This window comes from Falco peregrinus, chromosome 2 (assembly GCF_023634155.1).
Source record: "Falco peregrinus isolate bFalPer1 chromosome 2, bFalPer1.pri, whole genome shotgun sequence".
NCBI classification, from domain to species: Eukaryota; Metazoa; Chordata; class Aves; order Falconiformes; family Falconidae; genus Falco; species Falco peregrinus.
Window position 1 is genome coordinate 56,699,841 of NC_073722.1, and position 144,179 is coordinate 56,844,019.

Here is a 144,179-nt window from a genome sequence, read left to right on the forward strand (position 1 = left end):
ATTTGTTAAAGGAGCTGCATAACTATGGGGTGAGTAGGACAGTAATGGCATCTTCCAGAATCTGCTTGAGACTACTGTGTCAGAGTGGTTAACTTTCCATGTTAAAAAGGCAAATCGCGAGTTCTTATGCATCTGCTCTTGAGATGATTTTATTTAACTGATTCCTCACTGAAGTTATGGTTTAAAAGGTAGGAAGTAGAAAAGTTTACAGGTTAAAGTTTCAGTCTGGTTAAGTCTATAGAAAAAAACGTTGAGAATACTGATTAATTCATCAGAGTATAGAAAATTAATTATAAAGTGGGAAGTGATTGCATGTTGGCAAACAGAAAAAGAAAAATAATTCAAAGGTTCGATTTGTAAAAATTTTCAGTACATAAATGTAAAGTCACATCTCAGCTCTCAACTTTGCTGCTACCTAATACTGGAAGATCCAGAGAAAGCATCTGTATTTAACTGTGAAATTTCTCCAGGACCATAGAGGAGCAGCACCCGTACAAACACCTAGAAGAGCACTAGTTTGAGCAGCGCAGCACCTAAATTCTGCCCAAGTTCATCTGAAATCTTTCTCTATCCTCCAGGTTTGAGGGTTGCAAGATCACATCAAATGTAATATAAAAAACAGCCAGGATTGATCATCCTTTTCCTAACTTCTTAAAAGTGTAAGAATTTATTTGGATTCCTTAAAATACACCTAACCCTCAGGCACTGTAAAAGGAGCAAAGGCACTTACCACAAGCTTGTGTTTGCCAGTCTGGAAGCCACCTATTCAACTACAAGTAACCTACAACATGCAATGCATCTAAAATGACATGAGAAAGAATTTTCATGATTAAAGGTAAATTGCAATTAGAAGGAGGAGGGAAAAAAATAAAAAGTAAAAAAAAAAAGCCTAGCTAATATTTTTCACCTGGGAGCCTAGTATTGAAAAGCATTTTGATTCTTCAAAATTTAATTGTTCAAGAACACAGAGGAACCTAAAAACATAGTTAACACCACACATCTGCTGTATTTCTCTCAGACGTAACTACTTTCCTGACAGGAACATGTGAAACTTGATGGCAGGTTTGTGTGCCTGCATACCACTTTGAGGGCGTAAAGAGCTTTGAAAATCTAGCTCTAGTGGGTAGCCCATCTTCATTCACTGTGCTTGAGGGAAGCTGATGGTCTTCACTCACATAGTTCCGTAAAGAGCACTTAATGCTGCTGAGAGCAAAGCCATGCAGTGTGTGGAGGGGATGAGAAAAGCATTATGGTGTTCTGTGCTCCACCCAAAAAAACCATATACAATAACAAGAGCTCAAGGACCATTGCAGCCGTGTCTTCAAAAGGGTAGATTCAAATTTACATAAGACTTTTTTGGTGAAGTTACAAACATAGACCTTAATTGTGGATGCACAAAGCAATTTCCTGTGTGTACCTCACCCACTAGATTCATAGAGTCATACAGCAGTTTGGGTTGGAAGGCATCTTTAAAGGTCACCTCATCCAAACCCCCTGCAATGATCAGGGACATCTTCAAGAAGAATGCAAGTGTGACTTGCATGCTTGCATTTTATTTTAAACCTGCAGCCCAAATGAAAACAGTTCCAAACTTCTTAGGGCAATTCAGAGAAAGTGGTTTTACATACGCATAATCGTGCTTAATCCTACCCGAATGTTTACTCTTCAATAAAATTCAAGAAAGGTATCCTAAACAGCACAGTAGCCTACAGTTGCAATAGATGTAAATAATATCTCAAGAACAAAGAAAATTATTGAAAACATTTTAGCACTGGCCTTTTAAAATGGACCTTTAAATACAACAGTGATGGATTTCCATGGGAGGAGGACAGAAAGGTGCAGAAATGGAACTTCAGTGCAGCTTTCATATTGTGATTAAAACCACAAAATAATTGCTTTCAGTGAAACAGTCAACATCTTAATAGAAAATAAATTATAAAACTCTTACTTCCCATAGCTAAATACCATTTTAATTAAGATTTCATCTCCGATACATTGATTTAACTGCTCACTCACTTATGTTATTCATTAAAATGATTACTAACAGTACGACTTCGTCGGCACTTAAAAATTAAATGAGAGAAGTAATCTCAAGTAGAGAATGACGGATGTAGGAAAGGAGAAGACTGCACCCATCGTTGCATCCAAGGGAGAGGGGAACAGATGAGACTATAAGATGATAATTCTTTACATTTAGCATGTTACCCTTCTTCTCCATTTAAGCTATGATGAAATGAAAAAAAAAGTGTAGTCAGATCTATGGTAACTAGGCTGAAGCGCTTAGGTACAGACTTCAAGGCACAGGTATTCCCTGTTGCCTTTCACTAGACCTCCAAGTGTTTTCAACATCAGTCAGAAAACAGCAAATACATACATTTTGATCCTTTCTGTTTTACAGAGCACAAATCCACAGTCTGTCCCTCCTCTTCTCCCTAACAGCACAATTTTATCTTTGCCTCTTCCTCACCTTTCAGACAATTTCCCAGAGAATGGAGGCCATGATGCTGGCTTTCTCAGGAACCAAGACAGCCCATTTCCCATCTGTCAACAGACAACTTCGAAGGCAGCAGACTTTGCTAGGGAATATGGTGACTGACGAGAAGAGAGATACTTGCAAGTAGGAGGCACCTGTATGCTGCAGACAGGGGAAGGAGTCTTACAGGGGACTGGGGCACCAAGATTCACTCTAGTTCATTTAGGAAGTTAAAGTCCAGCTTGCATTGCCTCAGCGTCACGGGCAGGAGGTGAGCACTGATTCAAGCTCTTCTCCAGGCTATGCTTTACTTTCCCTGGCAAGGAAGCAACATAGTTCAACTCAGGGAACCACAGTGGTGCAAATGTATGGACACTACATTAGATATATATTGGCACTCGAGTTCAAATGAGGAGCGCGCTTTCAAAGTGAGCCTCTGTTGTGGTTTAACCCTGGCCGGCAACCAAGCAGCACACAGCCACGTGCTCACTCCCGAGGGGTGGGGAGGAGAATCGGAAAGGAATGTAAAACTTGAGGGTTGAGATAAGAACAATTTAATAATTTAAACAGAATAAAACGGTAAGAACAATAAAAATAACAACAGTTATAATGGAAAGGTGGGAAAAAGATAAAATCCAAAGGAGAAAGGAAACCAAGCGATGCACAGTACAGCTGCTCACCACCTGCTGACTGATGCCCAGCCAGTCCCCAAGCAACAATCCCCCCTGCCCCAGCTAACTCCCCAATTTTATATACCAAGCATGACATCCCATGGTATGGAATACCTCTTTGGTTGGTTCAAGTCACCTGTCCTGGCTGCGTCCCCTCCCAGTTTCTTGTGCCCCCCCAGCCCTCTCACTGACAGGGCCCAAGAAACTGAAAAGTCCTGGACTTAGTATAAACATCACCCAGCAACAACTAAAACGATCAGTGCATATACAACATTGTTCTCACATCAGAGCCAAAACGCAGCACTGTACTAACTACTAAGAAAGCTAACTCCATCCCAGCTGAAACCAGGACAGCCTTCTAATCATCTCCACCTACTGAGCTTTAGCTGGCATAACAGAGCAGCTCTGGAGCACATGAAGATGCTTGCAGCATCTTTTTGGAGGTGCTTTCCAGGAGTGCTGGAACCTACTGTGCTCCAGCACTAATGGGTCTTCAGTCTATGGGACTAGATTAGTGCTAATCTAAAGCAGACCCCCTCCCAAAGCCACACATACTGTGGGTGTTGGGTTCTCAGTGCCATCCGATTCCCTCTGAAGACCTGCTTCTATTTCACCTCAGTATTTGGCAATGTAGCCAGAGCCACTGTGAATTATTAGAGGACTAGGTCCCTGGCATGAATTGTGGCAAACCAGTTTACCAGTGTAGGTGCTCCCATACTCTGAAATCATATAGAAAGAACTCTTCTCTTTGCTGATTCCTTTTGTGTCCAGATAGGATGGAAGTTCCCTGCAAATGGTAAGGACAAGATTTTTTTCACAGTTTATAGGTTGCTCTCAGGAGACTAATATTTGATTATCTGTCTGGTCTTATTTTGTTAGAGGCTAACAGGACAGCTGTTCTACCCGGCTGCTGTGAGAACTTACTGTTCCAGCCAGATCAGGAGGGCAAAGACATGTGAAAATGAAAAATAATGGGGCAGGCAAAAGACTGTGGTCTGTACTTTTTCCAGTTGCAAAAAGATTCAGTTGATACTTGGCTCAGCCTTTGTTAAAAGTTGAAAGTGGCTTTTCAGTATACCCTATGCTGACCAATCCTCCTTAGAGTATAAGAAGTTTTTTAATCTGCAAAGCACAAGATATAAAAGGTCTCTTCATAAGACTGGTCTGTCTGATAATTGAAAAACATTCTCTCCAGAATGCCTATTTAAACTCCTGGTAACAGAATCCCATAGCAAATCTAAGTGAAGGGTGATACCACGCTGTCCAGAACATTAACACTCCCTCTACTCCCTCTGCAATATATTATGTCACTCGCTGAACTTCTATAATTGTTATTAATGAACTTCTAGACCTCTCAATTGTAACAAAAGCCTGACATATTTAGACATTCCTTTTTGGTGTATTTGATTGTATTTTTCTGCCTTTTACAGAGAGTATACGTTCTCTGAAATTGCACTAATTTTCTCCTTTTCTTTTGCATCTTTCTTCTTAAGGTTCTTTTTCCATCTTCCCATTATTGGTTACCATAGCTCACTTCAAAACAAATCTTTAACTCCCATTTTCAATACATCACAATCATTAGTATGTCCTGTGCTTACTAGGGAAACAAACAGAGATCTGACCAAGCTTCAGATTATTTTAATTGTTATTAAGTATTCACTATATAATCAGACAGAACTGTCCTACAATATAGTTTGGTACAAACTTAGCTGTCAGGTCAATAGATTTATTTGCAGTGACAGGAATAGGTCAAAATACATCATGTAAAACCACCATTGCTTCCAAGCTTCATTAATGAGAAAAAAAGAAAAGGAACCTCAGCCTTCCTAAGTAATGTGTCGTGACAGGTCCTCACTAGATTGTGCAAAGAAAGTGCTGTTAATTACCAGTAATCATTTGCTGCTGCTATCAAACACATCAACATTAAGCAGCACTGAGACAGTGTGGAGCTTATAGAATGAATGCATAGTCCACTGTGTCAAAATGCAGAAGTCTGCTAATCTTTTAAAGATGTAATTCATGATATGTTTTCAAAACTACTTCATTGCATCATCAATATAAAAGTGCTTTGATTATATTTTTTAATGTGTCCCAGAGAGGAGCATTTTTCTCTCTCAAACAGGACCAGAAAGTAGGACTAGAAGACCCTTGGTCTTAGGGCTTTTGCGCCTAGACAAACTTTTGCTTCTGCAGTTGTCTTCAATTACCGACTTGCATATTCTAGCATCTGCATATGATGAAAATTCATCATGCCAGCATGACAAAAAATGTTTCTGTGCAGAGACAATTCTAGTGAATTACATAGAAAACAACTATTTTTAAAAGTGGAGGAATTAACTTGTCGTTTATCGTATGCTCTCAGGAAGGTCATTATTGGTTATGTTTATCAATACCAATTCACCCTTTTTATTGGAGACTAATGGAACAGCTGCTTCAGTTTGTATCATTGATCACTATTATTCTTGAATATGATCCTTCCCTGGTGTAATTCAACCATCCTCTTGAAAGTATCTCCTAAAATAATTCCACTGCCCAGGCTGATGATACTCATATTATCTTTTGCTTCAGCTGTATTGCAAATGATACTCTGGATGCTAGCCTTTGATTTCCCTAATAGCAGTTAGAGCATTGCGTGTTTTTGCGAAGCTTTACCTCAGTTACTACTTTGTGTTAGCTATGTAAAACAGATTATTTTGTCTGAAAAATATCATTATAATTTAATCTGATACAATAAAATAAAATGTAATTTAAAATTAGTGTTCTAATTATTTTTTTTCCACAGTTCCTTTACTTTAAAATATTTCTTCTAAACTACTAATCCTTTTTTAGCAGTAAATACTCATTAGCTCCTGGCACAATGTTGTCCACCCAGATGCTAGCCTTCCTCTTTAGGAAGTAAGGCAAGGACTGCAGTAAGTTAATAGCCACGACTCTCAGTGTGTCACAGGCTTATGACAGGTGTTGAGTAGAGGCTACCGTTTGTGCAGAATTTGACAGTGTGTGCCATAGCTGAGGAATTTCCACCATCCATCTTCCACAGCTCTTTATCATAGTCTCCACTGCCTTCCAGATCAATACTACGCCCTGGATGTCTATTTACAAGAGATTGCAGCTCCTCCTGGATCACACTGTTTCTGCTAAGAAAAGATAATTTTAAGAGAACCGTGCCCTCACTTCCATTTTTCCAATCTATATTTTTCTTACCGCAGAATTTCTTCAAAGTATCTACTATAATATCGGTGACTTTGTATAATTTCTTAAATGACCTCATTAAATTTCAGTGGTGGCTGCACACACTCCACTTAGTAAAAGGGGTAGGGTTTTAGTGGAAAACCTTATAGAAAAACCAAAAAGAAGACAAAAATATAAAGGCCGTCAGTCTTTTCTATGCTGTCTTCCTGCAGAGCCTTGTGTCCATCTTGAAGGCAAGTTCCAGTCAAGGCAAGCCTTGAACCTTGCTTGCCTTTGCTTATTCTACAAATTTCTTCCAGTAAATTTTTATGTCATCTCCTGATAAAGTCCTGCCTCCAGGTTTTGACGTTTATAGCCTGGATTGTGGGTATTACCTGAAGTCCAGCCACACTCTCTAGGTGAATTATGGCAAGAATGACAGACTTTGCTTTTAGCTAGTCCCAGACTTTGTTGTAGCTCTGCAGACTGGGTCCATAACAGAATGAGATCTGCCCCTTGGAATAACTGTAGCACCAATGGATAAGACACATTCATGCTATCGCTTGTCCTTGAGTCACTGCCACGTTATGCCAAGCAGTAGTCCCTGTGTAAGCCCCAGATAAAGTGAGTCATAACTGCTCAAATACCAGGGATTGCCAGAGCCTACTGCAGTTGCAAAATACTTTTTAATAGCAGAGGTGTAGTTCCGTGCCAAATAGCTATCACAGAACATTTTTGTCATGGTGAGTCAACACTGAAAACTGTCCTTAAAAGCGAAGCCACTTGCCTTCTTGGGATGATGGAGATTCTTGCTAGCCCTAAGTGTTCTTGCTGGAGCCTTATGTGAATGTCCTAGCCAGAAGCACCTGTTTCTGGTTTGGACTGAGTAAGCTGCCTATTCACAAGCATGTCATCTTCAAGATTTGTGACAACCTGGTGACCCTACACACTGCATCTGTTGAGGGCAGATGAGTTCATTAATCCTATTCCAGCCCTTGATGATTAAGAATGTACTGAAAATAAATCTATAGATTAAATTGCAGGATAGAGTTTTGATAATATAAAGTGGTGGGGCATCTTACTGAATGTACCTAATGTAACCTTACCTAAAATATGTTTTTGTGATTGCCTTTTGTTCTTTTCAGAGGCATTTCAAGATAGCAGGATAAGCTTTTATCCTTTAAGAATGCTCCGTGAAATACTGTCAAATTTTCCTTGGAGAAGTAGTCTAGGTAAAAAAAAATATGTTATACTGAAACAATCTTACTTTTTTAATCTATCCATAGAAAAAAAATATAATTTTTTTAAAAGTCATCTGTATGGTTTACAGTATGTAGGTATGTTGGGAAAGCAAGGTGATTATGTCCAAGTTATAGCTTATCATCAGGAAGGCAAAACTTAACCTCATTAATATCAGTGTCTACAAATGGAATGAGGCTCCTGAGAATAGAAAAAACTATGTCAGTAGCCAAGTGCTAAGCTAAAACTAAACTGATTTATTAGCCTAAATTATTTAAGCTACCGTATTTCTTTATTAGCACATAAGCCTTAGGAGTGCTTACGTGGAGGACCATTTGCAGTGGTCCTGTCCTCTCAGCCATAGGTATGGCATTAAGACTGCGATGCTACAGTGCTTCTGGGATCAACAGGCCAGAAAAAGTAAAGTAACTATTATACACACAAGCACTACTCTCACATTGTAAATGGTGATGGTGTGTTTTAATAGTAATTTTCCTATCAGAGTAAGAGAAAATCATGCTGATGACCCTCCTGATATTTTATATCTTCTATTTTATACAGATTAACTAGTTAATCTAGTGGCTTTTTTGTTTACCTTTCTAGAGATTTTAAGAAATAAAGAAAAGGCAAGAAACAATGAGTATGCTGCTGTAGATATAGACCCAATATATTTAGGGTTTGTGCAGACAGCACCTGAACTGGCAGCCTTGTGAACATCTATTTACCTGCAAAATAGATACAGCACATGTAATCCTATTGCACAGTGTCTCCCTACCTATGAGATGTGAGAGAGTGAAAGCCCAACTCATTCTTTTGGTCTAGACATTTCTACTGCCTCTGAATCTGAAAAATACATCAACATTAAACCTAACAAAAGCAAATAACATTAAACCACAACACTATGAGAATTTTTCTTCATATTGAAGACACCAGCAGAAATGACTTCTTGTTACTCTTACTCTGCCAGTAACTAAGTAGGTGACTACTGTTAGAAAGCTCGGTGTTGTGTAACTACGTCAAGCTCTCTGATTTGCAATTCTGCATTGATCCACCCAATATAAAAGTATTTCAAAACTTTTTTTCTGTATTTGTCCCCATGAAAGCAGAGATATTTATAATGTTATCACTATTTTAACAGTTAAACACCTGGGAAGTAAAGAACTAAGATGCCAGTTTAGCAAGTGACTAGATAAATGCAACATAAAATTGATGTCGATGTGTTCTGAAGTGCTTAGGTTAAGAGATTTATTTCCCAGGATCTCTGTGTAGTCCATGGAAAGGGAGATTATTATCTTTTGGAGGATTCAGTTTCCCTTTCTCGGCTGCACAGAGAACAGTTTAGCTGTGTGACTAGTCCTTCCCTCCTACTCCTTCAGATGTTGTTCACTGTAGATGGCGATCTTGGTAATTACAGTTTCTGAAAAATTAGTAGAGTGCACTGATTTCCTGGAAGATCAGTACAAGCAGAGTTTCCCGTCTGCCTTATGCCCCACTGTAAAAGCTCTTGCACACTTCCCTCTGCAGTGCAGCTATTTGGTTGTGAGGTGGTAAAAGTCAAAAAACCCACCCCATTACTTATCAGGGTCATGCAGATCTTATGGTGCTAATGCTACCTATGGTAATCACTGAGAATTTTTCCAACTAGAGGTAACCAAAAGAGCCCCACACACACTTTTCTGATTTACTTCTCTGAAAAATCTTCTAGTCATAGATGAACGTGCCCAACGCTGCCTGTCACTTCTCTGAAGGTTTGTAAGCTTTCCCCACTTCCATCATACACATGCCTGTGGCAGCATTTCTTCTTCTTCAGAAGCAGCATATAAAATCACCCTGCTAGCTACAAGAATAACTATAGTAACAGACATCATGGTACCTCTCCATGTTTTTCATCATCTTAGACAGATAAACTAAACCCAAATACTAAACTAAGAAGCTTCTACGCTTTTGTGTTACATCCGTACATCTATGTGACAGAAGATGTTTCCAGGCTGGGTCTGCAGAAGGCTTTCTGTCCTCATCGTGAAGTGCCTGTCTGGTTCTTTGCTTTCACTGGACTGAATGTATCTTTACCTGTTGCAGGATGCCTTTCCTCTTTCTTGTCAGAAGCTGTCCATCTAGTCTCTCTAGATAGACAGTAAATCAGTCTGTTTTTTACAGCAGAGATAGGTATGTGCAAGCTACATAATCTACGTATATTTCCTTCTGCCATTTCCATTTTTAGCTCTTCATCCTTGGCTATAGAAACATTTATTGCCCTCATCCCTCTAAATAATAGTGACTTCCCAATACTTTCTAGTTTTGTTTTAAATTTCAGGTCTTATTCCTGCTTTTGTGTGGGAACCCAAAATATTGCTCAGGCTTGAAGGCCTGGATTATTATATTAGTGTTGTATATTATTATTACATTGCATGTAGATTGTCCATCCTTATCCCCATACAGCTCTTCCACCTCGGATACAGGAAACTGATGTGAAAATTTTTGTCTTTTCTGAGGGAAATAAATGTAAGATAGTGTATTCAAGCAGCTGAAACAGCTGGAGAAAGCTTGCAAGTACATGATATCTTCACCAAGTCTGAAAAAAATTGTGAAAAATTCCAAGCAAAACAGGTATTAAGTGCAGTTGCTTTGGATTTAAAATAGTTGTATTTGTCAAACAGACAAGTTGAAAGCAAAGAGCACTTAGCACCTGTTCAACAAAGAACTGCAGGAGGTAGGAGACAAGGCAGATTGGTTTAATGATCCATTTGCAATGTGGTTCTGAATCAGAATTTTAGGTTTAAGTAGCGCTCTGAATTTTTAGTTGCTGGACTAAAGGAATTGATATCTGGTGCCTGAAGGTCTGAAGAATGGCTTACTTTTTTGAGCAGAAATCTCAAGACACCAGGGTAATGTTCTGCCACCAGGTCTTCAGGCACTATTTTTCCATCAAATGCTGTAAGATTTAGTACCTTTCAATGCCTTTAAGTCTTTCACGAAATCTTCTTCTACTCCTTGCTGAACTTATTAAAATATTCCTTTCAAAAATCAGCTCATACCCTTGTCCCCTGAAGACTTTCCTCTAAAACAGCTCTTAGGAGTTTCCTTCCCTGTTCTCCTTTTTTCTCTGTGACAAGTTTTACTTCTTCCCAGATTTTTTTCCTGTAGCTGGGATGTTTTATTTTTATATGGCTTTTCCTCCCAATGGAACCAGTCCACAGTTTTCAGTACAGAATTCCAAATCACATTTGGAGTATGTAAATGTCAAAATATCTGGTCTTGGGTGGGAGAAGACTTGGTAATAGACATATCAGACCGCCCTTGTTCTGTGTTCTGCTTAAGGTCATGTCATTACCTGTGCAAAACGTAAACGGATTTCAAACAACTGTTAAGTTTGTGACCAGAATTAAATCATGTTTGTAATAACAATGGGACTGGAATCAATGAGTTAGGAAGCACATCCCAGTACCATAAATTTTGCATATACAGTGCACTCAAACAGAATTACTCCACCATTAATCCTACACAGCTTTTGACAACGTGCAAACTACACAAAGGGTTTGAGTTCAACTGTTCAAATCTTCTCTGAGCTTTAGAAGCCACCAACTTGCACTGACAAGTTATAAACATTCATTAGGACAGTCACCAAAAGTAACGCACTATAAACTTTTTTAAACAGCCACTCCAATAGTGACTGAAATCCCTCCTGTTGTAAAGCAATTTTTTTAACAGTGATACTGCCATAACTAATGGATATTAATAACAAGTAGTTACCAAAGCCTACCAAAGCAAAGGTATAGAACAGATGTGCACATGAAGCTTTCTTTTGGTGGAGTGAACTCTTGATTAAGCCTTGAATGAAGATGTATGCTTGACTAGGTTGTGCTAATATAATATTAATTACATTATTGGGAGAGAACAGCTCCAATGCTTTTGAAGAAAAACAGGGGGCTCCAAAAATTCAAGCACAAGATGACAGAATGGGCCTTGAAAGTGCAAGAGCGGAATGACACCAGAAGCCTTAGGGCTGCAGACCAGGGTAGTACTAAATTATAGGGATAACAAGGACAGAAAAAGACAAGTATTCAACACATGAAAAACAAACTATATATATTAAAACATAATGATAACATGGAATTTGCAGACCATTGAATAAAGAGAAAATAAATAAGTCAGCAAGCATACAAAAATAATCCCAAGTGACACCAGAAATGAGAAGGAAGAAGTCTATGTTCCTGCCAGTGAAGCACTTGAGATGCTGGATCCTCAGTGTAACTCAGCTCAACTATTATATTCTACTTAAGCAACAGTAACGCCATCAAGCTACTGACCCAGAATAAAAAAAAAAAAAAAAAAATGAGCATAAAAGACACAAGGGTAGATATTAGGAGGTCTGCATTCAACAATTGCATTAAAAATGAGAAATATCTGTAACTGGGTAATTTCAACTGTACCTGTTAGCATCATTGTAAATAGGTTAGTAATAACTCTTTGACTGGATTTCTAATACGCTAGTTGGACTAACAATAAACTCCTGACTTTGCACAAGGTATGTTTCTTTAGCCCACATACAGTGCACAGTGTTTGGTCTAGCACCGGACCCTTGAGGTGAGATTGTAAATTGGACATATTACTCTTTAAATGTATGCAGCATATCTCAAGTATCTTTTATTCTTTTGCTTCCTAACACATACTTCCAATGTAATCATAGACAGATTAATAAGAGAGCTTTCCTCTTAATTAAGGGCCATGCATATATGAGGGCCTAGTGAGTAGGTGTGTTTCATCACCTTTTATGTCACTACATCAAAATGAGTATAGTGGCAATTTGGTGAAAAGACTTTCATGGTTGCCCCCTAGCCCCTGTGCTCTGGAAACAAGTGGCAATAGCAAGAGCTAAAAGCACACGCCTTCGTAGCATTAGCTACCTGCAGTCACTGAGCGGTGCTTCTTGAATCATTCAAAAAGGAGCCCTGTGCCACACATGAATGAGTTTACTGTATCCTCAGTTCACGCATACAGACACCGTTTGACCCCCTGGCCACTTCTGAAATGCCTGCATGCTCTTGTTGCTGCAATTGCAGATGGCCAGGTAAACCCATGTAGACAGAGGCTGGTTGGAGGGTGTGTTTGTCTAAGTCTTGCCCAGACACAGTTCCTCTTTTGATGGTCCCATAGAGCACCTGAGGAGGTCAAACTCTTCCCTTTGCGCAGAAAACCCTACTTCCTACTGGCTGCAGGAGCCTTCTATCTAAAATTACAACATTTCTGAGACATGTGAGAAAAGCAGACAAAAAAGTTCCTTATATTTATTTGGGGATAATTATAGTTTTTCATTAGTAGAGGCAGTTTGGGGAAAAAAAATGGTTATAAAATAGTAGTAAATACGAAATGAGCTGCTGGAATCCTTGATAAAAACTACAGCCAGTCAGAGCAAGACACAACTACTGAAGAACAGCAAACCACCTTGTATACCACAGCATATTTTTTATAATGTATCTTTAAATATAGCAGTCCCCTAGGTACATACCACCACCACCACCCACAAAAAAAGTCCTTTCCAGGGAATCAGTGTCTTTTTACCTCCCTGATGTGTCTGATTTCTTCAGTTCACAAGAGTTCTTAACTAATCTGTCATCCTAATGTAAATCAATAATCTTTAGGGAGAATACCTTCACAAAATTTCCCTTTAAAGGAGTAATACCGTAGCTTGTGATTAAATACAGCAAATTATTAATGTGTTTGCTTGTTCCTTTCCCTATTGTGAATTGCCTAAGCATTTTTTTTTCTTTTTGCCCTTTATCTACTTTGTAGGCATCCTTTCCAGTCCAAAATAGCTGTCTTTTAATCATAAAGCATAAAAGACCTATAAAAGCTGACTTTAAGTGGTGTCCAAAAATTCCTTAGGGACCATCCAGCATTCAGCAGATTAAAGTAGTAGTTCTTCAAGAATGAAATGACATCCAAGTACAGAAACTCATTTTAGGAAAAGAAAACTAAACTGCTGGATACTGTAGTAGACCAAGTCTTTCATTAATATATGCCTCCAATCTTTTTTCATAAAGTCTAAATGGAAGTGGCTGGGATGAGAAAAATCTGCTTGTACTTGCTCATCATTTACACTATGCAACACTGAACTTGATTACTTCTTTAGTCATCTCCCAACTGTACCTGTTACTGTTCCCACTTAAAATTCATTGCAGTTTCCAGCAGAGCTTTAAACACAGCATCTTGAAGATGTGGTGACTGGGTATTGTGTAGCAGCTCTAATATCCTGACAAAACTCTGTTTACAGACAATGAGTTGTAAATGTTCTTTTGTCAGTAAACATAAAATGCTTGGGCCAATGAAAACACAATTAAAATGCAAGCAAGTTGTGTAGGTAAATTTACTAGTGATAGAAATTCATAGCAGAACTGAGGAATGGCATTTTGTGACACGTTACCCCAACAACTGCTTTTCTGGGGCCGAAGCACAAGCAGCGGGGCACTGCCTGTGGGCAGACCCCTAGGAGCTTTGTAGTGTTGAAGAGCCTCGTGTGTTAGCAAAAGCCTCATAAACCTCAGAAACAAACTTAAGAAGAGATACCTGAGTAAGATAGCAAGATTTTGAAGATAACCCGTCTTTGCTATTTTTTCTAGAGAATTCTAGAGAAGGAAATGATGGGACTGTTTGACTCTTCCTGCCCAGGTTGAAAAAAAAAAAAAAAAAAAAGTATAGATGGGTGCTTTGTGCATGCAAAGTAAATGAGAAGAATTCTTGTGAGGCAAGTTGAAGGACAAGCAAAATAAAATTCTTTTTCATGCAATTCAGACTAACTGAATTGGAAATGGAAATGCTGAAGGAAAGGAAATTGTAAAAGTCTGAGCAGTATTTTATCAAAAGCTACAATGTGATCTGCTTAAGAGAATTCCCTAGAGATCAGTCCAGGGTGTTCAAGTGCAAGAATTAATACACTTTCTCACTCTACATTTCAAACACCAGGTAAGTTGGAGGAGGTAGAAAATACTTATAATAAATTTAAGTTAAATACCACTTGTCAGCATATTGTGAGTTTTACGAGCCAAGAAGCTCCTCTAGGGCTATTTAATACTTGTTACAATTTGTAATTGTCTCCCATATTATTCCAATATTTAAACAATCCCAGTTGCTTCTAAATGGAAAAAATACAGCAAGCTACTTTGCCAAAGTACAGCAGATAAAGTGATTGCTAACACCTGATACACACAGAGGGAATTTTATTCTCAAAGGCACTTCTAATGCACCTACTGTCTTGCTATCAGAACAAATGTATTGGATCATTTTTATTATAGAGTACTAACATGGGATTTGCTGGGAATTAATAAAAATTTGAATCATCTGTAGGCCCTTTCTGGGAAATTCTGGTTTCTGCAGAAAAAAAAACTTCTAATGATATGCATCCTCCAACTGACTTAAATGCATGTTCTCTTTTATGTCTTGGTAAGTTCTCCCACTCTCTCCAGGAAACTCGCTGTGATTCTCCATGACAGACTTTTGGAGTAACTTTCATTACTGATGTTTCATCTTACTTCTCTTGTGCTGCAAAAGGGTGGAACATGCTAACCTGCATCCTATCCTGTGCAGTCTGAAGTCAGTTTGCAAAGGAGAAAGAGGGGACAGTGAAGAGCCTGGCTGCTCAGGCACAGCAGGAGCAGTGGTGGTCCCCCACCTGCCCTTGCTGCCCTGCAGGAGCTGGGGCTTGATGCACCTTTCGCACCCACCTGCAGCTCCAACAGCCCCTGCTTGATCCCCTCCCTGAACCAGTGCCTGAGCCAACTTAAGGGAACCAGGCAGGATTCCTCAAGTGATTCAGAAAAGCTAAGGAAAGGATTATGGCTTTACATACGTTATAAATGCTTATGCCTTCATACCTTCAAACTAACTGCAAAGGATATTATGTAGTTGATGTTTGCCTGTTACTGACTTCGCTCAGATGCATGCAGAAGTTTCTGAAAATAAAAGTATTTCTTCCTCAGAGTTCTGTGCCTCAGAGCGAAGAGGTGTGTTGAATCTAATCTTCCTTGGGTTTGGGGAGAGATAGAGGACTTGGAAATGCTCTCCTAAGCTCTCACACTTTTATAGAAAGAAATATGGTATTAAGTGTTGAAGCAAAGGAAAATTCATTTCACTATGATAAGAACGAATTCACTAGAATGAAACATGTTGGAAAACCAACCAACCCCCCCCCAAAAAAACCAAACCAAACCAAACCAAAACCCAAACCCCCAAACACATGGAACTTAAACAAATCCATTTTGTAAAAGCTTGAAGCTGTAAAAAATTGGAAAAGATGTGGAAAAGCCTGATGCTAAGGAAGAAAACTTTTCATGAATCTAAGGAAAAATTCACTAGGTTGAAATGAGCTAAGGAAAAACAAAATCAAATTCCTTAACCAAATGGAATTTAAACAAACTGATTTTGGAAAAAGCTATTCCCCCTCAATTTTTCTTTGAGAAAGTGCAAGTTCAATAGTTCTCTGTTCGTCTGAGTTTCTGCTAAAAAAAAAAAAGCACAAAACTGAAATATTTTTCTTTTGATAAAACCCTCCTTGCCTTCTACATGCATTACAAAGAGCTGAAACACAATAACAACTGCCTTTATCCTGCACAAGTCACCTTGAGAGGTACAATCTAACCCTGAATTTATTTATGGTGACTATCAAGTGTGAGTATGAAAGAGATATATAGTACTGAAGAATGAATATGAAATACATTTTAGTTGAAGCAGTACATTATTACATAACCTCCCCTTTGTTATATAGCCTCTTGTAACCTGATAGAAAGCTACAAGAACAAAAAGGGAGGCACTTAAAGTAGAGGAAGGTTTTCTAAAAGTCAACTGCAACAAGAGCTCCCTGTTAAGTATAAAGTCCAATGTAGCACAGCCTCCTCTTCCGAAATCTCAGTGACATGGCTTCTGAATAAGAAGCACATCTAAGTATTAATCTTTGGGGGAAGAAAAAGGTATAGAAGAAGAAAGAGCAATTCACCAAAGCAGAGAAATGTTTTTGCATGAATTTTAAAGAATCTGCATTTCTCTTTCTTCGTGCATGCCCATATTGGAGGGAAACGTGCCTGGGTGAGAGCTACACCTCTGCACCGCTGTCTGCCTGGGGGAAGAAATGAAATCAAGGGTCCATTTATTCAGAGATTTCAACAGGATGTGAGTTGCTAGAGAAGTCAGAAATAACCTTTTCCTAAAAAGTTAAATGCTTATTTTAAATTATTCAGAAATAATACAGGTACTGTTATTCGTATTCTGCTGCATTGTATGTGAGATAACTTTGAGTTACTCCCCAATTATCTCATTAATGACAATTCCCTAGACTTTCAGATTCACAATGAAGGAAATACACCATGAAATGAAAACACAGCTCTCATCCCACATTAAATTTAGTGAAATCCAGGTGCCTGTTAAATATTTTTATGCTTTAAAGAGTATTATACAGTTGCATGAGCAGGGAGGATGGAAAAGTTATCAAGTTTTTTTTTTAATTTTTTCTAAATATCAATAATGATTACTTTAAAAATGATTCTTAAAGCATCAGTAATGCCTCTCCTCAAAGACTTTTCTCTCTCTTAGATTATAGGTGCTTCCTATGAACAAAAAGCTTTGTTTTCATGTTTCTGTATACAATGTTGTTTGTGCAATCTCCATTTTTAACCTTAATTTAACACTTCACTGAAATGGCCAAATTTCTGGCTTGGCAAGAAAAATGTCTCTTGTGCTTTTTACTGAATTACTTTTTAAAACAAATGTATCAATAAATTATGTTCCTTTATGTAGTCAGATTTTCTGAAGTGCAAAAGAAAATGAAAACCATCAATTCCTTAAAGGTAGGGCAGGCTGGGAGGCAGTCTGGATTTGAAATAAGAACATTTTTAAAGATTTTATCTTTAAAACCCATTCAAAATATTTAAACATACAAATAACATATCAAATATATAAGCAATTTGTTTGTAACTTGCTATGAAAATAGTTTGAGTCAGGTTCTGAAGTATTCTTCCTGGATGATTTCCCCTCTTCCAATTATTTCCCAATTAAAGTAACTATTTTCTTAGCCCCTTTGTACATTTTCCTCTTCTTTGATTCCCTGTGGCACTGCACTACACAAGCGATGTGATTTCCATAGCTTTTTGCTCTTTCATTTAAACCATTTCTCTTTTTTCATTGCAGGGAATTCACTGAGATTGCATTTGAGCGGGACACTAAACAGACATCCAGGTTATTTTACAGCCTCAACACTGCAGTATATTTTAAATGCTTTTATGCAAAATGGCAAAATGCAAACAATAATGGTCCCTGAAGGCTAGATAATGCCTTCAGGCTTAACTGTTAGTGTTGTTCCTCAATTAGATAGATCGAAGACAATTCTTGGTACAATTCCTGTGAATAAAATCATTGTCTTTCCTGCAACATGACCACACTATGGACCACTGCAATGGGAGGACAGAGCAATGGCCTCACCCTCACTACATGCCGTCCTACTTCCCTATTAAGCAATTAAGCTTACGAATAGTTCAGTCAGAGAGCAGAGAGGCAACCACGAACCTTCCCTTCCTGCTGTACACCTGCACCATGAGATGGTGATGGGCAGGGCATTTAACTTCCTCAGCCAGTTTGCTCACTTACTATGGACCAAACCACATGAACCACCACAGTTCACCAGGGCCCCACAAGATAGAGGACAGAGAGCCATTAAGGTTTGCTCTCCTACAGTGGTCCTGTGAAGTGTCTGTTGGTGTTGAAGGGAACCAGAGAACCTGGAGGGGAAAACCAAAGTCATGTAGACCAGACCCACCCTCGTGGCCCACCTGGGCACAAAAGTGCTTTGTGAGGAGCTCCAGCAGTTTAAATGGGATTGCTCGAGGAAAGTAACCACCATAAGTGAGCAAATCAGACCTGAAATGAGTACCAAAGGGGTTTGCCTCAATAGAATCCTGCTCTGTGTTTGAGTAACTATGAGTTTACCTTAAATGTAGGCCTACCTCATGCCTTCCTCTGGAGAACATTCTGGTCACTGTTGTCCGAAGCTGAAATGACTCCATGACAGGAAGACTTTGGAGATCAGCAAGGGGAGAATGCAACCCACACCAGCCCTTTTCTACTGCCACCTGGGAGGGCGTGCTCTGCAATTCAAGCAGAAGTCTGAGCTAGTGAGGTGTAAGGTGAAGGAATGGTACTTGGTAATGTTTGATTTGAACTTTTCCTTAAATGAAATTTAACATGTAGACAATTACATGTGAGAACATCATATAGACTAGGGGGTCCTCAAAATACCGCCCGCGGGCAGGATACGCCCCCCCAGGGTCCTCAATCAGGCCCCCGGTATTTACAGACACACACACACACCCCCTGCCGGGGGTTGGGGGGGGAACCAAGCAGCCGCAGATGGCTGCCTGCCACTGCATCCACGCGCCGGCCCCCTGGTTAAAAAGTTTGAGGACCCCTGATATAGACCATAAAGTCAAGTGCTTACCCAGTCAAAAATGCCTGCTTGTCTGTGCAACTCCAGCCTCCTTGGCTGTTTGCAGTATGAATGGCAGTATTCACTCTGTGATTGCATCACACACCACAATGAAAAAAACATAAATTGTTACTGGAAAATGCAATTGGATGCAAGGATATAATAAGCAATTGGTGCTTGAGCAGGTGTAAGGGATTCAGGTATAATTAGTACCATGAGAAATCAAATGGCAGCATTCCAAAAAAAAAAAAAAACCAAAAAAACTCAGAAGTAATTCTGGTATGCAGAAAGGGAATAGTTTATCAACCTTTATGAAAAAAAAATCTAGTTAAAAAAAAACAAGTAGAAACTGAACAGAAAAGGTCAGGAGCTGTGTTGGGGAAGTAATAGCTGGGACATACTTCTTGTCATAACCTAAATACACTGCTAAATTTAAGAAAATATTGCTTCTAGAAAATTCTCATTTAATTTTGATTGTTCCTTTAGCATTGATGATCACCAATCCATCAACAGTGAAATAACTAAAACAGTATTGTTATGTGCATCACACTTACTGGCCTTAAAAGTTAACATGTTGCCCTTATTATTATCTGGAGACAGAGCAGCTACACTTCAAGCAGAAATACTTAGGCTTTAGCAGCAAGTGTAATGTGTGAGTAGTGAGAAAGGCAATGATTTCAAGTAGTCAGCTCTTTATGACAGTGTGATAAGCTCAGAATAAATGGAAATCACCTGATTATTGTTAATGCTCTACAAGAGTGAACAGACAATTTAGAAGTTTTCATTGTGGAAACAGAGAATGAACAACAGGCAAAACATTGATTTCGTTGTAGGATAATGTAAAAAGGATGATGAATTCATGCAACTTTAGACTAATAAATATGAGATATGAAAGTGTAGTAAGAGATTTAGTCAAGCAATAAAGAAGAAATGGCTGACATGAAACACGTGAAAATCCTTCTCACACACTGGCTTTTCTGTGACGGACAAAGGGATTCTCCCTACCACCATCGGAACGAGGTGTAGCTGCAGTTTTAGTCTGTGTCCCACCATGGCAAATGGTCTTTCTTTATTAGAGAGCAAGTGTTTGTATTGTTTGTAAGATCTATAGTTTTATAATTTTTGTAGGTACTTTTAAATAAGTTCTTCCTTGCCTTACAACTTGCAATACTTAGTTCTGGTTGCATAAAGCTGTTTGCTCTTCCTTTATGATTTCCTCTTTCCCATCTCCTAAATACTATAGACAGTTAAAAATATGCATTTGCAGCCTAGCAGAGGAAACAAACCCCTTCCTTGCTCAAATTACTTAAATTATCTTAATTGGAGTACCAATTAAATGATTAACTGATTAGTCCACAACACACTAAAATGACACTTCTCAGAAGTGATATGTTGAGTCAGGTTGTCTGCAGATTCAGGGAGTGCTGTAACTTTTGATGTTGAGCATATGACTTGGAGACTTTCTTTGCAACTGCAATGAGTAGAAGCTGTTGTTCTAAGGAAAAATGAGACATTAGCATACAAGGTAAGAAACAGGGCAATTGTGATGGGCTGCCTACTGTGTCAACTGTTGTGGGAATTCAAGACTTGTAGCTACTTTTTCCTAAATTCCCTTAATGCAGGAAAAAAATATCTGCAGAATTAGCAAAAATCCTAGCACCTGTAACAGTAATGCCTTATTACATGCAGCTAAGGCTGGAAAAGATGCAGTCTTCGATGCTACACTTTGATGTGTAATGTCACACACAAATTGTCCCTGGAATTCAATATATCTGCTAACATAAGTTATTCATCTCTCTAGCAGGAATTTAGACAGCCAGCTCTGCTTTTCTGGCTGGCTAACCAAGCAGACTGCAGGAGCATGCCACTGAATATAAAGAGAACTCTGTTGATAAAGAAGCTGGAAAGGTGCCTCTTATGAAAAATATCATACAAGTTTGACATTGACAAAAAGGCTAAATTACAAACAAAAGTATAGGCTAGTAACAAGGTGGAGGATAAACTCTGGAGCCAAAAGGAGCTTCACAACTTGCAGGAATCAGATCAGGATTTCACCCAAGGAATCAAACCACAACAGGCAAAGCTGAAAGATAGAAGTTCACAGCTATGCTAAACCCTTCCCTCACGTCTGGGGGATCATTCCCATTCCTTCCTTTGAATTAGAACTTGCTCTCCGTTTTAGCTCGACTGGTCAAATTAAGGAGCTAATCTGGCCAAAAATAAATAAATAAGATTGGCATTTAGCATTACTGTCAATAGTGGTATTTCAATATTTTGTACTATTATATCTATCCAGATTAAAACATTTCCTTACTGATGTAAAGGTTTGGTTCCAGAGACGTTAGTTGTTTTGCTCTAGGTGTTTTAAAATGTGATCCAAGCAACAGGTTTTAGTCATTCACAAATTATAACACAAATACATTTGCTGTAAAGCCATAGCTTAGGCCTATAGCTTATGCAGAACCCTTCTCTAATAATGCATGGTCCATTAATATCAGGTATAATTCATATCCCCTGTTCAGTGTGCATCAGGGGTTTTTTTGTTGGAATACATTTTGCCGTGATATTATACTCATGACTTGTATAAGTGCGTAAACTTGCACAACAAAATCCAGGCTGGATCATTTTGATAAACTATGACTCTTGCTTCTGGTGAAACGCACATGGATCTACATTGAACCACAGCTGTAGCAGAGTATATTAAGTTCTGTTTTCTGAACAACTTGACATTGCGTATGCTTTGTTTGCAGTGTGATGTGTGATCTGAAAGCAAGCACTAAAGGCTACAGAAGGCTAGCAGTTTGGTCAGGTTTGGGAAAGTAGCCAGGTGCATGTGTGAACTCAAGCTGTGCTGAATCCTTTGTCTTTGCTCATACTCAATGCTCCCCTTGTATCAGGCTTCTCATTTTCTAAAGGAGAAAGCAAATCACTGGCTGGTCTATAATAGTCTGTGTTTGTTTCCATACAGATATGGGCTATCTTCCCTCTGTTGTCCACAGCCATTTCTTTCAGTGTTTTAGAATTTGAAGATTGAAATACATGCATGCATACTTGCATTGATGTATACCCACATAAGCCTTCCTACATTTTTGGGTTTTTTGTTTGGGTTTGGTTGTGGTTTAGTTGTTGGGTTTTGGGTTTGTTTCTTAAATCAAGACTATTCTTAGCTTACCATGCAGTTTATCAAGAACCAAATTCTGCACTTTTCAGATTAGGTAGGTCACTTGGAGGGCAACAGAAAGCAAGATTAGTCATATACTGCCTCAGGCTCAATTGTAAGGCTAGGTATGTCTTTGGGAGTTTGATAAATTAAGTTCCAAATGTATCTATAGGCTCTTTTTTAAAAGGATAGGTATTCATTTCTTTTTGTGACAGATTTATATTCAAGTCAATCTATTTCTAGAGTTAAACGGCTGTCATTGTGACTTCTAACTTATTCGTACTTTCTTTGTAATAGCCTGTGTTGGTAGTAGGATCTGAAGAAAACCTGGCTGCTATTCTTACAGTTTTGGAGTTTGAAAGTGAGGCAGGGAAGAGCACATTAATTTGCAACCATATGTTACAGGGAATGCAGTTGTTGGTATCGGGTTGCCCCAGAGTCCACCCCAGCAAGGAGTCTTTGGTGGAGCTGCATAACCCAAGAGACCAAAATGATCTCCTTTGACCATAAGCGGGGATCTTCAGAGCTCAAAATGACCCATCTTAGGGATCTGTACAGTTCAGATCTAACACAGAATTTGGAGTTGATAAAACTCCAAGGCAGAAAGCCAGGAATATTTGCAGAAGAGGAAATAAGATTGAACCTAGAGCTTCTTTAATTTTGTGCCATGAAAGACAGTGATCTGCTTCGATCCTTAGACAGCAGTTTAATACTTGAAAGTTCATTCTTCCTTCCCACAGCAGCTTTGTCAGCTTTTGCACAACATCACAGCACTACTGAGGTTAGGAGGAAACTGGAGATCGTCTAGTCTAAACTCCCTATTCCTATCAGGTCACCTGCAGGTTGCTCAGGATCATGTCCAGATGGCTTTTGAATATCTCCAAGAATGGAGACACCACAACATCACTGGGCGACCTATCCAGTGCTCAGTCACCCTCACAGTAAGAAAGGGGGTTTGCGTGTTTAAATGGAATATACTGTACATCAATTTGTGCCCTTCGGCTCTTGTTCTTTCACTAGATATCACCGAAAAAAGGTTTGGCTTGGTCTTCTTCACTCCCTCAGATACTGATGCACATGGATAAGATGCCCCCTGACCTTTCTCTCTTCCAAGCTGAATGGTCCTAGCTGTCTCGGCCTTTTCCCATATTTCAAAATCTCCAGGCCCTTAGTCATCTTTGTGACACTTCACACGACTTGCTCCAGTATGTTCATGTATCTCGTACTATAGGGGACCCCAGAACTGAACACAGCACTCTAAATGTGGTCTCCTGAATGCTGTGTAGCAGCTCAACCTGCTGGCAATGCTTTTCCTGTTGCAACCCAGGAGGCTACTGGCCTCCTTTGCCACAACAGCACATTGCTGGCTCAGTTTCTTGTCTGCCAGGGCCCCAAGGTACTTCCCTGCAGAACTGCTTTCCAGCCCTTACTGGTGCATGGACTTACTCTTCTTCTGATGCAGGAGTTTGCATTTCCTATTGTGAACTCCATAAGGTTCCTTTCTAGCCATTTCTCCAATCTGTCAAGATTCTTTTGATACGCAGCACAACCCTGTGGTGTATCAGCCACTCCTCCCAGTTTTCTGTCTGTGAGCTTGCTGAGGGTGAACTCCATCACATCACCCAGGTCATTATTCAAGATCTCAAATAGTATTGGCCCCAATATCAGCCTCTGGGTAAATAACTAGTGACTGGCTCCCAAGTGAACTTTGAGCTACTGATCACAATCCTCTGAGCCTGGCAGTTCCGTCACTTTTCAGTCCCCTTCACCTTTACTTCATCAGTTTGTCTAATAGGATGTTATAGGAGATAGTATCAAAAGCCTTACCGAAGTCAGATAAACAATTTCCCTTGTCCATAAAGCTAGTCTTCTAATTGTAGAAGAATATTCAATTGGTCAAGCATGATTTCCTTCTAATAAATCAATGCTCACCATTCCCAATCACCATCTTGTCCTTACAATGTTTGAAAATGCTTTCCAAGATTATTTGCTCCATTGCCTTCCCAAGAATCAAGGTAAAGATGACTGACCTGTAGCTCACCAGGCCTTCCTTCTTGCCCTCTTTGAAGACAGGAGTAATATTTTCTTTCTTCCAGTCCTCAGGAACTACTTCAAATCACTGTGATTTTTTCCAAGGCAGTTGAGGGTGGCCTCACAGCAATATCAGGCAGCTCCCTCAGCACTTGTGGGTGCATCTCATCAGAACCCATGGACTTGTGTATGCTCTGTTTGTTTACATGTTTTCTGTCCTGATCTTCTTCCATCAAGGTTAAGTCTTCCTTGTTCGACTTTCGCACTGGACTCAGGGGCCTGGGACTCCTGAAGGTAGGGCTTACCAAAAACGACCAAGGCCAAAAAAGCACCAAGATCCTCAGCTTTCTCCACGTCCTGCATCGCACGGGTCTTTGCCCCATTCAGCACTGGGCGAATGCTTTCCCTAGTCTTCTCTTTACTGCTGAGTTAGCTATAGAAGTCCTTCATTTTGCCTTTAATGTGCATCATTAGATTTGACCTCAGGTGGACTTTTGTTTTCTCATGACTGTCTCTGCATACTCAGACAGTGTCTCTGTATTCCTTCCAGGTCACCTGCTTCCACCTCCTGTACGCTTCCTTTTTATAGTTGAGTTTAGACAGGACCAACTTGTTCATCCGTGCAGGCCTCCTGCTGCCTCGGCTTGACTTGTTGCATGCTGAGTTAGATTTTCTTGAGCTTCGAGAAAGAGATCCTTGAAAATAGATGCCCCGTACCTCTTTTCTCCCCAGGATCATCTACCAAGGGACCCTTTCAAGCATATCCCTCAGCAGCCTGGGGCTGGGTATGGAGTTAGCACTGTGCGGAGTTCAGAGTCAGGGCCAGCCTGCTCTCTTCAAGTCCAGGGCTCAAATCCTGCTTTTTGCCGTGTTCCCCCCTCTATGGATCCTGTACACCGCTATCTCATGGTCAGTGTACCCAAGGCTTGCATATCCCCAACAGTCCATCTTTGTTTGCTGTAGCTCATACTTACATTGTGTCTTCCTGCATTGGCTCTCCAACACCTGTGCCAGGAAGCTGTCATCAATGCACTTCAGAAGCCTCTTGTGTTGCTTTGGGGTTTTCCACTGAATTTTTGTTTTGGTTTTTTTGTTTGTTTAATTGGTTGGTTTTTAATGCTGTCTTTGTGTGGGGTATGAAGGGGCTCTTACCTTTGGTAAAGAACAGGATGACCAGATGCATCCAGTCTTTTATATTTCCAGTACCACCTGGTCACTGGCTCATTACTGGACGCTTGTTCTCCTGTATTAATGCTGTCAGATTTCTTAAAAATAGAAACATTGACCACCATACACAGCCGACAGAAAAAACGGTTGAATTCTACTATAACGCAGCATGAAGCATAGTTTGACTCTAAAATCCCATCACTGTCATTTCTGCAAACACTAACCTGTTTAGTGTCAGGTGGCTGTGATGGAAGGGAAGAGCAGAAAGGGATTTTGAAGGAAAATGTGTTCCATCAGGAAGGTTTAACAGCAATATGCCAAGCCACAACTTAAAGTAATTTTCATTGCCAGTTCTATCTCAAAATATTAACAATTGACTTGGGGCGAGGGAGAGCAGTGCAGCAGCTGAATAAGTAGCTCTGCACAAAACTGTAATCTTCACAAAATTCAGTCACGTTCTCTGCACTTGCCAGTCATGTCCAGTATTAGCAAAAAATGATGCTAGTCTTTGGAAAGTAGAAGAGACATCGAATTCCTTCCTTTTCAATAATTTATACCAGGGCCTCAAAAGATCTGCAAAGAAATTGAAATCAGAGTTGCTTTTCAATATTTAAAGTGTTATGAATATTCATCTTTCACTTTTACTGTGGCTCCTGTCCACCACAAATGCAAAGGACAACTGTTCAAGATGTTTTTCATGCTGGATCTAGTTAAATGCTTCTCTTCCACCATATGATTTGTCAACTCTGCAAATATTACTGAAGCCTCTTGTTTACTTTGTATCTGTACATAAAGCATACTGTTGAAAAGAAATCCTCTTTCATTACAATCTGATTTTTGGATTAAAAGTTTCGTGAAAAAATATACTCTATTATACACCATTTTCTACATTGCTATTAATCCCTCACATTCCATAAAAGCATAAAAATAATCTTTGATGCTGGTGATATATTCAGAAAAAAAGTGTTCTAACTAAAGTAAAACACTTCCCAATGGAACAATAGCTATCTTTGGACAATTGCTAATAAGAAAGCATTACAAGCATATTTTGCCCACCAAGCATATTTTGTCTGCATACATTTTTGCATTCATAAAGAAGGAAATGTATAAAGAGACAAGCAGAACAAACTGCTTCTTCACCAATAACTTCATCCTTATTTTTATGTTGTCATTAGGATGTTACCTTGCTTTATAATACAATATTCTCTCTGAAAGGGAAGAAATGAAAAGGAAGTCAAATTCATCAAGTGGCTCCAGGAAGTGTTATCTCCAGTGTCCTAATAAATCAGTAAATCTCTTAATAATCAAATGCCCTGAATAGATACATAAGAACTGTACTGGTCATACAACTGAGATTGGACCCTGTTGGTACACACTCAAAAGCTACTGATATACAGCTCTGGAGAAAAGCAGGGAGCAATGCCCAAATAACACATACTTATCAGTGTGTTTTGAACAACTGTCCAGCCGTCAGCATCCCAGTGTGAATCCCATGTCTCATGGGTTGCCCAAACTCTCAAACCACTTCAAAGAAGGGTGGTTTGTTTTGGAACAGTGGCAAAGAAATGGCAGGCTATGGAATGGCAGTAACAATCAGGCCCACACATTGCCCAATATATTGCTCAACGTGCACCGTGTGTGCTGTCCATAGGCTTTCCCCTGGGAATGGCTTTGGTGACAGTGTTGTAGTAGGACTGGAGTTCACTGAGGGTGTTGTACTTCACTGTCAGTCTCTAACACAGTAAAACAGGTTCTCTGGGACTTTGGGATCAACACTAGATTCACTGTGTAAGGTGTGCTACTGGGGAAAAAAAAGCAAACCAAAACCAAGCAAAAAAAGAAAGCCCACCAAACACTTTTGAGCTATTACAAAGCAATCCAGAAAAAAACATTAAAAGAAGGGCAATACCCTCACTCAGCCTGTGCTGCTCTGCAGATAAAGTGTACGCTCCAGTGCGGGATACAGGTAAAGACATGCTGTAAATAGAAATTTGACCTGAAGAACATAAGGGAAATTTCTTTAACATTTTTTCTACTCCTCACGTTTTAATTTTCCCTTCAAATCCAGGAGACTGTGACAACAGTTAGAAGGAGGATGTAGCCTCTGACAAATATTCCAACACCAAGGAATATATTTGTTGGTACCTTTAACACTCAGAGTCTAAAAGCCTGAAATCCAAGATGAACCATCTAACATAATCTGAACTATGAGCAACACAATATCTTGAACTGTGAGGTATTCCACAGAGCTCATAAAGCAGCCCCAGCCAAGGCCTACAAGGAGCAATAGATTCTACAGTTTGTTTTTGAACTGAAGGCTGTCACTGATGCACACACGAGGCACCTAACTGGCATAGCCTGTCCTGCCAGCAGCTGCCAGAAAAGCATAAGCAGGAGCTGTGATACGTCACCTTGGGGCCACAACTGCAATTACCCAGCCCTGCATTTACAGGTTCGTGACTTCCCGCAGGAAGGTGCTGGCACCGAAGCACAGGGCTTTCCAGACCAAAAGACTGCATAACCAACATAGAACCCTTTCCCCAAGGGAAAATCACACTGTCCGAGCACTGCCTGCCTGCAAATCTTCCATACATTTGCAGCACCTGTTAAAGGAGGAATCCTGCTCCTTCAGGGTTTCTCACGCAAGAGGTTCCAAGGCTGACAGGGTAGACGTTTGGCTACGAAGCATCACACATTCCAGCACAGAGGTATGCCACTGTTTCAGCTGAGGGTTGCAGCTACCTGACCTATAGCACTCTATAGTCAAGTACCTACATGCATTTGAAACTAAAAAATCAAGTCCAACAGCCACATTGTAACTATTACCGCATGACCAATGGTAGACAATGTATAAAAGGGAGGCTTTTCTTCACCTGGTATGGTATGTATTTTGTATCACCTCAGTACAAGCAAATTTATTAGGGAAAGCAAAATCACTCAGTTTGTGTGAGGATATGTGATAGCAAGGCTCTTTTGCTGCATCCTGTTAATTGACAGAAGTCATTGTACTCATGCAAAGGATATTGTCCCAATTCACAGACACAGGTAGAGTTTGTTATCCACCAGCCCAAATATCTCTTTCAGGGTACAAGCAAGTAGGATCTAAGCAGTGATCTTCCAAGGAAAACCCTGGGAAAGCCAGCCTTGTGGTGAAGCCTGGGCCCAAATGTTTGAGTTTTCAACCTAAATTACCAATAAAGCCAAACAAGACTATGTAGCTTGGACTATATACATAGGGACACTTGTCTCAGAAGTCCAAAGAGATAGAGCAGGTAGCAACAGGCACGATTTGCAACATGGGAAATTCCAATCAAATACAAAGGAATGTTTTTATGCCATGAAGGTAGTGACAGAGGAGCAGGGACCCAGGGAGGCTGTGCAGATCTCCATCCTTAGAGATGCCTGACACTGACTGGACAAGGCCTCACACCATTTAACGTGGCTGTGCTTTGAGCAGGGCATTTGACACCATGACCTCCATAGACCCTTTTCAATATAAATTATTGCAACTTTGCTATATTTACCTATTTACAACATAGATTGCTCCCACACTGTCCTGGCATTCCCAGGTATTCCAGGAGATAATTACATAGCCCCAGCTCAGATACAAGGATCCCCAAATCCCTTCCGATGAGCAAAACTACTTACATCTTCCATGAAGAACATTTATGTGTTTGTCATGAGAAGATGCAGCCATACAGGAAAAGAAAGGGCCACCCCTGAAGTATATATAGCCTTTCCACTGAAAGACCTGGAACTCAGAACACTCATTTTAAAACAAAGAAAAACAAAACAAAACAAAACAAACAAAACCAAAAAAAACCCACCAGCACACACAAATCCACACCCTACTAACAGTATATACATTTAGGGTTGTTTCCACGTAACTTTTGTTGCCCCGTCTACTCCCGTTGATGAACCAAGCTGTCTTGTAGCAGCTTTCTTATATTCCACCTGGTGATTAGTATATACCCTGCAGCAATATGTTTCATAATCTCCTGAAAACATGAAATATTGCTATGCATAATATGAATACATGGGGACATTCTCATTATATACATAAAAAAACCCTGTTAAACTCCCACCAAGCTAAGGAATATTTTTTTCCCAGTATATTGTTTGCTTCCTTTTGGAAATTCTATCTTTAATAAAAAAGCACCTTCACAGAGGATGTAATGGGTTGCTTAAGACAAGCAAACAAAATCAACCAAACAAAAACCCCACACACAAATCCTGAGAAAAAAAGCCATGAGGGGAATTAAACATTTGTGCTGTCAAACCATTAAAAACAAAAATACCAAATGTGCTATATTTAAATTAACTTTAATAAGAAGTACAAAAAGATAATGTTAAGCAATATTTTGCATGTGGTTAATAAATATTCTTCAACAGCAAGCAGTGACACATTCAAACATAAATTCAGTTATTTCTTTTACATTTTAGAAAAGTAACAACTTTTTCCAGTTAAAACAAGGTCACAAATTACAGAATATTATCATCCTCTTTAGTTATTTGTAACTATGAAACCTACTAAATAAGTGAACTGTCACCCAGATTTTATATGATGTTGATGTTCAAGGTTAAGTATACTTACATTTATCATGCAGTTTCTTACTGTGCATATTTGATTGGTGTTTAATTTTCTTTAAAATTATCGGTTCCATTGTTCCTCTTTCAATATTTCTTGTTGATACACTGAAAGCATCTATTTTCAAATTCCTTTACATTTTCATGCCTAAGTGACTCACTAAAGTAGATTTTTCATACAATGCATAAATGCTCTCTGACTCCAGCCCAGCTGAGAAATTGCAAACAATGTCTGAATAAGACTCCACGTTATTTTTACTATTTTCAAGTATAACAAGATTTAGTGTAATCACTTCCATTGAAATTAAAGTGCCTTCACATGTTTCTTAATAAAGTGACTAGAGGAGAGAGGGTGAAGGGGTGCTGTTTAGGAACTGATTTTTTAACAGTTTATAGATACGGTGCATATTGTACACATGTATTCTAATAGATGTAAAGTACTACATTGCATTCCATGCTAATGCTAAGCTACAGTAGCCTATAAACTGATAAATTCAGCCAAAATGAACATCTAATAAAGAATATCAAAAGCAGTTGATCAAAGCAATTTCTTGTTCCATTCTCTATCTCCATCCATCCTCAACAGTATAGGTAGATGGATGAAGTACTGGAAAACAAATACAACACTTTAACCTGTTGAAGCTCACCTCTTTGAGTATCAGATGAATGAAAGCACTCAGTGCAATCATTAAAAACCTTGAATGCATAAAGACATGCTCCAGGCCACCTGATCAAGTAAAGTATTCACAATATTATGTAAGGAATTAAAATCTGAGAGCAAAATATAACTTTTAAATCATCCATCGATAAAAATATATTCATATATATTTATGTAGACACCAACACTAGAGGAAGAGTATACATCATCTTGCATATTTTAAAACACCCTCCAACTTCCTTTTTGTGACTGTTATCATCTACTCCTAACTCATAGCACTTGCACAATATTCTTAAAAGGCATTAATATATAGCAGGAATGAAACAGACATCAAGTCCTGTATTTCAGTATGGTTGGCCCTTCTTTTAAGGGCTTATTTTCATGGGTTAAAGAACTAAGCACCTCTGTTCAAAGGAGAGCCCAGGTGTACTCTCATGTGTGCTCCCTCTCTGTAAATGATCCTTACTGACTTCAGTGACATAGATGAAGATCTGGAGGATGCTAACCAGCTTTATCTTAAATTCAGTGCAAATTTTGCCCTGCTCTCAGTCAGAGATGTCAAGCCCGCAGCATTTAGCCTTTCCCAGTAAGATGTAATCACAGACTCCAAAACACGAGTTCAAGGATTCACCTAGAGAGATCTGATTCTAGAAAATTAAATGGTTTAAAGTAGAGGAAGGCAATTTTTTTTTTGATTAACATCTGCCATTCATCGAAACCAACTTTGAGCCTTTAGCTTCTACTACTAAAGGTGTGATGACGTTCCTCACTGATTCTCAGATGGCTGGAATGAATAGTTGGGTTCAGAATAGAATTAAAAGTTCTGGTTGTTAGGGGCTTTGGGTTATCTACAGAAATGAGGTGCAGGAGGTCTCCTCGACTGAAAATAAGAGCAGGTAATTTTAAAGGGATACAACTTAAAGTTATATTGCAAAGTGACAGCATTTTAGCAGAAGTTACACCGTCACTGGGAAGAGGTGGAAGGAATCCTAAAATTGCTTTCTAAAGAACCACTCCCTTTACTGGAGGCTGAAGTGTGAGCTGACTCTCATATAAATTCACATAATTACTTTAAAACGTCAAAGTCTTTAAGACAAAAGCTTTATAAATGACATCAAATTATACCACATTTAGAGATTCTATTTAGATTTGTTTAGACATTTGTACATTTATCATGCTCTGTGTTTTTTAAATGAAGCAATTTAACTTTCTGGGCTCATTTTAAAATGTTTTCTTCCTCTACTTTAAAATCCATTGCATTGCTTTCTAAATTTTAGCATTGTGTGTCTACACATAATTGGGCATAGACTGATGGTGGTTTTATATCCATACTGAAATCATCTTTCATGCAAATTTTTTAGGAATGGAAACATTCAGGAACGGACTTCATCTATTTTGTGAAAGGCCAAGGTAAAAACCTGTGCACCACTAAGCTTTCAGAATAGGAATGAGAGGTTTGGAGGATGGATGCTGACTATCTGTGCTTAAGTGAAAGTCACACCTCTTAAGAAAACAAAACTACAGCTAATGAAGTTCCACTTAATTCCTGAAGCTTCTTTCCTCCCACCACCCTAGATGTCCCATATGGTGGGAAGCTCACAACATTGCATGGTTTTCACAGAGCAGGCAGCAGAAGCCTCTCAGTTTCAAAGGCACAACTCATGTCCCTCAAGTTAGCAGAATTATACGAGAAGTATTTAAATGTCATATGCTTTAAAAGGTACTTTCCCACAACTCAAGTATGAAGGCTCAGACCCGAAGCTGAAACAAAAATATACATTACCTCCCTCAATGGCTTCTTCCTCCATCATCTCCAAATCCACTGACACAGTAACAAGCCCATTTACTTCTCCTTCCCCTTTCCTCCCCTACACATGCCTATGTCCTCCCAGCTGCTTCTAGTTGCTTTCATGCAGACAGTTTATGGTCACCCCACTCCTGAAAAGTCTCACCACCCCGTATGTTATCTATAATCACTGGGAAGGGAAGGTGATTCAGCAAGGCTCCTGGGCTCCTGTTTGGTGTCTATTGAAGCTCTTTCATGCTCTCTTCTGTGACCATAAAGGCAAGCTCGCTCCTGAATTTACCATAATATTCAGTAGTATGAGTATTCTCCCAAGCAAAAGCTCGTATCTCACATCTACCATAATAATTTCTTTAAGGATGCTCAACAATGCAGCAGTTACAATTTGGATTAACCCAGATGTGGAAGCTGAAGGGAATTTCATTGGCTACAACATAATTGAGAAGTTTGGAAGCCACTCTTTTAAAACCAATCTGTTAAGAAGTCTCCAGCAGACAACCCTGGCTGATAAACCCTGCTGATCTCTATATTCTTCATGCTGATTTATAAATTACTGTTAAATTAACAACCACATGCATTCAGAAGTATGTGCCCCCATACTACCTTGGAAACCTATTTCATAAACCTCATTCAGAATTATGGTAATTCCAATCCAAGTTTACCACAGTGTTATATCATTGTATTTATTGTATTCTTTCTTAAGTCACATAACATATGACACCCTGACCCAAGAATAATAGGAAGAATAAATTAGATTAACATATCAACCAAAAATTTCATTCACAGACCCCATGTGCAAGTATGTGATAGTGAAGTGACTTGCGTTTGCTCACTCATGCCCTCTCTCACTGCTTGAAGTATTTAAGACCAGCAAGCTTTACTCAAATTAAATGAAAGTTTTAGGTATTTGACACATAAATCTGTGACACCAGATTTAAAATCCCAGACACAGATTCTATACTGCTAAGTGGAAAGAAGGTCTAACTCTTGTGTTCCAATATTCCTTGCATGATGCTTGCATTTACTTGAATCTTTACATTCAAATTCACTTATCCAGTTATTAGTCTTACAAATTTGCAACTTATGTGTGGTCAGTTTACTCGCTATAAATGTTTCGGTAGTGAAACAGTAAAGCAGACTCCTTCCTCCTACAGGAGGAGTTTGCCTTAACACAAACCAACTGAACTAAATGGAAAAGCAAAACTTTTCTGGAGTGTACGCACTCAAAAGCCTTGCTGATGCCCACAACAACTGCATGTAGATATTTAGAATATATTATTTTTCACTGAGTCATTTTATAGAGTATGCCTATTTTTCTATATCAGCATTCAAGAAATGTATCTTTAGCATGTGATAAACACCTTTTTTTTTTTTTTTTTCTGTCTGACTGACTCTAAGTATAAGAAAAGCATGGAGAAAATGGTCAGTGAATGAAAAAATAATTGTACCCAATACAAGCAGTAGCAGCAGAGTAGACTAACGTAAGACAGTAACAGGCTTCTTGTGCCAACTGAAGATATATATGCTTTTCGTGTGCAGCTCTGCATTACACAGATGTTATCTTCCAGAGAAGAAGACTTGTTGGAGAAGACTTTACTGTTAAAAACCTTTGAGGGGTCTCATTCTTGGATAAGGATGCAAAATCCTTCCTTATCAGTAATCCAGCATGCCTCTGAGCAAAATCATGTTTGCAGGGGGGAGCATTCTGACTATACAGTGTTGTGCATGGAGCAATACACAACATCCTTCAAACATTACGAAGGGTTTGGAGTACCTGGGATATGGCCAAGGGTGAAACACAAACCTGTTTCTCACACCCCAGTTCAGTGAGGTTCAGAGAGTCCCTAGATCTTGCTGATGTGAACAGAAGGTAAGAACTCCCACTAAGTCACAGGAAGGAGACCTCAGCTACAGAAAACATAATTGAGCTACTCAAGTTCAAGTGCAGTTTAGCATGGGCCTCCATTAAACTATACAGTCAGAGCCCTTTGCCAAAAACAGAGTTAAAAGTGAAGGGATTTTTTCTACATTTCTAATATTTACAATTATTTGTACATATGTACATATTTATATATTTATTCATACCTGGACAATGCGATGTTAAAGGGATAATCTATAATTTACAAATGAAACATTTTTAAAATGTATAATTATACCATGAAAAAAACCTTTTTTTTATTGCTTGCCTTCCAGCCTTATGCTCATAAACACACTATTGCACACATCTCCATGTTACATGGAAGATCTACATTTATATATAAATATATATGAAAATAAGGATAGTTTTATTTTAATATTCTGAGTAAAGTGCTCATTTTTTAACTACTGTTGATGAGAAAGGTTTAATCTGACGGTTTAGTTAGAGGGACTTCAAGGGATACACACCTTGTCCATGCTTCTCCCTTTCATTTATAACTTATGAAATGTCTTTATTTTTCTGATGTCAACTCTGTCTTAACTATTAATTCTATTCATAATATGCATTTGTGACCTTGGCATCTATACTGTCACACAAAGTACAAAACAGAACCACATTAAAAGCAAAGAAAAAGCAAGAAAATAAAAGAGCAAATGAAAGCAGTGTTTCTCATTGTTGTTTTAGCACATTTCCATGTCTTAAGATACTCTTTTATTTGATTTTAGAAATATTTGTACAACTTTGTTAAACTCTGAACATATCTATTTTATGCACTATACTCAAGTACTGTACAAAACTGCAATAAATGACACTATACGACTACATATGTCTCTACTAGAAGACATCATCATAAAGGTGTATCTTTTTTTAAAGGTCAACTAATAACTGCTAATGTATGTGTGAATCAAAACATTTTTGATTGGCCAAGTATACTAAAATCTAAATACAGTACACAATTATTACTTATGTCATGATTTACCAGGCCTTTAGGGGCATAAAGAATCTTTGCAAAGGCTCAGATGAGAAACAATTTTACTGATCAGTATTAAATGTTCATATAAAATTGCAAATGGCAGCTCCAATTTTGTTATATTTGTGTATAGGAAATACAGTTGATACCTACTGATGATGCATGACCTTTTATTAAAAAAATAACATTCAAATCTTAGCAAAACCATTTATAGTATACAAAGTTGTTGTAAAGTTATGTCAGCGAAATGTAAAGTTGCAATTTACAAAAGCAGCAGTAAATTTTATCATATGGACAATCTCCTGAACTTAAATCATGGTTCTTGTTTCCCTTGAAAACAATGCTTTCTGGGACAAATACAGGTAAGAATTTTAACCACAGGTTTTAGAATATCATTAAGCAAGGAAAAAGAGTGTATTATACTACTGATATACTTAACCCTGAAAAATTTCTGAATGTTTTTATGCATCTGACAATAATCCAATTAAGAAAAAAGGCAAAAAGCAAAAAAACCCAACTTTGCTGAACCAGACGACCTGGCTTAGCAACATCAGATAAACAAAATGGTGAAAAGAATGAGTTTCACTAGCAGAAGTCAGTTGATATTGGAAATTTGATTAACACTTGCTTTTCCCTGAAATCAATTAGAAGAGTTTATTAACAACTTCAAACAGGACAGAAGTAAGAAAGTTGTGGCTTTTGCCATATAGTGGTCTTTACTACTTCTTCAGACTACCTACTGTCCAGAACATTTGTGAACAGTAGAACTGTATGACCACCATACTCTGTTATGTACATGGGTACTGCTATTGTATGAAACAATTACACCTTTTTTAAAAAAATCACTTTTTTAAATGACAGTTTCTTTCATTAAAGTAGAATTAGTTACTTTATAGAAAAATATTTTAACTTTAAATTAAAAAAATACTGTTCCTAAATAATTATGTAGGATCATATCTTCATTTCATTGTACGGAGAGAATATAATTCTGTGTATTTGAATCCTGGTTTAACAGAACTCTCCTGGGTATCACTTTTAAAGAGCTGGCTATATTTGCCATGGGTGCTATCTGTTTACAGACCCATGAATTAACACTGTGTCCCTCCTTTGGAGATACACAGATAAGACATCTATATACACTCTGTACATAATGGTTCACAGATTAGCAGTTATTAGTCGGACTGTACATAGCGAACAACCTATCTGATTAGAATGATGTTTTAAGTCCTCAGTGCAATTCAGCTTTTAGGTTGATGGCGCAAAGCCAAGTAAGACAGGCTCCCTGTTTAAATATGTAGCCCAATACACTAAATTAAAAGTACCAAATAAGACTGGAAACACTATTCTAGACATTCTGTCAATTTTGCTAACACTGTTGAATGTCTTCTTTGCTTCCTGTGGCTTCGCTTCTGGTTTTGCCTTGTTGGGTTCTGCAGTTGTAGCACTCTTGGAGATGGTTGGTAGCACTGAGTCCTTGGTAATATTTGGAGCATAGTTGGCAACAGCCACTGCATAGGCATTGTTTTTCTTAATGACAGATGCTTTTTCTTTTTTCTATTGAAAGACAGCATGAAGTTAAATATTTAATGTGTATTTGCCAGAATAGACTTAATAAAACATCTTTTCAAATGTTAAACAAATGAGTATGTGTGAGTCTGTTAAAATAAATACCAGAAATACCATACCGATAAATTGAAATATAAAGAAAGACACTCCCCGTCTATCCAAAAAGATGGTACAGGTAACATAAGAATGGTCTAAAAACATGGACTCTTGCATCATCAAATGCCCTACCAAAGTTATATGAGGAAGGGTTTGTTACTGCAATTGTAAGGATAAATGGAGAGGAGCTGGTCTTTCTCTAGCTGCTTTGTATCTGGCTCCTTACAATAGAATTGCAAGATCTCTAAAATGTTCTCTGTTAAGAGAACTAGGAGGAGTGAATGGGTGGACTGGGAAAAAAAGATTACCTGGCATTGTAATAAAACGCAAATGAGGCCATCTTTCCCACATAAATCTAGCATCACTATTATTTGAACACCTCATAACATACCACCAATAAATACAAGGATTTCAATAATGGTCTAAGTTTTTAAGAGATTCCAAAGGTGTGTATTTACATGTACATATACATACACACACACAGAGGTCAGAAAGAGATTGTGATTAAGAACTATTCCAGCCTGGTAGTTGCAGAAGTGAGCTGCAAGAAGTAGCCCAAAAACTGTTTCTGTTTTTCAGAATTATTTTTTTTTAAATGCGTTACATTGATGAAATGGGGGTTAGAATCTAAAAAGTAACAGAAGGTAAGTGGAATAGAATGACAAGAATTTAATGAATTCAGCAAAGGGAAATTAAGGTCTTGCACCTGGAGAGGACCAACCCCATGCACCAGTACAGGTTGGGGCTAATGGGTTGGAAAGCAGCTTTGCAGAAAAAAGCCCAGAAGGTCCTGCTGGCCACCAAGCCAAGCCCAAGCCAGCAATGTGCCTTCAGAGCAATGAAGGCCAACAGCCTCCTGGGCTGCATTACAAAGAGCATTGCCAGCAGGCGGAGGGAGGTGATCGTTCCCTTTGACTCAGCCCTGATGAGATGTATCCGGGGTGCTGGATCCAGTTCTGGGTTCCCCAGTTCAAGAGGGATATGGAAATAATGAAGCAAATCCAGTGAAGAACAACAAAGATGATTTAATGCCTGAAGCACCTAAAATATGAAAGGCTGAGAGAGCTAGGACTGTTCAGCCTGAAGAAGAGAAGGCTCAGCGGAGAATCTTATCAATGTTTAAAAATACCTGGTGGGAGAGAGTAAAGAAGACCAGACCAGATTCTTCCCAGTGATATCCAGTGGAAGGACAGGAGGCAATGGGTACAAATTGAAATGCAGAATATTCCACTTAAAGAAACAAAAAAGCCTGCTTTACTGTGAGCATGACTGAGCACTGGAACAGGTTGCCCAGTGAGGCTGTGGAGTCTCCATCCTTGGAGATATTAAAAAACCATCTGGACATGACTCTGAGCGACTGTCCCTAGCTGACTCTGCTTGGAGTAGGGAAGTTAAATTCAACAGTCTCCACAGGTCCCTTCCAACCTCAGCAATTCTGTGTTTTTATGGGATTGTGTATGCTCTCAAATGGCTAAAGTTCAGCCAATGGCAGTCCAATGGAGAGGCTATGTCTATAGATATATACAGGAGTGTGTAGGTAATGAGGATAGGCTTGGGGTTTTAGACATACAGAGGTACACAGACCAGCTCTGCAGTAAAACTGTAATGCTATAAAATGATTGACTGTTTTGCAGTAAGCCCAAACTAAGGAACTTCTAATAACCTACAGGAGAGAATGGAAGGATTTCAGTTTCTCAGAAAGCATGGCTCTCCATTTGTAATTGAGAAGCAGGCAAATAAATATAGATTCAGTCCATCTCTTCCGCGAAATACAGAATTAAACAGATAAAGAAATAGTTAACTTTGACTCATATAAGAAATCATCAGCTGTTGTACTGGTTTGGTTTGATTTTTAATCTGATGGAAGTGGCACAAATGAGGGAAGACTTGTGATACTTCTCATACAAGTGCATTCCAATTTTTTACTTCCACTGGGAAGCATCTACCCAATTTCCAATTTTGATTTTAAATTAGCTCCAACTTGATATTTATTAAGGACATCTACAAATCTTGATCAGATCTTCATGGTTAGATGTAGTGCCCTAAATACCTTGTCTCAAGAGATGGTATCACATAAAAAGAAAATCTGGGATCAGGTGGGAATTCAGCATTGCTCCTTGTTGACTGGAGCGTGAAAAAGGGCTGATCAAATAGTAGCTTGTCCCTGCACCTGCTTTCCTGTGAGACAAATTCCATGTTGATAACATCCAGATGGGAATTTCCATATGACATGAACACAGATGACTGTCACTGAGGAAACATATTTCACTTTATTTGGTAAAGAGTAAATCTGGCTTTACGTGCACAGATGCATTCAACAAGAGTACGAGCAAATTACCAAATAAATTACTAAAGGAAAACTTTAATTATTCTATAATTCCTTCCTTTCAGGCATTCCTAGTGTGTTTTTAAAAGGTACCTGTAATACCATTAATGAGACCTGCATAATAAAGACAAACCATATTTTTGTATGAGAAACTATGAATATGTTAAAAGTTTAGCTTTTTGTTAAGCCAGTTTGAAAGAAATACAGAACTGGAAATGTGAATGATATATAAATCTTAAAATGGAATGGCTAATTTTGTCATTCCTATGGAAGGAATACTACCTAGCTGTTCAACAGCTGCCACTCCTAAGATCACAAGACAACACTGTTATATTCATTTAAAGGAACAGCCAAAGGATGATTGGAGAGTTTATTTAAGGGCTCCCTACATTGTTACAATGCTAGGGCAATGTGCCAGTCTGAAAAGCCTCACTCGTGACATGCTGACAAACTTGTAGTGATTCGATATCTACTTCTAGCATGAGGGAGCAGATCCTGAAGCTATGGATAGTTCATGCCCTTCCAGAAGCCACAGGGAATTATAAACAATGTACTCATTTCCTCTGATTGTCCTTTACCATTAACTGAACATTTTGCTGCTTTATGCATTCAAAGTGCTGAGAAACCATCAGTTAATTAAACTGTTTCACGTCTACTATTACCATCTAGAAAGCAAATAATATTCTATCCTATTTTAAGGAGAACCACAGAAACCAGAATATTCTTGTAAGAAGAAATCCTTTCCCATGGGTAGAATCAGGGACTCGGATAGGACAAAATTATATCGGATAGTAAGTCAGTCAAAACAACAAGTCAGCTTTAACATTTGTCCTGAGTTACTAAAATTATAAACTGTGAAGCTTGACACAAATTTAGGTGTATCACCAGTTCATTTTGTTCACAAAATAAGAAATTCCATCAGGTTAAAATTTCTTCATGATATCACACCTACACTACTATCAATACCAGAAAATTAAGGCATGACTGTGCTTCTGCACCCCCCAAGCATCAATACATCACAGGTGAAGAAGTACTCAGAATTTTGTACAACTGCTATGTAAATTAGTTTAAAAATGAATGTCTACATATCATTAGGGATAAGTTTCAGAATACTGAAAATGCTCAGAACTTCTAGATTTTGTTATTAATAGTTTTTACATATATGGGCATTCAGTTGTTTTTCTGTTCCTTAGTTACCAGGAAAATTATAATACATTATCTCTTTCTGTAATCTTTTGCTTATTTCCGACTCAATGGGATTAAATAAATAATAGAGTGATTGACCAATATAATCTGGATTAAATTTTCTGAATAAACAGATAAACAGATAAACAATTACATCTGGGGAGTCAAGAAACAAGTCAAGACAGTCCCCAACATAAAAAAGAGCAACATGCTTGATACCTAAATCTGGATTATTGAGACAAAATGAGATTAGCTACATCAGGGCAGATATATTTTTGTTCAGGACAGAAAATACATCTACATTCTTTTGATATAAATAATCTTTTTTTTTTTTTTAATATAGCCAATTTTGTCAAAACAATATATTACAGCTGGTTTAGTGCAATTGACTAGAAACAGGGCTATTTCCTTAGGACTTACCTTATCATTCACTACACTTTTTCCATCCCAGGCCCATCCTCGTTTTGTGAAATAATTTACTGTTGCAAATTCAATTAATGCAGAGAATACAAATGCATAACAAACAGCAATAAACCAATCCATAGCTGTTGCATATGCTACTTTGGGAAGCGAATTTCGAGCACTGATGCTCAGCGTTGTCATTGTCAGCACAGTTGTTACTCCTGCAAGGGGACAAAAAAACAGAACATCAACAATGTTACTTGGATTTTGAATGTCAACAAAAATACAAACCAAGAATATTCATGAAACACAATGGAAAATTTGCTTGTCTAAGTTGGTGAAAAAGTGCCAGAACCATGTTGAAGGCTCCATTGGGCGTTCCCTTTGCAGTGCTTTAGTTCAATTTTGTCATCTAAACTTCCCTTTTTTAGCCAGCTGAAGTTTTTACTTACAGGAGAGAGATAATTCCTTTTTTGTTTGTTTTTGGTTTTGGCTATCAGGACAGGTAAGGGATAAGATTAACAATTCCTTAATGGAATCATAATATCTTGCAGATTAGAGTAGTAATGAATACGTTAGCATTTGGTGGCTGTAGGTCTGGCACCCATCTTTACTGACCGGTCCACATACATTGACCGTACACATACATTATTAGAGATAATGTTGGGGGAGGCATTGCTAGTAGCTTTCTCACTAACCAACCAGCGACACAGATGAGGACATAAACAGGTTTCTGTTCAGGTAACATGGATTTTTTCTACAACAGCATATTGATTTGAAATATCAGATTATTATATCTGTGTATAATGTGTCAGCAAACAAGACCCAGGAAGATTGTTGTTCTTTCACTGTGGCAGTTATTAAAAGGCCTTTACAGTACTTTGCACATAATGAGGACCCATTAGGAAGCCAGGGATTATACTAAAACAAAACAAAACAAAACAAAAACAAACAAAACAGAAAAAAAGATACATGGGAGGACAGAGAACATCTTTCTGAATCTGTTTTAGCAAGTCAAAACCCACAGCCACAAATGCAGTCTCCATTCCTTAAGTAAATCAGTTCTCCCACCTCAGGCTGAATCACACTTAGACAAACTAAACTATTCCGTTTGTGGCACGCCATTAAATACATCTCCAGAATGAACAGCAACACAAAGTGATATACTTAGCACAGATCAGCAAACCTACACTCCATTATGACAGACAAAAGAGATACCATGGCTGAAATATTAGTAACAGCACATCACAGCTTCAACAACTACACACTCCTAAAACTGTTGTAAGAAGATTCCCAAGAGAAAGTAAAGTCACTCTCCCTAAACCAGATCCTCCACTGTCAGCAATCTGTCACGGGTTCTGCAGGATTGACCTAGCTCAAATTTTCCTTCTGCTACAAGAGAAGCATTTTTAACCACTGTGAGAGGGAAGAGAAGCAGCATTACACCAACTCAGACCTCTTCAGGCTTTTCAATCTCCACACACCACACCACACCCCCCCATAAAGAACCTCCACCTCTGAAGGTGCTACAAAGAATGACAACACAAAGCTGAGTGGACTCAGCCTCAGTGCTGCTCTATCTTGATGCACTCCTAAAGGTCTGGACAGCAAGGAAAATAAGGCACAGAAGCATCGTGCTGAGTCACACAGTATCCAGACACCTTAGCAAACATAATTCTCTAATTGCTCTTTTTCAGTCTCCATAAATTAAATAATTGGGTTTCATCTGGAATCAGCCATGACGCTGTTAGGATCTACCTGCCTATACAACAAAAAGAAAGCAGCTATCATACTATATTGTATGAAAATGCATAGACAATATATTTGGTAAAGAACTTGTTCTCTCCTAACACTTACACAACATATGGCTTAATTCTTTTCAGCACCTCAGGGAAAAGGCAGTCTGTCTTACATTTAAAATTATCACATGCAAATTTTAACACTGGTCCTGAGCTGCAGATAAATCATTTTAATTATACAGAAGTATCAGTAAAGTGATTATTTCTCAAAGATAAGGTGACCTCATCCACATGTAAATAAGCACAGTTGCTAAGGTACTGTTCTGTTAAAGTCCTACCTTTTAGAATAAACTAATATTCTGGAAGACCCATTGGCCTCTTCAGAAATCTAATTTAAGATTAACAGCTGAACTTTTCTAGTCTTAATTAAAACATCATGAATATACATCTTGTGCCTTGCCACCAGTCGACAATTCCTCTAAAAAGTTCAGCAAGCCACACCACTCTGTGACCCAAACGCTAACCAAACAGCACGTTGTCAGACAACTGCCAGTGCACTGTCATTTATTCCTTCGCTCTGTACATTCAGTGATGATCAAGCTACCAGAGTCATTTAACCTGTACTGAGTGGGAAAAAATTGGACAGGTTAATTTAATCTGTGATACCTGCCAGTTTTGGAATCTCTAGCATTTTTATACTTGATATTGTTCTTCAGTCAAAAGACAGATGATTTTGCACATTATAGTTAATTTGAAAAATCAGTATTATTAAGTCTTCTTTATGAGAAAGGACTGAATGGAAATAAGCCACCTCCTTGTCATGCTAAACCTGAGAGAACTGAAAAATTATTGATGTGGAAGAATATGGTCAACTTGTAAAACAAAACACATTTATTTCACATAGATAAAACCCCACAAAACCCATACACTGACCAGATCAGAAACATTCCTCACTGCATTACCAAATCCAGAACACTAGTGAGCTAAAATTGGTATAAAAAATGGTGAGTGGATTGTCCCCCTACAGCGAGATAGTAAAAAATATTAAAGGAAACCAATCTTCTCCTCTAAATCTTATACTATTCTGAACAGCCTAAATAATTTAATAGGCTGTGTAAAGACTGCACAATAACTCACTATGACATAGAAAGACCATAGTTTATACAGGTCAAGAACTATCTTCTATAGCCCAGCACCCAGCAGATGTGGCACTGAACGGGTGCCAGAAGGACATGGACAGGTATCATCTTGTAAGAGACCACAAGCAGTCACCAGTTTGTCTTTAAAAAGGATCCAAAAAATAAACCATTGATGTTTCCCTTCTCTGAAGAGGACCAAATATTTTACACTTGACAGCAAGTATACTCCAACATCTTTACACTTTCTGTTCTCAGCAGTGCATGTCTATAAAATCTAAAGTATCTTCTATCACTACAGGTTTATCCATTCAGGCCAAGACTGAAGCTACTTGATTGCCTAGGATATTATTTTTTTTTTCATGGTGCCACTTTTGCAGCAGCTCATTGGAGAGAGGATATCCATCTCCAGGCTGCAAATTCAATGCTTTTCACTAGCACTTCCACTGGCTGCGGAAAGTACCAGCTCTGTCATATATTGGATTCCAGGACAGATGGATACTGTTCAAAATGTGTTTAAAGTTAGCCAGCCACCTCTGGGCCAACAATTTCTGTCACTCAGTGGTATAGGGCACTGCCACGCAACAGTGGAAGAGGTAAACTGAAAAAATAGAAATGCCTAACTAAGAGCATACAGTGGAAATTGGAGGAGTTAGCAAATAAATATTAAAGTTCAAATCTATCAAGATGACAAGTTTATGCCCACATTTGTGTGCAAAAGTCAGGCTACTCCTTGACAGAAAGAAGTTCTTTTAGACCCTAGTTTCACCTTTTGTGTATCAACTGATTTTTCTAATTTGAACAGATTTTACACAACTAAATCATGTCCTAGCCTTCTCATGTTAGAATGTGGACATCTCCTTTGAGAACAAAAGTAAAAGGCCTAAATAAAGAGCTACCAAAGGACATTTCTGTAACAAAAGAGGTTCTTCAGCTTTGCCAATTATTTGTATAAAATGCTTAAGATGTGTTCCATTTCTTAAAATGTCATGCTACTACTGCAATTTTATTTTTTCATCACAACACTTTGCAAAGATACATACTGGTTGAAGAACACATCACAAAAGGACTGATAAATTACCTTATTTTATTTTATTAGGAAGCTAATTCCATTGCTCTATTATTTCACTCTTTCTTTTTCCTTAACAGTAATTGCAAATGTTAGGTAATTAGATCACTCAACCTGGTCCAAAACCTGAATAGATTTATAAATACAAATAACATAGCAGAAAGAAAAGACTTGTCCCTTTTACAGAGAGGCAGATTACTACTTCATTTTATCACTCCGAGAGTAAATAGTTGGAGGTATAAACAAAAGCTTTACAATTCTGGAAATAGTGTAATTTTAAAGTATTATACCATACCATCTGGCTACACACCAAACTGTTTCTTTTTTACTTACACAATGTATATGTATTACTTAAGAATACAGTACAACAGGAGGGTACATGGATTCTGCATAGACACCAGGAGGTGAGTCTGGACAACCATTGAGAGAAAGATTGTAGGAAACAGCTCAAGTGCTCTGCCTACCCTTTTTACTAAAAGAACAACAACATGAAAGGGCAGAAGTACTACCCTTTTTAAATAGCATGGGAAGCCTTTTTAAATAGCATGGGAAGCCTTTTTAAATAGCATGGGAAGCCAAGGACCGTACATAATCTATTTCCAGAAAAGCTGCATTCAGTCATTCAATTTACATATACATATTGTGAAGTTGGTGCTCATGTTGCTTCACTGTACTAAACATGAGCAGTGGAACAAAGTTCCCCATTGATCGACAGTCAAGATAATTCCCAAAGCTGAATGGCAAGTGCTATTTACATCAGCTCCCAGAAAAGTTGCATGTCATTATGCCACTATGGAACACCAGGAACACCAGCTAGTGTCTTGACACACCACTGAGCTAAGAAGACACTAATTTGTTTGCAGCGAGCTCAGTCTCTAACCAAGGGCTACAGTTCTCAGATATGCTTGCCCACTGCCTACCACTAGAGCATTATGGCTGCAGTTAGCAGAAATTCCCAATTAAGGAATTATAGACTGAAAGTTGTGAGTGGTGGGATATCTCTAAATGCATGAAAGACAATCTGCAGCATGTGAAAGGCAAAGTAAATAACATAAGTTGAGATTTTTTTCAACAAAATGGGAAAAGGTACTTTGTACATACAGAATTGTTCAAAAGGAAGGGTCTACATAATTCAATTCCCATGTAAAAATAACCAGAACAAATCTGCACTTTTCTTAGGCTTCCCTTTCTGTAGTTGCACGGTTTAAAAGTGTGTCTATTTCAGGTCTAAATGGCTTTTTGCTTCAAAATGTACATTAATTAATATAGGCTTAGAAAAGATGAACCAAGATAACTAAGAACAAGAAAAACACAGGGATAGGAATGCAGCATAAGAATAAAATGACCACAGAGAACAGAGTCCTGACCAAAGAGCACAGCTATGTGAATTTAAAATTCTGCATCTAGGACAATGTAATAATAAAAAAAAAAGACTACTAATTTTTCTTCTTGCCTGCTTTGGGTATCAAATAATATATATCTGACTACATTCATTTCAACATTCTCATTCCTACTCCATGTGAGTTAAACCACATAGAAAACTGTAGCACTGAGAAAACTAATTTCTGATTTTTCTGTCACCTGCATCTAATACTGCTATTCAAATATATGCAATGCTTCTAAATGTTATGACCCCTTAAAAATGACGTGAGAATTCAGTAAGATGCACAAGATTGGTTTTGCTAATATTGTTGACACTAAGTGCATAACAATAAACACATTACTAAATGAAACAGATTGTAATCTTGCACTAAATGAAGGCATTATGAACCAAGCTTATTCCCTTTCGTTAAAAATGCAATCAAATGCTTTTCAAATTTATCTGCTAGAGAAAACACATTCAAGACTTAATTAATGAAGATAAAAGTTTCTTCTTTCAATAATTTAAAGCAAAGTTAAAACAATATAACATTAGGCCATAATTTGTTTGAGATAGCTTAGGTCAACAATATTAAATAGGTGCCATAAAGGAAAGGGATTAAAGAGCTCAACTATAAAAGAAGCCTCATTATACCAAGCCCTTAATGTTAACCTGGAACTTGAAACTGTGTTGAGAGAGAACAGAAAGGGGAAAGAAAAGTAACTTCTTTCAAGCATGAAATAATAAATGCTAAGTGGTGCTTTGAATAACTGGGAGTTATGTTTCTTTGAAAGGAATCCTACTTCAGTGGTTAGTCCTTTCCAGGACTTGGTAGCTCTCAAGAAGATATTTGAAACAAATTTCTCATTGATTCTGAAAAACACTTTATCAAACCTAGTATTTTCTACTTAACCATACTTTAATTTTGATATATTTATTACACAATGAAAAGATGGCTATCCAGCAAGTGACTACTCCCTATAAAAACTAAAAGTTAAGTATGATCAATACAAATGTAAAGTGCTATCTCCTGCTATTTTTTATATTCCCTGCTGGAAGTAGCTTTTTTTTTTTTTGACTTAGCTGTCGTACAGGCTTCTTGTGTCACTGGGTGGAGTCTACCCAAAAGTACCACCCAAATGAGACCTTGAGGGCACCTGCCAAGCTCTGTCAAGATTAATTCAGTATGAGACAGAAAACAGTAAGAAGCAACAGACAAACTTTGTTATGAAACTGTGGCTAACTTCACAGTTTTGTAACACATTTAGGCAGGAGACCAGAGGGTATCAGAAATCCTACTGCTGTCAGTAGGTATGGAGAAAGACCAGGAGGTTCACCTGGGGCTACGCGATTAGAGCAGCCCTTGGCAGCTGATGCTGACAATCTCATCCACAGTGTAAAAGAATGTTAAGAAGTAGCTCCTCAGGGGACATCCAACCCGATGTAGAAGGCTAGGCCTGAGGTGCAAACACTGCTACAGAGGCCAGGCTGCTCCATCAGGCAGATCCTCAACACGTCTTGTGTCTTGTTCCTTCAGGGCGCCAGTCTACAGCTGGCCTGCAGGGGACGAGCCCTGGCGGGTGCGTGAGGAGCATGTCTGTGCGGCAGAAACAAAATACTAGTACAGAAATTGCTGTCTCCTCAGTATACCCACTGCGCTGAGCAAACAGATTTTAGATTTTATGTCACTGGGTGGGGTGGTTCTGTTCTTGTGGCTATCCGACCCTGCTCCCTTCAAGGCATCCTGAAACAGGACACTGTTCATTACCCATATTACGCTAAACCCCCAGGAGAGTAAAGCAGCAGGTTGCCGTGCCAATATTACTTATTTTAAAGAAGATGTGAGACTTTTCATGGACAAATCAGTTACACTGTCCTAAATGTATAGGAGAGAGTACAGAAAAGGGCAAAGTTAGAGTTATAGACAGATTTGACAGTGTACTTGCAAGGCTGGAAAAGAGGAATGTGCACTTGGATAAGCAGAAATGGACAAATTCACAGAAGATTCTGAAGGAAGAAAAAAAAATCTGCCTGATAACCAGTCCCACTAAAACCACTGGCCCATTTCATGAGACTTCAGTGCGGCTCATATTCAAACCTGCAATCTTAACAACACTTTGTGTGACATTTTCAATACCAGCAGAGACAGTAAGTGCTCTGTTGTGCATTATACTCAATATAAATTTGAGTTTGGCCTATTTTTTGAAAGACTGCATAGTGTTTACCGATGACTAATCATATGACTTTTTGCAGCTTTTATGATGGCTGATTCCACACAGACATCACTTTCCTTTTGTTGTGCTAGTCTCTTTTTCTTTAAAAGCAAACAAATTAAAAGAAGTTTAAGTTATGCAAAGAAGAAAGACATTTGTTACTCTGCTTTAATAAAGAGAGCAAAACCTTGTAAGAGAACCACCACTATTTTGTGCTGCTGCTGAAACTGTTCACTCCCTTACAGTACTCTCCAATTTGAATTAGTGTGCAAGTTTTTCCCAGCTGCCCAAAGTAGGGTTTCTTTTAAAGAACTGAAGCTTGCAACATTTAATGCATTCAAATAATCCAACAAATTCAAATTTAATTTGCTTAATTTACAAATATATTTAGAAATGGGCTTACCTACCAAGTACCAAAACATTTGGATAATATCAAGGTAAGGCATTTCAGAAAATAATCTAAATTTACTTGTTAAGTAGAAACATTATCATCTTTTTTCCATTCTGTGAAAACTTTTTCCTTTTAAGGCTCAAGGGTATGTGGACAGTTCTCTCGTACGTGCTAATTTCCAAAAACTGGGATTCTCAGAAGACCTGTAAGATAGCTGTATTTTGGACTAGAAATAGTATCACATTCTACAAACACACTAACTTGAATGAAAAAAGCCTTTACCAAGCATACTACAGAAATGCTTCCTAACAGTTTCAGCTCTTGCAAACAAAGCTAATGCTACTCAGTATACTCACCAAAAACTGTCCTGGCAGGTACAGATTCTCTGTTCAGCCAGAATGACACTTGAGAGAGAATGACAGTCATGATACAGGGAAGGTAAGTCTGAATGACAAAATAACCGATTTTTCTCTTCAAATGAAAATGAGCCGTCATCACTGTGTATTCACCTAGGTGCCACAAAAAACAGCATACAATGAAACCAAAGGTTATCTTTTTAAGGAAGTACATTTCTTTGGTAAAAGAATGGTATGTTCATATGAAACAAATGCACTAGGGTTAAATTGCACAGAATGTATTTTGCAGTAGAAAGCATCCTAAGGAATATAAAGAAGTTTTTGAGTGCAGCTACACCTTATTCCCACTGAGTTCGAGGAAAGATTAGTGTTCAAGAACTTATAGGAACTCTTGTGTGTCCTCACAAGAGCTTCAATCCTACAGGCTTCTGCACATAAGCAATTCTGTGTTCACACAAAAGCACCCTGAGAACTTAGTCTACAGTCAGAAGATAATCATGGGGTCCATCACAGCTTGGCACATACAGGAACACAGCCTAGAGTCTGGTAGAATAATCCAGTGTTTAACGCCAAAAACTTGATGGAAGGAAAAAGTGGTTGAAATCTTCATGCTTCACCATTTAGTAGACAAAAAGTGTCACTTACCATACGAAATTAAACAATTATCCCAGTCTTGGGTTACAAACATTAGGATTCAAGACTGAGCTCCAGATCGCATTAAAAGACAGTCATGGGGGACAAGTTCACCTCTGCTATCACCAGTTACTTATTAACTTGAAAGAATCAGTGAAGTGCTGCTATGTGTTACTTGTACCATACATTAATGGACTATACCCAATATCTTATATTTTGCAAGTTTTTTTCAGTAGCCTTCTAACACCACCAGCAATGCCTATGTTCTTCATAGCCAAGTGAGTGTCTTTTTCTTCAAAATATCTTTTACTAACCTGTACTTGATTTAACTGTCTCTTTTCCAATTGTTTGGCCTAAAAGATCATACTGATTCAATCTTGAGCCATCTGGTGCCACCTGCACTGAATCTGAAGCATTGTAAGTCCAAATGTATGTAACTTCTGAAGTTGTGTATGCATCTGTGGGAAATAAGATAAAAAAAGTTGTCAGCAATTTAAATTAATCAGCTTACATCAAAACTCATAGAATTAGAAGAGTTACTTAAAATGATATGGTAAAAAAATGTTTGGCCATTTAAAATAGCTTTACTGTAGGGTAAATACCTATTGCAGAATGGGAACAGGGCACTCATTTGTGATCTTATTAACCACACTTTATTGCCATTAAATTACAGACAACATCTCTTCTACACTATTAAAAAACTTGTCAGAGATTAGGTATTATAAATATCCTACAACTCACGGTAAACCAGATGAAAAGAACAACAATTCCCATTGTTTAGGGACACATGACATTTTTGAAAATTCATTCCTGTATTGTTCCCGTTTTCCATTGTCCCCACTCTCCACTGTGGGAATGTATGACAAGCATTTTATTATTAGATGAAATTCATACCTCAATATAGGAAGCCAGATCCAGTGACAATGCCCTTAACAAACTTGCAGTGGCTCAGGGCCTTGCCCTGCACACTCTCTGAAATTTCGTTCCTTGGCATCTTTTTGTGGGACACACTGACATCAAGCAGACTGCTCTGTCAGGGCAGTCATGATCACACATACATTTGGCCTAGAGTCTGTCAAGCTAAACTAGAATGAAAGCAAATCAACACTGTATTTTAAATAGCATTAATGCCTCTCCAGTAATTAAGGAAGAAAAAAAAATGTAGTATGTCCTGCAAGATTTTTCCAGTCTAACAAATGTAGTATGAAAGGAAAAGGGTACACCACTGATGGAAGAAAGTGTGTGCTCATTTTGGTTTACTGAGACAAGTACATTTTAAGTCTTATACCATAACTGTAGTGAAGTGAAAAAGAAAAGCAACATTTCTATTGAGCTGAAAACATTTTCACTTGAGAAATCTCTGGAGACCCAGAAAGAAGATTCTTCATGCAACTAACCGCAAAATGCATGACTAACAAAATATCACAGGTAGGTAACATCAAGATTTTTAACATTTCCCTTCTACCTTTCCAGCTTCCCACAAGACCTCTGCTTTAATGCAAACCAGCCGTATTGCCAACTGCTGATTTGTCCCCATCCACCCCACTGTTGGCCAGACTTTTTGATAAAGATGGGTAATCTATTAACCTACAGCTTCTCCAATACATTCAATTTGGATCTTTTCTTATGTGTAAAAAAGAAAAGGGAGACATTCACCCAGGCTGATGATCCTCCTAGCAATGTAAGATTAACAGCGTATGAAGAGCTGTGACAAATATATACCACTAGTAGACTTGTCCCAGCTAAACCAAAATCCTCAGGATTCCTGCTTGTTTTCACCACTATTCACCATTCAAAAAAAAAATTTCAAAAAGCTGAAAAATGCACAGTAGTCTAGAAAGGAGTGCTAGTTAAAGAAATAAAATGGACAGAAATAAGAGTGCCCTGGATGTGCCAATGGGCTGAAGCACACGTGACTATGGGGGAAATGAAAGACAGCTTTTCTAAAAACACATAGCTCACAGTTTGAATTCTCCTGTGTACTGGAAAACCAGAAACCATGGGCAGAGAACAAAGAATAAATTAGTAAGTAAAATAAACCAACCAACCAAACAAACAAAAAAAAAAAAAAAAAAGAAAGAAACTGTTTACAGAAAGTCTAACATACTGAGTGAGTCGGAAAGGTTTCCAACTTAGGAATGGAAATGCAGTCGTAGTATAAAGTAGTCTCTTGGTCTGAGTATCAGTTTCATTATTACAGGGTTTTTAAAGTTGTTTTGAGGTTACATATGAGTCTTTTTTTCCTCCCACACCTTATAAATCAAACATACCTTGCTGTGCATGTATATGTAAACATTATTAGCCAGTAGCCAATTTCAGCTAACATCTCTGGTGTTAGTTAAGCTGTATTATGTATTATAAATATAGTATTTAAAGGACAAAAAAGGCTCCATGATACAAATATTATTAACTCTAATGATCTTTTATCTCCATAGCTAAGATTTCCCTCTAGTGTGGAAACATCATCAGAAACGCAGGCTTGATTTAATTTGCTCCAAACTCCAAGGAAAAGGGATATGCCAGAATTTAAAGGTATTAATCAGTTTCTTCCAAAAAATATTCCCTTTCCTGGACCCAGCAGAGAACATAGGCTGCAGCCAAATTAAAAAAGAAAACCTTTTAGTGTACAAAATTAGTGATCCTAATCCATGAAGAAGGAGGAAGGCTGTAATATAAATGAAGTTATGCTGCTGTTAAAATAATAATAGTGAGATCAAGGTCCACCTGTCTGTAAGATGCAGACATACCCATGAGTGAAATTTTTTGTCACAAGAAGCCATTTGTTGTTGCTAAGAATGTAAAAACAAATATCATTAACAAGAAAAAGAAAATAAATGTTTCAATACATGAAAAAAAACATTCTTTGAAGTCTTTAATCAGCTCTTCATTAATACTAGACAGGCTATGTGCACCCAGGACTGCATTCCTCGGTATAGTTTGCACACTGGAATGAAAGTAGATTAGTGCACTGCTGAATTAGATGCATAGTGTTTATTGTTAACTGGAGTCAAGAAAGCTTTAAAATACATTAGAAGATACAACGCTGAGTAGAGAAAAGAGATTTTGATGTGTCAGGTTACTTTTTTTTTTTTTTCAATGTACCGTCCTGTGTTTAAACCTCTCATGTACCAACTTCTGAAATAAAGTGATGCTGAGCAATGTTAGATATGCGCTAACCAGAGTCTATAATTCTCATTATATACTCACAGCTGCCAAATTTCAGTGGGCATGAGTGAGCATCCATAGGGAAGTCTTCCAAGTGCATTGGACATTCAGCTTGGACTGTAAGCCTAAAAGGCAAAAGACCATTATGCATTTAAGTCAGTTAGCAGGACAAGAAAATCAATTCCACAGAAATGAACAGAGATCATGCTGATTTAGGAGATGAAATTAAAATGTTATATTAAACTAATTAAAATTTAAATCAGCTCTTGCTTCTTCCCTCTTATGTGTTCCTTTGGAAGGCATTGACTTATCACATCAAAAACCTGAAAAGGCTGACCTCAAAACCATAAGCAAGGGCCATTTAAATGAAAATATAAATTATGTAACTGCAGGTTGTTAAGAACAGTCATTTTCTTCTCATAATATTCTGAGGTACATATGTGATAATATGGCTCTCAAAGGCTCATTACAAAAACACATAAAATACAGTTAATTTGCCTAAGGACTGTGCTCCATAGTTTTCTGATTTATTTTTTTTTTACAGTTTGAATGGAAGATGTAGAAAAAACCCCATGCGTTCTTTCAAAAGATTGCTATTCTCCATGTTAATTGTGATTATTATTTTTATTTATGTACAAGCATGACAGTATGTTAACAATGCATTCACTTTTGCTCATTTTGTGAAAAAATCCCAGCAATGTTCCAGTATCAAATATGGGGATTAATATGACAAAAAATAATTTATAACAGTTTGAGGAAAGTTTTTGACAGAATTTTCTTTCCCTTTTTTTTTTTTAAAAAAAAAAAAAAAAGGCAGCTGTGTTTGTCCTTCTTATCCTGTAAGTCTCCTCTGGGTAGAGATTTACAAGTTCAAATATTGATTTGAGCCCAAGCAAAAATACTATAAATAGGGCTTTCAATTTATTTCCAGCAAACTTTTCTGAACTTCTCCAGCCACCACATCATTCAACATTATTAGCAGTCTACCCATCAACACTCAAAACTGTAAGAGTTTGGGTATTGTATACTAAATTTGCTGGTATGGTTGCATGGAAAAAAAATGCACAGCACGTATTTGCTTTACAGCTCATATTTTATATCTTACTCAGGCTGGGGATTTTAAATCTACATTGACAATGAATTTAATTTATTAAACATTCTTAAAGAAAAAGAAACTAAGTCAGAGGTTTCTGGAATTTTGGATTAAAAAAATCTCTAAAAGCTCATATAGGCAACATTTCTGCAAAAAGAGTAATCAAAGAAGAAATCACTCTTATAAAAATGCTCCTTATGCCTATGCATAGATGATATTTATAATTTTTCATAAAATATTTTCTAAGCAAACAATACATTTTACCAGCTAAATGTTTATCTTAGCTGCTAATCATGCACAGGATGCAAAAATTAAAACTGTAACTAAAATACTGTAATTAGGTGTAAAGAAACAATTATTACCAAGTATTTTTTGCTGGAAAAAATTGGAGGTCTTATTATCCCTTACCTCTTCCTCTTTATTTTTTGTTGCCACGGATCTTAACAATAAATTTATTTAAAGGTTCACATGGTTGGTACAATGGATGCAATAACAAGCAAAAGTCATACACTATTTTAATCATTCTAAGATTGAGTATTCTTAACAATTCTTACAGAGTGATTCCCATCTGAAGGTCAAAAAGCACTTTATGCAGGTGGTCAGTATCTTTTAATACATTATAGAGGTATGAAGGCTGATGAACATGTAGGAAGACTGATCTAGCTCATTATCAGCCAACAGACTCACAACAGAACTGGAAACAAGGTGTACATTTTCCTAGCTTTCTTTCTGCTGGGACAGAAATGAAACAAAGGAACGTTCTCCTGGAACCTTATTTAATTGTTACCTGGAAAAATCACAGGAGATATAGCTCAAGAAATAGCTTGAGTAAATGAAAAAGATGACAAGCCTTACCTCATGGTGTACAAGAGGGTCCCATCATCTTGGATTCGTAGAAGCTTGTTTGGCATCGTCATGTTATGAGCCACTGACTTCTTCCCATTGTGAAAAAATGTATCTGGGGTCCAGATTTTGCTGGCCATTAAATTGTTCAATCGAAGAATGTTCATTGGTCCCTTAAACTTTAATCTCTCATCCTTCCATCTCTGACGGAAGAAAACATCTATTGTGTATTCCTGTAATGGAATAAAGATATGCTTTTTTTGACACAATGAAACATTAATCTGCTTTTGAGGGGCCAAAACAGAAAAGCTCTGGTTGCAAAAATTCCCTTGTTAAAACTGTAAAGGCAGAACAACCATCATATAAAATATATATTCTCAGTATAATACTGAGAATAATAAACAGGAAGTCAATTGATTAAAGGTACAATATTCTCCTTTGTGATTGTTTGCTGTTGTTTTGTATATCGAACCCTTCCAGTATTTAGATTTCTGTACCTGGTATACATAGTATGTGTGCCAAGGGTAATTTCAATACGCACAGCTATTTTACATTAAGAAGTAAGAAAAAAAATATACAGAAGGATATTAAATAGTTCCTGCAGCAGATGCACCTGAAGGAGGAGAAGCACCCAGCATTTCAAGAGCATGGGGAATGGCTGAGACTGGAAGGAACGTAACAAGGCCACCCACAAAGGGAGTGATATATCCAGGCAGATTGATATAAAAGATTTTTCCAAAGGTGAAAGTAAGGCTCTGCAGTGGTATGGATTTTATTAACAAAAGTACATAAGTAGGGAACAATAGCTGATGATTAACAGGCGACAGACACGCTGTCTGCTGAACTTTACTCTGATGCTTAATCTGGGGAAGGAACTGCAGTCTGGAGAAAAGGATGCAAGCAAAAACAGGCTGATGACCTAGACCAGATGCCTGTGTCACCCAGCGCTGGGTATCCCATGTGCTGGCTTTTGTTGCTGTTCTAAACAAACAAACAAAAAAGATACTGATAATGTAAATTCATCAACTAACTTCAAATTGGATCTGTGAGTGGATTTAGTGGTTTGCTACTGTCAGAACAGCACATAAATTGGAAATGGAAGAGCTTTAAAACTTCATTGGAAGCAAACAGTATTCTGGGTATCGGCAAATGCTACCTTGGTGCAATTTTGGTTTTGTTGGACTGCAAAATGGACTCACAATTTCTAAATATTAGTATACTACAACAGTCTGTACTATAGCAATTACTCTGCAAACGCTACAGTTCACATAAACCATTTTTGAGTAAATTATCTTTGAATGGACAAGTCCTGATAAAATTCAACCAATATAAAATATTCGAGTGATTTCCATATAAAAGTGATTTCAAGGAACTTTTCAGCCCCTGTCACTTTTTGCTGGCTCCCTTGTGTGCTGATTAACAAGGCTCAAGTTTTTTCCCAGTCAATCATATGGTGATACAACAGGAGTGCTGAGTAGACAGCGAGAACTGACAGCTCCTTTGGTCTGTGAGCCAAGGAGCTGTGAGGACCTTTTCCAGGTCAGGGCCAGAGGCTAAGATGAGCATGTGGAATAAAGAGAATTCTATTACCTGAAGGAGCATGGCAGGGGCAGGAGAGAAAGTAGTTGTCATTGCTAACTGAGAAAGGCACCTGGGGAGATCTTTTTGGAATGATGTGATGGGTTACTTATAAACTAACCTGGCAAAAACCACAAGCACAATTTTTAGGTACATCAAGGGGTCTTACATTACTACAATACAATTTTGTCAAAATGATAGTTGCTAAAACAAATATTAAAACTAATACTACAGTACACGGAAAATTAATTTGCTTGGGTTTCTTTAATGTTAGCTGGTATTACCTCCAATAATATTTTAGTAAATATATCTGTGAAATACAAAATTATACAGTAAAACATATGTTTCTTTCACATTATACTTGATCTTCTGCTGTCTCTCATCACTGCCAGAGACACTGCCTCATGACAAGTACTTTGCCCATTCCTCTATGATCGATCATATTCAACTGTTCTATTTTAATTGCTGATGTATATGTTGGTTTATTTGCTAAACATCATGTGACTTAAAATGCCATTTACAAATTCCAAGTTATCTATCAGTTCAGTTGTAGATTAGGGGAAGTCACAAAACAAAATCATGGAGGACCAGGAGCAGTGGGAACAGTGTGCCCTGAAGCAGAGGGAATATATGAAATCTGGCTAGAAATACCAAGTAGTTAAAGGAAAACAATTGCCTTAAAAGCCTCCTTGTGGTTTCTGTCTGAGGGGCTTTGCCAATGAATCATTGCTAGGTATGATAAGATTGATGTTTGAGGTATAAAGAAGTGGAAAGAGCCTGAGGGAGTAAGACTCTGAAATCCCACTGAAATTGAACAGGAGTGATAAGTCCTACAGGCTTCTTTGAAAAATTTCCCCGCATAAAAATGATTAGAATATAAATCTCAAGATTTTGTAAAATTTCCATCAAGAAAAAAATTCAAATGTCCCGCTGTTTTGTTGTCTTCCAACATATATAAAAAGAATTACAAGAGATATAAAACAGAAAAAAGCTGACATGGAATGCCACTAAATCAAAACAGTAACATTTAAAAAAACCACATCTGATGCATGGCAACTGCTTAGGAAGCAGAATAAGCAGGACAGAATCTGAGCTGCAGCCTTGAAAGATCCCACTGATAAATCTTTGACTGAGCCACAGGTAATTCTAACCTTTCCATCCAATCCGTGCTGGAAATCTTTATTTGCAGGACATCCCATTTAGAAGATGGAAACAGGGAATAAACCAAGGTTTGGTGTGAATGATCATGAACACCTTTCTCCTTCCATTTACCACAACAGCAATAAAATCTCACATAGTTCTTAAATAACTTATCTTTCTATAGACGTCAGTGCATTTTTCAAAGGAAGTATTGGGATCTCAATTCTATATGAAGGGAAACCAAGGCACAGAGATGAAATTAACTTCTCCCTGGTCCATTTACAGTGTGATTATGAAAAGCAAAATACAGTCCATGCTGTTTGCATCTACTGATCGCATGTTCCCTCCTGAGCTAAAGCTATTAAACTTATGATCATGTATGCCCCTATGATGATTACTATACAAAACAAATGAAACAACAGGAAAGTATTAAAGTATTTTGTATATAATCAATGTGATAAAAAGCCATCCTTTTTAAAAGATGCTACAAAAGACTTTATAACTATTTCCTACTCCACATATATGTACCACTTTGTGGCAAATGCTGCGTAATGTTTACTTTCCAAGCAAGACTAACATTCTGTTAGAAATGCTAATCCAGACTCCAGAAAAAAACACTCAAATTACTACCTGATACTCCTCTCATACAATCCGCAGATATTCTCCTATGTGAAGAAAACTTGTGCTGTGTCTGGACATTACCAAATGCAGTATTTTCACAGAATCACAAGAGCATACTTCCAGGACTACAAAGGACTCCTTTGATCATTTCTAGATAAGCAAATGCTTCCTACCGATTCGTATCTGAAATGGTGCTTTCACAGCTGGACTCTAACACAGTATAATTAAACATAATCTTTCAAATATGTATTATACTGGTTTACATGATATTTTAGGTACAGATGAGATTCTTACTACAGCGTTAAGAGCGACTTGAGCCTCTGCCACTTCAATGGTCAGAAGAGTAAAATGGTGAAGGAATTTCACTCTTCATTTAATATGCAATTGTTGTGCATAACAGTATGCAGAGTGAAAAAAAGACATTAGTATCTCTGGGAGAAGCTTTAACTGCCCTGAGTATAAGCAATCCCTCCTCACTACACAGCAGTCTTCTTTTTTGCTAAGGCCAGATTAGTATGGGAAAAGTTCAAACAACAACAACAAAAAAAGTACTCTCATCCTCTCAGCTAATGGTTGGCAGATTTTGGCAGTCTTTGCACCTGGAGTAAAGATGGAAGTGTTCCAAACATCTCAAAAATCGTGAGTGCCCATTAGCAAGCAGTACTGCCACGGAGCAGACCGAACATTTTATTAATCACCCTCTGGAACACAGAATTTTGTTTAGTGAATGGTTCAGGCCAGAGTTCCTCATTCCCTACTTGAAAAGATTTTTCTCAGTCAATTCTCTAAAGAAAGTTTGGCTTTTTCTTGACCACTCTTAAAGCCATTAACTGACACACAGATAGATCTATGAAAGCAAATTTTAAGTAATCTAAAATATGAAACTTTTAAAAGGCAAATACAAAAACTTAAAAATAAGTAAAGGGAAAATGTTACATGCAGCTTTTTTATTGATTCCTTAAAGACAGTCAGAACTACTGTGGTTGCTACTTTAACAGGATAAACACACAAGATTCACGGACAAAAATCTCACCTAGCTAATATAGCGATTTCATATTAATATTTACTTTTACATTAGTATCATTTCTTAATTTTATTTCTTAAAAAGCATATTCTTGGTGTCATATCTACCTTAAGACAATGTGTGATGTTTAGCTTAAAAACATTGACAATATTAGTATGCAACTAATACTACCGAACACTAACATAGTTGGTATGCAAGTAAGTATCAAAACCACTTCCAAGAAAACAATGAGTTTTAGGCAGGAGATTTAAAGAAATATAATTAAAGTAAAATAATCTGCCCAGTATATGCATTCTTGCTATAATCTCATATTTGTGGGTTTGAGGAGTGCAAGTTTGTGATGGAACTTCTGCAAATTATTTTACCAAACTTCCTTATTGAGCATTTGGACCTAGCTTTGGAGTGAATGCTGAAGTTAGCTTTACAGTGGGAGGATCAAATAATTCATTTGTTGTCTTGGTCATTTCATTCTCTGTGGGATAGATTTATGCACAGTGCAAACAGCATACACAAGGGCTCACACACCACAACAGGCTGCAAAACCCCATAGTTCTTGAAGTACGCCACTGTATGGCTTGGCTTTACCTAGGCCTGTCTTCCAGATTGGACAAACAATGTTCCTACCATGTCCATCTCACTTTCTACGTATCTCTTCTCTAAAAAAAAAAAATTAAAAATAATTATTATCTAACAATATCAGGACCGAAAGAGTTCCCGGTACAAATCTCCTCTTCCCCAAAGCCCTTCAGCTCTAATCACCAAAACGCAGGCTGCTCGGGCTCTGTGAAAGTACTTCACTAGCTGTGTGTCTAACATCAAATCGCACTGGACAGATGTATAAACTAAATCCATTTGTTCTTTTCCAAAACTTACCTTCTGATGTGTACAAAACACAGAACACAGAAGAAAATAGCAGACAGTCAGAAATTACTTTCAGGTCTTTAGAAGGTGAGGATCTTAATACACTGGTGAATAGAATTCTTGCAAATATTCTGAATAAACTCCCTTATGAAGGAGGGTTGTGGTTTGAAACTGCACTGTTGGTTATTTTTTATCAAAACCCTTAACAGCTCTGTTAAACACTATCCCATCACTGCATTTCAAAGGAACATATATTAATTTTTTAATACATAAGTAATGTCTGCCAGATATATATGACCTGTAATACTGTAAGGAATGTGTGGTAGATTTCCAGGGAATTGTAGTATGGCTTTTCTCCATTTGAAGAACTCATTTCAAGCCTTTTATTTCTGCTTCATCTGACAACTTCAGTCATTTTTGCCTAAGCATTTAATCTAAACATCAAGTATTTGAAAAAAAAACGGAAAAAATGTGTTTAACTGGTTTGAGTAATAGTGTTTAGGGAAGAGAATGCCTTCCTATCCATATCCACATCCTTATGAAAAGGACCTTCTCTGAATAATTTTCTCTCTTTCTTTCTATAGACCTGATGTAGAATGAACTCTGAGTCTAAAATATGCACTGAGGAGGGGTAAGAGAGGAATGCAGATGATACAAATAGGGATTACTTAGAAAAGAGACTACAAGATATTATTCACACTGCTGTCACTGAAAATACAAACACTTCTCATTATCCTTTTTTACTCAGACATGGAGAAAGAGCAACCCTGAAACATGATGGATGCCTGGTGCCAGGGACAGGAATCCAGACAAGAGATACACTGAGAGCTAATGTCAGTGAAGGGCTTGGACACAGACTCTGACAAATCAATCTCCAATATTGAGCCACCTGGCAGGATGCTGCACGGGGGAACATGCCTTCCCAACAGAATAAAAGGACAGAAAGTCTCCAGGAGATCATGTGAGATATCCTGCTCAAAATTTCAGCCTGTGGTTTTAACTTGCAAAGGCAATGACTTGAGCCTACAATATAAGGGAATACAGCAACCAAGTTGTTGACTTTCAGAAACATATCAATGATAAAAAGCCAACCTAGATGCTCCCCAACACCCAAGAAAGCCAAATGTATTTATCATTTCTGTTTGCCTTTTACTGTTTAGTCTTCTGCTACTGAGCCAAAATAAAAGTGACAGTAAAATAATTGCAGCGCTTTTTTAAATCATTGTGAAAAAAATCATCTGGGTGCATTCCTATACACTGTCCTGACTTACTTATCATACAGCCGCTGTAAACCTTCTCTCCAGTTAAGGAACCATAGCTAATAATTAGAGTTTGAAACAGGTAAAAAATGAGTTTCATAGAAAAAAAAAATCTGAAATATAAAATAAAATGAGGAAATCTGAAAAATGGACACCAAACAAAGAAACGTGGTTCCCAGTTCAGCCACTCTTTTTAAAGAACCATCTTCAGTTTTAGTGAGAGATGCTGTAACAATCCTTTTGGTCATTTCCAGATTTGACCTTCCGCCTTCATTGAAAACTTCTGTTCTGGCTATATTTGGAAAGTCAGAAATGTGTATTGAATGTTTAATTGAAAAGCAACCAGATGGAAGTGTGTCTAGCGATGAACTGGCTGGGTATGACCATCTCTACAGGGAGATGTTCATGTTTCTTGACTCTAGAATAAAAAATAGATGTCTATCTTTGAGAAACTAGGAAAAAACATTGTGTACAAACCGATAGGGAAAAACAAAGATGTAACAACAGTAAACAAAACTCTTCAAAGACAATGAAAAGCTAAGGTTGACATTTGAAACACAAAACTTTCAGAGAAGTTGTAATTTTTAATATTCAAGCAAAACTGATTCAGATCTTGCCACTTACTAACAGTGATGCAGGAAAGACTGTTCCCAGTGACAACTAGAAAGACTGCTCTGAGGCAAAATTTGGCAAAATCCTGGCCAGGCTTTCTCCACAGCAGACCTCATATAAAGGCTCTCGGTGCCTGTATGCTCTGTCTTATATACAGTAATTGTTGCTTGAGAAGTAAACATGTTACTTTTTTATTTATTTTTTTTTCTATCAAGGACATCTGCACTTACAGCTATCTGGGAAATTTTAGAAGCCAAAGTGTCAGGACAACTTGAAAACAAAGTAAGTCTGAGAAAAAGCTGTCAAAGTACACTACTTGCAGTGCTAAAATCAGAGTTAGCAGCATATATATTTATAAAGATACATCAATCTACCAGACTTCAAATAATTAATTCTGAAAAAAACCCAGAGAAATAATCAATTATAATATTTAAATTATTTCCATTTTGTTACCATACAAACCTTAATCCAACATTATCCTTCACCTCAGAATTTTCAAATATTAAATATTGTAATTTAATTAAAAATGTTTTAATTAGCCTCTTTAATCATAATTTAGCCTTATAACTCTTTAGAAAATTCAGATAAACTTTGTTTTTCAATTGTTCTGTTCAGTTTTTGGTTTGTTTGTTTTTTCTAAACAATGCAGCTTTTCTTCTCTCAGGCTAATGTCAAAATAAATCTGTATCACCAATCTGGTTGGAAGCCTAGAAGGCATAGCATGGTAATACTGAACTTAAACATTTCAGAGAAATAACAGCTCAAAAAGACAGATCAGTGAAAGTAAAATCTGTTTAATCCCATGTTTTGGTTTGCCCTCCTTGATTTTCATTAGTTTGCAAAATGAATTTGAAAATTCCTGTTGTATATAGGCATTTCCTTTGACATTAAATGTGGTGGTTGACATACTATAGCATTTTTATGACACAGTCAATATAGATACACCAATATTTTAGTCACAGCAGTTCATTTGAAGTGCAGTTTGCAAGAGTTCTGGCCAAGACTGAACAGATTTGGTAGCTGACTATTTGGGGCTGAATAGAGAGTAGCATCTTTTTCAACTTAGTCAAAATGTTAATCGACAATCAGGATCAAAAGGTTTTGACTCTTAACACATTTGGAGAAAAATCTCAGCCTCAGCTTTTGCCTCCTAAATTTATCAATGACAACTTCAGCTAGCCTAAAATCAAAGATCAAATTCCCCTGGACTTAATTATTTTTTGGCAAAATTGTGGTGCTGGTAAAATACAGGGGATAAGAATAAAACCCTACATTCTAGCAATCATACTGAGTCACATATTGCACACAATACTATATTATTATTAACAGGAACTACCACACTGAATGAGGAAAACAGAAACCTCATAAATTGCTGTCAATTCAACAACAAAGGTTAGAATGACATTTTATCAACTTTGTGAATCAACACTGCTATGCGACAACTGTGTCCTTAGCTCCAATCCGCCCATCATTTTCAGCATGCCTTCTCCCTCTTCCAGACTATAAACAGAGATTAATCATCTCCCATGGCAATGAGTCCCCTTCCCATTTTCAACAAGCTTTTCTCCTAAGCACTGTTATTCTTCAGAAGATGATAACCAAGGAGAAAAAAAAATCCAGGCTGGCAAATAGGTAATGCAAAGGGGTTGCAGTCATACACCTGCTGACTTTCACTGCTACAAAAAATCCCAGGGGAAGGAATCCTGCTGGCAGCAATGACTATGAGAGTTTTGGGCAACAGCAGGTGTCCAGCCTAAAACCCTGGTGTGACTGAGCGCCTCACCACTCAGGCTGTGAGAGCAGGGGACCTCAGGGGCTGGTACTCAACCTTCCTGAAAAGATATCAGATTCAGTTCAGGATCCTCTGGAGATTTAGGAGGACATGGGCAAGAATAAAATTTATTCTTCCAATGAAGACTTTTAAGGAGGAAATTTATAAAATGAGAATATTCCAGACCTTCCAACATTTACAGAGGAAAATATTGGCAAACCCTCTGTATAGTAGTTTACATTATCAATTCAGTAACACAATACCCAAATGAAAGAGTACTCATGGTAAAAACTCTAGTGTCACCTTCATGTTTAACAGAATATGTGATAGTTTGGAAGCTATTATTTCAAAACTCACAAGTTGAAATTTTCTAATTGACTGCTCATACGTTTCAAAATGATTTTATAATTATCAACTGAACAAGCTAAATTAAGCCTGAAACTTGTAGCAGAAAGTATTAAACTGCTCTTACTTACCTATCTACTTATCTGCAAATAGACCTGCCCATTACAGTAACAGCTGCTGTTCTCCTGTGCCGCACTCTGCTTTGATTAACACCTCTGCACAGAGCTGTTAGAGCTCTGGCACCAAATGACCTGACCCCTTACTGTGCCGTCATATCTGTCTGTGCAAATGGACACAGAGTTCTCCACACATTTACACACTGATGTTGAAAGTGTTTCAGGAGCTAGGGATTAGGCTCAGGGAGCTTTTCATTAAATTCCCATTTAAGCACAGATGACATGCACAGCCTTGGGTAAGGCTCATCGTGCCTCAGTACCACATCTTTAAAATTGTGTTCATATCATCTCCTCATTTCACAGGAATTCTGCAAGTATAATACTGCAGTATTATATATATTGTGTATATATATACATTATATATACATATAGATACAATAATAATACTGCAAGTGTAAATTATATGTGTAGTGTATAGTATATATAATATATAATGTATATTAAAATATAATAAAGTGTAAAGTGTAATATATATACACACAATAATAATACTGCAAGTGTAAACACTGTGAAGTCATGTGATACTAGATTAACAAGGTCAGGATGTTCATATCACTTTTGTATATAGCTGTGGATACTTGTTTTTTATAATTAATAATAAAATAAGAAACACTTCAAAAACTTAATATTATTAGGAAAAAAATACCCCAAGAGAATCGGTAACATATACAGTGACAAAAAGAAAATAAATGTCTACTTTTCCTATGAAACAACTTTTCAAGTGAAGCCTCAGTAATCTATTCGTCGCAACTGAAACAAAGCTTGAAAATTGAAACTATCACACACAAAAGAACAATAGAAAAAAACCCCACAATATATTCTACAAAGCTATGACTAGTTGTTAGTCAGTGAGCAAATAGCTTTAAAAATGTACACCATACCATAAAATATTTAGTTTCATTGCAGCCTAGCTCGTAACATCAAGATGTGTCCTGTTTTGTATGATGTATAACCTGAAAGTTTTCACAGAAAAATTAAATATTGCCTGTTTTTAAATACATTATTTTTTTTCAAAGCCTATAGTTAGAAATAGGTATTATTGTATATCTCTTATATAATCATGAATGTTCAAAACATTTCAAAAAATAGTTTCATGCAAGAAAAAACTTCAGGAATGGCAAGGGCAGCTAAAGTAATTTTCAGATTGTCCTTCCCTTCTTCCCCTTTAGAGATGTTATATCCATGAAGATCTTTCTCCCTTGTGCAACACATTCTCCCTAATCTCCGTATGATTCACAGTAAACTTACAAAGGACCCCTTGTCTCAGACTATTTTCCATTGCTGTTTTCATGAAAAACTGTAATCCAGACCAATATTGTGACAGTTTCCTTCTTCTTAATGTCACTGACTTCCTTTAAATGGTTACTAAAAAGTTCAAATTATGAAGGATGGATGTGTAGAACAACACAATTGTGCTGATAACCCAACTTCCAAGCTACATCTTTCAAGAGGTTTAGTCTAGACCGACTCCAGGAAGGTCCCTCAGACTGATGCCCACGTTAAGTGTGCTCCTACAGTGCACCTTTCACCCCAGTTTCATCCAAGAGAAATCCAGCTGACCCAGTTCAAGACTGCTCCAGAATACGAACCAAAGCACAGTCAGTAGGGACAGTCATGATTCGCTGGTCTGAACTAAACAGCTAATACAAGTGTACTTATCATGTAACGTCTATAAACCATTTTCCATCTTTAGAACCACTGGGATTTGGCACCTCCTGACTTCAGTGAAATTATTTGCAATTTGTCCACAATAAGTAAAAGCAGAATACTAGTTTAAAGGATGTAAATAACATATGTCTTATACGATTTACTATATATTGAAAAGATTCAGAAACTCACCATATCGGTATCTGAAACAGGTCCAAAACTGGTCACATAGATGTTAGTGAAGACTTCAGTAATACTATCTGATATAAAAAGAAAACACAAGCAAACATTTTAAATTTCTAATATTTCTTCAAATTCTGCAAAATTATGGGACATTTTGAACAAGTTTATCTCCTTATTTACTTCTCCTAACCAGTATCCTGTTGTAAATATGGGGCAGGCCTCTACCCCACTTAACACAGAGGTTATTAGATGAGAGTTTGTCCCACTGAGTAGTTTGTTTCAGTTAAAGGACTATACAACCATCAGCAACGACACACATATCTCCCATTTCTCCACAAGCAAAAATAACCACATTGTCTTGGACTGAACACGGTGGCACAGTTCTAAACATAAAATGCCTTTGTTGAAGCAGCGTTCTCTCTGTTGTTGCAGATCATTCCTATTTGCTGCTGCAGATCATTCCTATTAAAGCCTTTCTAGTTCAAGGCTGTTTTCTTCATCCTGAATAGCTTTTTCAAAGCCAAAGACAAGAATAAGCTTACGAAGCAATTATTGACTACACCAAATGTAACACTCAACAGCATTCTACTTTTTAATTGGGTATGTTTTTAAGTGCCACATATTTTAACACAATAGTTCCTTCCCTTGATACACAATGCTCCTGATATAGTATTTACAGTACCACAACAATGTAAGAAAATGTTCTTCCTAATCATTGTAGTCAGACAGCCATGAAATCAGAATATTAAATATTGTACTGCAGGGAGAAATAATTGCTGAGTTTTCTATCTTCAGTTTTCAATTACACTCAAAATGGAACGATATTCACTAAGAGGGATAGCACACATTTGCAGGAAATTCCTTACAGCAGTTGCCAACTACTGTCTGCATTCAAGACAGTCAGCGTAAGGAATTCTCTACCTTAAAGCCAGTTGCTGACTAGGAAAGAAATCATAAAATCATAGAACGGTTTGGGTTGGAAAGGGACCCTAAAATCATGGAGCTGCATTCAAATATTTCATAAAAATAGCTGCGTTTTGACCGACCCCAGAATTTCCATTCCTGAAAATAATACAGCTGCCTGTTCTATGAGTGATCCTGCTGTTCAGTTGTTATTTGCATATTTAACCATCATTTAATATGGATAGTTAATACTTTCTCTGTTCTTAAAAGCTATCTTTTGACAAGCACGTGGCACAGGCAGGTTTTACCTTCACTTGTGTTAAGCCACAGTATAGCCGCTGCTCTCTGTCCAGAGGAATCGGCAGGTGCTCCACCAGCCACCAGGCAAAGGCAAGGCTGTTCGGTGAGCAGCTGCATGGGAACGGTGTGCTTCCAAAGGAATGGAGCTGCACCCACAGCCAAGAGCAGAGGTGGCCTGATACAATACTTTCAAAAAACCTTTGGCGCATGGGGGAGGCACATTCCTGCACTCTCATCTGTAAGGAAACTTGCATTTCCTTCTCCAGCTGAACACCAGGCACGTACTTATTAGACTACAGGATTTTGTAAAGCCTTTCCTACCCAAAACTACCTTCTTTCCAAGATTTCTTCTGCTTTTTAAGCAAGTAAGTAAAGGCTGACACTTACTATGTGTCATTCTGAAAGTTCAAAAACACACATCCCCTGCACGTCCTGAGAGAGGTATATTTCTGTGACAGAGACTTCTGCAATCCCATGTGCAGAATCCATCCACAAGCTGAGTTGATTTCTACTCCAAACACCTTACAAACTAATTTTAAGTCTGTGGACAAAACGAGGTGCTGAGTCTGCGCTGTTCTTTGTATTCAACAAAGATAAAGTATGGGTCTGAAATACCACACAGAAACCACAGGTACAGTCCACAAGACTAGTGACTGCATGTTGCCTGTGGGAGACTCTCCAGAAAAAAAGATCATTCCCTCCAAATGGTTACCTGGCACAGGCTGAAATGAAATGGAAAAGTGGCAAGACAGCTACTCCTCAGGGGGTAAAACGGTGCTGCAGGGACTGACTGTGAAATTTGGCCTGTACTATAATGACAATGCAAGATCTTAATTAAATTCCATGAAATACACTGGTGCTACAGAAGTATGATTGAAAATCAAGTATCCCAACAGCAGAGAACCAAGGCTAATTCCAATTATACTCATGTAATTTGAAGGAACCCTACTACAGGCAACAAAGTCACTTGGCAAATCTTAACCTGCACGCACACATCCCTGCCAAAGGGTTGGAAGCACGGTCCTCTTGTAACCTCACCCTATTGCTATCAGTTGTTTGCATCTGACCTATTTGACACATGGGAATGACTTTACAATTTGTATATAGTAAACTACAGGACATGGAATCTTCAGGTTTGTCTTCCATTTAGTTTTTAATTAAAAAAACACCTCCCATATTCCATCATATTTTTTCTGTATACTTCTGGATCCATCCTCCCATCACTTGGGAAGTGAAGGGGGGACATGTGGGAAGAAGAGGCTTACTATCCACAGATCCTCAGCAACAAGAGCTTCATTTCAGGTTGTTGTAATTACAATAAGCACTTCAATGTATATAAAAAGTCCTGGGGCAAGTTCATCCCTGACAGCCTCAGGAATGGGAACGCATGCAAATTAACCATGTACCTTTATTTCTTTTTTTGCCAAAACTGCCTTAAGCCAGCATAGCTCCAGGCAATGGTGACAGCAATGTGCTTCAACACAACCAGTTGCAATCCCCCAAAGCGGGGGGTTGTCCTGAGAGCAGGAGCTCCACCAGGCTGCTTCTGCTCAGGCGAGAGCCATGCCATGGCACAGGGCGAAGGGAGCAGGCAGAATGTCTCGAAACAGGGTGTGAGAGGGACAAAGGAAGCTGAAAAGTTACAAGAGATGTGAAGACTGAGGGAAAAGAGAAGGATAAGAAAACAGAGCAAAGGAAGACAGGAAAAAGAAAGAAAAGTACACAAAAGAGGAACTGGCAGATTTTTATTTCTGCCTCCTATTTTCTCTCAAAATTAAACATATTTTAGAAGTTTCTATTCATACCTACGTACAAGGAAACTGGTCCTTAAAGATAAAAGAAGCTGAAATGGAATAAATCTCGAATTAATCCTGTTATCATATGTTAGCGTCAGCTGCCTGAGCCTTGTGTCTTTTTTTTCTTTGTTACTTCACAGTGTTACAATAAAGGTTCCTCTGAATTACAAACTTGAACACAGGGTTTCAGAATCAGTGTCTACAAAAAGCAAATATGAATCCTCCTTTTTTACAACAAGTTATGTAGTTATTGCTTTGGAAGAATATATGCCCGTCAAATAAAGTCTGTATTAAAACATACCACTTTGTCCCACTGGTAACTTACTGAAAACAATTCAGAGGCACAAAGCACAGTTTCAGATGGGCTCTCTAATCAGAATTCATCCAGAAGGCACCACAATTACAGGCTTTTTATAACTGATGTTCTGTCAAGAACAGCACAAGTCATCACACTTAGCCCACTGGAGATTCAAGCAGTTCTGGAACACCAGTGCTTGTGGAAATGCCAAAGGAACGTACGCTGCTACAGAACATTCAGTGCAATGTGTGCTCGTGTACAAATCTTCATTCTATTTTTTTGAGAAAAATTAAGGACAAGTTTTTTCCACTAGAATTATAAAATCTTTTTCTTCAATAGACATGTAAATACATAACTAAAAGGCCTGGTTTTCAAAAGTGCTTAAATCAATGGAGGCCTACTGCTTTTTAAAGAAGAACCCTCTATTGGGAGGAGGGGTGGTTGACTCATTTATACTTGTGAGCTCTTAGGTTATTCTGAATCACTGACTTTGAAGGTTAAACAAAGAAACAGGAACAGGAAAAGCTAAGGATGTCATTTCTATTTCCGATGCTTCTTTTAGGGGGGAAAAATCTTGCCTAAAAATATGACACGTAGATGCCATCATCATATGAAATGCTTTGAAATTCAGCAAATGCTATTATAGTATCGTTTCTAACTTTTTTTGGTCATAAATGTTAAAAGAGAAGCCTTATCTGACTTTGCTTAGGCCAATTTCTCAAGAAGATAGAAGCCAAAGGTAAACTGACTAAAAAAAAAGAAAAAAAAAAAAAGAGTCAAGAGTCAAGACAGTTAAGAATAAAGAGAGGAAGACAAATACATCCCATGGAAGTAGTAAAAGCAATAACTATTAAGATCATGTTTCACATAGTTCTCAAGCACTGGTTTCTTCTGATTCCCTTTTCTTTCTTGAACTGTCATGATGTCAATACTGATAAAACCTCCTAAAAATGAAAAGCAATAAATATACCAAACTTCAGATTTAGAGACCTTATCTATCCTTAGCTAGAAGGTTTACTGTCTGCTTTAGTTACACTTAGGATTTGACACACATTAATTACAACAATCTTCCCTCTGAAGATAATAATTTTATCATCTCCATTTTTCTGTTCCTGGGAAGCTGAGGCAGAAGAATTAAATGAAGTGTAAGTAATGTGAAGTACACGTGTCCACCACATCTGGCTTCGGCTGTCCAACGTTAAGTATCCACACAGGAAAATGTCAATGCCATTGACTCGCCAAAAAAATAGAAAAGGAGTTCAGAGCTTCGTTAGAATTGATATAAGTGCCTTTGTCCTTTCCATTATGCCAGCTTTCCTGCTGCTGGGATATCCTTCCTGATGGTCTCAAGTTCTGATGACTTGTTCCTCAGTAGAAGAGCCTGCTCAGCTGAAGTAGGCTGCTTGGCAGAGAAATTGCAGGGGTTGAAGCCTAAATCAATCACAGGCTGAATAATGGAGATGGTCAGAAAAGTCAGATGAAAAGGTTCCTCATCAGCATTTACCAATTTCTCAAAATTGGAAATTTCCACAGAGGCAATTAAATTTTGAATGAGTTCCTTTGAACTAACTGCCTGCCAGGCAGTTTTCAAAACTTCTCTTTCTTTCAAATGTCCCTTCTCAGCTGCCTGCATCCCTGAAGGGGTACAGAGCATTCCAGTGTCTGCAGCGTGGGGTAGGTAGACATGCAGGGCTGGGCACACCTGAGAGCTCTCCTGTTCCTGGAGAAGTCTGAGGCAGTATTTCTTGAAATAAATTTTCTATTTCACAAATTTGAGAATAATCTGTCTTGCTCGTTCCTTCTCACCTTGCTCCTCTCACCAAGTAATCTACAATCCTTTCTTCGCAGAGAGTAGGGATAAAACATGCATGACTCGTTCTAGGTATGTTTAAAAGAAGAGAAGAAAGGAGTGTGATCACTGCAAAGTCTTCAGAGTGGACCACCAGCAAGGTTCCAGATGTTCATTTGCATGAAGCTGACTATGTTATCCATTAATGTGTCAAGGCTATCTTCACAAGAAAACAGACTAGGAGATTGGGTTAGAATTTTTAAAATTTTATTTGAATTTTCAGTCAATAAAACTATGAATCCAGGGTTTGGGCAGCTAAAATAAAAGCCAATCTGTCTGAGGTAACTCAGAAATCATCAAAAGTATTCTTGGTGGGACAGAGCTTTTAAAATATGCATACGTAGTTCTAATGCGTAGCATGAAACAATTTCTTACAAACATTATTTTAAATGTAGAGTAAATAGTACCCAGGAGAATACTGCAAGGCTGTAAATGGAGGGCTGCTATAGCATGCGAAAAAGTATACGAAAAAAAATACTGCTCTTTAATTATGTCAACAAAAAATAAAAAAGGAGGTCAAGTTTCAGTGCTGTGGGAGCCTTAACTGAGGATTTCTGAGTTCTTGTGGAAATGCTGTCAAAAGCTTGATGTTACTTTAATTATTTTGGTATAAAGAAGTTATTTAACTGGAATTGACATTGTTCTGACATTGTAATATGGTCTCTAAGGGCATGCTTGGCAATGTTGCCCAAAGGCTTTGAAATTGTCATTCATAATACAAGTCAGGGATCATACAGGTGAAACCGCCAGGTTCTTAATCCATCTAACACTGCTCTAACTCAACATGCTGCCCTTATCTGACAAGCTCCTTAGTGTGTCTGTTGACGGCTCAAGACACTCTCTGGCTGGCAGGGAATGAGAGTCAGAGGAGGTCATGCAATGTGGAGCCATACGAGCAGCAAAATCCATAGGAATGCAGGTATTTCAAAACAGTGTTCTGCCAGCTCTTCTTTATATTTGGTTACATGGCAGTTTTATCTATCCAACTACTCAGCATCTTCATTCATTATCCACTGTTAAATTACAAGTTTCAAAGACACATGTGCCAACATAAATACACTCCCAATTTGTAAACTACTGTGAGAAGAAACAAATTCACTTCCCTCCTTGACCCCAGCGCTTCACTTCCAATAGCCTCACTCTACCCTCGAACTGTTGGCAAGACAATTGCTTAATATAAGCCATAAGTAAACCTCTTTCAAACCTCCATCTTTAACGAAGCATATGTAGAGTAAGCTTACCAGTAAGACCTAGTAATACCTGTGTTACTGTTAACAGTTGCTCTCCTGATTTACATTGGTATAAATGAGATCTGAATCGGCCATTGTACTTGGTTTCTCATGGTGTTGACTGAAACAAGAATATATTCTGGAAAAAGACACAGGAACTGAAAGCCAGCAGGTTAACAGACCCCAAACGATTTCCCTCTGAAGACCTTGTATTTTTAACAGACATTACAGCATACAGACATGAAGCAAGCAGACAGCTTCATGTAAAGACCATCAGTGACCCTCCAAAGGCCTGCACAGAACTCATGAAGTCTGGCAACCTTGTAAAGTAATAATACCACACTCAAAATAAATACCATTATGTCATTTAGACTAACTGAATACCTGGTCCTGTGTATAAGCCCATTCTTGAATTTGAATTTCCATTTCAGAAAAGTAGTGTCTATTATTCTGAAATTTAATATAGCTGGTCCAAAATAGCAGGAAAATATAAAGCTGAGGGAGAATTTACTGTGATACAGAACTTCAGTTAAAAGTAGGTGTATCTTTAGAAGTGAGTGAGACTTTTTAACCATTAAAAAAAAGACACATTCACCTGGAAAAACCTGTTTAGTTTAACTGTCAATATCCTTTTCTTCTGTAGCAAAAAATATGACTTGGGAAAATATTTTCAGATATGTTTTTAGCCAAGCTAACATCTTTTTTAGGTGTAGGCTACCCACAAAATACGCACAGAATGAAATTTAGGCATAGCTGTAACTCAAATAACATGATGTATCTCCACAGTCAGGTAATTACTTAGATTTGTCCAGTAAAAGACACTGGTGCAAACTGTAAGAGCACCGTTTCCAGCTAGTAAACAGAAAATTAAAAGTTCTCTCTGTGCTGAGTGATACAGTTATATGTTACTAAGAGAATTTTCCTATGCATAGAACAGATTTGGGATTTAACTCTCACTTAAAAAAAAAAATAGTAATCACATGCACAAACATTATCTTTACTACTTTTTCTTCTCCCTCTCTCTCTATCAAGAGGTCTTTAATTTGCAAACCTTATTGCTTCAGGTAACAAAATTAAACACATTTGCAAAGGGTCCTATGAATGAAAAGCCTTGGATACAAGTGGCATTTGAGGTGCAGTTTTAACTTTATTATAAGCTTCCTCTGCAAGTTTGAGAAAGTCACTCAAGGGTAGGGCTAAAGACTGATATGGGTGCCCAATTATCTCTTTCAGTATATCGGACAAGCTCACAAAGTTATTTGAGCTCCAAGTTTCCACTTAATTCAATAGAAGTTAATCTGAAAGTCTCTGTGGTCCAGATCATGACGACTAAATTTTGCACTTATATTCATCTGAATCCCCTTTAGTCCCAAATTCCTGTCTAACATTGTCAGTACCTAAAACTCCCTGGCTGCTTTTATTTCCACCTTAAGGCAAAAATACCCTGACGCTGCCAAGCAGCTTAAAGAACTGGCTCTCAACCAAGTCCCAATGAGTTCCTCAAACTATAAATAATTACAAATTTACTGGGCCAGAAAGACTTTGAGAGAGAAAGCCAGAAAACAAGCAAGAGACTGATTTCACAGCCTAGCAGCACCCATGGGATGTAGCAGACATAAATTGAAGTCTCTGCTCAATATCTAATTATTTACATAAAGCAGAACAATTTCTTCCGAAGGCTGGGGAAGCATGCCCTACCTTAGAAAATTCACCTTTGTGGTCAAGACAGACCCTGACAGACAGTAACTTGAGTTCATGTCTCTGCTTTAAATCAGAGCACGTACTTGACAAGAGACGTTCTCTCTCGCTCACACAGGTTTCCATCATCCTAAGCTATCAGCCATTTGCATGGCTTTTTTCAAGAAAAGAGGAATGGCACAAGGGGCACACCACTGTGAACAGATGAAGTAGAGACCGGCAATGTTTTCCCACACAAACTTGGATGTTTCACCTGTGCTGGTAAGAAAAGGCATCAGTTGAATGCCTCTCCATCATTTTTTAATCAGTTAGTTTGACAGATCCGCACTCAGTTTATTGACTTCATGAACAGCTTTTGCAGATAGTTAAGACTATGCCCACACCATCTCTGAGGTGTGCCAACATGCCTAGCTTTCCCCGTGTTCCACAAAGGAGACCTGGCTGTTTGAAGCAATGAATTTCACTATACGTGGGAGCCAAGAAATGTAGGCACTGCCAAACCTAAGCCCTCAGTCTGTGTGGGGCTGACTGGGCAAAGACTGCGGATGGTTCTGCAGTCCAGCAGTACAAAACAAAGGTCTCCATCCACGTTCTGACACATATGTAGATATTTTATCCAAAGTAAAACGTCTCCAGTGGAAGAAACCACTCTCCCAGAATGATCAAAAGCCCTGTGTCTAGTTAACAGAGTTAGAAATCAGGAGACATGGATTCAGATCCCTTTCCTAAATCAGGTAGAGAATAAATGAGATGTTTAAGCCAGTCACCAACCAATCAACTGGTTTATGGTTTGAATCCTGACAGTACATAAACGTGTGACAGAGTTCAAAGCAACCAAGGAGTGCATAACTTATTTGGTTCTTTGCACAGGGAAAAGAAAAATATACTCTTGGTCATTAAAAAAAAAAAAGATACACTCGGTCATTACTGTTGGACTTCATAGATTTTTGGCACCTCAAGCAATATTTTGACAATCTCAGAGGTATCAACTGCCAAGTGATTAAGACAGCAATTAACTATCTAGACATCTTTCTGATTTTTTTCCCCTATCTTTTAGACAGAGTATTCCTCCAATTTATAGCTTCATTGTAAAGACATTAATACAACATGGATGGTTTGGTTGTATAAATATTTGAGATAGCTGAGTAATCATAAACAATAGTCTTGACTATCACAAAATTAACTAAGGGAGAAACAAAATGTTGAAAATAGGAACAAGGAAGAGTGAATGAAATCATTAGAAAGGGCAATCTAAACACATGGGTAATAAGAAATCTGGTCCCATAAAGCCAGACTACCATGAAATCCACGAAATCATAATTTTTTCCCTTTTCATTACTTCTTCACACACCAAGAAAAAACAAAGAAATAAAATTAAAAAGCATTCAGTTCTAAAATAAACAACAAATGTGATTCATGTTTAGTTGGAGTTGCACAAAATGTTCAATAGAAACATGAAAGTGAGCACAGTTGAGTTTGGCTGGAAGAAATGTAATCTTACTGAGATGGGTTACTTAAAAGGTTGAAGTAAAATGAACTTTGCTAACACACAACACATTTGGCAGCAAACCAAAACTACTTGGCATTCAAATGAAAAATAAAACCTTATCCCTTTAGACACTACAGCTTCCATCAGGATGCAAAGCGATTGTATATAATAACCAGGCTGAGTAACAAATGGGACTGCTGTATTATTTAGATCAACTGGGTGAGCATGATAAAGCTAAAATGAACCAGACTGCCCCAACACTGTCCAAAGAATGAGACGGAGGAAGACAAAAGAGAATAAGAGCACTCAAACAAGTCTGGAAATGGAAGGCTTTGATGAAGTGGAGCAGTAATTATTTGGACCAACCTGAATCGGTGTCATCACACAAGCAGGGACAGCAAAGTTATTATTCCCATGCAACTGTATTTCTGTCTACTCTGCTTAGAGGCTTGTGCTATTAGAAAGCAAACTATAACATTTACAACAACTCCCAAAAATTACTTCACATTTTAGAAACATATTCAGAAGTGTTTTTTTCTTTTTTTTTCCCTCTCTCTCTCTTTTAATGTTTGAAATTTATGACCGCAGTACTTAGAGTCATGGAACACCCTGTCAAATTCTGGTGCATTATCCTTCTAGACTACTTTCAGGTTTAATCTCTGTGCTTTATTCCAAGTCACAGCATTTATAAGTCATCCCATTTGATACACCACCCTGCCAGCCCCTCCTGTACTCTAACACACATCTCCCAATAACAGCTGTACCATTTTTAAAAAGCAGCAGCTTCAAGTTTTTATTTACAGTCATGAAGTGGCTGAGCCTGGGCTTCTTAACATATGCCTTTATTGCACAGTGGTTCCTAATTCACTTGATTTTAATTGCTAGCTTATTTGCTTGTTCATCTCCTCTTACACAGGCCCAGGTGCTTTTCTAACCAAGATCACTGAGCCTAGATCTCCAAGTTAGATTTCAGGACCCACTTTGGCTTATGCTGGTAGGGCCTTAACTTGACAGTAAAAGTACAAGTTATGAAAGGCAGCTCTCCTTCAGTGCCTTCCCAGATTCCAAACATTAAAAAAAAACCCCAATGCTCTTAATTCCCTGGAAAAACATCAGAAGTCAAAGTCCTTCCACATCAAGAACATGTGAAATGGCTGCAGAATTCACACTAGAATGACTAAGAAACTGTGACAGTACACACAGGATTTCACCCTTTAGTTACACACTACTTTTTCTAAGCTAAAACAGACACTGTCACTATGCTTATTAACCTTGTTAAGTATTAAATGAAGATTTGGGTAGCATGCCAGAACCCGTAGAAGTCAGTGAAAAAGGCTCCCTGTGGTGATGGACAGCTTCAGATTGGAGAATGCCTGTCTCCACTGTCAGCCATGGCGTTGTGGTTTAACCCCAGGCAGCAACTAAGCAGCACACAGCCACTCACTCACTCCCCCACGGCGGGATAGGGGAGAGAATCAGAAGAGGGTTTTGGTTTGGGGTTTTTTTTGGGGGGGTGGTTTGGGGGTTTTTTGAGATAAAGACAGTTTAATAGGTAAAGCAACAGCCGTGCACACAAGCAAAGCAAAACAAGGAATCCATTCACCACTTCCCATCAGCAGGCAGGTGTTCAGCCATCTCCAGGGAAGCAGGGCTCCATCACATGCAATGGTTACTTGGGAAGACAAATGTCACCACTCAGTGTCCCCCCCTTTGTTATTCCACCAGCTTTATATGCTGAGTATGATGTTCTATGGTATGGAATATCCCTTTGGCTGGTTCGGGTCAGCTGTCCTGGCTCTGCTCCCTCCTGGCTTCTTGTGCACCTGCTCACTGGCAGAGTGTGGGAAATTTGAAAAGTCCTTGATTTAGAGTAAGAACTACTTAGCAACAACTAAAACATCACTGTGTTGTCAGTGTTATTCTGATACCAAACCCAAAACACAGCACTGTACCAACAACTAAGAAGAAAATTAACTCTGTCCCAGCTGAAACCAGAACACGTGGCAAAAATAATTGGCACCCTGGAGCTGACAGAATCTGGGATGAAGCTCTAGGAAAACCAGTCTTGCTTGTTCTGTGGTAAACATTCATTGTCACCAGAGGTCAGCACGTTCCCAAGGCCTGCTGCTATCAGAGCAAAGTATGAAATCCACATGTTCTGAAGTCCCAAAGGCTGATGGAGCTCCTCTAGACAACAGATTTAAGAAAACATTGAAAATTATGATCCTTTCAGACAGATTAATTTTACTGTCCATGTATAATGCCCAGTTACTATAGCCCTGGATCGTACAGTCATTAAAAATGGAGCTAAAGTTCTTTTATCTTTTGCTAGCCTTGTACTTTGCATTCAAGCATGACAGGAACCAATGGTAGAAAAAGGTAGTGCCTTTATTTAATAGAGCTGTGTATTAGTGGGCACTCTTAATGCATTTTTTGTAGCAGGAGCCTCAAATATATTTTTAATAGGTAATGCTGTATGAAATTCTGTAATAGCATTTCAGAAGATTGTGACACACTGTCAAAAAAAAAAAAAAAAAACCTAGACAGCATTCTAATCCTTCTATCAACCAGCCAGCAGTTCTTATTTTAAGCTAGGTGAAATAACTCTGAAGTACAGGAAATTAATGTTTATCCAGACTAATATTCTCAAAAAAGCTAGCATGGACTTATAAAATCAGCTGTAGGTTGTGTGTATGCTAACCCCCTAAATACCCACGGTACATAAGAACAGGTAGGGACACTTTTTCTTTACACTTTTCTGATCCCCATGGTTGCTGAAATGCACAGAAAGGAGGAACAGAGGTATGGGGTTTGAGACACACCACAAATCACACTGGTTGCTAAACTGCCTTTCTTTTGTTCTTATCTTTTCTTTTTATTATTATTATTATTATTATTATTTGGCTGGACAACTCAATGGATGGTCATGGATATTAAGCTTCTTGCTAAACAAGAGTCCTGACAAACAATGAGTTCATGGCTTGACCCAACAGGCAATTATTTACATTAATACTTAAATCAAACAAATAGCCCCCAAATGAGCAAAAAATTACAACATAGGCAGTGATGGGGCAATCTTTTTTAAAATCTTATTTTAACATGTTACAGAGTTGTCAGTTACTCTTGTTATCTAGTTAATAATAAAAAAAAGGTCTTAGACTAAGGTTGTGTAATGTGCCTACAAGAAGTGTACTGCAAGCACTCAAAAGTCCCACTGCTGAAGCAGTTGGTTGTCACCAAACTGCTTTACAGATAGCAGCGTTTCCCAGAATCTCCTCTAAAACATTCTCCCAGGATACTCCAAGAGCTTGGATTAAGCAGCCTCAAATTTGTCTTTTATGGTTGCCTGTGACAAGAGAATTCCCTTCTGGCTGTCCATGGGACTTTCAGAACCCATCAGGCTTCTATATGTGGAAAGGTTATATATTTGGGACAAGAATCTGCTTTTAACATTACATTAACAGGTGGTGGGATTTTTTTACCAGCAGAAAACACAAAATAGTAATTTTTTCTTTGAAATAATGCCTAATGTGAGTTTAATTATAATTCAGTTTCTTAAAGTGCATATGGCTTTGTGAAAATGCAGACAGCGTCTACCACAGAATACTATCTCAAAACGATTGGTTATTTTAAAAATAGCATATTATGCAGTAGCAAACAAGTTTATCTGTTCATTTTTTTATGGACAACTAAAGACAAAAAGCCCGGTAAAAAAACCCCAAATAATTCTCTGACAGCTATTAGCACCCAGCAGATGGAAAGGGATTATTAAGGATGTGACCATTCCCTTATCTCAAACAACAGGCATTTATATTTCTCCCTTCTCATCTTCATTTATTTAGTTATTTTTCCAGGAAGGAATGTCTTCTGTTCAGAGACTGCATGAGGCAATGCAGTAACCAAGCTCACATTTAAAGTTCTAGTAAAAAGAAGTTCACTATTTGGTACTCCATTAACACTACGGACACTGGTAAGGACAGTCCGTGAAATGCCATAGCATGCCCGCAGCGTGGCAGAGGGGGTTTTGTCAACACAGCACTGAATCTAAGCTTCAGACTTCTGGTTTTCCTCATTTATATACTCCACACTACAACAGCTCCTCAATCTCTTCTCATGCAGAGGGACTTCATTCCTCATTCAGTGAGCCTGTAAATTCTGAAAAACAGAAATTACTTCAAATAATGGGGGGGGGGGAAAGGCATCTACAGTAGCCTTTGGATTGTCAGTCAGAAGGAAATACCTATAACATAAGGCTGGTGTATTAAAGGCAGGAACTGTCCCTTCAACCCACCTCTACATTCTCAAAAGATAAACGCAGGCTCTCCTTTCCCCTCCATTCTCTTTCTGCTCTTCGGTGTGCTGAGAGGCTCAAACACTTGAGGGAATGGAAAAGGATGGCTCTAATACCTCCCAATCTCCTGGTATAAGTGGTCTGAAGAACCTATTATCTTAGGTCAACTGAGAATGGATACAAGAAAGGAAAAGCAAGGAATGTGTTGAAACACAATTACCTCTCTTGGATGAGAGAATCAGCACCAAGCAATAGAGACCAGAGAAGAGAACTCCTAACAACAGAGCAATCTTTCAGTCAGAAGACACATTGTTTTTCTGTTCAAGAAAAGCAAGAGGAAGCAAGAGGGTTCAAGAGAAGCAAGAGGGTTCAAGATGAAGCAAGTTTTTAAATTGAAACAGAAGAAGGCATTAAACACATATTGGTAAATCCAGAATCCACATTCACACAGAAGATCACATAGGCAAGCAGTCTATAAACATTTCAAGAAAAAAAAATAGGAGTTTCAGCTCATTTAGAAGTCATCTTTCCAGGTGGAATATAACTCCTCTATACACCTCTCCGCTCAGGTCAAATCTGTGTTAGAAATTACGTGACCTGTAAAACAGAGCACTGTACCGGGGCTTGGAGACATAGATCATACCTCCCAGTTACTTCATCCTCATGTACCTTTTGTATTTACCCAGATATAACAGTCATCCCTTTTGCAAAAAAGTCTTGAGTTCTCTGATACATTTTCAGTGTCACTGCTGTGAGAAAAGCCATGATGTACATGTAACAGATGTGAAGTTCTACAGCGCACATCAGCGTTTAACTGATTCTTACTGAACTATGTGTCAGAACATAGTGAAGGTCAGTGGTCCATGGCACTGAACTTGGATTGCAATCAACTCTATTAGTCATAAAACTACAAGATTACAAGATACTTATCTTACATGTAAAAAATAGACTAAGAGATGGAACATGGGACAACCATGTTTTTCTCAAACAAACTGCAGATTAGGTTGCATGATCTCTACTGGTTCAACAAAAAAAAAAATGCATGTGCAGGACCAAATATATATGGATGGACATAAAAAATAAATGTAATCTGGTCAGATTCCATTAAATCCAGTATCTGACTGCAGCTACACAACTTTACTAAAATGTTTCATATCCTCTGATGTGCACAATAATTCCAGGTAAGAGGAAAATTGATTTACGCTGCTTTCACAGAGTTAACTGCTCTAATTTTTAAATAGCCCTCAACATATGGCAAGGAATTACAGAATGTAAATCAAGAGCCACGTGCTACAAAGTAATCACACAAATGATTCCCAAACAGCAACACCACTTCCAGAAGGTTAGCAGAATCATACCTGATGTACAGACAATTTCAGAAAACTAGTACTAACATATTCTGCAGTATAAAGCAAACTATTATTAGGGTAACAGTGGTAAACAAAACTTCCTTTAGCTTGTGGTTAATTTAATTCAAGGATTAACCTGAAAAAACAGACATTAAAATGTGTTTAAAGATTAATCTTGGCATATTGAAGTGCTTCAGTTTTTATCATTAAAATTTATTAGACTTTTGACAGTATTAATTCAAAATCTTCTGCTGATGCTTTAGTTTAGCAGGCTGGTGAATTGTACAGCAACACAAAACATTCTCTGATATATCCTCTAAAGCTGCTTTTTGATACAGATGACTCATTGTTGAAAAACATTACTGTCAGAAATTCAAATATATGCATATACCATAATGAAAAAACTGCTTATGTTATTCTACTTTAAAGTTTCCAAAGGGTATTTAAAAAAAAAAAAACAAAAAAAAAACCCAAAAAAACCCAACACTATTATTCAGCTGTCTTAATTTGCCAGTTGTTTAAAAGTGGACAATGTTTAATATCACCATTTTACCTCCCTCCTTCACTCTCCATCTCTTTTGTCCTGCCCTCCTGCCCTTTCCCCCTTCCTTGCTCACAGTGTTTTTTCACCTTGGCTTGTATTACCTTAATACTAGGTTGTTGAAAAACAGTGTTATGTTCTACTTTGTATCTGCTTCTTGGAGTCCTTAAAAGCTACTGTTAGATACCAATAGTAGCAACTAATAAGAGCTACTAATACCACCAAGTAATACAGACCAAAAGACTGTAAAAAAACAAAACAGGTGCAAATTTAATGTACAGGCAATTACAATGTCCTTCTGCATGATCCTTGTTGATGAAATACCTCTCTCTCTACACACTACTAGTTCTAAAAATTGGATGCGCTAGCTTGTGTATTGAAAAGGTTATTGTCAAAAATGGTCACAAAATGGTGGCACTGCAAGAAAACAGGAGCAGGAATATGCAGTCAGGAATACTGCTAGAAGCAACAGATCCATCTCAGACCACTCAACACCACCAACAAAATTGTACTGGCACAAAAGGAAGGTCATACAATCTATGGGTAGAGAAGGATCTTTGCTTTCTATGTACCCAGGACTCTGCCTCTGCATAATTTCAACCTCCCCATTCCAGCTGCTTAAAATACAAAATCTTTCAGGCAGCTGGATGTAAGCAACTGTACCTGGGAGGAGGGTAAGGCAAGTCTGGGTTTCATAGCACACAAAAAAAATCTGCAAAATTAGACAGCTGCACCTACATGGCATGTCTGTCTTGGATTTGGGGAAAGCTATATTTAGGAGTGAAATAAATTCATGGAATTTTGGTTAAAGAAGAGAGTTTGGCATTTTCTGGAAGAATGTACGAAATAGATAGGTATTTATAAAGAGAAAATCAACTCTGAAAAGAGAAGAAAAAGACAACCTCCATAAGGACACTCCAGAAGGGCAGGGTTTAGAGGTTCCTAGGCGCTTCCTGAGGAGGTGCTGAGCTCTAAAATACATAGCATTATACAGCTTTTCAGTTCCCTGTATGCTGTCCATCTGATGATAACAAAGTAAACTGGAAAAGATTCAATGAAATACAATGCCTCTCCTTTAAAATACTGTCTTTTCCCATATTTAACCCTTTTCAGAATTTCAGGTTATGGTGACAGTGGCAGAAATGTGGCTAGAGTCACTATTAGTCAAGTACCAGCTTCTGCTGAATGTTAGAAAATGCAAGACAAAGACCATAGAAAAGGATCTGTCCTCTGCATTTTTCCAAACTTTGTCCACTTACCCCAAATCTTCCATTCATCAGTGGATTGTTTATGTATAATAAGCTCAAGAGTTGTACAACACTGAATTCTGCTGTCCATAGGTAGACTAAACTTTTCATCTACACAGGTATTTTTATTCAGCTGTATCTTCCAGAACTGACATTCTAAATATTTTTTTTTCCCAGTTGCCAATTAAGATGGAAAACTTCAGCCATTATTTCAAGATCTTGCTGGTTGTAAGTCACAGAATCTTAGAATAATTCATTTCAAAAAGCAGCTTTGGAAGGTCCAAAGCAGAGCCAGCTCTGAAGACAGATCAGGTTGCAGACATCATACTCTGTCTAATTTTGATTGTCCCCACAAATACGGAGACTCCACCACCTCTCTGAGCCACCGTTACCTCTGCGACTGTGCTGAAAACCACCAGCATTGGCATAGTAGTTATGAGCTTGCCTAATACAACTAAGGGGAGGGGGGAAGTAATATTTCTTCTTTTCTTTTTTCTTTTTGGGTTTTTTGTGGAGTTTTTTTTTGTAGTTTTAGATGATGTCTCACAAATATAGTATTGCTGCATTGTTTTCACCACAGCCTTGAATAGAGTGGAAGCCTGTTGGGCTGTGCAGAATATAAATACATAGTAAGAGGTGTGTCTCATGGCAGCTTTTATTTATGGGGTGCTAAAATACAGGAAACATTTAGATAAATATTTGCCATTAGAGGCTGCAAGAAGTAAGGTCAAAAGAACCTTTTCTACACAAAGAAGCAGGAGTTCTGCATGTTCATTTAATTCCAAGTTTTTAGCTCCGTTCAAAATAAAATCTCAAAACTTGCCAGTGAATTGTCTTGAAGGAAACTTACACATGACTATTTATACATGACTATATATAATTTTTTTTTTATTGGTCACACAAGCATAAATCAACATCACTAAAACAGTGATGCCTACTCACATCACAGCATGATGCAACTACCATTTTTCCTTAAACCAAACATACTCCTAAGGTCCATTTTTCCAGCTGTGTGAAGAATAGTGTATTCCAAATATTGTCTGTCCTACATATCTAAAACCAAAAAATTCCAAGAGAATCAATGCTTTTATTAACTGCTGCTTTAATAGTTCTTCACCAGAACTTTCTTCATACTTGTAGGTAATTATACAATTGAGTAAGAGATCTCTATAGCTTCCTTGTTAATTTAGCTAGCACTCTTTTTTTGGTATACCTTACTAAAGAAAAGATTTGAAATATAACTTGTTGTGTGTCTCCTATACAAAGAATCTAGGAAACTGAGTACTCCATGGCTACATTGTAGCAGGAAACGTTAAAGGATTTCCCTGATACTGTACGCCTTTTAGTGTAATCCAGAATACTAGTAATTTTGTATTACAAAATGTATCTTTGTTGCTACAGAATGACTAAAATTTTTTGCATTGTAATTAACATATACATTGATTTCTCTATTTTAAATTCACCTTTTGCTTAGTTAAAATCCGCTACTAAAAACCCCTGAAATCCACTTAAGATCCCCAAATATATCCTGGATGAATGTCTAATGCATTTAGATTTTTCTGAAAATGTTTCAGGGTTAGATTATTTACATAATAATTATATTTCCAATCCAGGTGGCATTACACAAATTATATCATATCACAAGGGTAATAAAAATTTTTGAACTATAATATTGCAGTCCTTTGGTACTTGGCTATTAGAACTAGTCAGCCTGAGTGAGAAGCAGCTCTATTTTTCAGATAGCAAATTCACTCACTGCAAGATTTATGTAACATGTTAAGAGGCCTTAGTGGGAAGCAGTCAACAGCAGAATATCTTGGATATCGGCAAGGCCACTGCTTTCCAACCACCTTCTAAATAATCAAGAATAAATGTACCACTGAAAAAAGGCAATGTTTGTCTTAGACCATCAAATCTGGCTGAAAAATTAAACTGTCCCATCAGTGTGATTTACAATGAGCTTCGACAAGCTCCACAGAAATCTACAGTATCTGCTTTCATGTCTTCCTTGCAGCTGACATAAGCAAAGTAAGCAAAGCCTTAATTCAGCCTTGGTGTCATCAGCCGCATCTCTAGCATTAAAAGCAATGCTTTACTGGGGGGGGGGGGGGGGGGGGGGAAGGGTAAAGAATAAAAATACTGAATAAACATGTTCAGTGAACTGAGAGATCCTCCCAGATAAGCTCCTTTATAGGCATATAAACTTTACTGTAAAGTACCTAGATTATTGGTAAGCGTTGTGAAGCGTAGCATTTTGCCACATCGCAGTGCAACATTTTCCCCAATTGCAATACTCTTCACAGTTGTAACATCAATTTTGATGTCTTCACTGTTGATTTACCCACAGACTTTCAATAAATAAATGAGCTTTATTTAGCTCCTCAGCCCCTACCCTATTCTACTTTTTTGCTGATTTGTTTTTCAGTGTCACAAAAGTTTCTGAGGGGTTTTTATCCTTCCGCTTTCCTAATGATTCATTCTCTAGAATGCTTATAGATACTGAGTTAGTTCTGTTCTTGGATTTTAGCACTATCTGCATGCCCTGAATAACTAATTAAATGATATTTTCATACCTTCCTTTCTATTGCTTTTCCATTTTTCACAAGGAATGCTTTTTGCCGATATATGTTATCCACAACTTTAACACAAATTAATCTGAGTTTCTCGCTGACTCCTCTGAAAACACTATTACAGCCAGATTCTATGTGACCCTTCCAGGAATGCCCAAGAAAAAAGCATACAGTAATTTACACCTTTGTATCCCAGCATAACTACATAGATAGTGGGCTTTCAGAAAATGCAAGTGCTGCTCTGAATTGCTTCTGCACTAGCACTGGCAGAGAGACATTACAGTTTCCTGAAGATTAAACTGGAGCAAAGAAGAGCTAAAGAAGCAACCAGAACTGAGCAGGGGAACTGCACTTTTTCCTTTAAAAACAGCAGTGAAATCTTTCCTGTAGTGTTCTGCAGCAAAAAATAGTCGAAGTGCCTTCTTTTAGGATAATCTGAATGTGTATTAAGCACAATGAGGCTGACAAACACCACTAAATTTTGAATGCCCAGCTAGGGGACTGCTACAGCTACAAACTCTTCTAAAGCTGATTAAAAACTCTGAATCACAGCGATATATAAATATACTGCCCTAAGTTTAACATCCTCCAGATTACCAGCATATGATCATGGCCTTGTTTCCTGGCAACTGAAGACATACAACTGATAAACACACAGACACAAATATATATATAGCTCTTCTGATCTGGGGGAAGAAAAAGAAGTTTTCTGCGAAAAAATGTTTTTTCCCTTTTAGCTCATATTGATGAGCACATCATACAATTTTTAATTCACAGTCTAATACTCTCCACTACTACACTGATCCTATGCAACGATATATACACTGCTGCAAAGATGAATGATCATACCCACAAGTATTCATTGCTCACCATCTCTGATAGTAACAATCAGCCATAATCCTTCTCAGTTCTCTTCAGTTTTCCTGCTAAATTTATGTACAAAATGTTGGGGGGAAAAAAGGGTTTGGTACATCTGTAAGCAAAATGCAACGGGGATTCTTGTTTAAAGCAATATTAACATCTGAAAGTCACCTTGCAGCAGAGACAGATCCTTCAAAATGGAACCACAGCAGCACTTACTTTTCACCTACACGATGTCTGATTTACCTCGGTTTCTTTAATAACCAACATTCACCATTTTGGTTACAATGAGAATGCCCCTCCTGAAGCTGGTGAGACTGACCACAGTTTGTGGAAAGATCCTCAAATTGTGCAAATTTGCATAGCTCTTTTCAATGTCAATATGGCAGTTGAAAATCTGGCCTTCAGGCTATGAAGTCCACTCCTCTGTCCTTCAATTTCTCTTTGTTGTTTATATTTTATATAGCCTTGTACTCAATTATATTTTATAGATTTGCAGGAGAACAGATAGAAGTTCTATAGCTGCTGGAAATGACCAATTTCAAATATGAGAAAGCAGAGCAGGCTGAATAGCTTATGGAGACAGTAAGATAACTGAAGTATCCAACATGATATCAAAATCCTACCACCATCTCCATTCCTTCTCCCTTCCTTCCTCTTTTTCATCTTTAAAAAATGCTAGCATTTTAGCAAATATGTATGTTTTTATGGATACACCTAATCCACAAGAATATCAACATATTAAAAGAGGGGATTGCCTTAATCTTTGTCCCTTTTTCCTTTAACCATGTCTGTCCATGGGGCAGAGGAAAGCAGACAGAGCAGACAGATAATCACTTCCAGATTCGAATGCAGATGTATCTCTGCTTCAACCTTCTGTTGTCTCATTATTTCAAGATCTAAATTCTCTTTTGGTCCCTTGTTTAGTTTAATGTCCATTGTTTTGTGGATTTCTTTTTCTATGTGCTAATAAAAATCAAAGGATTTATGGAAAAGTGCTACCCTAAAGTATCTTGCAAACATTACAGCAAATAAATAGAAGAAAACACCTTTATGATTTTGAAGAAAATCATAAACAAATCAAACTCCTCATGACTTGCCATTTGCATGGCTGTATTTCATACAAATTAGTGCTAATGACATGCAGAATTTGTTTTGAAAGGGAACTTGTAACTTATTTTTGTGTCTAGACAGAAATGGCATGGAGTGTTTGGGTAAAATAGTTCATGTCAGAACTGAAAGTGCAGTCAAGAGTGTTCCAGCTGCAGTCCTGTGCTTAGCATAAAATGAGTACAGAGAAAAATTTCTCTCCCCTTGAATACCCTCATGCCTATCCATATCAACACGGTAGCCCTGGGTATTATCTAAGTCATATGAGATGTCTCTGGCTGCAGGGGACAGTGCAGTGTCTTCTTTTCCGTGCCCACACCCATTTTGCAGGCTATTTCATCACTATAGTGTTCATACATCATTCAAGGATCCCAGCTGCTAGGGCAGCCAATAGCCAACAGCCAAAACCTGTTTATACAACAGAGCTGCCTCACCAGTGATAGCTAAAGCTGCCTTAACAGTCTACAGAAAATAGTATTCGGTTTTGAAGTGTATAGATGTATCAGTGAAGGATCAAATTACATACTGTAAGTACTAACACCAAGCCTCTTAGCAAAATCAATTCTAAATATATCCCTAAATTCAAGAATTAATTCCCAAACAGCTAATTACTTAGTTGAATTTATTTACGGTCTTTGAAGAAGCCCATATCTTTCCATTTTGTTGGTCAATAACTAGCTAAAATGCCAGTGTTAAGCTACCACTTTTCATTATTACAAACATTTTTGAGATTAATAATTCTTTATAATGAGCTGAATTTTTGCTGCAAGACATCTCTGAAAAAGTCTTTCACAACAGGTGAAAGTGGGCTGGTGAACAACTCTTGCTTTCAGGAGACTTTAAAAGAATCCATCTCAAACCCTGGACTGTTTCTGCTGTAGCACATTAGGCCAGACTGGGATCTCAGTCACAGTAGTGCAGCAGGATAACACAAGCTGCTATGCCAAAGTAAATGCTCTACTGCTTTCAACTGAATTATTTCAGATTCATATAAATGCAAGTGGAAGAGAACTAGTATATTAAATTAATGACATCTGGCACGGTTAAAATGCAGTAATCATGCAAAAACACTTTTAGAAACTATGAGGTCTCACTAGGTGCATAGTGTTTTTAAAAATATTAATTATTTCCACTTTTCATTTCAGAGTACAGGTTAAGAGAGAAACAGGAATAAAGTGCTACAAAATCCTGAAATATGAAACTCCATAATTACTAAACACTATGTACGAAAGCATTGTTCAGTGTATTTCATATCATGGATTATCACAACTGGCTTTTACAAATGTTCTTTTAAACTATAAGAATCGGTCCATCCACAACTAAAGTATTCTTGCAGATTAAGATTAAAGTATCATGAATCATCACGCTTTAATATGCATGACACACTTTCATTTCACACACGTTCTGCATGGGTTGATTGCCATGTATGCCAATATCAAACAGATGTTAATCCTTTAATTTTTATGTTCCCAAAGTATATTTTAATTACCTAAGAGCATGGGGGGGGGGGGAAGGAGGTATTTTGAAGTATATTTATGGAAAATCTAAAATAAAAATCTGCTTGAAAAATAATTTTTAAAATTCATTTTTTTAACAATATCAATTTTAGCATTAAAAAAATGCATGATATGCAAAGGAACTGCAGACTGTTCTCATTAAATGACACATTCTTTTTTGTAAAAAATAAAAGATTTTTTTCATTATTTTTCTAATTAAAAAACATAATTTTAAAAGCCCTGCCAACTAAATATGAGCTTTGTGATATGAAATGTTTCTGCAAGTCACCTGTTAGGCATTACATGTTTATACTATGTCTAAGTTCTTACATTTGGGTATGTTGCAAAGAAATCAAATCTCCATGTAAAACATCACTATATGAATTCTTACATCAGCAGTGCTGTATGTCTCATTTTATGGATTATCTAAATTTAAAAGTCCTTAAATATAAAATATTTCACAAGTCTCCACAGTACAGAGGCCAGAAATGGAAACTAAAAGATATCCTATGTTAAGATTAATGCGTAACAAGAAAGCTGTTTCCAGCCAGTGCCAGCTCCCACTTTATGCTGTGTCAGATGCAAGCCAAGATTCTCCAGAACCAGAACAGCACCAGAGCCACAGGTCAGGGTGGAAAAGTGTTGGCTAAAACCTGTGAGCTTTAACTAATTCCTAATTTGATCAGAGCTGTTAGGTCCCATGGAAGTTAGAGCGGGTCTCTAGCTTTGAGCCTGACGTTACTGAAATCAACAGGAACAGGAATGGCTCCCAGGGATTTGGCAGTGGAATAGTTTCAGCAAGCTGCAAGAGTCTCCAGGTTGAAAATTACCACTACCCAAACTGTTATGAATAATAATAATAGTAACAGTTTTATATTAGGTAGATAAATATTTACATTAGGTAGTATAAATAGCAGATAAACAATAATAGTAAAGAAATATTATAAAAACCAGGATATTCTACCCCTCCCCATACCACAGATATCTTTTTGCACAGTAATACTTCCAATACCAAACAAATTGTTTAAATTTCTTGCTTACATACTCACATGAGCTGGCATAGCTTTAAAATGAAAATGTGGACATGAAAATGTGAACTGACATTTTGAAAAATAACTGGCAGTCATGGCACAAGAGTGCAGTGACCCCTGTCCTCCAATATTCCTTTTATTCTTTTACTTTTTTTCAAATGCCCAAATACATGCAAGGTACCAGAAACGAAATGCTAATTACCAGTGAAACCCTAATTCCAAGGAAATAAAAAATAAAACATTTCTATTGAATTTACTGGGACAAGGAATGAATCTAATATGTGTACTTTACACACACCACACAAAACACTTGTGCAGATTTCTGAAAATATACATTCATCGCATTGCAGGGAATCAACTCTGCATTCCTTCTTCAACCAAAATTCCCTGACTGGAATAACAGCTTTAGATGTTATTTTTGTTCTCATTCTGGTTTACTATGTTAAATCACCAGATATTTTTTTCCTTTTACTTAAGATAAATGTGTGAAAGTGCCTCCTTTCCATTCATAGATGTTATCTTCCTCAAACTTCAAATGATTCAGCTGGGTGAATATAGAGTTATAAATAATTTATCAAGATACATACCAATAGCTGGGGGGGGGGGGGGGGGAGAACCCTGAAGGAAGAATATCACTGCATAAAATCTGAACATTAAAACTGTTTTTAAAAATCAATCTTTAATAGGTTTTATTACCTCCTAATCCAGGTCTGAGACGATTATCATAACCATCCAGAAGTCTGTCTAGAATTCTTGTAAAGATGGTGATGTTATTCTTAGCTTCATCTTCCAGGGAGTCAGCCAGCACTGATCTAAATGGACATTTTACATTTTAGAAAGTGCTAGATGTGTTTTAATGTACACTCAGCATGCAGTTTTTGCAGGCTGGCCTCCAATATTTAACTTGCTGCCCTCTAACAGGAAGGGTGTAGTTAAGAGTATATGAATACACAATGTGTATGTATATATATATATATATATTAAACAAGTTCAGAAAAATAAGAGTCGACAACATACTATTTAAAATTTCCAGGAAGTCGTTTTCCATTAGCCTCTACTTCTAGTCAACATTGCATCACCGTGAATGCTACTTCGAGCTTCACTAACACATTTGGCTGTGCAGGTGCAAAAGCCTAAAAGACCTTCCCAAGCCTCGGTGGCATGTCACCCCGGACTGGTAACACCGGGGTTCCCACACACAAACCTGCCTCCTTCCAGCTCTATCCTAGCTGTCCTCACCTAGAGTATACTCCACCTCTGGATAAATCCTGTGGATATGCTTCCACCCAATGGTCATGTAATGTACATGACCAGAAGAACTAACATGAGGGAAAACTCCAGCGATCATGCTCAGGGAGTCCTCTGATGTCAGTATTTTGTGGGTGGGAACAACGATGCTGACTAGCAAGCTGCAGGATAGCAGTGGATAGCCTTCATGGCTCTAAAATGCTATTTTTTTAACAAAACAACAACAAGAAAAAAATCATAAATGGAGCGTCAAGAAGAATGTATTGATCATCGATTGTTTCAAACTTCCCCAATGAAGAGAGAGATGTTACAGCCTTTGTGGGTCATATCTCTGTGGAAAACACCAGGGTCTGGAACATGAATCAGCTGTGGTGCTGAACAGCCCTCCCAGACCTGGACACGGAGCCCAAAGGTTTTGTGTACCAGGGGAACGCTCCCATGCAGCAAGCCTCACACATGCAGTTGTGACTGTGAAAAATGTTAAGCACCATGCGTGTAAAATGTATGAGCTCACCAGTCTTACCTACTTAACACTGGAATACTTGAGCATCGAGGAAGTAAAGCATCATATGCTGCACACATTATCTTTTATACCTTTTTCAGCCGTCTACATTTTTAACTTGAAATGTTTGAGTGTTTATCATCTCTAACGGAACTACTACTCAAGGCAATCTGAATACCAAAAAAACCCGAGCATATTTTCTCCAAACCAAATTTGTCTCCAAAAGTAGATTTGGGTGACATTTTCTCTAAAGCAAGCAATAAAATGATTAAAGACAGGGCTTATTCTTGGTTCCCCATTCAACATCATGGAGGAAGTATTTAAATGTAAATCATTGCAGTTGGTGCTTTCCATCACACAAACCATAGAATCGACCACAATCAGATAACTTCTAAAGAACATACCAAAATGTTATGCGTGATTTTACTGATGTGTGAGTTTTTTCTTAATTTTAATTACTGGATGTTTCATTTTTTATTTTTAAAAATGTATTTCTGTACTGTAAGTCTCTGCCATTTTTTGAGCTTCTTTTTGAGATACAACAGTTTTTTTTGAACTTAAGATATCACTAAAAAATTAGACCATGCAATTTTATCAAATTAGGGTCAAATCCTGAAAATTTTACTCAGGCAGAAACTCCTTAATTACACATGTAGTCTCTTTGACGTCAGTGAGATTACTTGCTTGAGTAGGGTTTGCAGGATCTGGCCCACTGTGACTCAACTAATACTGCACCATATTTAGCCATAAAGTGAAATAGGAAATGTAGTTTCAGGAAATATTTTGTTCATTAGGAAATAGACCAAAATAAATGCAGACTTTTTAAATCATAGGAAACTTGCATTATTTAGCTTACGACCCTTACCATTTTAGGATAAGACCTACTGCAGCCAGAGCCAAAGCAAGTAAACTGAAGTTACAAACTACAATTAGTTGCACATTTAGGGGCTGTGAGCAACACAAAACTATTTTGTGATTAAAATTACTTTCTTTTGAACCCTGACTTTAGAAATGGAGAACTTTAAACAACATAAGAAAAGTTGATTAATAAATTAGGCTATTGTTTTATTATATGTGATTGTGAAGTTGTATGCTATCTCCACCTAGAGGTTTAAAGCTTAAGTATCGTTTTGAATTCTGTTATGTTGATCAAAAAAAGACCCCCCCAAAAAGAAAGAAAAAAAAAGGCATGCCCATATTAAAAAAAAACATGCGAGCATTATTTTAGAGACTGTGATTTGCTGTTTGACTTCACGATAATCTAATTCTCCATCTTAACTGTTCTGTATGTCACAGAATCATAGCGATACAGTAAGTCCAATGAATCTTTAAGATCCAGCAAGGCATTTAAGGGAATTATATTTTAATGGTGAAATAAAGCATCAATGCACAAACTGTTGAAGGACAAGAGATTAGGCTTATACGGCCCCTAGCCTTCCCTTGTACCGCATCTGCTCTGGAAACTATGTAATCCTGCACTCAAACAGCTGAGAAAGACTGGTTTTATGACATTACTACACGCTACACTTTTATAACCCCTCACACAGGCTCACCCTCAGCAGACCGCGACATCCACGTTTGCAGGGAACGACAAAACTAACCATCCCCTCACCTTGTTGGGAGCCACACCAATACAACGAGAAGGACCAACTGCATCTCGGAGAGCGCCAGCTTCCTCTTCATCGCCGCTCTTCGCAAGACCTAACCGCGCAAGAAAAACACAAGCCGCTCTCAGCCACGGCCGGTCTCCAGCGAGCAGTGCCTTCAACTTCACCCGAGGGGAAAGATGCCGCTCCGGTGGGGGAAGGAAACCGCCGGCTTCCCGCAGCACTTTTCGCTACTAGCAACTTATTGTATCTCCATCTTTCCCAACGATCCTGCTCTGTGCAAAGAGGCAACGTATGATCAAACGTGGCATGTGAGCAGACGCATCAGACGCTTCCCTTTTCCGTAAGCTGAAAGCCCCGAGACGAAAAGGAACAAAAAAAAGCCGTACGTGTAAAGAGGCCGGGGTTTAACCATCCCTCGCCTCGCTACGGCACGCCGCAGCCGGGGGGGCGGGCGGGAGTCATGCCATTCGCGGGGGCTCGGTGCGGGACCGCGGGCGAGCCGCCCCCCGCCGCCGCCGAGCGCCCGGCACGTTTGACAGCCGCTCGGCACAACACCGCCGGCGGCCGCCGCGGCAGGGGGTACGGGAGGGGGATGGGGGGGGGGGGCGGGAACCCCCGCAGGGCGACAAGTTGCGGACCGCAGCAGCGCCCTGCCACGGGCAGGCGCTGCCCCCGCCCGCGAGGGGCCGACGCCGCCGGCCCCGCGCTGCCCGCGGCGGGCGGGGACCCCCGGGGACCCTACCTGGGAGCGGCGGGCGGCCGGGGCGGGGAGGGGCGGGCGGGGGGAGGGAGGGCGCCGGCGGCGAGCGGGGCAGGAGGCGGCGGGGAGCGCGGGGCGGCGGCGGGCGCGGGCAGGACGGAGCGGCTCCCGAGCGGCGGGCGCGCGCGCGCGCGGGTGTGCCTGGGCGCGCGGGAGGCGGCGGGCAGCGCGCGTGCCGGTGCCGGGGCGCGGAGGCGGCGGCGGCGGCGGCGAGGGGGGGGGGGGCGGCTCCGCGGGCTCGGGGCGGCGGGGCGGGGCGGGGCCGGCGCTGCCCGCGGTGCGGTGCGGTGCGGTGCGGTGCAGCGGGCGGGCAGGGCAGGGCGCCTCGCCTCGCCCCGCTGAACGGCGGCTGCCGCCAGAGCGGCTTGCGCGCCCTCGCAGCCTGCGCGGAGCGGGCGGGCGCGGACGCTTCGCCGGCGCGACAACCATTAACGGGGCGAACAGCAGCCCCCGGCACGATCACCCACGTTGGCCGCGGCCCCTCCGCAGCTTTCGAACCAGCTCTTGTCAAGTCCGTGCTTGAGGACATCGTCTCGCCGGCCGCCCCCAGCCCCGCCCCGCCCTGCCCCGCCCCGCCGAGGGGATGAACCACCGCCGGTGCCCGGCTCCCACCCGCGCTCCCGGGCTGCCTCATTAATATTCCTTTCCCACTTGCCCATTGCCACAGCCTAATTGAAATGCAGGGAGAAGAAAAGTCTGCCATTTAAAGTGAGCTCAGGATGCAGGCAGCCAAGGAAACAAACCTTGCTTTTTCGCTCCACTTGCATTACTTTCTGTTGTATCTTCCACGTTGCCCTTCTTTCTCAGACGCAGTCCTTCCCTGGGAGAAACTGGACTGCTGCTGGGATTCATTCCCATTGATTTTAGGTTTTTCCAGCGCAAGTAGATCAGGACAGGCTTGATAATTAAAGATAAGGGTTTATATTTAGTGTACCCTCATTTATTGTTAACTCAGAAATAATTAAATAACACCGGCAATAACGTTGCAGTCTTCTATCATTTTTTTTCCCTAAACCAATCTCCATTAATCTCCTTTCCTTTTGATCTGTTAATTGCCAAACCCACAGCTCTCATTATCCTCTTAACACCACTGGCCCACCTGTTCAATGCGTGTTGACTGAAGTTGTGTTGCTGAAGTTTGCTTCTGAATCATTACTGGTTCCAAAGTGAATGTGGGAAGCTGGACACACTGACACGGTGGGGGAAAAAAAGAAGGGGAGAAAAAAAAGTAGAAAAAGTATTTGCTTCAGTTACGATAGCACCCACTACAAACATTGGGGGATTCTTTTTCCTGCTCCCCTTCTGCTGTTTTTCCTTTGTTTCCTGCTTCCTAGCTGTTTCTGCTCGGCAGTTGAGGTCTCCTTGTTTTCCTTATCCTTTAGTGGCTTAACGGCTCCACAGCAGAGCATGAGGGATGAAAGAAGGAAGGAAAGTGCTTGGGCTGCAAGGCAATTTGTTACTTCAACTTTGAGGTATTTCATAACTTGCAGTGAGACTGGGAAGAGAGAGGGAACAAGCTGGGTTTCTTTATTTTTAAATAACCGGTAAAATGAAAGCCCAAACTGTAGGAAATGATATGAGTGCAACAACTGAAATCCAAAGAATACTCATTCAGCAGGCGTCCAACCCTGGCCATGTAAGGAGCAAGGCCCTTGTCTTTTCCTATCCAGATGTGAAAATGTGCTCTGCTCACAGTTCTTCATTATCTGATCAGTTAAACATATATGATGCATCTAAGGTCTTCTTTGGATCTGCCTGTAAGTCCCCGCATATTAGGAATTAGCAACTGATACTAAAGGCAGAATCCACCCTCACAGTAAAGAAAACAAGTTTTAACTATTTGTCCTAAGACACGGTGGCTTCACAAACGCCAATATGCAGGAAAAAAAAGAAAAGTATTACAAGTCAAGAGCCTCTGTTCTTTATTCTTATGTGAAATACATTACATAATAGAAGCAGAACAACTTTTTTCCACAGGTGTTTGTGGCAGTCCTTCCCAAAAGACACTTCAAGTAACCATAATACCGAAACCATAATCTAATCTTTGTATGTGAGTTGCATCAAAAAAAAAGTAAACCACATTTGTTAAGAAAAGCAGTTACAGTGGCTCTTTGTTGCTGTGACAGCATATTGTCATTCTTCAAAAGCCACATGGGGTGGGTATGTATTTATGAGTTTGCGCTCAAAGCCTTCCCCCAGAAAAATGTGCTGGCTTTTAGGCTCTAATCACAATTATTACCTGTGACATTCTTCGAGATTTACCATAGCTTCATGTGTTGAAGTCACACTTCAGAGAAACCACATACCTTGAAAATATCAGAAACTTGAAAATAACACCCCATTCCAGGCAAGATGGACAGCCCTGTGGGGCATCCCAAGTCACAGGGAAGCTGAGTACAGATCAGAGGCAACGTAATTACTGCCAGGCAGAAGGTTCTTTATGCTAGTCCCACAAGCTTCTGACCCATACTGCTGAGGAACTGGAAGACATTCAAGGATAAAAGTGTGGTATTGCTGGGGTTTTATTGTTTTGTTGGGTGACATGCAGGCAGAGCTCACGAACACTAGATGCATTAGCTCTTGTTGGTTAGAAACAGTGCGCTTGAGCCCATCCGGTGCATCGTCGACAGGGAACCCCCTCTTCCCTTCTGCGTTATTATTTGCGGGGTGGTGTTGAATGCAGTCATTCATTATTGAATTTCAGTTAGCTCTGAGTCATATGTGGCATCCAGCATGTCACCTGGGTTTGTGAGGCTCTCCTGAGTCCTGATGCAAGTGCCCTGGAAGGCGGGGAGCCATGCCATTGATTTGAATGGGACTTGAAACAGTCTGCTGGAAGGCAGCAGGTCTACAGATTGTTACTTTCCAAGTATAAACAATTTATTTTAATTAAAAGGCTTTATTTCTTTTCGGCTATATTTGCTTAAATATATAAATAGAATTCAAGCCGTATTTTAAAATGTCTTTTTTAAAAGGACCTTATAATCCTATTATTCCCCTTGCCCAGGATCTCAAAGCTCTGCACACTCTGATAGGTGGTGTTTCACAATACTTTGGTGAGATTGGAATGAATTCCTCTGTGAGGACAAATTGAATATCAGGGCAGGTATGTGACATTTCATATGCACTTCTTCCAATTTAGAGGTAATAGAATTGCAGGACAGGTGAAGCCTGGGCTAGTCATTCTCTGTACTGCAAAATACTAAATTGAATGCTTCCTTTAACATTTTGCTTAAAAGAGTGATTTAGATTATAAAGTTTCACCATCCTTCAGGCAGAATAAATTACTCAAAAACAATACCTCTGACTTTTAGCCACTAGGGATGTGGCAGTAAACATTTTCTGTCATGGACATAATCAAGTAATGCCAAACAGAACTTAATATAGTATCCTGATCTGGCGTACGTTCTGCAGTACAACACCTCCAGACAAAAATTTTGGCAGATTGAGGTAATCATTGTATACTTTGTGCTCCTTGAGACTAATCCTCACCCTTATATCTAGGCCAGCAACACTCTTAGCCATAAGCATGAAAGCAATAATCACTGGGTTCAGTGAATTGATGCATATATGTGAAAATTGAAGTGATATATGAGAAATTTTTATCTGTGATATGGAATTGGATTTTTTTTAGTATAAAGTAAGCTTTTTATAAAAGTTTTAATCTCTAAAAAGGTATAAAACACATCCCTCAATCAATATGGTATTAATTATTGGAATTTATCCTTTCAAAATGCCTATTTACATTAATTAAATAGTTAACCACCCATGTATAAATGCAAGTGTTTGAGATAAGTAACCAAGATACAATGTCTATGTAATTTTAAATATGTATGTTATTTTATTTATGTGGATGACAAAATAAAAAGTTGAAGGGGGGAATTAGTTTTTGACTGAGTCAGTCCCTGGAGTGGTTCATCATGCAGCCACGTGAACGCTAATCTGAGCAAAAAGAAGGGAAGAGCTGGCTCCTTTCAGAAGCAGCTCCACATTACATCCCAGTGAATGATGATGGAAATAAGATTTCTGTAAGAAAAGAAGTCACCAACTTCCTACAAGATTTTGCCCTTAATCTCTCAGAGAAGTTATTTTGAAATGCACCGTTCAATCATAGGTGCTAGTACAATAAACAAGAAAGCAAGAAAAATCTTAACAGTCTTTTGCAGTGCCCGCTGTTGTAAGTGCCTGAGCAATCTTTAATCTTTAGGGTTTTCCATCTGTGACAGACACTCCCAGACTGGGAAGAGTTGCTGTGCTCGTTCAAAAGCCCTAACTATCATACGGACTGCCTGATTGAAGAGCAGAGGTAAATGGCCAGTGGCAGCTTTATTGCAACTCTGTGTAATCATCTTTCAGTTGTTTTCTGAAGTGCACTGGGAAGTTCAGCAGAACAGGAAATTGAAATGAGCTTTTCCATCTTACTTATTGACGAGTGATTTTCTTTCCCAAGTTTATACTTCTCCCAAATCTAAACCTTAAAAAACAGGCGAGGATTTTTAGCCTTCTCCAAATACACCGAGATCTACAGAAAGAATGAGTCTTTACTATCTATCAGGAGTAGTGAGACTTGCATCATCCTTTTGGAGTAGGTCTTCCTTGAGGGGACAAACGTAAGGCAGGCAGCAGAAGGCAATGTAGCACATGCACCAGCTGGGATGGGAAAGCTCAGATAAATTGACTCATAGCTCTTGGTTTGAGTGAGAGGAAGGTAAGATCTGCTTTTATAAATGCAACATATTTCTACAGCTGCAAATTCCTCTTTTCTTTTTACATCTCTGTGGAGCTCACATATCACAGCAGGCTGAAAGTGAGTTTACAGCAAAACAAGACCTTTGCTCTGGGCAGAGAAGACAGAATGCAGAAAATGCAAATATATGTGAAATAATTTCATAAATATCTTTACATTTGTGTTAATTGTACAAATATGGTTTATTTTATCATTCATCTGTTTACTCGGTGATTCTTTGGACTCTGAAGATCTTTTTCATGTAAAGCAACACAAATCTGTGACATTTCATGTCCCAGGTGTCCAGCTTGGGGCAAGTAGAGCTTGTTTATTAAAGGGATAGGAACGTACAGCATTTCTGGAAATCAGAATTGCAACACAGGACTCTTTTGAGATTCCATTTGTTTGAGTATATTTTGAAGTTCAAAGACAAATCCTCTTTTATTGCTACAATGAGATTGATATTCAGAGAAAATTTTACAGACATAGGGCCGGTTATGATCAGTCTTTTTTCCAATACAAAGGAGAGACACTAGACTTCTGCCCCCTTGTGTTGCCCACAAAATTGCCATGGGCTGATTTTGCAATCTGGAAATACCAGGAATCATTCACCAATGACTGTCTTTGCTCCTGCAAAGGCATCATGTCCCCTCTTCACTAGCTAGTATTGACCATCCTAAATGATGTTTAACGCACATGAATGTATCAATGACCAATGGATTTGCCTAAGCCTCAAGGCCTCAGACATCTTCTGAGGGGATGTGCTTCTCCATCTTTTTCCCCCGCCAAAACACAGTCTGTAGGCAGATGACGCAACTAAGTAGTGATAGTTCTATGTCTAAAATATTTAATCAATTGGTTAAATTCTGCTTCTGGAGATTCATTAGCATGAAAGATTAGTAAAAACAAGTAGAAAGTCAGATGGAATATAGTATGACAAGCAAAGGGATTACTGAGGGATGAGTTTTCCAAACTGGTATAAAAGGTACTTTCTTTTGTGAACAAGCACAAGTCACTCTAGAACAAAAAGCACAATACAGACCTTCGGATTGCCTGAAAACTGCTGAAATGGACAGTTCTGTCAGTGACAGGTTTTGAGCAGAAAAATATCAGGTTTGGGGTTTTTTTTTGATTCCTACTAAGACGGCATTGAAATTTTGAATTAAAAAAAAAAAAAAAAAAAAAAGAAAGAATGTTTTTTCTGAAGTCCTGATAAAATATATCAGCCTTTGCCCTAATTTCAGTGCTGCTTAAAAGAATGGCCAGAATTAATTTAGCAGTCTGTTCAATAACTGCTCCTAGTCAGGAAAGCTTTTGTTGCTGATCCAAGATTACCTTATCTTGGGTGGCAAAAAAATCTGCATTTTAAAAATTATTCTGCCTCCCAGGACTTCAAAGAGTTTCCTCCTGTCTGTGACTAACGTTAGCTAAAACACACGCAAAGGTGTTCTTCTATCACTAACAACAAATAATCCAAAGACAGTTCTAACATGAAATGTCTTGCCTAGATTCAACAAGAACAACAAAAATATCACATTGCTCCACACAGAGTCAACACAAATGTAGCTTCTTCGTCTGTGGAGTCTAGATAGTAAAATTCAGGAGCAACGGTGTTGTGCTATGTCCCATGTTTGTTAGAAAAAAATATAAACCTTGCTTACAGATGTAGGTGTAGCCTGTGACAGTTTGCTCACAATTTGCAAAAACACTGAGCTATTTATAAACATATCTGGGTTACGTAATTGCCATTACAGTATTTATGAAAATACTATATATTTAAATACATGTAAAAGAAGAATGTAGGTTCGCTGCACACTGCAGATGACACATTATATAAGCAGGATGACAATCAAATCATAGTAAAGACATTTGTATAAACAAACTGCTAGTTTTCAGTACCTGTTCCACGTACTGCTGCTTCCTAAATTGCCCCTTTGTGCACCAGATGATTGAGAGATCAGGAAGCTCTCTAGCCAGCCAGAAGAGAACCACCTCAGCTCCAGAGGAGCTGGTTAGATCAGTACTCAGCCAGCCCTGCTGGAGGAAGCTGAAATACCCAAGGATACACAAATCCAAAGGGCTCCTAGCACACACCTAAGCTGGCAGCATGAATCCTTCCACTACCCATCCATGCTTCAGTGCAAGAGATCTATCTTTACGTGAACGAAGGTTCTCCGCTTCATCTCTACTCACTTCTGGACACACGGGTGCCAAGCACAGCCCAGGGCCAGAGAAAAAGCATCAGCTGTCAGTCCAGCTGCCATCCATTGCCTTGAGAAATGGGGCTGAGAGCCAGCATGAATTTGGATCCAAGAGCACTTTACAAGAAAATGCCAATGAGGACACTGTAGTAGAGTCACCCAAGGAAGACCTGTACGAAGTCGCGGAGCTGAAAGGCCGTCACACAGGCTGAAAATCCCATCAGCTCTCCGAGAATTCCCTAGATTCTTTGCACAGGGTGTGGACGCTGCAGGACAGGGAATGCACAACACCTCCCCAGCTACCTTCACAGCCCGGCAGCCAGCCCCTGTGCATCAGGAACTGGCCAGAAAGGAAGACCCACTGTTTACCACGGCTGTCCACACGGCACAGCCATGGTGACATGCCACTGCTGGCTCAGCTTGGCATTCCCTCCTCCCCTTCATCCTCAGTGAGGACAGCCTGAGTACCACAAGCGAGCTGCTGTCTACACGGCGGGTGAGGAGGATCCCAAAGTTTGTCCAAAGAATCAATTCCATCTGCATTGCAAAAAGAATCAAAAAACAACTGAAGAAACTTTCTATGTCCAGTATTGCCATGAGCTAAAATAAAAAAAAAAAAAAAATTTTTTGTAAATAGGTGTAAACAGGCTTGGTTTGCCTTCCTTTCCTTTCAGACAATGAATTACCAGTGAAATAGAGGTGACCCACTAAGGGAATCCAAGGCATGCTTTCTCTTTCACTTGTGAGTCTGCAATAGTCATCCATGCTCTAAAAGGGAGAAAACTAGACTGCATTTTAATCTTAATTGTCACAAGAAGTCAAAGCTTCCTGTAAGTGCAAAGGGATTCTTAAGGAAAAACAGAGCTGCCCTCATATCTCACTAACATAGTGAGAATGTATAAATAGTTGCACATAGCAGATAGTTTGTCTCAACACAGCATTGTACTTGTGAGCATCTGGGTACCAACTGCTTGACACGAGAGAGCAACTGAGTGGCTGCTAGCAAAATATTATCCTGCTGTCTACAAAGTAAGCACTGCATTACCCAAAAGCTCTAGTCGGTGCTATTCAAAACTGCCACACCAAAATGGGTGCCCAGGGAAAGAGTTTATTAAACATCACTAAGATTATTTGAGAAGAGAGAGTTTGTTATGTCCTTTTTAATTGGTTCTGTGGTACCTGGCTTTGTGCTTTGAACTCCTGCTGATGGTCCCTACTGTTTAACTAAGAACCTGGACAGGTCCTCACCTTGGCCTGGCCAGTCCCTGGCATGGCTGAACAAAGTTGCATGCCACATTTTGGGAACATGGTGACAGGCTCCCCCCATTTCCTTGGTGGCTCTCCACACTATTTTCTCACTGTGCCATCTGGCTTCAGAGGCACATTGTAAGTGTCCCCCCCCTTTTTTTTCTTTTTCCTGGGAAGCCCTGAGAGATGCTATGGAGACACAGGGGCAGCTCCTTCCCCACCCTTCCTTGAGGAATGCAGTCCCACATTTGATGAAGGAAGCCTTTAGCTATCCCTGGAATTGCCACCATATCAAAAAGCAGGCATGAGCATGGCCAGAAATCACAAACACACCAGTTAGCCAGGGGAAGATCCTCCCCAGAGCTGGCTCTCCCTAAATGCCTGAATGTGTTCTTACAGACACCAGGGGCAGAGGGGCAGTGATCTGGGATGCAAGAAGGTGGAAAGGCATAGAGAAAAAAAAGCCTTTTTTTAGTCTTATTTGCCAAGACACATATCTCCCAACTTCCAACTTCACACTCTCCACAGAATTCCCACTCCTCTCTTTGGTTTCCCATTTATCACAGGCAGCAGTTCATCAGGAACTTCATATCATCCTATCTTGAGTATTTGTGTGTTTTCTGAATTACATATTTGCCCAGCAGGATTACTTCCACAGAGAAGTGTAGATCTCCCTTATGATTCCCAGTCACAGTTCCTCTTCAGGGAAAAAAATTTAGCTGAATGGAATCTTATTTATGTTTTGAAATTTTAAAGGACTAGCAGGGGACTGTTTGCATGAAGACCTTTCTGTTGCCCTGAGCCTAAAGACTACAGAGAACAACCTATCAAAAAACATCAACACCCTACTTGTAAAAAAAGAAAATACTCAAAGCAGTCTTCATGCACTGTTTATATGACTCTGTTAGAGACATACCTGCAGCCCAATTTGGCAGACTTGTAGCTTTCACACATTTTCACTGGAGTATTTTGGATTGCAGAGAATAGCTTTCTTCCTTGGTTTTATGTTGCTTAATCCAGCTCCTCACGAGCACCTCCAGGAAATGGGGGATATTAAATTCATTTTTTCTGCACAGCAGCAGGTCTATCTCTAGGTCAGGTATAAATACAGTGTTTCCTCAAATTCATTCTTGTCCTGTACAAAAAGAAGCGAAACAAAACAAAAAAACCAACCAACCAAACAAACAAAAAATCAAATTAATCAAGCTATCCAAAGAGACCATAAGGGATTTTTTCTTTCAGTATGTCTCTCTTATCCAACTGCCTTCCTTCTCCACAGTGATTTTCTTCTCAGCTTCCTGCATTTTCTACCATTCTGTTCCCTCTTAATAAAAAAATCACAGGCTTTAAGTGGCTCCTCTGCTGAATTTGGAAAAATGAATATTTCAAAGTTAAATGTTATTCAATACTTTTAATTTAATTTTGTGTACATTATTTTAAATGGAAAATGAGTCTTTGGTGTTCCATCACTTAAAAGAAACTGAAAAAACATTCTTGCAGTGAAGAATTTTGTACTTCACTAATACACCAACAGTGTGAAAACATATCTCGGAAGGCGTGAACAGTACTTGTAAAGCCATGCAACTCTCCTCAAATGACACAACATGGTTTTATTTGGCTGAAAATGAAAGAGTAAATGTAAGTTGATCCTGGATACTGTTCCAACACATTATTTAAACAAACTCTGCTTGTTTGCAATTTTCATGACTTTATATGTTTTGTACTTCGACTCTTATAAATGTACTTTGTAAAATGTTCATCTTAATCGTATGCATCCAATTGCACATTGTTGCTATGTCTCCTCAAGTTCTTATGTATCTCTGCATTCCAGTCATCCGGCAAACTAAGCTGTACTGTTAAAATCCCAGATGATGCTCTTGACTTCCACAGGACCCATAACTCTTTCCAAGAATTTTCACTTCAGACACTGATATGAAGGTGAGTCCTTTGGATATATTTCACAGAAGAATGGCAGGGGCTAGCACATTTTTCCACCCAAATACCTGTGCCATATTTGAATGAAGCTATGCTTGAGTGAGATCATCCCTACACTGCAGTTATTTGGAAGAATAATGTGAAGAAGCTTTGATATAGCTCAGATTCTGTTGACAGTGTAGAATCTGGCAGTATGAGCAACAAAAACTACTCAATAAAATTGGTGTTTCTGAGATGGCAGGGTGAACACATGATGGGAGGTAACTTCAGCTAACCATGGCTTTACTGCTATTAATTCAGGTTTGTCTGCAGACTGGTGTATACTGGCTGTATCAAGTCCTCCTAAAAATTTTATGATGCTCATACAGTTTTTATTAAACATATTGTAAATCCAAAGTTTTGCCTATGCTCCACAATCTCTCTCCTATAGCTGTTATCTGGTGGACTATGTAGAAGAAAATTAATAAATTATTGATTTTTTTAAAAAAAGGATTTTCTACATGTATTGGCTTTGGAATAATCCTGAAGTATTATAAGATCATGGAAGGACTATTAGCATAATATATTTATACAAGGACAATATATATTTAATCAGTACTTAATGGTGATATAATAATAGGTTTCCCCATAGAGAATGACAATATGATTTTCAACTTCCTGAATTAATAATCTTGCAGAATACTGAAGACCATTATTTCACCTCACTCACATGCAGAAAGAAGAAATCTTTTTCTGTGCAAGTAAGGAAACCTCTAAAACAAATCAAAGATGTGGGCAGACAGTACAGAGAACTGATTAACTCAAGGCGAATAACTCAGGAAAATTAATGTTGAATTGGGTGTAGTTCAAAGACTTCAAGGGTAACAGTTTGAAACGCAGCATTTATGGCCTTGAGTAGTTAAAGCCTTGTGAATTACTGTATTTTCTTCAGAAGGCAGGACACATCAAAGGCAAGAGGAATAGGAAGAAATCTGTGTGTACAGTGATAAGAAAAGGAAAGGAAGAGCTCTCCTTGTATTCAGAGAAGGGCAAGATTCCTTAAGATCCTCGAAGTCTTCTCTGGAGATAGCGACTGCTACTACTGCACTACGAATAGGGTCATGGATGAAGTGAGATCGTTGAAGGAACACGTGCAGGGGTCTGGGCATGCCAGCTTCCCCTGAGGCGGAGTGCCTGGTGGCTGCTTCCCTGTGGCAGGGTCTTCAACGTGCAAGCATGTCCACGTCTGGAAGTAGCTCCTTTTATAGTGTTGCTAAATCCAGTGTTCGTTAGTCAGAAGCAGATAAGAAAGATGGTTCTGAATCACTGATGTAATGTGGCACTGTAAAAATTAACGTGGCCCTAGGATGCACCAGGACATTTTTTGCAGAAGAAATAAGATGTTAGTACCTCTGTATAAGATGCTTGTGTGACCCTGTCAGGAATAATGAGGATCAGCTTTAAAATTCATGGTTTGGAAGGAGGAACTGAAACTTGGGACATGTGTCCAAAAGCACCACTGAAATGACAGGGCTACTTGTATTCCAGAAGTGTCAAGACTTGTCTTCTTGTGCCTACTGTAGCAAAGAGAGAAAGGAAACTCTCATAAGGTGTCTCTAGAAAACACCTAGAAAAAATCTAGAAAAAAAAATCAAAGAAAAAAATAACAAAAGGAGTGGGTATCCACGTGTCCTGAATAGATGTACCTAAGAAATTAGAGGGGTTCTAGCAAAGCAGAGCAGCTGAAGTAGGAGACTCTGAGGGGAGCAAAAACAATAGTTGTTAAGCAAAAGGGAGGAAAGCAGCAGTTTGAACAGAGATCTCCCCTTCTGAACGTTTCCTATTTTGGGACATGTTTCTCGTTCCTTGTTTAAACTGTGATAGTATTGACTAGAAACCCCTCTTTCATCATCTTCAACAGCATGCTCTACTGATAGAGAGCATTGACTGGGAAAGCTTTAGGCAGGAGCAGAGCAAAGTGTTTTACTTCTATACATCTTGAATATTTCAGCGCTAGAGGAATAAAAACTAATAATAGCAATAACATTATTATAAACATGGTACAAAACTGAAGAGCCCATTTTATCAAAAAAGCCTACAGATGCTTTTGATGAATGTCAGTCTGAACAATGATAACTTCTACTGCGCAGGTATTTAAATACACCTCTGTCCAGCTTTTGGACAGAGCTGTCTTTGCAGACAATTATATTTCAGTAGAACAAATAATGTATATTGATTCCATCTCAAACATACATATGAAACCTGCCCTTTTGCAAGCAACCTCACTCTCTCAGCTGGTTATCATTAAGGAAAAGATATATAGTATTAAAATATGTTGGGTGAGCATTCTTATTATGCTAAGTGTTCATGATGTCTACTCTAGAATTTTTAAACATAGAATGACTTCAGGTTTTTTAAGATTTCCTATCTGGTCAAGACAAACTCTACCTTCTTCCAAAAGACCTAGAGGACAGACTACAGCTCATTTCCTTGTTTAATAAGATTAGGATTTTCCCCTTAATGCTCAGTATGGATTCAGTGACCTCACAGTTGTATATTTTCTAGCTGTATATTCTGAATGCCTTAGAAGGGTAAAGTGCTTACATAAATCAGAAGTAAGTGAAGTTTCTCAACCTCAGGTGAGGATCGAGTGTGGAGATTTTCTGCCAAATGGGAGAATATTTTTGTGAAACTTCCAAAGTATTTTTACAACAATATTTTTAATAATATAGCATCTTACTATAATTATATTGTATAGCAAGAATAACTGGTTTACAACAGCATTGTAATTTCTTTTAAATGCTTCTCCATCAAATTTATTCTTTCTCCATCAGTAAGCCATAATTTATTTATATACAGATATATACACACATGCTCTACAAAATCGTGATTGATTAGGCCTGATTTTGATTAAGCAGATATGCATTGTTCATTTCCATCCCGAAAGGGATCAAGAAAGTAAAAAATTAATGAAAAAGGTTAGCAAAGTCATTTAAGAATTAATGCGATTAGAACCCATATCCCTCTTACTATACCCAGACCTTTGAAGAGCAAATGGCAAATATATTCCAGCCACTGGCAAGCAAAGAATAGATAATAAATCTCACAGAAATGAGAAAGGTTAATGGAAGACCATAATAAGGAAAGAAAATTATCTCACAAATTCAATTAAGAACTTTGCTATCTAAGGCTAAAAGTAGAAACCAGAGGTTCAGAGATACCTGGACGTAGAATTGGATGTCATTGAAACAAGAAAATGTAGAACACAAATGCCTTTTAGTAGAGACTAGTCAGTTTTACAAAGGTGGAAGAGGGACAGAAGCATTTACTTCATTGAAAAAGATTCTTTTCTAGCTGGGCTGGATGCTGGGTTTTGCTGTGTTAAAGCTGGATTAAACATTTTCAGATTTCCTGCAGTGTGATCATCGGAAAAAGCCATTTTCAATGGGCAGGAATCCCTCTCTTCTTTTCTTACAAGGGGAGGTATTCCCCGAAGAAGTCTACAGCTTTCTTTCTGTACTTGATTAGTTAAAATAAGATAAATAGGTAAGACTAAATAGAGAGAACAAAACAGTCTGCAATGACTTTGGACTGTTATTTATATGGGATGCAGTTAACAGAGTAGATTGCAACCACTACCAACTCACTTCCAGTTCCTTATCCAGAATTAAGTACCAGAAATACAGAAAAGTTCACACAAAATGTTGTTGTTTGATTTTATAAAACACAATACACTTCTGTTAAAGAAGAAAATATAGTGATAAATGTAGTAGGGCGTTCACAGAGCCTGAAGCTAGAATGTATGCCTTTCTGAAAAAAAAAAAACAAAACCAAACACCAAAAAAACCAAACCCCCCCCCCCAAAAAAAAACCAAAAAAAAAACCCCAAACAATTAAGTATCAGGATAAAATAAAGGAAGTGTATCCTGGAGCTCAAGGAATAGTTGTTCACACACTCGGCCAGGAGAGGGACTGCTGAAGTCTGAGTCATGCTCTGCCCAGCAGAAGCTGCCTTAGTTACGCAGAAAAGGCACAGCCAGGGCAGTGCTGCTGCCAGGTGAAGAGTTCTGCTTTTGACACTAAACTGCAGCACGAATGCTGGCTGCCTGGAGATTCAGTGAAGTGCCTAAGCTTTCAAAACATCACATACCCCTCCAAAATACTGCACACACCCCTCCAAGATACTGCATTTCCCCCGAATGGATGAAGGGATTTATTTAGATTTAAAACGACAAAGGCATTTCTCCAAAGCTTAAATAATTAATTATACAGCAATAACAATACAATTCAATCTCAGCAGTATTGAGGTTATTTGTGCATGGGCTGACACCAGTAGTCAGCCAGTGGCCAGCCTTCCTCTCCCATCCTCTACCTCCCTGACCCACCAAGTAAGCCCTTGGCCCCCTCTAGACGTTCCCCGTTTCATTTAACAAGTGCAGACTGGACTACTAGTTCTTCTGATACCTATCAAAACACAATGATCATCTTTCTAACTTGTACACTTTTATGTTTACAGTAAAGGGTCTGGGTTTGCAAATAAAGCTTTGAAATACTTATTTTTGTCACCCTTCTGCCCCTCCTTTTATATAACGACCTAATGCAGTTTGGTTTCAACCGTTTTCAATTTGCAAAGCTCTAAAAACCTCCCAGTGGAGATGTATAGTGATTTAAGCCTCCTAACAAAATACCTATCATGGTTCCATTCCTCAGACCCTTAGGGAAGGAATCCATAGACTTTATAAATTAAAAACCACCATAGTGTCTGAACCTTATCTTGATTGCAACCAATCGGGAATGTGTCCTGTAGTTCTAATTGTAGCATTTGATTTTACAAGTCTGTCTGGAAGCAGAAGGATACAATACCACTTTAAACAACATTAAATTGGTGAGAATTGGCTTACATATACTGAACAGTATTGTGTATTTCATCATCGGAGCTTTTCCAATGGTGATCCATTTTAAAGGGGTATACCTACTAGAAATTCTTCCTTCAGTCAGCTAGAGTCTCTTTATACCTATGAGGAAAGGGAAAATAAATCAACTCAAGAAATCAGTTTATCTCTATGCACATCCTTTAGGGTCAGTGGAATAGTATTCTGGAGAGCAAACTCGCCCTCTGCATGTGCAGATGTCACCTCAGATACAGCACCAGGAGGAAAACGAACCTGTCATAGTCCAGCCTGTCCCTCATTATTCCTGTCAGCCTGTGCACAGTCACTAGGTCCTAAGCACACTGTGCTGAGACAGGCAGCTGAGGCTCTGCCCAAACTAGGACTTAAGCAGAATCTAGACCCCATGTTAGGTACCTCAATACATAGCACATGCAGAAAGAGAGAGGGTTCAAATGAGGTCCAGAACAGCCATCTGGTAGTTGCACATACCTTCCCCTGAGCTTACAACTACTTTAAAAATCAAGCTGGGATCTATTTTTAGAAAATACCAAGGCTCTTGATTGTTACACTCTAGGCAGATGGGCCCTTCACTTCAAGAAGAATGTAGAGGTGCTCGAGTGTGTCCAGAGAAGGGCAATGAGGCTGGTGAAGGGTCTGGAGCACAAGTCCTGTGAGGAGCAGCTGAGGGAACTGGGGGTGTTTAGCCTGGAGAGGAGGAGGCTGAGGGGAGACCTTATGGCTCCCTACAACTACCCGACAGGAGGTTGTAGGCAGGTGGGTGTCAGTCTCTTCCCAGGTAACAAGTGATAGAACAAGAGGAAACGGCCTCAAGTTGCACCGGGGGAGGTTTAGATGGGGTATTAGAAAAAATATCACTGAAAGAGTGGTCAAGTGTTGGTGCTTAGGGACATCATTTACTGGTGGACTTGGAAGTCCTGAGTCAATTTAGGACCTGATAATCTTAAAGGTCTTTTCCAACCTAAATAATTTGGTGATTCTATGACATTCTGATCCACATCTCCCATGATGGCATCTAGTCACTGTCTGTCCTGCTTCCATTTGACACTAGAGAAACTTGTCTATCACATACAACAGCAGAACAAACCTCATCTCAACTGTGCAACCCCATGCTATTATGTAGAAACAAAAGAAATGACCAGACAAGGATGATAATGAGAAGGTTCCTGAGTATTGTGATCAAGACAGCTTCAGAAATCAGCCTGCAGAAACTTTCTACACGTTATTTCCAGAAGCCATGTGTTCTAGAGAAAAAAAAAAAAAGTTTTTTATTCTCTGTAATTCTCACCCACATTCCTGAAGAAATTACTTAAAAAAAAAAAAAAAGTTGTTACTGTTTCTTTTTCCCCATATGCTTCAGAATTGTCTAATTTGGATGAAGAGGGGTGGGTGGGTTTTGTGGATTTTCAAGGGCAGTTGCTCCAATTGTACATAAAAGCTCAGCATCTATTCCATTTTTGGCAGAGCAGAAAGCGTGTAAATAGCTAGCAAAGTAGAAAGCAAAATCTGTAAATGCTTACTTGAACGTAGCCTCCAAGCTTCTGCCTATGGGTGACAGACTATTCCCCATTGATGCAAATCCTTTTAATCAATGCATTAATCACAAATTAATACACACTATAAAATAAAGGCATTTGTGTGTGAATGTGTTATGTTGCAGGTAAATACTATTTTTTTCCTATTGCCAAAGGTGTCTAGTATCCAAGTCACACAGAACATTTTTGGACAAAAAGTTTAAAATCCAATGGCTTACACAATGACACAGTAAAGTGTTGCATGAAGACGCAGACTGTGATTGCAAAGTACTAGTTTTTAAAACTAGTTCACCAGAGTACTTAAAAGAGCCATTAACCCAACTTCTCATTCCCATGTAGGAGTTTCATAAAAAATCATTTTAGAATATAAAGCAAATGCCTCCCCAGCTATTTCACACAGATTTCATCCCTTGTTATTTTAATACATTAAGATACTGTGCATATGATTTTATGTAAAGTTTTAATATGCCTAATAAGGTTAAACTAGTGTGTTAAATAATCAGTCTTTAAAATAAGTGTGGGAAGAGACAAACTAAGCAATTGCTGTGTTCCTCTGACTTTATATATAGTTCTGCTATTAAAAAAAAACTCTAAGTTTTTTATGGTGCATTTGTGATATAGAATTATTAAGGCAGGATAAAAGAAACAAGAACTTTTCAATAAGTATTCTAATCCAAACATAGGCTTAAACAAACAGCTAGAGTTTAAACAACTCTTAAATTTCAACAAGCCAGGGACACAAATATGTCAGATTTTTTTTTAAACCAGCTACAGTAGTAAATGGTGTTTATTTAGGGCCTTTCTCACTATTTAAATGCCACTTTAGCACATTTTTTTTAAAGTAGAATGAAAAACCATTTAGTGAATTCAGTCATACTGGCCCAACAGGAATCTTTTCTCTCTTTCATTTCAAGAGAAATCACAGCTACTCCATTTTATGGGTATTTACCAGTGAACTCTTGTGATACAGACTGCACATTTTAGCTCTGGTATGTAATATTTACTTCCATCCCACGGGCACCACTGAACAAATAAGTCACTGCTTTTTGTGCAGAGATCACACTATAGTCATACAGGTTAGAGAGATCTGAGTTATATTTCATCCAAATGCTATAAAAGGATAGCCAGGGTTATTCCTCCCCCCTGTTATTCAAGAGATTTAAAAGAACATTTCCAATAATCTCATTTTAACATTTTTGATTGACACTTGACAATAGCAACAGCTGAGTCAATTAAATGTTTGGATACCAGGACAGAGGAGGAAGTGAAATTCATTTGAGTAAGCAGGAGTCTGTCTTTTTCAGCAATATCAGCTGCTGTATGAAATACATCAATATCTTGCTCACTGTCCTTGTCCTACTCAAAAGGCACTACTTTTTTTGTACAGTATGTTTCAACACCAGAAAAGAGATGTCAGCATAGAAATGTTGAATTATTGACATTATCTATCATTTTTTTTCCTTGAGACTGCTTTAACTCAAAAAGAAAGAAAGAAACTTCTGATAAAACATTTAATTTCAGTGGATCCCAGTGCTTAGAGATCCTACTAGACACTGCAGTTGTTAAAAAACTTAAAAAAATACAGGCTCTCAAACTGATAACATTGTTTCTTAAAATATATTTCAGACAGCTCTGACATAGGGAATGCTATGCAGAAGTGTAAGTGTATGGCTGATGCAGTTTCCACCCTGTATATTTTTTGAGGAGACTTAAGAATAGCAAAGCTTTCCTCTTCCTCATGTGAGAATATTTATCATTCTCTTAGAGCTTGAAAAAGAACATTTCTTCAAACCTTTGAAATTTTAATTTCAGCTCTTAAAAGAAAGTGAGGAGGCACCTAAGATATTTTGAGCCTATATCTTGGTTGCCCTTTGTTGCTGTTAAACCCTGTACCAGCCTGGAACACACTTCCGTTATTTAATGCTCAGCTCCAGTGATCAGTCTGAGCTCCCTCTCATCAGGAATATGTGCCTTGGCATCTTAAAGAAAATGGATAAACAAATTACTTTTAAAGAAATACTGTCCTATCATATATCTATCAATCATTTCCAATTACTATCCATTCTAAACAATCATCCTTTTAACATGGATGATTCATAAACATTTCTGAGCTCCAGATTCATTTCAGGTTTCTTGGTTTCCATTCACTGTTGCACAGGAATTAGTATGGCTAGCATTATAGTCTTCATGGTGACATGCAGTGGTTGAACATCACTGCACTGCATGTGTCAGGGAGATACTGCTGCCCACAAATAATGTGTCTATGGTGGCACCAGGAGGATGTAGGAAGTTAATTTCCCATATTGTTCACTGGAAAGAGCCATTTTTAAATGAACAGAGAGAAAGTACATCAGAAAATTGCTGGTCTCCCAAATTCATGCTTCTGAAATAGCACTTGGGGACTGATTTGTGATAATCTGGTGATTCACTGCAGAGGGCTGAAGGAACAATGTCCCCCCTGTTGACAATGATAAGCAAGAATGAGATTTCTCATTACTGCCAATGCACCTGCTGGAATTACCACTCAAGTACTTTCTGCTATTGCTATTTTTCCTTCTGCTGTAATTAAAGTAACATCAGAGGAACACTGCCTTCTGCTATATCTCAATTAAACAAAAGTCAGCTTCTCCGTGTATCCTTATCCAGGAGGTTTACAAAAAGAATAAGAGACAATATACTAACTTTAATACTGTTTCAAAAATTTTATCCATTTCACTATTTAGTGATGGACTACAATTCCAAAGACTCATAAGGACCCAGAAGTTTTTTGTTTTCCTGAGGTCATGTCCTCATTACTAATCTAACTGCAGTAGGATTGCTGGACAAGATCTGAGGCTTTATTCAGCAATGACTTAGATAAAATTCCCTTTTCTTTCAGTAGCTGATTGGACTGAAGGAACATAAACATGGAAACATACTTCATGATCTGATCCCAAATTTCAGCCAGATTCACAGACCTGATAGTAAACGTAATTTGAATTCCAAGATCAGGAGTATTAACTAATGGCTGAGCGACATTCTCTTTCTCTGCATGCATAAATTGGGCTTGGCTGTGACTAGAGTCTTCACCCAAGATCCGTAGATGGGCAAGTGAGACCTCGTGCCTGCAGTGGCAGGACCTACCCACATCAGCTGCAAGACATGGGGGAGGGAGCCTTCACCCTCGTCCTGCACGCTGAGCTAAGTACTTGACTCATCAGAGGGAGTATGAAAGGTGATTATTTCTTAAAAGGGCTGGGATTAAATTACTCCTGTGGGATATGTGGAGCAATTTTCCCTGGAGATTTTTCTCTAAATCACACAAGCTATGTCTATATGGCTAAATAAAAGCCAGACAGGCATGTGTCCACATGACTAAGGATGCTTTGACACAGCCCTAGAAAGTGAGATGCAATGGTCCAAAACCAGGCCAGCTAGCAAGCTAGCGGTTAGGTAAGGCAGACGGTCAGACCAGTATTTGATCTCGGTCTCTTGGGCCTCTTTTTTAGCAAAACAGAGGCATGGTAGGGCTGCTCTGACACACTCGCTGCACAGGACCGTGGCTAAAGTCAGAGTGTTCAAATGCCCACCTTTCTGCAACAGCTGCCTCTGCTGTGGATGGCACAAGGACTCCCTCTTTTCCCCCAAGACTGCTCAGAGATCACTTAGCTTAGGACATTGATCTAACGTTTGGGTCACATCACTGGGAAATGTGCCGGTCACAAGGGAGAAAAAGAAGAAAACAGCAAAAGAGAAATGGCAGCGGATGTCAGTAAATATAAAGGCAGAGAAGCTATGTCCATCTAACGTCCAGTTCTACCGAAACAGCTGTTTCCTTAAAGTTTGTTAGTAGATTTGTATCTATGTATATGCATAAGTGTTTATATTCAATTAAGATGCAGACTCATACTGCACCTAAGGAAAATTAACCCCTAGCTGCAGTCAAGTGCTTCCACATTTTCCTTATGCTATTTCCTCATCATTCATCTCACTTGCAGTGACCAGTCCCAAACACTAAACTAGCACAACTTCTTCTGTACCCTAACTTCAGTTGGCTCAGCTCTCTGAACAAATTCACCACTGAATGGGACCTCGTCGTGATGAGCCTGTCGGGAACCTGAAAAAGCAAAGTGCCTAACTGGAAGGCATAAAGAGAAGCATGACTGACTGGCCTTTGTATCAGCCAGCAGCTACTTGGCAGGCTCGGTTGTACTCCCAGACATACTCCCAGCCAAGAAGATTTTTATTCTGCAGAGTTCTGTGGGACCTAACAATGTCTCTATTACATACCTCACAATACAAGCAGGAATGGGTGCTTTTTTCTTTTCTTTTTTTTTTTTTTCCCCTGTAGGGGGGGAGCAATAATAATAATTCCTTAAGACCTGAAAATATGATTAATAAATAGACTGAGACACATGGGTCAATTTGAAACCGGAGCACTTTCTACTTCTCAGGATCTGATGTATGTCCAGGCTTACCTCGAATCTCATATCAAAGCAAGATTGCAGCGTATAACTGCTGCTCCCCTTCCAGTGAAAAATATGTAAGTACATAAACAGCAAAAAAACCTGTAGTTTGAAACTTCTGCTTATTCTTTTAGAACACTGCTTTCTGGGCACACTGAGAGTAAATCACATCTATGGGCTGAATCTCTCAGAAGGTCACTGCATTATTAATAGCTGATTCAATTTAGCTAGTTAGAGAAAGAACAGTTTCTAAAGTAAGACTGGATTCTAACCACCTTTCCTGGATTTATGTTATTTTTATCCTTTAGCACTAATTACTCTCTGTGCATGGCTTGCCACACAGTTATAATGCCTATATCTCTGTAATACCAAAACAAATAGCTGCTAGGCAATGCTAATCCTTGCTGTCGTCATGGTGGAGATTTTATTGTCACCCTTGTTTGGATCTTTCCCTAAAAAGGCTTTTTAAGTTCAACTGGAAATTGGGTTGGTGCATTTCTCTAGTCATCCTTCCCACTTCTACCACCTCCCACCATAGATGGCTACTGCTGCTAATTTTCCTTTGAGCACCAGCATATATTGCAGCGCATCCTCACTGCCAAGATATTATGAGGCACAATCAGCCATTCTGATTTGAGAAAGCTGCCAGCACGAGAGCTGTCCTCTACACTATGTTTTCTTAACAATGAAATTCATTGTAAGGAGGAAATTTGCAAAGTAAAAATAATACCTCAGCACCAAAGCCCAATGACTGGCAAACGTATTTCTCTGTACCTTTCTCTAAGAGCAAGAATATGTCTTTCAGCGACTTCTTTCTAGATACAATATTTATATTCCTTCTCTATCACTGAACAATATACAGCAACATTTTGCAATAAAACCCTAATGATACTGCGATACTGTGCTCTGTTCACTTAAAAAGCACAATGAGTTTTGTGTCACCAGAGGATAAACAGTTTCTGCTCTGAGGCTTCTTTTGACTGAATGACTTCTTCATTAGTCAAAGCCTTACATACACAAATAATAAAATGCTTGCACAAAAGATTTAAGCTAACATTTACAAATATCCCAAGAAATAAAGAACAGTAATGATTTTTTTTTTCCTGGCTATGTTTTCCATTAAATAATTGCTATGAATGGTGATATGGACATCAGTGAATGTGGGGATTCCAAGAAAGAGTAATAACAATAGATTTTCAGAGACAGAGCAGGGAGGTGACATTAGCAGCCACATTTTTCATAGGGAAAGGGAGAAAACAATGGGAATTCTGGGGGAAAAAAAAACAATAAAGCAGTTTGCGTGTTTACAATGTGTAAGACTGCAGGCCTGAAAGTGTTAAGTCTCTGTCCTGAAAAAGAGAGAAAGACAAGGCTTTTAGATGTGCTATGGGGGGAAAAGAAGCCAAGCATAAAAGCCAGCTTGGACCTTTGGATCCATCAAGTACTGAGGGTCGTCTTGCATATATTATGTTCAATCTCCCAAGATAAATAACACCACCATGAAAATGTTTGATGCTTTCAGTTTTATTAAATTACAGGAAGTTATTTTCCCGCCGATCAATCAAATAGGCAAGAGTGGAATGCGATTATATATCCCGGAGTTGATCTGCCATAAATCAAGCCCCCAGTTGAATATGTGTTTAATCATGAGTTCAAAAACTGTTGTGTCAAAAGAAACATACCTACCAAATTGTATTTTTTACTTTTTATCTGAAGAATTTTTTTCTCATTAACTGCTTGCTACCCACAGTCAACTTTCTCTTGAGACTTGTTAAGAGCCTGGTATCAGGACAGAGTCTCACCTAGGAAGAACCTACATTTCCACTGAGTCACTTACTTCTGGCAGCTTGAGGAAAGGGCTCCTTACCTTGCAGAAACAGGATTCATTCATAATCAGAATGTGTGCATTGCTGGCTTTGTTTATCCTGTGTTTACTTTATTGGGCCCAGGGAACACACTTCTGAATGGAGTCCAAGACTGAGGAAAGCTGTATATCAAAATACAGGCAACAAAACCATTCTTACAAAACAGCCAAGAAAAAAACCACACATGAATAGTAAGGGCTTATTTTATCTATTGCCACAAGAAAAAAACACAAGATAGAATGCCTTCCAGCACACCCGAGAGCAAAAGCATCCATTTTCCAGAAAGGATTGTGTGTCCCAAGGGTACCATGGCATCCACTTTTTGTAGACTTAGTAAATACGTGGACTGTAGCCTGACCACCATGGTCTACAGTCTCTCTTTATTATTTATTCAAAAACATCGGCCATCTGGGGGTTTTTTGCTTGCTTTTTGGAATTTTTAGCCTAATGGGCAATCACATCTAATCTGTCTGCACTTCCTTGTTAATGCCAACAATTGACTTCACTGGGCTTGTTAAGGCTATCAAGCTGTTGATGGAAGTATCTGAGACTCCTAATGCAAGTCATTACTGCCCCACAGGGAGATGTTCAGAAACTGTGTTAATGCTTTGTGAGGACAAAGTTATTTGGGATGCCAACTCTAAGTTTCACAATCATAATTTCTTGCCTACTTATATCCTAAGATATATACTATTAAGAGCCATAACCCCATCTTCTCTATTTGGCCTTTTCAGTATATTGTTCTCTTGAAAAGAAGCCAGGAAATCCACATTTCTGGAGTGGCTCAGTGCCTGAAGGGTGACATAGAGCCATTGTCATCAGTCAGTGAACCACTGTGATGAGTAAGTCATAAAGACTGAGAGGAAAAGAATTTTCTAACACCAAAACTTACAAAACATTTTGTTTTGTTTTGTTTTAAAAAAAAAAAAAAGGTACATTAGGTAGAATCCAGATAGCTCGTCATTTATGACCCCAACTTTGCTGTGTCCTAAGCATGAAGTAGTTTAAAGGGGAAGTCATCACAAGTTTCCTCCTGATATTAAACTATCTTCTGTTACAAAAACTTGCCTTTTCATGGCCAGCTTATCACACCATTAAGAAACCTGTATTCTTTTTCTTCCACCATCCCAGCCTAGACTGGTGATCCTTCCCAGAATTCTTAGATTTAAAAAAACATTTCTAGTTTTCTTAGAAATAGCAGATCTTGAACAGGTTTGACTGGTCCCAGATGCCATTAGTTATATATGTACAAAGAACAGATCACCCTGTTACAGTGCCCTTCAAAATCAATTGAATAAGCTCTAATAAATTTGCATAAGGGAACAAGCTTAAACTCTAAACTCAAAAATAATGTAGCAATTCTAATTCATTATGCTAAAATCTTTATCCAACACCTTTCACCCCTGCTAATATATATGAACATGTTTGGAATCCACAGATATCCCTACTGGAAAACCTAATTTAGCCAGAGATCCCAGAGTTGGCACTAAACCTGTAACTTAAAATTTTGTTGAGGAACCGTGAATTCTATGTTCTTTTAATTTACCTCTGGCCTGCCACAAGAGAACCACATCCACACTCAAACAAGGTGATCTGAGAGCAATAAAGTTGTACATATAGGGCAATTTTTAAAGCTTTCATTAAAGAACTACAGATTAATTTGAAAGATTAATTTCAGGGTCTTGTGTGAGTCATTAAGGCTGTGGGTCTGGGAGGAAAATGGTCAGATCCAGGCAAAGCATGAGATTACTAAAAGGCATGAAGGACATGGATTTTTCCATCTTGCACATCTGTAATTAGTACTTTCTTGGCGCAGCCATCTTAGCATGTAGTAAATGAGACATTGTGTCTATTTTCACCCAGGCCAACGCTTACTGGCCTTGGTAACTTGCTGGCTTCCATCTGCTTTGCATTCTTTACTGCTAGAAGCCATGTGATGACTGCCCTTGTTAAAATGTGGGATGCTTTTGACTGGAAAAAAAAAAAAGAATGCAGGTAAAAAGTGTTATGCAGCAAATGGAGTGTGGGGGAAACTGCTGAAATCATCTGATTATTTTGTGAGCTTTTTTGGGTGGGGAAGTTCTCCATTTACTTTGTAATATTGAACCTTGGGCACTGGCTGCATAGTTATGTGTCGCTGCTTGTATAGAAAAATGTGGGCTGTGATCCCTGGTGCATCAAACACCCGTAATTTCAGTTAGTTTCTGGGCAGCTTCATATGCTCAACATTTTGTCAGATCTGGTACATGAATGGATTGATACATGAGTATAGACTAGTTTAAATTCATGGACAAGATTCTTATTTACAGAATCCCAGAATAAGGATTTTCCTACAAAAAGTCCAAGATTTTAATTTCCCTGCTATATGTGTCCTTGCCAAGGACATATCAGAAGCCAGATAAAAGCATTCAACAATTTATTACAGCTCCAAGGCTTTGAACTAAGATAAATCAAAGGTAGATGTTAAATTTTAAAGCAGTAAGTCCTTAATATCACTTTGGTACTTGGCAAGTATAGTATGTAGAGATTTTTCAGCGGAGTGGGAGAGGACTGAATACTTTCTTGGAAACCAAAATGTATGTTGTGTATTCTTTCATTTAGAGCAAATTAACTTTTTTTCCCATCTACCATCTTCATAATTTGTTCTGATTCAGCAAGTTACTCAAATTTAAGCCTGTGAATAAGAACATGGAGTCAGTAGAACTGCTTGTGTCCCCCAGCTAAGGAACATGCTTAGGCATAATTATGAATTCAGTCTTAATTAGTTTCTAATACTGCTAAGCACTTTTTAAGACAAGGAAGATATTGATTGTGCTTTGGTTAGAAAGTTTCAAACTCAGCAAGAGCCTGGTTTATCTTTGTCTAGCCATAAATGTCCTAAGTAATTAACCAGGTTCATGATGACACTTATTTATGCATTTATTTATTTTAAATAAGGAGAGGGACAGGACTCCTAAATTTGGAGTTACCCTGACATTGCTAATACTACAAAATAAATTGTTAAGAAAAACAAAAAAAAGAAAACTCTTACAATAGGAATGCAACCACATCAGCAGAAAGAATGAAGCCACTTCCCTGTTGGTGAAGAATTCATTCAAGACAACATGTTTACTGTCTCTACCTATTTGTTCTTGCAGATTAAACTGAATAGTTTAAATTCTGTTTAATTAATTGAGGGAGTCACTACATTTGTTTATTGGAAAGGTAGTGGAGAGAAGAGAATAGGCTGACTTCTTCTTGTCAACTTTATTAATTATGTTTAGACACGTTTGTAAATACACTAGGGATGTTAATAGGAAATCAAGAAAATGCAGGACTCCAGGACAGAGAACTTCTGTGTCTGTATATGTAAGATTACACATGGAGAGAGGAAGCAGCTTCAGTGAATGGAAAAAGCAGAAAAATGTCAGATAAGGAACATGACTTAAGAACAGCCTTCTGAGCAATTCATTAACTGGATGCCAAACTAATTACAAGTTAATCGAATTGGTTTTAAAAACTTACCTATTTTTGCATGCCAGCTCAAGTCATAGCTTTCTGAAATCTTCGTTGCCACCTCCTCCTTTTTCATTCTTCAGGCTGTTATGGAAATCATGAGACCTCTGCAACTTGCAAGGACATATGATGCTTCTGGATTCTCTTCTACTTTATTTCTCTGCTATTGGGTTGTGCATTTTTTTACTTCCAATATTCTCAAGTACTTCCCCTAATAATGAAAATAAGAGCCAGAAAACCACTGGAGTAAAAAATTCATTGGCAAAGATAAACATAAGTGACTAAAGAAATGGAAAACCACAACACTATATATACTTTAAATACAGACGAAAGCAGCTGTCCGATGGATTTGCTTTCCACAAAGTCATTTAGCTTGTCTTTAAGAAGAGTGGCAAACAGTAAAAATAATAAATAGAAACAGATATCACTGGGGCTACTTAAGTAAGGAAAACTAATGTGAATAAGTACTTGAGGGGATATAACATTTAATAACAGATACTTATAGGGAACTTTATGTGTTCCAGGAACTGCACTTACAACAATTAATCCTTAGGACACCCTAGGGAGACCATTTGGTAAGAAATAGTCTCCTGCCTGGTTTACAGAAGGGGTTGCAAGGGTGGAAACAGGCTGTCATTGTAATATGCCCAAGACAAAACAGCAGGGCAAGAACTCCTGAGGCTCTGGGTTTCTGTTCTGCTTTCACATTGTCACAAGTGGCATAACCAGAGTGACACGGGAGATAAGCACACACACTTATTTTGTGTGTCCATCTGGGCATTCTGTTTGCTGCCAAAGATTGGCTCTCTGCCAAAGTCCCATGTAAAGATATCTAAAAAACTATTGGTGTCATTGTAAGCCTGGAAATTCATAGTTTTCGTTCATGATTTTCAGTGCTATGACCAACGGAAATTCAGGTTTATTTCACAAAGTAAAAAAATACGTAACAAAATATTTTATTTTCAGATATAGTAGGAGAGAAGAGTATTTAGTTGCTTCTGTTTTGAGGATCAATCAAGAGTTGGCATGATTTTAAAATGTTTCATTTTCCTTTGGGCTATTAAGTATCAGCAGTTCATTTGAGCAACAGAGGACGGAAAACAAAATAGAGAAAATGTGAAAAATAACAAACCAGAATATAATCAGAAAGGGGAGAAAAGGATCTTAGCTTGTAATTTAGAACTCCTGTATCACATATATTCGAAATACTCTCTTTTTTCCCCACAGACTCATATAAGCAAGTCTTCATCTACCTTACGAAGATTATTGCCTTCACACAATAATTTTATGTGTTCCCATTTAAAAGCATTTTATTGGACATCCCAATTATAGACTATAATTTTTATTATTAGCATTGGGTAGGAGTAATAGACCAACATGCCATTATAAAGACAACAACAAAATCATTCTTCCTTCAAACAACTTACATGTTCTTTTTAATGGGATGTGTAAAATGTTATAATGAGAACCATTCTGAACTGCAATGATTTCCCTGACTGAATGCTGGCACATCTAGAACCTTCAAAGACAATTTTTTTCTTCTAATGCTTATATCTAATATAACTAGAATTTTAAAACAAGCTTAGTAGAGAATTAATATGGACATAGTAATTTTTATTTAGTCACAATGAATAGCATTTTTGTAAACATGAGAGTTCAAGGACAAATAAAAAAGAAGAATCTGATTTCTTTATAGCTGACTGTCCTGAATGTTAAAAATTAAATTATCCTACCATGAGTGTCAGTGGCATAAGTCTATGGGCTTCAGTTTGCAGTTTTAAGATGTTTATAGTGATGCTTTCACTGTTCCTGCACAGGAGTGACAGATAACAGTTTTTCTTGGCTAATATCCTCTATTGGATGTGCTGAGACATTCCAGCCGATAATCCTTTCCTGCAAGAAGGGCAGGCCAAAGACCAACCATACTGTGAAGTTAAAAAGTGACTCATGAAATCCAATTATGATTTGAAATATGGCCACTCACCACAATTTTCTCCTCAAAAAAAACCCCAAAACCCCAATATGGATAGCAGCTCCCTTAGTTTGTAGTTTTATTATTTTGTTCCACAAAGCTGCTCATATGAAGAAAACAGTCATGATTTGTTCATACTAACTCACAATTTATAATGCTACATAGTGCAATGACAAGATCTTTCCCAGACAGAAAGCAGGAGAGAGTAATTTGGGGGAAAAAAAAAAAGACTCTGAATGTCAGATTTTTTAATTTTCACTATTTCGTCACATGTGGTCTCAGAGAAAGAAGCTAATTGTAAACTGGAAGTCGTAAGCACTCTGTTGGGCAAAAGCAATGAATCCTCCTCTTAATCTACAAAGGTAAAATTCCATTGTAGCCTTAAAATAACTTGCAGAAAGAGCCAGACAGAAAAACTAGTTAAGAAACACAGTGGAAATACCTTTATGAGGTTGCTTCAATTCTAATTAATTAGAGGAAAATTTGGAAGGCAGGAGTAAATAAATCTAAACCTTGGTAGCAAAGGAAGAGAAACCATGCTGCTTGCTACAAGTGCCCAAGTAGTCTTACAAAGGAGGAAGTAGCTCCACAGCCATATTATAAAAAAACAAGACAGAAAGTCTACTGAGCAAAAAGAGAAACTCACTCTAGGGACACTAGAAGTCCTTTTCCCATCTTTGCTAAAACTATAGAAAGAGCTCCTAAAAAAACCAAACAAACAAAAAAAACCCAACAGAAAACCAAAAACAAACCACAGAAATCCCCCAAATAAATACAAACCATTCTTATGGGAAAGAATGGGGTAATCCCCCAGCACCCATCCTAGCTAAAAAGCTGAGGCAGTGAAGGAGGGAGATTCAGAGGAATCCTTAACAAAGGAACAAAATGAAACTGGAAGTGGTATCCACAACAGCTGGGCCAGTTGCTTTGTCCCCAGACTGGGTAATCTGCAGTAACTAGGTAGCCCTTGCTAAGACTGATGCTAAACTGCATTTTTGGGGTTACTGGTTTTGCATTTGGTTGATGGTTTTGTTTGGGTTTTTTTCACCTTTTCTGACTTTTATGTTTTAAACCTTGCATTTCAAGATGCTTATTTCATTTTCAGCCTGAACTGAATGTGGTGACAAGCGCTGTCAAGTTGCCTACCAGAAATGCCTGGGGTTCATTAGTAAGAAATTATCCCAGGTGCTTTCTCCTTTATGGAACAATGCACCAAAATTCAATGAGGACTGAGGGGAGAAAACATGGCCAAGAGAAGGATTCCTGCAAGTGGATATTCCCAGGAACCACTGGGATTTGTGGTTCACATCAAAAATATCCTGAAGAAGCATGCAGATGTAGGAGCTGCCTTTGTCAAACAGAAAGTAATGAAAACTTCACACTCCTTTTTCGCCATTTGGTTTTTTTCTTTTTTTTTTTCCTTTTTTTTTTTTTTTATCTCAGCACTAATTCTTCTTGGAGAAGGGGCCAGATTTTGCTGGTAAGTGTCAGAGCTATGACTCACACTCTCTGCAAAACTCTATCTTCCAGACTTCTTATACCTCCAAGACAAATGAAATTCCTGAATAACATGCTTAGGGCTGATGTTAACTGTAGAAGTTCTGATCCTCCACTCATGTAAAGCATAAGTAAAAATAAGTTCAGCAGGAGCAGTGTTGGGGGAGGTCTTCTAGTTCTCCTGCACAGCACTCAGGCCCAGCACTTCACATCCGCTGCCGTTTGGTCCTACAGCACTTCAGCAACGTGTAATTCCTTATCCTGCAGGTGACAGATATCTGTCTCTGGTGTTATTGCTGCTCTGTGGGCAATAAATCTCCACGCAAATATAAGCCTGGGTCATGCCATATGACAACTTCTTTACTTATTTGCATCACTGTGAGGCAGCCTGGCAATTATACAGAAAGTGTGTTACCATGGCAACACAGGGAAACTGCAGCATCTAAAAAAAATTAAGACTGCAGAATTACTTAACATTTTATTCCCCAATGACTTTGGTATTCTGAGTTTAAACTTTGAAGAAAAAATCATAACAAATGGTGCCTATTTCATAAATAGTGCTTCCTACGCCTTTTAGAAATAATTGCTTCATTTCGACAAAGCATTTTATATTTTCGTATTTGTGGAATTATTGAGTACGGTGTTTAATGAGTAAAATAATCCTCTATCCCCTGTCCAGAATTTTTTTTTTTTTTTGGCAACAAATACCACTTGATTATTAGTCAAATACAGTAATTATTTCAGCATAGTTAATGCATAAGTCCCCTCACACACCTCCCACACAAATGACTGCAAACAGCTCTGACAGCTCCTGCAACCTGGTAAAGCTCTGTAACAACACAAAAGAATAGCTGAGATTTTACTTTTCATAGGACGGGAAAAGCCAAGCTGTCTGAAGCATGAGAAGGGACACAGAAAGCTGAGAGGGACACAGCCATCCAACGCCCAAGTTGTGGGCTGGTACCCACCTACTCAAGATAAAAAATGCTCTGGTTTCTAGCATAAGTCACAAGACTCCTTCTGGCTTAGTGGGTAATTCAAAACTGAGACTCGGCCAGTCAAAGATGGTTTTGTCACCCAGGTCGCACCAGCTGCACTGGTTGTGGATGTTGCATGTCACGTGATTTATGCTTTTAAACCTTTTAGTCTCGTGATGGTGACCAGGAAAGCAACAAGCAGTGGCATCTGTACTGTCTTCTGTGTCAGCCTGCTACTGCAGGTCACCTTGTAAACCTGGGTTTTGTAATAATTTAGTGTAAGCCATTGCAGGTGTATCATTACTATAAATAGTGGCAATACAATGAAGTACACAAACAATATTAATGAAATCCAAGTAAATAAATAAAAAAAAATATCACTATACCCCAGAGCATTTTTCTCTCATGCTACTGTTTGTAAACTATTTCATCCTACAAACACGGGCAAAGCACGTAAAGGCAAAAACTGTTTAGTGGCCTAAGAATGCTCATTATGTGCCTCTTTGAACAGAAATAAATATAAGCAAATATGAAGCATAGTTTTGTGACACTTTTCTCACAAACAGAGGGTAGGAAGAATGTTAAGTCTGAGCCCTTCTTGGCAAAAATGGAGCCATGTGCCACAGATATAAAAGTTTGGAGAAGTCTATTAATGCATACCTAATACTCTACACCAAGGCAAATACCCTGGATTCCATTATTTTCTAAATGATTCAACACTGCTAGCAGGCTACCCTGAAGTCTGATTTTGAAAAACAGCCCACCCATCCATTCATTGGCAGAATCAATAGAAAAGCACACACCGACTTCTGAAGATCAATTTGAAAAACAAAAGCCATGCTGTTCAGTGTCTCTGATCCACATTCCATGCTAATTAACCTGTATCTTTCAATTAAAAACATACAAGAAGCTTAATTATGTTACCTACATTGTAGGTATTTCTGAAATAGGTGATAAAGTCCATCTCAAATTTAAGTCTTTGTTAATACCACTAACCAATATGATTCACAGAGAGCTGGTTAGGAATAGAAACTCTACAAATGTCCAAAGCATTTGCACAAGGAAAACATGCAGAAGTTAACAACTGTGACCTGCCCAGAAGTATCTGTTGTACATACAACACATAGGCAATACAAGAATGCAAAATAGCCCAACTGTCTTGAGCAAAATTCTACAGCTTCAGGCCAACAGTAGAACGGAAAATAAAGTAATAGATCAGGAAAAATTCTGAAATAAAATCAGCAAGGGAATGCTGATGTTTATTCCAAAGCATGGTCTTGATGAGCAAGAGCCAGAATGCCAGGCCCAGCAAAAAACAGAAGCAGCGGGAGGAAGAGAGGTAACACAACTTATGTTGTCAGGGAGTCTACTGACACGTCAACTGAAGCAGCAAGCTGAGAGTTCTGAAAAGAAAATGGTAAACAAGAAGCAGCAGCTCAATCATTAAGAAGCAACAGCCAGCTAATGGGAAAAGACATCCAACTGTCAGGAAGCCAACTGCTTGGAATAAAACTACCGTAAAGGAAAGATGACCACCTGGCACCACTGAAAAGAAAACAGCCAGTTGCACATACCAACAAAGTTACTAGAATTATCACGTGGAAAAAGCAGTAAGAGAGGAAGCCTGAAGGTAAAGCTGCAGGAAGGTCCTGGCCACACTGCAGACATTATTTGAAACTAATTCTGCTTTGACTAAAGCCTCACTTAGTTGCAATACGGCTTTCACCATAAGATGGACTGATTTCCAGGTGCTGAAAAATCTGTGTTCAGAGAAAACGAGGTATCACCTCTGACTAACTGCTTTCCCATTTCTTTTTGTAAAAATGCTTGAGTGATATTTCTGTTCATGGGATAGGATTCCTTTCACACACGGCAGCATTTCCTGTCATGCCAAGCCCCAAATATAGCCTCATGTCAACTAAAGAGGAGGAGGAAGGAACTGTGACACAACATTATTTTCATGGCACATGAGAACCCAAGCAGGTTCAGTTCCCTACCCTGTCACACACTTCTGAAGTAAACTTTTATAAGCTGCATCAGCCAAGTCTGCTCCTTCTAGCAGACCACAGTTCAGAGAGCCTTGGCACAGCTTTCCAGTGGGCTCTGCAGGTGACGCATGAGCCTGCACTGGGACACGTCCATGCTCCTGCAGTCACACTGGAAGCCTTCCTGTGTGCAATGAAGATAACTATCTCCCCTGTCCTACAAAGATGAGATTTCAACAGAGATACAGATGGCAAAGACCTACCGAAATACTAGGTCTGTATATTCTCTTTATTCACAGAGCGCAAGCTATCTGGTTTAAAATCTAGTGGATAAAGGCTGAAAGGAATGTACAGCCACCTCTACAGAAAACATATGGCTGAATTCAGTCTTGGTGTAAACAAAAATACTCTTAAGTTTCACACAATTTCTTTTTCTCCTTTTTATTTCACACTTTTTCAATAGCTGCAAACTATCGTCAAAGCCCATCACAGACGAAGTAATTTCTGAAGCCAAGCTATGCATTTTTTAACGCCATTTTATCTTTTTCCATATGTCACTCCTTCTATTTCTGTTGCTCTTCTTCACCTGTAAGCCAATTATATATCTGGTAATTCACTCTCCAGTAAAGTCTGATTCATCTGTACCCACCTAAGGACAGATTCCATGATGAAATCTTTAGGGGAGAAGATTCAGGGGAGGAAAACTTCAGTTTCCCCTAAAGATATTTTTCCAAAGCATTCCATTTCTAGGAGAAAGCTCTCTAAATCCTGTAAAATTAACATAATAAATAATACAACCCCTAAGGCCAAAACTGCACATAGAGAAGACAGGTTTTCTTTCATGCAATATTCCCCTGTGCACTTTAATCCTTTTTAAAGAAACTCTGGAGAGGGCTAAGTTATATTTTACTATGTCTACGGTAACTACAGAATTATTTCACCCATTTTAACAGACTCTTTCCACATTGGTGCTTTTGTATTTTTTTGCCTGTGTAACCAGTCTTTTGACTCTAAATCAAGGTTTTCTCTACCATCTACTTTGCCTGCTTGAGACTCATGGATATGCTTTACCTTTACCATAAGCAATATGTTACTCCAGCAGCTAACTTTTTAGTCCCTAACAGAGCTCATTAAACCTCTCCCACCTTGTTTGACATATTGTTATTTTTAATACACCTGGTAGTCTTTCAGCCCTTTTTTTGGAACAAGTGGTACTACTTTTGTTCAAGTAAATGTGAATCATTTTTTGTCAGCTGATTTCATAGGATGAAATAAAACTCTAAAATGAAATCCAAAGACATTTCATCTGCTGCAGCCTGTACAGCCGCTGATTTTCTATTGTACTTTCAATATAAAAGAACAATTCAAAACATGCCTGATTAAAAACATCTTTTATAAGAATCATGATACTTCCTGCTCAAATGGTTTTATATGTTTAGAGAGACATTTTCCCCTACTATTCTATTATGCTTCTAGAAGCAGAAGTTAAATGTAAGAAAGTCCCGTGCCTATCTTTCCCCTCCTCTGCTTTCCTCTCTACTCCCAACTCATGAATCAGTACAGTTAGATGTGTTTTCTTCCATTTTTAACCAAGTGACAGGGGCTGCTGCACCTTCTCCTGGTTGCAGAGCCACTTCCACTTCCCTACTCTGGGATCCCAGTGCCACATGCAATGTCTGGTGTGCACACTCCTACAATGGGATGCAAGAGGCGCAGGTACTGAGGCAGAGGGAGAGATCAAAGTGAGCAGTTCATGCTCAATCCACAACTTCAGATTCCCCTGAAGGCTCCTAAAAAAACCCCTCATGATACATATATTTGGTTAAGGGTTCCCCCCAAAACTGCATGCCATAAATTCACCAGAGCAGCAACTCCCCCAGGCTCTGCTGCTTCGTTTCCTCACTTGCTCCCTTGTCCTTCCCTGAAATAATTTCTGGATGACCTTACTTTCCTTCTAATTTGTGTGTGCACATATGACAAATAAGTTTTGCAGGGGATCTCAATCTTTGCCATTTTCAATTCATAATTAATTCACCCATCCTCTTCATTTATTAATGAACTAATTTCTTGCTAAGGTTAAAGATACTCAAAAAGGAAAAATGCAGAACTTTTTCAGTACATGAAGGTCTCCCACATGTCAGTAAAGAAGCACGTTTTGTGGCCTGCTGCCTAGAAGAGTCCACAAAAAATAGTGATGAATAACAGAAGCTGCACGTTTAGGAAAGTTGGGAGCTGGCATTTGATCTGGAATTTGTGTTTCCTCTTATTTTTAAGCCCTGTATGATTAGACTCCTTAGAGAAGAAAAATAAAAACAAAGCCCTCAACCATTCCTCTATAATCATCCTCAGAGAAAATCTTCTTCACAGCTTCTGAAGATGTGCCTCCCATCTTCACATCTGACTATAGAATTTATTTTCTGAGGACCATGAAAGCAATCGTTTGCTTGAATAGAAAAAAAAATACCTTTTACACTCATTAGCATCCTGGAACGGGAAGCTCAGTATCTCAGGAGTCTGAGTCAGAACTTATGAAAAGGCAGAGCAGACTGTATGTCCCAGTACAACTTTTCCCAGGTTGAAGCAGCACAGTTGTGCAGGTTTGGCTCACACTTTACATCTCTGAATTCTCCCCTATACAGTCTTATAACAATAACTGTGAGCTACACAGTGCTTCCACGGGCAATATATTGCAAGGTGAGGAGAAATGTGGGGAAGTCAAGATAATCTATCCGTACTACTTGCGGAGAAATTTTTGAGTATGGCATATCACTAGGCACAACTTCTAATCACACATGCCTCCTGTTCCCCTAGCCCTCTTCTGTGACTGCAATTTTGCACACCGATTTCACATTAGGCTCACTTTTCCTTCACTGACTTTATGTTCTCATTTCCATGTTCTCAGAAAATAGGTCTTTAGCTCACTCAACTATGTAGCATGCACATTTCTAAAACAAAAAATAAGGTCAACCAAGGTCACCATTATTAATGGAGCCTATTCTAAAATTATGTAGCCCAGATGGTTTGTGGGGGTTTTTTTCTTTTCTTTTTTAATCAAATGTAGGACAAGAGTAAAGAGTACTTGAATTGACACATTAATATAGGATGGAGACCATGTGAAGATGGAATTAGAGTTATAATCAAAGCCTGCTTCATAAGAGCAGACTGCTGCAGCTATGTTCAGAGTGGAATATGATTCAAGCTGTCTATCCACACTCTGATTTCTTCATTGCTTTGTTATTGAAGGCTTATATTGTATTTCTATACATAGACACACATGAGCTGTAAGGGAGAGATAACAGTCACTGTTGGTAAGGAAACAACTTACTGGGTGCTGAAATCCACATCTAAAATTAGAATTCTATTAGTATTTGAGGCAAATCATACTTACAATTGTCAATGAGTCTTTATCTGTATCTATCTAGAGTATAAAATCATTAATTGTGCTAATATATTTGAAGGAAAGTTAGTTATTCCAGTAGTATTGAACTCAAAAAAAGGATATAAGAAAGAAACTTCTGAGGAATGTGTGGCCATTCCTATACAAAAAATCAAGCACATAGAATTGCAATACCTTGTTTCCCACAACTTTCAGTAGTTTTTGAGGAACCAAGACATGAAAACCCAACATTTTTTGTTGGTTTCCAATGAAATTACTGCTAGAGACTGCACTTGAATTACCTCATGACCAGGCTGCCTTCCCACAGCTGTTAGCCCAAATCTGGCTAACACCCTCTTCAATGCAAGAGCCGACCCACACACAGAGCCCAGACACTTGCTTACTGCAGGTCTGCCCAGAGATGGGTAACCCACAAAGCTAGCACCCCTCTTAACGCTTAGCAGAACTTTTAATACACTTTGAACAATTGTTTACAAATACACTTAATTGCCCTCGGTTCTCAGAAGCCCTGTCTCCATTTAAAGGTACAGTGTTCTTTTTTTTTACTGCTTGGTCCTGTGGAGAGGGGGCTTTCTTTGATAGAAGGTGGAACTTTTAGTATGCTAATTAGGATAGTTAACTCATAGTTCCAGTAATTTTCTGTTTAGTCTCATTAACCATTTGGGTCTCTTTGGCTTATTTTGTTGTGCCCAGGCTTGACATATCCCTTCTCCCAAAGCCATGTTTTGTTAACTGTCTGTAAGGTTTTAACTCTCTTCTGTTTTTTAAATTCTCTCTTTTTCACTACAGATAGCTAATTTCCCTGCCCCCGTTTCTTTTTTAAAGTAAATAATTCTTATATCACATTTGTTGTCCAGAAAGAAAACAATTGAAATTCCCCTTCCTCGTACTCTGGATCATATCATAATGGCGTTCAGCCTCCCTTGTAGCCTTCTGTAGAGGTCTCCCGGATTTTGTGCAGTCATTGCAACTAATTCAGCACCTCTATTTCACCTTATATTCTAGAACAAGCCAAGAAAAGGGCATGGAAATATCCACTAGCCCAAGGCTGAATAGACCTAGCAGCAAAACCAAAAGGAAAAGCTACTACTTATGGCTCTTCTGCGAAGGGAGAGCCTTGGTGTCCGCACATCACTAGTGCTATGGCAGCATTTTCCTGCCAAGTGCTGTTTGTTACAAGGACAAAGTCCAATTACATGGTTGTTAAACAAATATCATTGTTCCTAGATGGAAAGTTTCAAACCCAAACCAAACAATAGTGCTTTCAGTTCTTCCTGAAGTAACTTTTTTTTCCTTCCATATAACAATTAAAGAGATTCAGTAAGGATTACTGCAAATGTTACTAGTTTATATGAAAACTTTAAATGTGAAAATAGGAAGTGCTGGCAGTTTCAAGTCATAAGTGGAACAAGTGAGCATTTAAAGTTTTCCACATATAAATCAGTTCGTCACATATAACTCATAAGACATAGCTGAAGGAACTATAATACGTTTCCCATCCTACTCTCATGGTAAGGCTAGTATAGGCTCAGAATGTATCATCTCTGATAAACAAATTCTTCTGGGAGTTACATGCATGCTGTATAATGAGAATAAAACTTCATGTCGCGTTTTTAAAATACCATTTATGGTCTATTTATGGCTTTACAATTCAAGGTCATTTACAGGGATCATTATCTCCACTTATTCTTCCAATTCTTTCAATAGTTTGACATAATGAACTAATAAGATTTCTGAAAGTACTAAAGCACATGTTGTCTTAATTTAAAATAGATGCCCACTTAGATATATTGATTAATTTCAAACCTGAAAAAAGAGCATACGTATTTTAGTAGGGTTTATATTATAAAAGTCAAGTGTATATAATGAACTAAGGATCTTAACCGTTTGTTTGTAAAGATTCTTAGATTCCTGGAACAATAACTAAATTCTGTAAGAAAAATGGTTCTTTAACTTTATGTCTTTATGCAAAACAAATACTCCTTATAATTTTAAGCTCAAATACCTTTGTTGTTGTTGTTGAGTATTTTTATGAAACAATGAATTAGAAGAAGGTGCTTAGGAAAAAAATATGAAATCCTACTACATGCAGGAAGATGGGTCTAAAACTCTTGGACATTTTTCAGCCAGCAATGTGTCAAACACATTATTGTTATTTTTATTTCAACTGAATAGCAGGAAATTTCTTACTGATTTAATTTCATTTACTTTGCATAGTCATTGGCAAATTTAAAGAATGGATTTATTAGAGAGTTTTCCATCTCTAGGGACAAATTTTCCTTCTCTTTTCAGAAAGATGTGCAGAGCTGTCCTACTACAAGTATTGACTTCTCAGCATCTACAGTAATGATATTTTCTTACTCCTCTCCTAATAAAAATAATACAGGCTTTGAGTATTTTAATTATAATTACTTCTGAATACTAATGACTTTTTATGCAAGTAGAGCCAGTAGCACTGAATTATCAGCACTAATATCTCCATACAACTCCAACAAGTGAAACTATCTGGCATCAGGTACTGTTCAATGTTGTGAATTTTATTATTTAATCTGCATATGTCTAAAAAAATAAGACTTATTTGCCTACAGATGATCAACAGACACAAATTATGGACCAAGTTCATTAAAAATATGCACTTATTTTAGTAAGTACTAGTAAATTAGACATATTAAGGGAAAATATTTGTGTTTGAACATAAATACAGACACTGGCTACACTTTGGTTACCATCTCTCCTACAAAGTCAGGCAGAGAGATGCTGTACTGTTAATGCCATCCCCCCTTCTGATACGTTCACCATGTGAGGTTAGAAAAACTTAGTTATGTTTAGGGTGGTTCCTTGCCGCACTTGTCAAAGCTACCTCACAGCCCAATGATGCTAATATTTATCCCAGTCATGTCATCAAGGGACTTAGAGGCACTGAACACCATCTATTTCAAGTGGTAATACTTGGCTCTTTCAGAAATACCTTTAATGTTTATCTGGCTACATTCATCTCAGGATCCAAGTGCTTCTTAGCACTACTGAACATAGCATAGTGCTTTGTTAGGGCATGAAGGTATGGTCAAATGAACCAAATCCATTAATATGTCACGAAGGGGTTCTCTTACAAAAAGCCAAGAAGTGTTTTCTTCTGCTCTAGCCAGAAGACCAGAGTTTTGGTGACTCTTACAGTTAATTTTCATCATTACAATAGCTAATAATAATTGACTACTCCTTCACGCCTTCTGCACTGCCAGTTAGTAAAACAAGTCCTCTGTCTCTCACTTGTATTTCTCTTCGAGCAGGTTTCAAAACTGGGATCCAGAGCTGTGTGTTCCACATCCCCATGGTAAGAGGAGCATTTCCAAACCTGCTGCACTCCGGAGCCAAAGGCAGGATGGGTGCCTGAACAGGCTGAGGAAAAGAGGCTTTTGCCGAGTCTCCAGTCTTCAACAGGAGTATGGCATTTTGTGTTATTGGTGAGAAATCAAGCAACAGGGAGTCAAATGTTTCATCAAATAGCTAAAATGTATTCCATCCCTAGAGGTACTCTTTCTTTTCTCCTTACATTGAATCCCTTTTCTGACCCTCCCGAAACTTCCCTTTCTCCTCTGCCATCTGGCTCATTCTGCTCTCACTACATCTCTCATGGTAACCAGTTGCTCTAATTTTGAAAGATAATTTCATTTTTTACTGGTACAGCTAGGAAAGACAATGCCCCAGACAAAAAGCTACAGAAGCGTTTGCTGGGCATGGTTTTGTGGAGGCCTTTGCACCCCAGTATTTATATGCACGCAGTGTTTTCCTGTTTTCCTCTTTCCTGTCAACCAGCCCCAAACCAGAAGGGAATAGTTCTGAAAAAAATGCAAAACTCTATATATTAATTTTAAGCCAAAGCCTTTTTCTGCCACCAAAGTATAGGCAACAGCACTGGCAACTGAGTGGGTCTGCAGTGAGCAGTTCCAGGGAGACAAGGTGATAGACAGCTCGCTCCGGGTTAATAACCACTGATACTGAGCCTTTTTTTAATACAGTTGAAGTACTGCTACAGAGGTTTAAAAGAGCAACAAAAACTTTTGCTTTTTCTCCACTTTAAAAATATTTATTTTATTACCTGTTTAGAGCCCTCTGAGGCACTTCTCCGCTTTCTAACCAAATTTCAGAGGTATGCACAGTGAGGTACATGTCATCCTCATAACCGACTTCCTTGCATTACTATTCCATTTAGGTTATCTATAGCACAACAAAAAAGTTCCAAATACAATATGAGACTGCAAAAAACCCAGAAGGACTTTGTTTATACTGAATAATGGTTCCCAAGATAAAAAAGGCATTTTTGAAGTTACAGTGGGAGCTTCTCTCTGTTCCAAAATCTAGGTATATTTTCACACATTCCCTGACTGATTTGTGAGACAGTCATTAAGTTGATGGAATAGCCCTGAGGGCTTTAAAAAGATATACCAATTTTCTTAGCTAAATCACTGAGAACACATTAAAATCTTCAAAACTATTACTTGCTTTGGAAAATTCAAAGTTATTTAGGCCTAAACCATTGTATACTCTATTACAACATAGTACATTAAGAAACAGTTGACTTTGACTTTTTTCTTTGCAATAAGCCCTAGGCTAAAAAAAACTATTATTCCCCCACACAGTTTGTCCACACTGTTTCCTCACAACAACAATAACCCTTCTCTCAGCAGTGTGTGTTAAACTTAATGCAAAACATTCTCACCAAGAAGCAATGCACTGATGTCTTTGGTGGAACTTGGTACTCAACATGTGCAGTACTGGGATGTGCTGCTGTGGTGCTGCATCTCACCTCCTCTGGGCAGCTTTACGCTCTCAGGGATCCCAGTTAGGCCTTGGAATTTGAGTAACGAGTTGGGCAGTTAAGCACCCCTTGATCACCCCAACACTACTTGCATGACTAAGGTGGGGAGTGGGACTGCCCATACCAGGAACTCTTGTTGCCTGACAAAGGTGGAAATGAAGACCATAATTGGCCATCCCCTGACAGCCTTAGGACACTCCTGAGCCGAACTGTAGCCCAAATGGAAGGATACCATTGTCACCGAAAAACAACTGACTCTGATAACAGCCAGGATGGAATTTTATGGATGACTAAAGCCAGTCATCCACAGCCCTATAAACAGAGGTTCAAGTGAAACTCTTTGAGCTCTCCTGGACTGCAGCAGGCTGCAGCCAGCGTCTGCCTCTGAATGGGATGCCACTCAGAGCTCATGAACTCCCAAGTCTGGGATACAAGTTAGGGGGACTGCCACCGAAAGCTGACAGTGGAGCCTGGGCTGATATCCCTGCTTCTCGAGGCTCAACCCTTCACCCTCTGAGAAATGCAAAGGCATTGAGTGTATTTCACTGGACTCAAGGGGAACTTTCAGTAGCCATACCCTTGTACATATATGTCTATATACCTATCCATTTGTGTTTGTGTGCAAATTGATTTAGATACCTCAATACAGCATAAGTGTTACCATTTCAGATCCATAATTAAATCACTAATAGAAGTAAATCCTATTGAATCATTTTGCAAATGTTAAGTTAATTGATGATTAAATGTTGCTTCAATTTTATCAGATTTAAACTTTGGATAAACCTTGACTCTCTCTATACCCTTAGATCCATTGTACAAGTCTGAGACCAGGACTGGATCTAGCCACACCTAAACTCTATAAAGAGTTTAGAAAACAAGGAGTCCATTCTGAACCTTGTGACTCAGTGGAAGGATCCCTTTTACTCTTTTGTCCTACTCTTTATGTCACAGCACTCTCCAAACTATCAAGCTGCACGATGTCTTGCACCACCTCATACCAGCATAGTCTTCATACAGTCCCTCTGCTGCTTTCTCCTAGGTTCGCCTCATCCAGGGCATGTGTTCTGTCTCCTCTTGCTTCTTCCTCTCTCACCTTCTCTTCCTCAGCTGCTTTCTCTTCCTTGGCTCTCAACCACTTAACAGAACCAGCCACAGCTGCACCTTATCTACATCAGCCAACACGCTGCCCCTGAAGCCAGCCCACAGCTGTATATTATCAATGCTGATTAACCCAGCTTCATTCCACTACATCTTTATATCTCTTGTGTTAGACATAAACCATTGATTAAGTCTGAGGCTAGGACTGGATCTAGCCATACCTGAATTCTACCAGAGTTTAGAAAGCAAGGGAGTCATCACTAAACCTCATTACTCAATGGTAGGGTCTCCCTTACCCCTTACGCCTTTGATCCCAGTGTAAATCATTTTTGGCTTAATTCTAACTTGATTTTTAATTTGTATTTCTTTGTGCATTCTATCTGTATATTAAGGAATAGACTGAACCTTGCCATTGAACTTGCTGAAGTCTCACTCCTGCAAACTCGTATTAAAACAATTTTGTTCATACCCTTGACAGTGATTCTTCAAGCAACCACCTAAGCCATTTATTAGTGACAGCCATGGATAGTGTACATACAAGATACCTCTCAATTTGCTCATTTCAGTAATATAAATCAGCAATATTCACAACACATTGAAAGCATTTGCCATCACGAAAAAAAATATTCATAGACCTGCTATGAACTCTAGTACTGTTTTACTCTCACAGCAATACAAATCTCTGTCTTTCTAAACTTATGGGAACATGTTCTTCAATTTATCACAAACCAGACTAACCTTAAAAGTCAGTATTTTTGTATGATTTACTTCACCACAGCTGTGCTCCAACTACATAAGTGCTCAAAGTACAGCCAGCCAACCAGCTGTGCAATTGCTCTGTCAGCAACACAGAGTCTTCTAAACCCAACACGCTAAAACGGCTGTTTAAAGATGTGTCGAACTATTCAGCAGTGATTAGAATACTGAGCGGGAGTGGTGGTTTGCTGGTTAATGATGGGTGAGAGATATAATTTCCTACCCATGAAAATAGATGAATTTTTTAGGACTTGCATTGTTGTACTACTGCATCCTAATTTACAGCACACAGCACTGCATGAAAAAAAAATAACATAACTGGGCTGAAATCCATAGGCCTTTGTGAGGCAAAAGCTATGGCTCAGTTAAGGAGTGCAGAATTTGGCACACAGACCTTGATCATTTGTCTCATATAGAATGACGTATGGTTTTCTAAAAAAAGTAAATTTGAAACCAACTAATTTTATTTCATCTTTCCATCTTGTAAACATGTGGAAGTATGAACATTTATACCTCCTCTATAATTCCCATTTTTGATGCAACTGTAAATATTGTTAAGAGATGTATAAAAAATTAAAACTTTTTGGACTCCTGCTTACCATCTGTCTGCAATCATATCTTGGGGCAATGCATGGTAGAGGTTAATTATACACTGCAAAAAAAAAAACTATACATTTTTTTTTACTCAGCTTCATGTTCAACTGTTTGAATGCTCTCTTGCTGTCAGCATCTAGGAACTGTGAACATGAAGGAGTAAAATAGACCCCATGAAATCATCTAGATTCATCTACTTCTCAGAGGTATACAAATACCACTTACCCTCAACTAGAATGACTCCATAGTCTGTGACTTTTCCAGTTTTGCTATATACAGTGAATAAACACACTCACTAAGCATTTTTTTCTGAAAACAAACTGAAGTATTTTCTTTAATTCAGTAAGCATTTAAATATTTTCTATTAAGCTTATTATTGCAAAAGTGGGCCATTACAGTAAATAGCCAATTTCACTTATCTTTACAACATTAACAATGCAATTCCATGATTCCTTACTGTCATTAAGCATCATGTCATCTTCTCATTTTGATATCTTTAAAGACATTACAATTCTTCCTAAGGAACAAATTCCTGCTATTTGTAGAGACACCTAGAAAAATTTTTGCTGGCTTTTAATACCAGAAGGAGAGGGCTGTTTTCAAGAGGAGTAAAAAAACTTCCCAGAAAAATCTCTGATGGGAAAGCAGGTAAGAAAAAAAATAACAGACTATGAGCTTAAGCATAGCCCCATTCAATGTTCAAATGGCCTTTGGATCAAAGCTGATTTGCTGGGTCAAAGCCCATTCAGCACCGGGGGGTGCTAACTTTTCTTACTCATCTAACAGGATGAGCAAGCCCTGAATTACCAGGAAAGGTTGAGATGGTTTCCCCGCACACTTGTACTGAAGCAAAATGAAGTCTGTGACGAATCACAGCTGCTTCAGGAGCAACTTTCATGGTCTGGCACCATTTATTACTCAGACCAATACACATACCCAGAACTTTATCTTCATGATGGATAGCTTCATCACTCAGAGCATTTCCAGCCTTTCACTATCAAATCTGATCTGTCATCCAACAGCGTTTCTGAGCAATGCACAGGGTGTTTTGCACAGCAGTCTCTTCGATGACATTCATTGCTACCTGGTTTCTGATGATGTATATGAATTCTTATATTTTGTTCTTAAGTTTTCCAATGAATCTATGAATTCAGTATGAAGGTGATGACCATAAACAAAATGTTGAATTATACACATGGATGAAAAGAATATAAGATTCCAAATATTTTGGTCAAAGTTTGGAAACACTGCTGTAGCTTTTCCAAGAAAAATTGTGTGCGTTATTCTTTAGCTGTGCTTTGTAGGTCAGTCTCTCCTCCTGGGGAAAACACCTATTTTCATACAAAAATTCTGTTTAGTCAAAAACCAATTCTGCAGTGAGAGCGCTCAAGTGTACTTTTCCATCAGCCATAATACTGGCAAAACAGTTGGGGCTGAAATTTAAAGTCCTATTAGTAGGTACATTTTATAGTTCATTCTTTTTCATTCTACTCTCTAAACCTCTTTTACATGAGAGGAGGCATCTCAGGGATATAGCTGATGCAGGGGAGCATAAAGTAAGAATCATTTACAGTCAAGGCTAAACCAGTCTTTACCTCATTAAAGGTTTGCTATTGCAGTTGTTATGGTCTGTCAGGGAAGGAAATCTTGCACACTAAATGAGGTACAATACTTCAGCACAAAAATGAGAATTGTTTGGTTGAGCCTCACCCCTGCATTTCCCAAGTTTAATCAGACCCTTAATGATAATGATAGTTTAGCATGTTTTTCTTCCAGATTCCTTTTTTTGGTGCTTAAATGTAGAGAAGATGAATAAACGTTTATAACAGACATTTTCTTTAAAATTAAATCTGGTGAAGAGTACAAGGCATCCTTCTGATGGAGCTCAGTACAACAAAGCTCCAATTTTCCCCCCAAGTTTAGCAGTTTCACAGGAACAACCAGTTTGCCAAAGATGAGCTCTTCTCATGAAGATGATCACTTTGCAGAATAGGCTCCACTCATCTATGAGCTCCAAAATCTAGTTCATACCACTGACATCATTTTATCAGGACTATAATCATACAGGCTCCTGGATCAAACATTACGAAAATAGTTCTTGGACTATGACACCACGATGGTATCCTTCCCATCAGCCTCACAGGCAGCAGTACTGGCATCATGAAAGATGTCTTCATCTAGTACTAAAAACTGTAACAAACAAAAAAAAAGAAGGCCAACCAAAAAACAAAGTCCTAGCTTCCTTCCTATGCTAGATTTCTTCCAAAATGACTAAAAAAATTGTTTCTTTTCTGGTCAGAATATATATCTTTATTGAGGGTCTCCAACCCCGCTGCACACCGGCTGTAAACCTGACATGTCCAACCACACTGAGGCATAGCTGAGGTCAGGGCTTGCTGCCACAACATGTTTTAGACTCTCAGACTCAAATTAGGCAGGACTTTGGTTTCAATAATTAACTGCCCTTGATCAGTGATCCGGGAATACAAATACAAATAATTAGAATTTATGAAGTCATGTATTTACCCTTAGCTGTACGTAAATTAAAATATATCTGAATCAAGCAGGCAAGGTAAAGTAGCTTGTATACAGTTGGCAGACTTACTTTTACAAAACACTTAATCACACCACCTAAAGATCAGCTGCATAACTCATTATGTCAAACACCACCTTCAACAGAAAGAAAATCATAACTAGCATAATTTGGTGGACAGTGAAATAATGAGAAAGGACAATAATTTGTTATAACAACAAGCGCATTTTTTTTATGCACCTTTCTTAACTGGAACAATGTCTGAATAAACAGTAGTTGTTGTGAAGTCATTCTGGGATAGCTTTCTATCCCGGTGTCAAATGATATACATAAATACTCATGGAGTATTTCCACACATTCTTCAAGCCATAGTAGTTCTTCTAGAACAACCTGGAATTCTGGCACTCAGAAATAGTTTGTCCAAAGACTCAAACAATAAGACTGTCTGGTTTCTCTTATTTCATCCTAGATGGGGGTGGGGGGTGGGGGGGTGGGTTGGTGCAGTGAGGGAACAAAACAACCAAACCAACATGATTCATGTTCCCTGCTCTTGCACTAGATCACAGCTTTTCCTGTATTTTCTTGTCTCTCAGGCAATAGATATTTCTCAGTACCTTCCCCCACGCACACTTCAGCTAAGTTAAAAACTGAGCCCTTAAGGATCAAAAATGGTTCAGTGCTGTTCTTTTCTACAAAATGTCAAGAAATTAAACGGTTTTATTTCAGGAAATCACTTTTATTTGCTTTCTAAGAATATTAACAGGAGTATTTGAAAAAATGTCCTTGAGCAGCAAATTTTCTTACCAATAGCAATTTTGGTCTAATTACCTATGCAGGAATCTCTTGCAATGATGAGAAGAGTAATAAAGAAGACCGAAATAGCAGCAGAAAGCAGGCAACTAATAAAAATGTGACTAGACAAAAGACAGAAAGACAACTCCAATTTCATACATTTTCATGGAGCTTAAACAAAGAGGAAGCCACTACATCATCTACATCTAGAGTCTGGCCTTCAGATCACTGCTGATCTACAGCTCACTAAATAAAAAGATGTACAAATTCTTCATTTCTCTATGACTTTCATGGTAAACTACAAGTAAATCTAAAGCTTCACAGTGATGCATGTGTGTTCAAAACTTGAGTAACCACTGTCATGGATCATTGCAATTTCCCACTCCTATACTGAGCCCTGTCACTTGATTTATGCAGAAGTTTTACACTTCTTAGATGAATACATAAAGAGATGTTTTTCAGGCAACAAACAAGAGACCCATGGCTAAGCAAGGAAATAACATGGACATCCAAAAGTCACCTATGGAAGCCTTGCTACCTTCAGATTCAAGACAAAACATCTACCAGCCAGACCTAGGGAAGCCAGCTTACCATAACCTTGTGGTGATTGCTGTGACCCTGAGCATATAAGGACACCGAGCAGAGGTTTCTCAGTATTATTTAATAACATGAATACAACCTTCCTAACCTACCCATCATCTGACCAAATTTTGAAGGTTCAGATGAATAAATAAATAAATAAAATGTGTAAATTCCTCCAGACCCTCCTAGGCAATGAGCTGACATTGGGGATTCAACTGAAGGAGGAGGTTCATTCTACTTACCGGTTTTTTATGTAGCTGCAAATGTTAAAAACATGCTGAGTTCAATTACACATTTTACCTGTGGATTATGGGGGCAGTGGGGTGGGGGTGGAGGTGAGGAGCAAGGGAGGAACGGAGGGGAGAGACAGAGAATACAGAAAACTAGATTTTAAAGTCCAAAAAATGCTATAATGATCTAAGCCAATAAAAACAAAATGCTTTTAGGAAATACTTTGCCTTCTTTTTAAGGTTTCAGAAAGTGGAGCAGTATTGTACCTCCAGTGCTACTCTTCTGAAACAGTGAATTATCCTCATATGAGGAAGCCTGCCTCTTTGAAACGGGAGGTTTCTAACTTCAGCCTACATCGCCTAGATTTTGATGGAGATAGGATGGAGAACGGAGGTCTATTGGATGGAGGCCCACTGGTGGAGATTGTAAGAATATTCTCAGCAGTGTAGTTTTCTTTCTTCTTGGTCAGGTCACATGCATTATTGAATGTTGGGTTTGAGGGGGCTGGTTATTTGGTGTTTGGGTTTTTTTTTTCTATATATTATCCAGCTGTATTTTTTTAACATCCTCATGGGTTTGTGGCTGAAGAAATGTAGTTTGGAATAAATAAATAAATAAAAATATGTTTACTGAGTCCCTTTAAAAGGTCTAGGTATATGTTATCAAACCCTGTAGATTTGAAAATGCTTAGTTTTAGTAGACAATGCCTCACAGCTCCCTCTGCTACAACTGGGAACCTACGTACCACACCATACATGATGGAGCCTGCTTCAGAATAGGGCTGACTATTGACCCACTTGCCTCTCTGTCATGTTATTTATAATCGCCGTTTAATAACAGCTATGTCTCTAACTGAAGCTTTTTTACTCTTCAGATATATCAGATAATCTTTGTGTGCTTTTTTTGACCAAAGTAACCATTGGTATTTGATTATTCCTTTAAAGAGACTCATCAGTCATCTATATGATTAATATTTATTGTATATTCGATTGCATTTATCATTTGCTTTCCCTTATTTATGCATTATAAATAACTAGGTGTCCTTTAAGTAGAATGGATTTTTACCCAGTGTAACTTGCCATTCCCCAACTCTTTTTTAGAGTGTAGTTGTATCTGAGCGGTGTGTTTCACCACAGATGTGCTCACAGCTCTCTGGACTGCTTTGGACTGGTCTCTACAAGGAAGCTGCAGGCAGTTTCATAACTTGGGTTTTTCCCATTTTTTCCCAGAGGTAGACCAAAAACAAAAGCAAAACCAAATCAGGCAGTCAGAGGCCACTCAGGGGCTTCATTTCACCTCAATACAAATGAGAGGAAGGACACCAACAGCAAAGACGACACACAGTACGTTTCACCTAAAACTTACCAGCAAAGCACAGTTCCCTGAGACTCTGCTGTTTTGCTAATCCATACAATGCACATCAAGGCATTATGACTGTGGGAGATAAAGAAAAGGATGCATACAGTTAATCCTTATAATCAGAAAGGATATAAAGAACATGTCTCTTCGTTTTCTCTCAGACTTCTGGAGTGTTTAATGGCTCCTGTCTGGCAGACATACTAACTTTGAAATTACTGAGACAGAGCTGACTTTCATGTATAAAAGGATGATGCTCTACCAAGGCAACTCTATCAGCATAAATAGCTGTAACGCTAGAAAAAAACCCTCATATTAACTTCAGTAGTGGATTATTTAACTGTCTAAAATTGCTGTATTCAATCCTTGTATGTCACCTTACCTACATTTTCTAGGGTAAAGCAGCAATGAAATGCTGAAAAGCATTACCATGTAAGAAAACATCTCAGTTTAAGGCATGTGAGGAAGTACTTCATTTTGATGTGTAAGTGTGTGTTCATGAACCATAGCACGTGAAAAGGAGGCAAGTTGCTTTGCACTCTCACCTGGCTAAAATCGCATCAGGTAACAGTGTGTGCGTGTGCCACGTGGCTGGGGCTAACCTTAGAGCCACAGCACGCCTGTATCTTCCTAGCATTGCCTTTCTGTAACAGGCATCTATTTCTGAAGGAATACTTGCATGGCATGTAAAGCTATCTGTCTTAATACTAAGCATTGGTGTTTGGAAAAGGCAAAAAACATTCAGGCTCTAAGCTGGATAGAAAGCAACTTAGAGAACACTTTAAAAAAAGGGGGGAGAGGGAAGTTATAAAGTATTAATTTTGTGGACAATGAAATCCAGTGGGTAAGTCACTCAATTCATAAATTACATTTAATAGTCCTGTTAAATTATGTCAAAGTGACATAATAATAACTCTAGAAATGTTTCAGGGCCTTTACATCAATTTTAAGCTAGCCACAAGCAATGAAACCA

General features: G+C 38.4%; 1 protein-coding gene across 2 annotated transcripts; it reads right to left on the reverse strand.

Moving 5' to 3' along the window:
* Positions 1-29,683: 29,683 nt before the first annotated feature.
* GABRA2 (gamma-aminobutyric acid type A receptor subunit alpha2) lies at positions 29,684-94,494 on the reverse strand. 2 transcript variants are annotated; one of them, XM_055796682.1, is made up of 10 exons: positions 94,264-94,494; positions 93,524-93,612; positions 90,858-90,973; positions 66,113-66,180; positions 54,899-55,119; positions 52,993-53,075; positions 50,100-50,243; positions 49,153-49,305; positions 40,907-41,109; positions 29,684-36,867 (listed from the first exon to the last, which is right to left on the reverse strand). In XM_055796682.1, the coding sequence occupies exons 2-10, from the start codon at positions 93,592-93,594 to the stop codon at positions 36,559-36,561; spliced, it is 1,368 nt and encodes a 455-aa protein (XP_055652657.1). In that variant the 5' UTR covers positions 93,595-93,612; positions 94,264-94,494; the 3' UTR covers positions 29,684-36,558. The 2 variants fall into 2 exon arrangements, with proteins under 2 accessions (XP_055652657.1, XP_005232167.1); XM_005232110.4 differs by lacking the exon at positions 94,264-94,494 and adding an exon at positions 93,908-94,252.
* Positions 94,495-144,179: the final 49,685 nt, after the last annotated feature.

Excerpts from the sequence above, each read along its gene's own strand:
- GABRA2 (XM_055796682.1), bottom strand. The coding sequence starts at position 93,594 with ATGAAGAGGAAGCTGGCGCTCTCCGAGATGCAGTTGGTCCTTCTCGTT. Across the intron at positions 50,244-52,992 it reads CCCACTGAAATTTGGCAGCT|ATGCATACACAACTTCAGAA; the intron begins GTGAGTATATAA and ends TATTTCCCACAG. Across the intron at positions 41,110-49,152 it reads ACCTGCCAGGACAGTTTTTG|GAGTAACAACTGTGCTGACA; the intron begins GTGAGTATACTG and ends GTCCCCTTGCAG.